Here is a 123893-nt window from a genome sequence, read left to right as displayed (position 1 = left end):
AGCTAAGGATTTATCTGTTCTTTCTGTTGATGAACTGATGGGATCTCTTCAAGGTCATGAGGCAAGAATCAATAGACCAGTAGAAAAAAACGAATCAAAGGCATTCCAAGTGAAAGAGACAGCCACTAAACAAGAAGAAAATGATAGTTCATCAAGTAAAGGTCGAGGAAGAGGAGGATCTCACGGTGGTCGATGTAACACCCAAAAATTTTCCTTTATTATTTTGTTATTTATTTTTATTTTATTTCAATTTTTATTGGAATTTTTGTTTAATTTTATTCTATTTTAATTTTTAATTTATAAAGTTTTAATCTAATTTAATTTAATTTAAAAAAAATAACAATAATAATAATAATAAAATATGGTAAAATTATTTTTTGGATTTAATTGAAATTAATTTTGGAAAAAAAGAGTGAAAATTTGGATTCTGGTGGTGTTTTTGAAAAGAAAATCGAAAACTAGAGGTTAAAACGTAATTTAGAAAAATAGTACCACGTTAGCAGCTACGGCAGCAGCCCGGTCAACAACTCCAGCCAACTAGGACACGCCGTGTGGCAGGGACGCTGACGTGGGAAGCCACGCGGGACGGAGACACGTTGGCGATTCGCGTGAGTGCGATCGGATAGCCCAGATCCGTTCCCGCGCGCACGGACGACCCAGATCAAAGGCGCGCGTGGACGGCCCAGATCTCACATGTGCGGACGGTGCAGATTTGATCACGCACTGACGGCCTAGATCGCATCGCGATGGACGACCCAGATTTATTTTTAATTTAATCGCGATCGGATGGCCCAGATTAAATCATGGTTGAAGGCTCAGATTAAAAGGGGAGGGTTATAAATAATCGCATCCACACCCAACACCAAACCCTAGCCGCCAGAACCCTCGCCGGAGAAGACAACCCAGCCATCGGAGGAACCGGCCACCGCCACCCGCCGTCGCACCGGAGGACTTTTCGGCCGTCAAACGAGGTAAAATTTCTCTTCTTGACTCATTTTTCGATGCTGAACCTCCCTGTGGCCAAATCGGAGCCAAACCACCATTCGATTGGCCGGAAAACACCGCTGAAGTCCAGCGGCGATGCAGCGGATTTTCTCAGTTTTTGCCTCCAATGAGACCCTTCTCGTTTTTCGTTCGATGTAATTTTTATACCACTGTGACCACCGTCATTTTCTCTACAAGTTGACTGGAGCAAAACACCGAATCGCAACTCGCGCCGAAGTAGCTGCCGTACCCGAGAGTTTCGCTACCGGTAAGTCTCGGTTTTCTAGAATGTTTTGGCCCACTGAGGGCCCTATGGGTGTTTTATCACAGGAACCAATGCAAGTTTAACCGAATTCGGCTGAAAACGGCCAATCCGAGGTGGATCGCCGCCGTGGGCGGTGGTGCCGTCGCTGGAGCACAGCGGAGCCGCCGTGCTGGAATTTCGATATTGGCCGAAAGGGCCCTGGGTCTAATTTGAGATTTTTTGGGCACATGTGCAGATACCGGAAGTGTGTTTCAGTTTCCGGGTAAAAATTCAGGGAATCTAGGGACTGCCCGTAGGCACAGTGAGAACCCAATTTCAGACTTCGAAACAAGTAAGGATCTCTCACTCTATTTCCTATCATGGCATTAAAACCTAATAAATGATAAAACGATATTTTATGAATTAATAGATATGTATAATTTATTAAAATTGTTAATGGAGCCCGAATATGATATATTTTCGGTCAGGTGTTGTTTGATTTATTTTATAGTTTTTGAATGTAATATGGTGCCTGATGTGTTTATTATATGGTTTCATATGCATGAATCACGGTTTCATTTATTATACTTTAAATTATTGTGAATCCGATGTTGTGTTGCCTTGTTTGGTGTCCATTATTGATTTATGTGTTTGTATTTGATTGGATAATTGAGATTAAGAAAAATGGTAAAAAAATATGTGAATTAATAATGGATAAATTCGACAGCCTCACTAGATATCTTGGGAGATGGTGGACGGACCGGGTCCATAGAGAACCCTACTGGGAACGTGGTCTCTCATATTGAACGGGGTATGGAGACTTTATGTGGTTTGGCGCCCATACCGGACGGGGTATTAAGGTTTATGGTTTTGGCGTCTATACCGGACGGGGTATGGGGACGGTCCTGGAATTAAGTTATTAATGTGAGTGGTTCACGTGTAGCGGGGACCCCCTATGGATTCCCATGGATACTAGTAGGCTGAATAAATGGGGATAATTGTTGCCTGATAATTGAAATACAAAAGTATGATATGTGTTATGTTGAAAAGTGTGCGTGATCTTATGATATTTATGATTTAATTGTTTTCATAAATTGTTTTCATGAATCTCACCGAGGTAGGTGGACAGTAAAGGGTTTTATTATTGATAATTGAGTTTGTATAAATTATACTCCATTGGTCGTTTTCGTTTTCTACCAACCTTTACTTCTGTGACAGTGAGATAGTGTGATGTCTTTACTGGGTTAGTGTAGTTCATTCCTTACTTAACCATTTCAGATCAGGAGAACTTGGTTCCCGAGCCCGTTCTGCAGGAAGACGGCGAGTAGAAGCCAAAGAATTTATTAATTTTCCTTACAGCATTTATTTATAGTATTTCCTTTAAGTTAGTTTATTCTTTCATACTTTAATTCGTTTTGGTTATTATGTAAGGGATGTTAATCATAATCTATTTTATTTCGCTTCCGCACTTAAAATAAATATATATACATTTTCTTTTAATTTCTAGAGCCGTTATAGTCGAGGTCGAGGTCGAGGTGACAGCCATGGCAGAGGCAGAGGAAGGAATGATGGGCAAAGGCAGTCCAATGAGCAAGGTAACACGAAAAATGGCATTCAGTGTTATCATTGCAAAAGATATGGACATATCAAAGCAGATTATTGGTACAGATATCAGAATATAAACTTCGCAGTAGAAACTGAAGAAGAGAACAAGCTTTTTATGGCCTGTATTGATACTGACCATAGATAAAGTAATTTCTGGTTTATGGATAGTGGCTGTTCGAACTATATGATAGGCACTAAATCTCTATTTCAGGAGCTAGACAAGACACAAAAGATAAAAGTGCAGCTTGGCAACAAAAGGGATATGCAAGTTGAAGGAAAAGGCACGGTGGGAGTTAACACTAGCTATCGACAGGTAAAAATGCTGGGAAATCTTCAATTTGTTCCTGATTTAGGATCTGATATGTTGAATGTTGGACAACTAATGGCCAGTGGATATTCAGTTTTGTTTGATGACGATACATGTGTCATTACAAATAAGAAATCAGGCAAAAAGACTCACGTGGGCATGACTCCGAACAAGATGTTTCCATTGGATGTTTCTGACATAAAGAATTTTGCTCTCACTGCAAGCGCAAAGGATGACTCAAAGTTGTGGCATTTGAGGTATGGGCATCTAAATATCAAAGGCCTGAAATTACTAAATGACAAAAGTATGGTTTTTGGACTACCAAAAATTGGCTTTATTTTATGTGAAAGGTGTATCTATGGCAAGCAAATCAAGAAGTCATTTCCTGTAGGAAAATCCTTGAGAGCTACCAAATGTCTAGAATTGGTACATGCTGCTTTGTGTAGGCTAATGCAAACTAAGTCCTTAGGTGGAAGTCGTTACTTCTTGCGATTTACTGATGACTATAGCTGCATGAGTTGGGTATATTTTTGGGAAAACAAGTCAGAAACTTTTGATAAGTTCCAAAAATTTAAAGCTATAATAAAAAACCAAAGTGGTTGTCATATCAAAGCTCTTCACATAGATAGGGGAGGAGAATTTGTGTACAAGGAATTTAATCAATTTTGCGAAGAAAATGGCATCGGTAGGGAGTTAACAACTCCTTATACTCCAGAACAAAACGGTCTCCCTGAGCGGAAGAATCGAACTGTTGTTGCAAGGAATGAGACTTTCAAACCAGTTTTGGGTAGAAGCTGTAGCAACATGCGTCTATATATTGAATCTCTCATCAACAAGGGTTGTCTTGAATCATACTCCATATGAAGCTTGATATGGAAGGAGACCAAATGTAAGTCATTTACGAGTGTTCGGATGTGTTGCTTATGCTTTGATAAATTCTCAAATTCGTCAGAAACTTGATGAAAAATTAGAAAAATGCATTTTTATTGGTTATTGTACTCAATCCAAGGCATATAGATTGTATAACCCCCTTAGTGATAAGATTTTGATTAGAAGGGATGTAATATTTGATGAAAATGTGAGCTGAGATTGGAGTGAAGAGCATATACAACAGGAGATTCCTTAGCCCATTGAAGTTCCTTCAGATGAAAGACAAGAGTCAACTCCTACAAGTCCACAAACTAGCAATGCAATAACATCAGTAACTCTTGAAGAGTCTTCTGCAGTACCAATTCCATTAAGAAGATCAATAAGAGTTAGAAAGCCAAATCTTAAATATGCTGATAACTTTTTTACTTCTTGTCAATTTGTTCTTGTTGTTTCAGATCCTACACATTATGGAGAAGCAGCTGAAAAAAAAAGAATGGCAGAAAGCAATGGTGGAAGAAATAACAACAATAGAAAAAACTAGAACATGGGAGATGGTTTACTTACCAGAAGGCAAAAATGCAATTTGCTTAAAGTGGGTGTTCCAGACAAAATTTGCCTCAGATGGAAGCATACAAAAGCATAAAGCTCGTCTTGTGGAAAAAGGTTATGCACAACAATATGGTGTAGATTTTGAAGAAACTTTCTCTCCGGTAGCATGGTTTGAAACGATGAGGCTTGTTTTAGCATTAGCTGCACAATTGCAGTGGTCTGTTTATCAATTCGATGTCAAGTCAGCATTCTTAAATGGAGATTTGCAAGAGGAGGTCTATGTATTACAACCAGAAAGTTTCATAAAGGAGGGCAATGAGATAAAGGTGTAGAAACTGAAAAAGGCATTGTATGGATTAAAGTAGGCCCCTCGAGCATGGTATGGCAAGATTGATGGATATTTTCAGAAGAAGGGATACATGAGAAATGAAAATGAACCCACTTTGTACGTGAAAAAAGAAGGAAAAAATGATTTCATCATTGTCTGTCTTTACTTTGAGGACATCATTTATACTAGTTCTACTACCTTGCTTGTGGATGACTTTAAATCTCAAATGATGAATGAGTTTGAGATGTCAGATATAGGTTTATTACATTATTTCCTTGGTCTTGAAGTCTATCAAGCTGAAAATGGTATTTTTATTTCACAAAGAAAATATGCCAGAGATCTTCTCAACAAATTTGGCATGCTTAATTGCAAGCCTGCAGCTACCCCTATGAATATCAATGAAAAGTTTCAGCAAGAAGATGGGAAAGAGATGACAGATGCTAGGAGATTTAGAAGCTTAATTGGAGGTTTAATTTATCTAACTCACACTAGACCTGATATTGTATTTTCTACTGGTGTTATTTCCAGATTTATGCAACAACCTTCAAAGGTTCATTATGGAGCAGTAAAAAGGGTCTTGCGATATATTGATGGAATCTTAGAATATGGCATTTGGTATTCTAAAGTTTCTAATTTCAGGTTGTGTAGGTATACGGATAGCGATTGGGCAAGTTCGTTGGATGATAGACGGAGTGTTTCAGTTAATGTTTTCACTCTAGGATCAGGGGTGATCACTTGGAGTTCAAAAAAAAAGCAACAATTGCATACTCAACTTCACTTCAGAAGTTGAGTATGTTGCAGCAACTTCAGCAGCTTGTCAAGCTATTTGGCATTGGCAGATCTTCAACAAAAGCAAAAGGGAGCAACAGAGATATGTTGTGACAACAAAACAACTATCTCCATGACAAAGAATCCAACATTCCACAGCAGAACGAAGCATATTGCCATTCGCTACCATTTTATTCGTGATTTAGTAGAAAAGGAGGAGATATCATTGAAGTACTGCAGTATCGAAGAACAATTAGCTGATATGCTGACAAAAGCATTACCCAAAGAAAAATTCTGCTACTTTAGAAGATTGTTTGGCATCTGCAGCTTTGAATCAAGGGGGAGTGTTGAAGAATGATTCAAAATTTGACCTTACCTTTGTTTAGATTTGTTTGACTGAGTTCAGTGATAAGATAGAGTTTGTTTTCACTATTCAAACTAGAAGCAAATAATAAATAGTTCGATATATATGTTGGATAAGTTCTGATGTAAGCCTATATAAAAAGCACTTCTACATTCAGAAAGTTATATAACAACTAAGGATCAGAACTTCATTTTTCTCTTCTTCTTACTTTGTTTTGTCTCTTTCACGTTACTTTTCCTCAACAGTCCGGACACCACAAAGGTTGAATGAGACGATTCCCTTTGGGCCATTCCTCGTCGGAATAAGCCTCAAGTCAGTCGGTGGTTACAGGATGACCTGACTGGTGTAACTCCAAACTCATCGACTCAGTTTACGAAATATAGGGCGCCAAATAAGAATTATTTGAATTTAAAAAAGGCAGTTACTACTCCCCCTGTTTTGGGCCCCAAGTTATTGCAAGGGCAAAATTCGTCTGCTTTAAGTCCCTTCTACATGGAACGGACTACTGATGTGGGCCTTCTACAAAAGGGTTTTGTGGGTCTTAATGCAGGCAGTAATTGGGTCACTCATACTGAAGAGATTGGCTTGGTCCAAGAAGAGGGGAAGAAACGCCAGCGACAGGCCAACGAAATAGAAGTCGTTTACCACGAACAGTCTATGACAGAGTTAGAAGATCATAATCTACCAATCACTTCATCGATAGGATCGGCGAGGCCTGGCTACTAGGCTTGACAGAAGCTATGAAACTCCTTACTTGGAACTGCCGGGGACTCGACAATCCCCGTGCAGTCCAAGTTCTTTTAGAGCTCACACGTAAGTTTAAGCCGGAGGTGGTTTTTCTTTCAGAAACTGTAGTTGATAAGAAAAAATTGGAGAGTATTGGGAAACGTATCAGTTATTCAAATGTTTTTGGGGTTGAAAGAATGAGGAGAGGGGGAGGTTTAAATGTTTTTTGGACAACCTCATGCAATCTTATGGTGCAGTCATTTTTTAGAAACCATGTTGATATGAAGCTGGAATTTGAGACTGGTAGTGTCTGCATACTAACAGGTTTCTATGGTAACTCGAACAAAAGTCGACGGCGAGAATCATGGCAAATCTTGAAACTGTCATCTAGAGGGAGGCAGGACTCGTGGGCTGTCATTAGTGATTTTAATGACATTCTTTATGCTAAAAAAAAAAAAAGAAGGCGGAGCTACTCCCTCAAATACATTGATGTAAGTTTTTCGGGATACATTGGAGGAATGTCAACTGATGGAGCTGTCATTAGTTGGATATAGATTCACATGGTCGCGAGGCACTGCTGATGACTGTATAAGGGAGACAGATGTGTGATAAATGATTAGTGGACTCTCAGGTTTTCTCATTCCAGATTGGATAATCTAGTTGCACTGGTGTCGGACCACTCACCACTCCTGACTCTGGATTGCTCGGTTTCCTCCAACTCCACTCAACGGTTCTGTTTTAGAAATGTCTGGTTATTGCACCCGGAGGTTAGAGATATTGTGTCTCAAAGTTGGAACAGTCATGATATCGGTAATATTGTCCAACAGATATATGCGTGTGGTGCTTCCGTAGGGGACTGGGGTCGTTCCATTACTGATAATCTCATTACAAGAAAATGACACCTTTATGATAAACTTTACAGAGCACGTAGAAGGCGACCAGCTCCTGATATTTCCCTTATGAACAGTTTAAATGCAGAGTACCTTCAGGTGTTGGAACGAGAAGAGAGATTTTGGAGACAACGGATGAAACAATTCTGGCTCCAACATTGTGACAAAAATTAGAAATTTTTTTATAGACAAGTTTCTATGTGAAGAAAGAGAAATCTGATTCATGCACTTAGAGGACCTGATGAAGAATGGGTTCAAGAGGAAGATGCAATGCACAGATTGGTAACACATTACTTCACACATCTCTTTTCTCCTATTGAAGGGGACTGGCAACAGGTCACCTCCCTGGTGTCTGCTAGAGTTACTGAGGACGATAATACTATGTTACTTCGGCCTCTTTGTGGAGAGGAGATCAGACGGGCTACATTCCAGATGCACCCGGATAAAGCTCCTGGTCCGGACGGAATTAACCTGTCCTTTTTTCAAAAATTCTGGAATACAGTGGGACCAAGAGTGATAACAAGTTACCAACACGGGTTTGAGCATATGGTTTTGCTTGAAGACGTTAATGATACTCATATTGTTCTCATCCCTAAGAAGAGCAAACCGGATACTCTCAAAGATATGCACCCGATTTCCCTATGTAATGTCATATACAATACTTTTGTGAAGGCCCTTGCGAACAGACTGAGACGGGTTTTACCGGCTCTAGTCGCAGAGACACAATCTACTCTTGTCCCTGAAAGAAACATTAATGATAATATCCTTTCGGCCTTTGAAATAATACACTACATGAGATACGCGGGGAAGCGTCGGCGGACAGAGATGGCCCTGAAAGTAGACATAAGTAAAGCATATGATAATGTTCGATGGGGGTATCTCGAAGCTATGCTGCTAAGGTTGGGCTTTGCGGACAAATGGGTTAAACGGATGATGTTATATGTCTCTACTATTTCTTATAAAGTGCTACTGAATGGGAAGAAAGTGGGTCCGATTTCTCCATTTAGGGGATTGTAGCAGGATGATCCATTGTCTCCGTATTTGTTTATTCTATGTGCGGAAGGACTATCGGCGTTGTTCAACAGAGCTGAATCAAATAAGCAGCATTTACATGGCATCTGTATCACCCCAAAGAGCCCAAGCTTAAGTCATCTTCTGTTTGTATATGATTCTTTTTTCTTCTTCGGGGCGAGCACTGACAAATGCCATCAAGTGAAGCTACTGCTCGCCCAATATGAAATAGTGTCGGGGTAAGCAATAAACTTTGAGAAGTCTGGCACTTACTTCAGTTCAAACACATCGCATGAACAACAGGTTTATCTAAATAACCTAATGAATATTTACCACAGCATTGACCGTGGAAGGTATTTGGGCTTACCTTATCTGGGGAGGAAAAGTAAGCGAGATATTTTTTCTTTTCTCAAAGATATGTCGTAGAAGCGGTTGTACAGTTGGAGTCATAAATTTCTCTCACAAGCCGGCAAGGAAGTTATGTTAAAATCTGTAGCTCAAGCTTTGCCATCTGCATGGGTATTTTTCTGCTTCTGGTAAGCTTAAGTGAGGAGTTGCAGTGCATGATGAATAGTTATTGGTGGGGGTATGAAGAGAAATGACAGGCATAAGCTCCCCCGGTTGTCTTGGGACTCCAGTGCCGAAGCAAGATAAAAAAGGTATGGGTTTCTGAAATTTACATGCTTTTAATGAGGGGGAATGTAAAGAACACTGATTACTCGAAGAACATCTATCAACAGTCGACTCAAGAAAACAAGTATGCCAACTTGTTCAGGTCAGCGAAAGGTCCGGGTCAGCATGCTAACTCATCTTACAGCTCCCAGACAAACATGCACGGCTGACAACTGGAATGCAATCGTCCTCCTGATAGAATAGAATCGTCCCTCATTGAAAACCGTTAATGCTGTATATGTTTTCTGGGTTCTTCTGCGTTAATCGACAGTGAATGTTTGTTATTTTCTTGTGTCATTTGTGTTTTTCTTGAATCCTTGTAAAGAGCTGTTGAGCTTTATAAATGTATCACTCTCGCTAACAAAATTAAGTTGAATGAAAAACTAAGTAGTTGTGAATTGTCCAGCTTTTCATATCAACCAAAGATAATCTGCTTTCTTAACTTTGTATCAAAGCTAGCAAATGGTAGGAGAAAACAGTAACTTCACAACCTTTAACTCAACACCTCAAAAAACTCAAAATTTATCTAGCAACTCAATGAGCTATATGTGTACTCTGAAACTCAATCACGATAACTACATCCTCTGAAAAAATTTGGTGCTTTCAATCATAAGAGGAAACAAACTCGAAGGTTTCCTCACTGATGCCAAATCAAGCCCATCTGAATACACAGAAAGAATTGTAGAACAAAGCACTAAAGTCAAAACCATAGTGAATCCAGAATTCGAAAACTAGTTTGCACAAGATCATATGCTACTAGATTGGCTTTACAGCTCGATTGAAACAAACATAGCCTCTGAACTGATGGGGCACTCAACATCAAAACTTCTCTGGGATGGCATCCGGGATCTCTTCGCAGTAAGAACACAAACAAATATAATTTATTACAAAAGAAATTCGTCAAAATGCAAAAGGAAAACTTGAAGAGGGAAGAATACCTCAAATCCATCAAAGGAATTGCTAACAACCTTGCTCTAGTAGGACACCCTGTTACACAGGAAGATCTCATTTCTCAAGTTCTTGCTGGCTTAGATTCCTCTTAATATAACCCACTCGTGTGCCAAATCACGGAAAAGGAAAGCATAAGTTGGGTCAAACTTCAATCTCGACTACTCAACTATGAAAGACGGTTGGAACAACTCAACATAACAACGGCCGCCCTAAACCTCGAACGTTCCTCAGCACATTTTTTTAGTTTCAAGAGCAACAGAACCCATCAGAACCCACCTTCTCAATCGATTAACAGAGAAGGAAGAAGCAAAAGCCCCTTCAACAAAGGAGGTCATCACAGCACCGGAAGAGGAGTAAGACACAGCGATAACTCCAAACCAAGTTGCCAAGTGTATGGCAAAATTGGACACACTGCCTCTCACTGCTATTATCGCTATGACAACAGCTACATGGGAACCATTCCAGAGAACTCCCCAAAGGCCTATCAAAGCTCAACCTTTTCGGCCACTCCCGAAGACAACCTTGAAGACCCACTTTGGTATGTAGACAGTGGTGCTAATAACCATGTAACAGGAGATACAAACATACTGCAGTCGAAGCAACAATATGAAGGAAGTGAAAGTCTCATGATTGGAAATGGTGAGAAAATGCCTATCAGACACATTAGTAAGACAAACATTTACACTCCCAAAAATAGAAAATTAACCCTAAACAAAGTGCTACATGTACCAAAAATCAATAAGAATTTACTAAGTGTTTCTCAACTTACCTCCTCTAACAATGTCGAAGTTATCTTTAACTCATCTTCTTGTTTTATGAAGGACAAAGCCACAGGCAAGGTGCTACTGCTAGGAAAGCTTAAAGACGACTTATAGTATTTGGGCTCCTCAAGACCAACTTCTCTTTATCATCCTCCCTGTCAAGCCTTGATCACTAGCAAAAAAAAACCAAATATCTGAATCAAGAACACTGATGTGGCATAGAAAACTCAAACATTCATCTTTAAAAACCTTATCTGCCATCTTAAATACATGTAATGAACCATTTAAGTTCAATGAAAACATCTTTTGTGATACATGTCAACTGGGCAAGTCCCATCTTCTTCCTTACTCTCTGTCTTTATCACATGCAAAAATACCCTTCGAAATTGTTCATACTGATGTTTGGGGATCATATGCTCTCCCTTCACCCTTAGGCCATAGGTATTACATAAGTTTTGTTGACGATTACAGTCAATTTACTTGGCTCTATCCATTGAAACAAAAATCAGAAGTTTATCAGGCCTTTACCCTGTTCAAACACCAAATATAAACCCAGTTTAGAAAAAAAATAAAGTGTCTTCAATCAGACATAGGAGGAGAATTTATTGGTCTGACCCAAAGTCTTCAAAATAATGGAACTAAGATTAGATACTCATGTCCCTACTAATCGGCTCAAAAAAGATGAGCTGAAAGAAAACATCGACATATAATTAAAACCGGTCTCACCCTCCTTGCTGAGTCGGGAGTGCCACTGAAATATTGGCTCGATGCGTTTGAAACAGCCGTATTCTTGATTAATAGAATACCTACACCAATCTTGAATCAGTCCTCGCCACTTGAAAAGCTTTACCACAAAAAACCTAACTAAAAACAGCTAAAGAGCTTTGGGTGTGCCTATTTTCCTTGCCTAAGACTATATTAGAATCACAAGCTCACCTTCCACTCAACAAAATGTATTTTTCTTGGTTACACTTCTCTACACAAATGATACAAATGTCTCAGTTCCACCAGCAAGATGTATGTATCCAGAAATGTTGTCTTCAATGAACTTGAATTCCCCTATCACCATAGTTTCGTGAAAACACATCAACCCAAAATTGTCTCTAGAGTCACATTACCCTTCTGGCTGAATATATCTTCTAACCCTACATCAGCCTCTCTTTTCCCAAGGAGTCCGAGCAGACAAGTCATCGAAGAAACTATAGCACCAGCTTCCTCCCCTATGGTAGAGTCCTCACCGCAATACTCACCAAGAGATCCTTCGATCAGTGACAATTTGTTGCAAGAAGAACTGGTGTATTCTCCCAGTTAGAGCATAACACCATCAGACCAAGAAGAAGAGAGAGTACAAGCCGAAAATACCCTAACAGAAGCTACAAGACACTAGATGATGACTAGAGCTCAAGCTGGGATATTTAAACCAAGAAACCTGCCACAAGACTTCCAACTATTCAAAGCAATCATGGTAAGAAATCTTACAACACCTACTTCAATCATTGAAGCAACCAGAATTCCCCACTAGAAATTGGCCATGGAAGAAGAAATGTATGCCCTCAGGAATAATCAGACATGGAAGTTGGTTCCTCATCATCCTTAAATGAACCTAGTTGGGAACAAATGAGTTTACAAAATCAAGACCAACGCCGATGGAAGCTTCAAACAATGTAAAGCTAGACTAGTAGCAAATGGTTTTCACCAAACACCCCGGATAGACTTTCATCAAACCTTCAGCCCAATAATTAAGGCATCAACGCTTTGAGTGATTCTGATTCTAGCAGTAACAAATAGGTGGAACATCAAACAGCTGGATGTGAACAATGTCTTCCTAATTGGAGAATTAAGAAAGATGGTTTCCATGAAGCAACCTGAAGGCTTCGAAGATCTCAAACACCTTAACTATGTTTGCTAACTCAACAAAGCTCTCTATGGAGTCAAGCAAGCTCCAAGAGCATGGTTTGATAAGCTCAAATCCTCACTACTCGAATGGGGCTTCAAGAACTCACAAGCAGACACATCTCTCTTTTTCTTCCTTACAGAGAACCAAAATCTTCATATTAATCTATGTTGATGATATAATTATTACAGGAAACAGATCAGATATGATGCTAAGCGTCATTAACCAACTTTATAATTTATTTGCACTAAAAGATCTTGGAGACATTCATCTCTTCCTCGGCATCGAAACAACACGGGATGACACTGGTTTCTTCCTTACTCAAACAAAATACACTAAAAAACTCTTTAAAAGAGGCAACATGTACTCTGTTAAACCATGTCCGACACTGGTAGTACTCGGCAACAACTTGTCCACTGAAGAAGGAAAAGAACTAAAAGATCCGACTCCCTATTGAAAAATGATAGGATCTCTTTAATATCTAACTCACACAAGGCAAGATATATCGTTCATTGTCAAAAAACTTACCCAATTCATGTAAAAACCAACTGATCTTCACATGAAAGCCTTGAAAAGAGTTCTCCAATATATGAAAGGAATGACTGATATCGGTCTCCATATTAAACCCAACGACAGACTGAACATTGTTGGGTATTCGGATGCCGACTAGGCCTACTCAAAGGATGATCACCGCTCGACCTTGGGTTACTACGTTTATCTTGAAGAGAATTTGATCTCCTGGAGTTCAAAGAAACAGAATGTTGTAACAAGGTCAAGTGTCGAATCTGAGTACAGGGCCCTAGCTAACCTATCTTGTGAAATCACCTAGCTGGAGTCCTTACTCAAAGAGATAAACATCACTACTCCACAAACTCCAATAGCCTGGTACGACAATATGAGTGCCACGGCCCTTACAAGCAATCCTATCTTTCATTCACAAACCAAACATATTGAAGTTGATGTTCACTTCATTCACGACAAAGTGACAAAAGGAGCTCTCGATATCAGATACGTGCCCTTATATGATCAGACCGCCGATTGTTTTACCAAGGCTCTGTCACAAACACAGGTTAAGTATTTCAGGGAAAAACTTGGACTGGTTCATCGACTGCTTCCCTTGATAAGTTTGAGGGGGAATCTAAAAGAAAACTGATCACTCGAAGAACAACTGTCAACAGTCGACTCAAGAAGACAAGTGTGCAAACTTGTCCAGGTAAGCAAAAGGTCCCAGTTAGTATGCCAACTCATCTTACAGCTCCCAGACAAACACGCACGGTCGACAACTAGAATGCAATCGTCCTCTTGATAGAACAGAGTCGTCTCGCACTAAAAATCGTTAAAGCTGGATATATTTTTTGGGTTCTTCCACGTTAATTGACAGTGAATGCTTGTTGTTTTTTTGTGTCATTTGTGTTTTCCTTGAATCCCTGTAAAGAGCTGTTGAGCTCTATAAATGTATCACTCTCGCTAACAAAATTAAATTGAATGAAAAACCAAGTAACTGTAAATTATCCAGCTTTTCATATCAACCAAAGATAATATGTTTTCTTAACTAGCAATGCTAAAAAAAAAAGTATGACACCTTTTATGTAATCCCCATACACTCACTAGTAGAGTCCTCAAAGTTAAATACTTCTTAGAAGGTGATCTATTAAATGCAAAGTTGAGGCACCATCCTAGCTTTACCTAGAGAAACTTGGTCGCCGCAAGAGATCGGGTGAGCACAGGTTTCCGTTGGGTGATTGAAAAAGGGCAACAAGTTAATGTATGGGCTAATCCATGGCTACAATAGGAACACTCATTATTTTTTCTTTCACCTCATTATTTTTTCGCTTTGAGTGTTGCCCATTAGATTATGAAGCCAAGTATTATCAAGCTTATGTATTTGTTATGCTAGCCCAGTGACTCATGAGAGCAAACCCTGTTTTCTTTGCTAAAATTTTCTTTTCCCTTCTAAAAAGGGTGATAAAATTTTTTTTTTATTGATGCCATTTTTAAGACCTAGTAGAATCATCATAGAATAAGATTATATGTTTATGTGCTTCTACTTTGAGAGGGAGAGAGAAAAAAAAGAAAAATATTAGGGGTGGAAGAGCAGAGAAGCAATAATGAGATGATTCAAAATTAGGGGTGGAAGTGGCAATTGTTGCTGCTGCAATTGTCATTTTCTCTATCAACCACATCTTTAGCCAATTTAGGTGTGGTTATCTCTACAATTTAGGTGTGTTTAGCTCTATAATAAGAAGCCAAATACAGAAATTTAACTAGTATATCTTAGTTTGATTGGTTCATCACTTCCACAATCAGTTCATGACTTCCAGTATCACTTTTAGCCCCACTCTCAAGTGGTTAAAACCAGTTCTCAACCTTTAGCAAATAAACTCTTTCTACTTTCAAGATTCATTTTAAATTCATGTCACATATCAAGGTTAGTTACTTTTAGAAAGAAAAAACCAAAAAAAAAACAATAAGTTTTGTAATAAGTTACGGAACTCATTACACAAGAGTGAGGGCTAGTTGGCACACAAAATCTGTAAATCTTTAGTGTTTGTTTGTGAGTTTATAGTTCATTGCTCAGGAGGAGTTAAAACTAGTTGACACACAAAATTCAGGAATTTTCAGAAATTATTGCTCAGGATAGTGAAGGTTAGTTGTCTAAGGAAAAAAATTTATAGCCCTAAAAGAAACGTAAAATAGAGAAAATGGAAAACTAGATTAAGAAACCCAACTGCAGGAAGCCAAAAGGAATATAAAGAGGGAAAAAAAGACCTGTTAAAGAGACAGAGATTGACAAAATGTCAGTTCTTCTTTTCCTTTACTATTTTCTTCGTAGCAGTTGTTTGTGAATGTAGGAAAGTCCCAAATATGGCAATAGCTAATCCAAGTGCATTATAAGGCCTAATAGGGTTCCTAAAAACTAAAGCAGTTGATAAAATCACCACCACCCTGTTATTTATTCTCTCCATTTCATGTGTGGCAAACAACTTTCATTGATTTTTGCATTGAATGAAAAATTTGAAAAAAATTTATTGAAAAAAATTTAACCATAGGCATAAATTTACTCTCTATTTATTCTCTCCTAATTTAGCCATAGGTATAAATTTACTTGAAAAATTTTGATTCACTACTAATTAAAGAATTTAGAATATGATTTGCCTTAATTGTCAAAAGTAGGTAACCCTCTTACTCTTGTTTCTGTTAAAACTTATTCTTATTTTATGTTCCCCTATAAGGTAAGAAAAATAGATCTTGTAGAATATGTAGTTATTTTAATGGGATAATTTGCAATGTTTGTTGCAATTTATATTCATAAAAGGAGAAAGTTTCAACTTACTAAGGAATTACGACTAGAAAGAGAGAAAATTCGAGATAAGCTAATGAAAAGCTTGGTCTCAAGTGAATTTTCTCAACATATCATCAGGATGAGAGCTCCAACATTTATGAATTTATGTTGTTTGTTAGTTCTAGACAATGGACTTAGGCACACTGTTTGTGCTACTATTGGGGAACAAGTTGCCATGACCAAAGACCTATTATGACATAATGAGAGAAATCGAGTCTTATCTTGACATTCTCGACGATCCGGCAAGACGACAAGTTGTCATTTCCATACTGTGCTACAATGTATAGTACAAATGGCAAATAAATATCTTATTCAGTCAGATGGATCACAAGTGTATTCAGAAATAACCAACAATCCTAGATTCTTTCTATATTTTAAGGTAAATATATGGGTTATTTAATTTATAATTTTTCATAACTTGCAAATTTAATTAAGTTTTTTTAAATAAGTGTAAGTTTAACAAATTATAGAATAACTAATTTCAGGATTATGTTGGTGCAATTGATGGAACACATATACATGTGAAAGTGTTTAGAAGTGATGTGTAAAGGCCCAGAACTTAAAAGAAAATAAATCATAAATTGAATGCGGAAGTGAAATAATAGAGTTAGGGTTTACATTCCTTACACAATAATTTAGAATACCCAATGGGGCTACAGGAATAACTCTTCTAAAAGAACAAGCAAAAAATCAAAGAAATAAATAAAAAGTAAACAACTTGATATCCTAGGATGACCTTCACTAGCCTTTGAAAAGAATCCGGGTGGTGAACTATTCACAACCCCCTTATTGATCAGGATCTGGATCTTGATCCTCTTGATCTAAAATGGTTAACGAAATGGTGAGCTACACCAGCCTAGTAAGAATATCACACTACTCACTGATACAGAAATGACGGTTGATAAAAATTATAAAAACAACCAATTGAGCTCTTAAATTAAGTAAATTCATTTATCATAAATAAAATTATTTATTGTGTACTTACCGTAGCGAGATTTTCAAAACCGCTCTATAGAGGCAACAATACAAACATCATCATAACTTCATATTCAAGTGAGCAAAATAATAAATTTTTCTTTTTATTTGCTTACTAGTATCCCTAGAGGTCCATAGGGATGTTCCACTACGCGTGAACCCATATCAAAACTTGTCAACTAACCGACCGTCCCCATACCCCATCCAGTATGAATGTCAAAAGTATCATCCCTCAGTACCTCATCTGGTATGAGGATGAATCGAGTCGTCCCCATACCCCGTCCGGTATGAGTGCCAAAATACCATTCCTCGATACCCCATCCGATTTGAGGTAATATTTACGGTAGGGTTCTCTATGTACCCGGTCCATCTATCATCTCCTTGGATATCTAGTGAAACAATCATTCACTCGTTCACTTAACCAATTTTCCGTTTGTATTTTAATTTTTAGTTTCACAATTAAATCATGAATCACGCAATACAAACAATACATGTATTAAGAAAGTACAACTAAGTCATTTTACCAATTTTAGTATATTGTCATGCATTTAAAGCTGTAAAATCAAATAATCAGTTAAATAGGACAAACAATAATAATAACCGATTCTGACTCCATTAGTAACATGTGATTAATTCTCGAAAATTTTTTAATTGCACAAAATACTGTATTATTTATAATTAAACTTTAATTCCATAACAGAGAATAAAGTGAGGGATTCTTACCCGAATTGGTATCCAAAATATCAAACTCTCTACAGTGCCTATTGGCGGTCTCCTGGTTTCCTAAATTTTTCTGCGGAGATTAAGACACGCTTTACGTACCTAAAAATATTCAAAAATCTAAATTTCGTGTTAAAAACCCTTCTCAGCTAATTTGAGTGTTCCAGCACGGCGTCAACGCCGTGCTCCAACGATGGCACCGCCGTCCGTGATGGTGGTTTGCTTCTACCTGGCTATTTTCGACCGGTTTTAGCCAATTTTGGCTGATTTTATACTCATCCCTGTGAGAAAATACTTTATGGGGCCTCGGTTAGCCCAAAAAAACTTAAAAAATATAAACTTACCGGTGGTGGAATTTTCTAGTGCGGCAGCTCTGCTGGCTCAAATTTATCTCCCTCACACTTAATCAAACAGTTGGTGGTACTGGGCTCTAAAGTCTGATTATTGCTCCCATGTGGCCTTTTTTGTGTGTGTGATTCTACCATAGGACCTTAACAAAGGGAATTTTCCAATTGCAGAGTACTCTGCTCTTTCTATCTACAATGCCCACTAGTACCTCCTCATATGACAAATCCTCCTTGAGTAAAAGGGGCTCGTGAGCTAAGATGTGAGAGGGGTTTGAGTTGTACTTACGTAGCATGGACACATGAAACACATTATGGACTCTAGATAGTTATGAAGGTAGTGCTAGTTTGTAGGCGGTGGTACCAATTCTGTCTAAGATCTCAAATGGTCCAATAAACTGAGGATTTAATTTTCCTTTTTTGCCAAACTTACTGATTCCTTTGAAATGGGTAACCTTGAGGAATACTCTATCACCTTTCTCAAATTCTAAATCCCTCCTTAGGGTGTCTGTATAATTCTTCTAGCTACTTTGAACTGTCTGAATGTTCTTTCTGATCTTAACTATTTTGACTGTAGTCTTCTACACAAGATCTGAGTCGAACAATTTCCTATCACCCACCTGTTCCCAACATATCAGCAATCTGCATGGACGGCTATATAACACCTCGTACGGAGCCATGTCAATACTTGTTTGATAGCTGTTATTGTAAGCGAACTCTATTAAGGGCAAATGATCATCACAATGGCCTCCGAAGTTAAGGATACAAGCTCAGAGCATATTCTCTAGTGTGCAGATCGTCCTTTCTGATTGTCCATCGGTTTGAGGATGGAATGCGTACTAAGAGATAGTTTCATTCCTATGCCTTGCTGAAAACTAGACCAGAACTGAGAAGTGAACCTCAGGACCCTATTAGATACTACTGTCACCGATCCTCTATTTAACCTGACTATCTCACATATATACATTCTTGTTAACTTGTCCAAGGGGTCGGTCATCTTGATGGCCAAGAAATGAGAAGACTTGGTGAGCCGGCCCATAATTATCTAAATAGTATCATGTCCTGAGCATGCCCTAGGTAATCCTGTCATGAAATCCATTGTGATGTGTTCCCACTTCTACTCCGGAATCGGTAATTATTGACGCAGACCGTCTGGACACTGATGTTCTATCTTAACCTGTTGACATACTAGATACTTAGAAATAAAGCCAACTACCTCTCTTTTAATCACGTACCATCAAAATCAGGGTCGTATATTTTGATATATTTTAGTATTTCCGGGATGCATGACAAACTTTGACCTATGAGCCTCTGTTATGATGTCAATTTTTAACTCACTGTCACATGCAACACACACCCTATCTTCAAATCTGAGCAACCAATCGGTAGAGACTTGAAATTCAGAATTTACCCCCTATTCTGCATCTTTCCTGAGGGTTGCTAGGGTGGAACTGGCGAATTGGGCCTCATTTATTCTTTGGATCAATTCGGGTTGAACAGTCAAGTAGGCCAGACATGTAACTCTCTTCAAGTCCTGAAGTCGTATCTGTTATGCGGTCCCTATTACCCTACATTCTGAAACCATTAGGTAAGTTAACATACCTACACTTTTTCTACTGAGTGCGTCGACTACCATATTGTCCTTACCCCGGAGATATAAAATGTTACAATTGTAGTCCTTGAGGAGTTCTATCCATCATCTCTTATGCATGTTGAGATCATTTTAAGTGAATATGTGTTTCAATATCTTGTGGTCGGTATAGATCTGAAAAGTCTCCACATACAATTAATGGTGCCAAGTCTTCAAGGCATGGATAATCGCAACAAGTTCTAAGTCATGAGTAGGGTAGTCAACTGCCTGCACCCATAGGTTATGACCTTCTCATGCTTCATCATAATACAACTCAACCCCAGGTAAGAGGCATCATTGTAAACTGTCTATCCACCTGCCTCACTCAGCAAAGCCAACATAGATGTAGTAGTCAACCGCTTCTTTAGTTCTGAAAAGCTCCTTTCACAGTTTTCGATCTATTCAAACTTGACGTTCTTCTTTGTGAATCGGGTCAAAGGAGCAGCCAGGTTAGAAAATCTTTCTACAAACCTGCGGTAATACCTATCATTCCCAGAAAGTTACGAATCTCATTGACTGAGGTTAATTTCTCCCAACCAAATACTACCTCAACTTTTTTGGGATTCACTGATATTTTATCCCTTTATATGATGTGCCCTAAGAAGGTAGTCTGTTCGAGCCAAAATCCACACTTACTTAATTTTACATACAATATCTTTTCTCTAAGAACCTAGAGAACCTGAGTTAGATGGTAAGTATGTTCCTTTCTGCTTTTTGAATAGACCAGGATATCGTCGATAAATACGATGACAAACTGATATAGAAATTGTCTAAAAATCCTGTTTATCAAATCCATAAAGATAGCTGGTGCGTTGGTCAGTCCAAATAGTTTGACAAGAAACTCATAGTGTCTGTACTTGATTTGCAAAACTGTTTTATGAATGTCCTCTGTCTTGATCTTTACCTGATGGTAACCTGAGCGCAAGTCTATTTTAGAGAAGACTTGAGCACCCTGCAACTGATCAAAAAGATCATCGATCCTGAGAATGGGGTACTTGTTCTTGATTGTCACCCTATTCAATCCCCTATAATCAATACATAACCTTAATGTTCTATCTCCCTTCCTTACAAATGTGACCCCATAACCTAAATAGGACACACTATATCGGATGAACCCACTATCCTGCAGTTTATTGATCTGTTTCCTCAGCTCTTCCATATCAATACGGCTCATGCGGTAAGGGGAACCTAAGATAAGTTTGGTGTCTAGCTAAAGATCTAAAGTGAATTCAACTTCTCTATCTACAAGTAGTACGGGTAGTTCATCAAGAAACACATCCGGGAAGTCTCATAATCTCTCATATGCAAATTTCTTTCTTAGGTTTGTCTTGTATCACGTCTGAGTTGACTTCTGCATCTTGCTGAGTGAGATTGTAAGCTCTACCTTGGATAAGAGGTTTGGCCTAGTTCTGATTCCTCGGGCACTCTCTCGCATAGTGCTAGATGCTCTCACATATACGACAAGTATTGTTGAGGCGATAACAGAATCGATCCCATGATCCTTGCCACAGTGCTGGCAAGTCCTACTGCGTCCTGTTACTGGAATTTGAGGAGGAGGAGCCTGAGTCATCGGCCTAGGCCTCTTATTCTACTGAAGAGGTGCAGTGGGTGCTGGTCTGCAGTGTGAAACTAGAGGCCTGAGGTTCTCCACTACTTGAAGAAAAATACGAAGGTTCCTCTCCACTAGCTGTGTCTTGGCTAGAACGGCTGAGTAAGTGCTGAGCTCGAATACATACAGCTGTTGCCTAATCTCAGGACGAAGGTCCCGCTCGAACTTTATTGCCATTCTGCCTTCATCCATCATGCTCTTAGGGGAGTACCGATCCAACTCTAAAAATTTTCGGGTAAATACAGTCATATCACCTTGGACTAGATGTGCAAACTCCATTTCCTTCAGATGTTGGAGATGCTCTAGGAGGTACTCTGCATTGAAGCTCATCAAGAACTATTCCCAAGTGACTGAAATAGGCAGAGTGACCTGCTTGAGCTACCACCAACGACTTGCTTCTCCCACCAGCATGTAGGTGGCAAGTATAACTCTCTGTTTGGGAATCACTCCAAGAGTCGTGAAAGCCTTCTCTGTCTCAGCTAACCAGTACTCGGCCTCTTTAAATGAGGATGCTCTTGTAAAAGTAGATGGATTTACTCGTTTGTACCTCTCAATGTAGCATCAGTTCATCATGGATGGAACAGGGTCCCATAGAAGAGGGACTGGATTATGCTGAAAAGGGACCGAATAACCCTGTAGTGGTACTAGATGATACGGTGGAGGCACCGGATTGTACTGTGGTGGTGCTGGGTGATGAGGTGGGGGCACCGAACCATATTGTGGTGGCGTCGGATGATAATATGGAGGAGCAGGGTTGTACCGTGGTGGCTCAAGATCCTCCCGCTGCAAGGGTAGCTCAAATTGTGGCAGCGGGGGAGGATCAAGTAGCTCCCTCCTTTCCTCTCAAGCCTGCTGGGTAGCAATGAGTCTCTCCAGCATTTTAAAAAATCAGTCAACATCCTCTCGAAGTGAACCCTCCTGAGTTGCTCGGTTTAGTGGGGGTCTTCCTCTCCTCATCTATCTATACCTGCATTTCATAAGAAATTGTTGAACAATAATTCATTTTCTGGTGTTTTCTTAAGTTTTTGTGTAAAGAATAGTTACGAGGAACGCGGCTCTGATATCAACTGTAAAGGCTCGAAACTTAAAAGGAAATAAATCATAAATTGAATGCGAAAGCAAAATAATAGAGATAAGGTTTACATTCTTTATACAATAATTTAGAATATCCAATACAGCTATGGGAATAACCCTTCTAAAACAACAAGTGAAAAATCAAAGAAATAAATGAAAAGTAAATAACTGAGCATCATAGGACGACCTTCACTAGCCTTTGAAGGGAGTCTGAGTAGTGAACTATTCACAACCCCCTTGTTGATCGGGATCTTGATCTTGGTCCTCTTGATCTGAAATGGTTAATGAAATGGTGAGTTACACTAACCTAATAAGAATATCACACTATTCACCAATACAGAAATGAAGGTTGGTAAAAATTATAAAAACAACCAATTGAGCTCTTAAATTAAGTAAATTCATTTATAAATAAAACCATTTATTCAATACTTATCGTAGCGAGATTTTCAACATCGCCCTATAGAGGCAACAACACAAACAACATCATAACCTCATATTCAAGTGAGTAAAATAATAACTTTCTTTTTTTATTTGCTTACTGGTATCCCTAGGGGTTCATAGAGATGTCCCACTATGCGTGAACCCTTATCAAAACTTGTCAACTAATCAGTCGTCCCCATACTCCATCCGGTATAAGCGCCAAAAGTATCATCCCTCAATACCCCGTCGGGTATGAGGGTAAATCGAGTCGTCCCCATACCTCGTCCGATATGAATGCTAAAATATCATTTCTCGATACTCCATCCGGTATGAAACAACGTTCACAGTAGGATTCCCTACATACACAGTCTGTCCACCATCTCGCATGATATCTAGTAAGACAATCATTCACTCGTTTACTTAACCAATCAATTTTCTGTTTACATTTTAATTTTCAGTTTAACAATTTAACTGTGAATCACGCAATACAAATAATACATGTATCAAGAAAACACAACTGAATCATTTTACCAATTCTAGTATATTATCATGCATTTAAAACTGTAAAATCAAACAATCGGTTAAATAGGACAAACAATAATAATAATCAATTCTTGCTCTATCAGAAACATGCAATTAATTTTCGAAATTTTTTAAATTGTACAAAATACCGTATTATTTATAATTAAACTTCAATTCCATAGCAGGAAATAAGGTGAGGGATTCTTACCCGAATTGATGTTCGAAATATCGAACTTTCTACAGTGCCTACTAGCAGTCTCCAGGTTTCCTAAATTTTTCTGCGGAGATTAAAACACGTTTTAGATACCAAAAAATATTCAAAAGCCCAAAATCGGTGTTAATTTTGGTTTTCCAGCACGGCAGCACCGCCATGCTAAGGCGACGGCACCGCTGCCCGCAGCATCGATTTGTCTCGGCCTGGTCTTTTTTTGCCAATTTTGGCCAGTTTCGGCCGATTTTATAACCATACCTGCAAGAAAACACGTTAGAGAGACTCGATTGGCCCAAAAAAATCAAAAAATAAAAACCTACCGACGGTAGAATTTCTCGATGTGGTAGCTCCACCGACTCACCTTTGCAGCTGGGTGTTTTCCTTCGGTCAAACTGTAGATAATAGAATGGTGATCACAATGGTAGAAAAATTACACGAAACAGAAATCGAGAAAGAGCTCATCGAAGGTGGTTGCAGGTTTTGCCCACCGCGGCGCCGTCGGGCTTTACCCACGATTTTTTTTTCATCCTTCATTCTCTGATTTAGCCATGGGGGTGATCGGAATCAAGTTCCAAACGGATAGGAGAATTTTTACTTTTTTTGTTCTCAAATGTGACTCCGGTGCAGCAGCGGGCGACGGGCGGCTTGGGTTTGGGTTCGGCGTGATGCGAGATATTTATACCCGTTTCGCGTCAATCTGAGTCGTTCATCGAGATTTGGTCTCAATCGTCCAATCGCATTTAAAACAAAAATGAATTTGGACCGTTCATCGCGATTTGATCTCGACCATATGATCGCGTTTAAAGAGAAAATGAATTTGGGCTATTCATTACGTTTAATCGTGACTGTTCGATCATACTTGAGGAGGGAACAGATACAGACCATCAGCGTGTGTGGGAACGCTTCCGAATCGTCCGATCGCAGGGATTGGGGATTGCCAGCGTGGCTTCCCGCGTGGCATCGAGTCAGCGTGCCTTGCCACGTGGCACGCTCTGATTTATCGAGGCTACTGACTGGATGGTCCTATATGGTGCAATTTTTTAAAATTGCATTCTGACCTCTAGTTTCTGATTTTTCTTTCAAAAATACTCTATGAACCTAAATTTTCACCATTTTTTCCCAAAATTATTTTCAATTTTGTACTCAACCTATTTTTTTTCATAATTTACATTAAATTAAATTTATTAATTTCAAAATTAGATTTTTATACATTTTTTTGAATATAAAAAATTAATCGCTGACCAAATTTTAGGCCCGGGTATTACATGATGCCCCAAGGTTTCGTAGGAGAAAAAATTACCCCACACAAAGTGTATTGGTAACTTGTATACTCGATTTGAAATTTACATATGTGCTAGCCAGGTGGGAGATAACCACATTAGATTCAAGAATAGTAAAGCATACATTAAACAGACTTAAGGATCCTTTAGTTATTCCCAAAGGTAGTTAAAATATATTGAATTTGAATGTATAATGTATAAGTCTGAAGAAAAAGTTGTAACTCAAATTGTTCAATGTTTATAGGTAAGTTCTACCTCGGGGATACTGGTTTTATGTTGCGGGGTGGAATAATTACTCCGTATAGGGGAAAACAGTACCATTTGAGTGAATACTCAAGGAATCCACCACGCAATGCTCGTGAGCTATTTAATCTACGTCATGATTCTTTATATAATGTGATTGAACATGATTTTGGAGTTATTAAAAAATGTTTTCTAATTATTTTAAGCTCTGTTGAACCTCATTATCATATCAAGCCTCTTAATTTCATTATATTTACTTCTTGTATTTTGCACAACCACTTACAGGAAGATGATCCAAATGATGAACTTTTTGCAGAGGTCGATGAAGAACTTCAAAATGTTTATCATGATGAACGAAGTCAATATAACATTAGAGGTAGTATTGAGGAAACAAGGAGGGAGGAAGCTATTAGAGATCATATAGCAGCTGATATGTAGGCTACATATAATGTTTGATTACATTTTGAACTAATGCGTTGTTTATGACATTTGTATGGTTTATGACTTGTGAGATATTTTAAAGTTTTAATTGAACAATATAATTTAGAATTTGTATGGTATATGATTATATCTGTTTGTGTTGAATGGTATATGACTTTATGATTTTATGATTATATCTGTTGGTGTTGTATGGTATATGATTATATTTGTTAGTATTGTGTTGTATGTTTTAGAAAATGGCAAGGAGGAACATATGTGCAGATGGAGGGAGCACTATTGTCCATTGGACAGATGCTATGGATGATGTGTTAATAAATGCCTTTTACGATCAGCATGTGTTGGGCCATAGATTTAGTGGGACATTCACCACACAAGCTATTGATTGCATTGTGGATCAACTGAGGAATACATATCCAAACATGCCCATTGATAAAGAGTGAATTGACAACCATATCAAAAATTTGAAAAGACAATTCTCCAAATGGTATGATGTCTTCAAACATGGATTGAGTGATTTTGCATGGAATCTGGAAATTGAAAGATTTGATGCGAAAGAGGAGGTGTGGCAGCAACTACTAGAGGTAAATTACCTAATTTATCATATGTTTTTTGCATTATTTCATACTGTTTGAATGTTAATATATCATTTCATCCTAGACTCAACCTGAAATAGCTGAACCGAAGAACAAACTTGTGCAAAATTACGACAAAATATAGGAAATGTTTAGAAGGGACAGAGCCAATGAAACTAGTTGTGAGACATCATTTTCTACTCAAGGACAAAGGAAGAGGAGTGACAATGAACATGTAATGGGAACTGAGGAGCTTGACAATTAACTTACCCAAAATTTAGGTTGCAAATTCTATTTTGAGAGCATGGATCCGGTGAATGATGCTCCAATGCCTGAAACTCCTACTTCATAACCCCAACAAGAATCACAATCTTCTTATAAACAGAAAAAAATTGAAATCTTTGCCAACTATCCCAGAGGAAGATTATCTGGCTCAATAACTTGGAGTGGTAGCAAAAGCAATTGAGAAAATTGCTTTTGTTACCACTCCAAGTTGAAATTGCAAGAAATGCACAAATTTGTGTTCCAAGAAACTAACTGTATGAAGAGATTACTCATTTGGGTCTTGATCCACATGTAGAAACAGAAGCTTATCTACTTCTTATGAGGAATCCAACCTCGATTGTTGCTTTCAAGGAATGTCCTCTTGAATGACGTAGTTCCTTGTTAAGTAGGATGTTTCGATAATCAGGTAATGAATTATATTAAATCTCATTTTTTAATATTAAAACTTATTGATTTGTAGTCTTTGATTTTTTAATTTCTTTTCATTTTCAGATAATTGAAAACAGGGGTTGTTGTTGCGAAGTACAAGACTCTAGTATGGGCGTAGGAAATTTGTGAAAAATATGTTGGATGCTTAATTTATAATTAGAAAAATGGATGTTTAGTATGAAACAATGTTATTGTTATTTACTGTTTAATTTATATTGGATTTATAGATGGAGTGATTTAACGAACATTGTATTTTTTCTTATTATTTTTTTAAATTTAATTGCATACGTATTAAAAAGAGAATCATTGAAATAGGTAAGGTGATTGAATGTACGTATGTAAGGCCCAGAACTTAAAGGAATAGAATTATTAAATTGAGTATGTAAAGGACCAGAATTTATTGAATATGGTAATATTAAATTCAGTAACTATAAGCATAAGCAATTTTAGAGTTTAGAGATTTTATTCCTTACATGGTAAAATCCGGATGCCCAATAGGGATAGAGAAATGTCCATTTAAGGAAGTTCAACTAACGGAGTAAATAAAGAAAACATAACTAAAAATCCTATAAGATTAACCTCCATTTGACAACGCTAATGGGATGCAAGAGGTAACTTATATTCCCAATTCTTTTGCTGCTCGGTATCTGAATCTTGGTCTTCTTGATCTGAAATAGTTAAATAATGATGATGAGCTACACTAGCCCAGAAAGAATATCACACTTAACACTGATATAGAAAATTACATACTGGTAAAAATTGTCAAACAATAAATAGAGCCCTTGTTTCTTTTAAAATAAATTCGTTTAACTTAAAAAGTGTTGTTTCATACTTACGCTTATGAGTTTCTAAAACTGACATATGAAGAAGATAACCTGAATAGCATTTTGATTAAATATTCAAATGAGTAATAACAACAAACTAATCTTCTTACTTGTTTACCAGTACCACTGGGGGTCCATAGGGATCCCCCATACGCGTGGACCAAATATTCAATTTATCGATTAACCGGTCGTCCACATAACTTGTAACGGCCCCGGAAATTTAAAATGAAACATGTGTATTAAAAAGGTCAAATGCGAAAGCGTAATAAAAATTTTGATTAAACATCCCTTACACTAAAACTAAAAACGTGCTCAGAGTATAAAAGAACAAACTAACTAAAAGAGAAACTCGAAAATAAAAGCTATAAATATGACTACGGAGTCTTCAGGCGTCCCCTTTGCCGTCTTCCTACGGAACGGGCTTAGGAACAATGTCTTCCTGATCTGAAATGATTAAATAAGGAATGAGCTATACCAGCCCAGTAAAGACATCACACTATCTCACCGTCACGGAGGTAAAGGTGGGTAGAAAACACAAAAAGACCAATGGAGCATAGTTTACAACAAATTCTTTTATCAATAATAAAATCCTTTACTATCCACTTACCTCGGTGAAATTCATAAAACAATATACGAAAGCAATAGCATTATCATCATCATGAAATCATAGGAACTGTATAACATAATACTTATCACGTCTTTTGCATCTCAATCATTACACAATATATTTTTCCTTATTTATCAGTCTACTAGTATCCATGGGGATCCATAGGGGTCCCACTACCCGTGAACCTTTAACACTTGTAATCAGATTTCAGGGCCGTCCCCATACCTCGTCCGGTATGGGCGCCAAAACTATAAACCTCAATACCCCGTCCGGTATGAGGGTGAAACGGGCCGTCCCCATACCCCGTCCGGTATAGGCGCCAAAACACATAAGGTCTCCATACTCCGTCCGGTATGAGAGACCACAATCCCGGTAGGGTTTCCTACGGACCCGGTCCGTCCACCATCTCCCAGGATATCTAGTCAGGCTGACCACATTATACAATTATCAATTTACATAACCTTTCATTCCCCTTTTTCCTCAGTCAGCATCATCAAATCACACACAAACAAGCAACCAGTAATTCATGCCAAACCAGACAACATACAACATCAGGTTCTCAGTCATTCAACCCATGATCAATAAAACAGTGATATATGCACACGAAACGATGAAATGAAAACATCAGACCTCATACTGCATTTAAAACTGTAAAATAAGCCAAACAGCAACTGACCGACAAACACACCAGACTCGGGCTCCATTAGCGACCTTAAACAATTTCATACATCTATTGATTCATAAAATACCGTTTTATCACTTATTGAACTTTAATACCGTGATAGAAAATAGGGTGAGGGGTCCTTACTTGTTTCGGGGTCCGAATACGGCTCTACAGTGCGCCTGCAAGCTGTCCCTAATTTTTCCTGAATTTTTTTCGGGGAACTGAAACGCACTAGTGGTACCTGCTCGTGTACCGAAAAATCCCAAATTAGACCCAGGGCCCCTTTCGGCCAATATCGCAATTCCGGCGACGGCGATTCACCTCGGGTTGGCCGTTTTCGGCCGAATTCGACAACACTTGCATCGGTCCCTGCGATAAAACAACCCTAGGGCCCTCGGGGGGCCAAACAATTACGAAAAAACGAAGCTTACCGGCGGCGGTGCTCTCAAGTGCGGCGGCTCTCCGGCGAGGTTCGTGTTTTGATGATTCGGCTCCGATCAACCTATAGAGAAAGGAATGGTGATCACGGTGATATAAAAATTGTATCAAACGGAGGCCGGGAAGGGCCTCATCGGAGGCAAAAACCGAGGAGGGGCGCGGCGACGCCGCTGGGTTTCGGCATTGTTTTTCGGCCGTTTGTCCGGGATTTTGGCTCCAATTTGGCCACAGGAGAACTCAGCGTGGAAAAACGAGCTGGGGGTATGAAATTTACCCCGATCGACTGTAACGGCCCCAGAAATTTAAAATGAAATATGTCTATTAAAAATGTCAATGCGGAAGCGAAGTCAAAATTCGATTAACATCCCTTACACTGAAACCAGAAAAACGTGCTCAAAATATAAAAGATCAAACTAACTAAAAGAGAAATTCGAAAGTAAAGCTATGAATATGACTTTGGAGTCTTTAGGCGTCCCATTCGTCGTCTTCTTGCGGAACGGGCTCGGGAACAATGTCTTCCTGATCTGAAATGATTAAATAAGGAATGAGCTACACTAGCCCAGTAAGGACATCACGATATCTCACCGTCACGGAGGTAAAAGTGGGTAGAAAACACAAAAAGACCAATGGAGCATAATTTATAATAAACTCATTTATCAGTAATAAATCCTTTTACCATTCACTTACCTCGGTGAAATTCATAAAACAATATACGAAAGCAATAACATTATCATCATCATGAAATCATATAAACTGTGTAACATAATACTTATCACGCCTTTGCAATTCAATCATTTCACAATTACTTTTCCTCATTCACCAGCCTACTAGTATCCATGGGGATCCATAGGGGTCCCGCTACCCGTTACCCTTAATACTTGTAATCAGATTCCAGGGCCGTCCCCATACCCCGTCCGGTATGGGCGCCAAAACTGTAAACCTCAATACCCCGTCCGGTATGAGGATGAAACGGGTCATCCCCATACCCCGTCCGGTATGGGCGCCAAAACACATACGTTCTCCATACCCCGTCCGGTATGAGAGACCGCATTCCCGGTAGGGTCCCCTACGGACCCGATCCGTCCATCATCTCCCAGGATATCTAGTCAGGCTGACCACATTACACAATTATCAATCTATACAATCTTCCATTCTTCTTTTCCTCAATCAGCATCATCAATTCACATTTAAATAAGCAAAATAATAATTCATGCCAAATAGACAACATACAGCATCGGTATTTCAGTCATTCAACCAATAATCAATAAAACAGTAAAATATGCACACGAAACTATAAAATAAAAACATCAAACCTCATACTGCATTTACAACTGTAAAACAGGCCAAATCACAGTTAACCGACAAACACACTAGACTCGGGCTCCATTAGCGACCTTAAGCAAATTCACACATTCGATCATTCAAGAAATACCGTTTTATCATTATTGAACTTTAATACCGTGATAGGAAATAAGGTGAGGGGTCCTTACTCGTTTAGGGGTCCGAACACGGCTTCACAGTGCACCTACAAGCTGTCCCAAATTTTCCCTGAATTTTTTCCGGAGAACTGAAACGCACTACTGGTACCTGCACGTGTTCCAAAAAATCCCAAATTAGGTCCAGGGCCCCTTTCGGCCAATATCGCAACTCCGGCACAGCGGCTCCACCGTGCTCCGGCGACGGCGATTCACCTCGGGTTGGCCGTTTTCGGCCGTTTCCGGCCGAATTCAGCCACACTCGCATTGGTTTCTGTGAATAAACAACCCTACGGCCCTCGGGGGGCCAAAAAATTACGAAAAACGGAAGCTTACCGGCGGCGGTGCTCTCGGGTGCGGCGGCTCTCCGACGAGATTCGTCTTTTGGTGATTCGGCTCTGGTCAACTTGTAGAGAAAAGAATGGTGATCACGGTGATATAAAAATTGCATCAAACGGAGGCCGGGAAGGGCCTCATCGGAGGCAAAAATCGAGGAGGGGCGCGGCGGCGCCGCTGGCTTTCAGCCGTCTTTTTCGGCCGTTTGGCTGGGATTTTGGCTCCGATTTGGCCACAGCGGAAATCAGCGTGGAAAAACGAGTCGGGGATATGAAATTTACCTCGATCGGCGGTCGAAAATCTCCCCGGTGCGGCGGCGGCCGGCTTCTGGTTCGTCTTCTCCGGCGAGGGCAGGCGGCTAGGGTTTTGTGGTCTGGTGTGGGGGTTCTATTTATACCCTTTTGCCTTTTGATCTCAACCGTTCATTTTGTTTTAATCTGGGCCGTCCGTTTTTTTGATTGAATCTGGGCCGTCTGTGTGATTGCATCTGGGCCGTCCGTACGCGCGATTGATCTGGGCTGTCCGATCGCACGCACGCGGATCGCCAACGTGGCCCGTCCCTGGTCGACGTGATTTTTCCACGTGGCAGGTCCTGGTTGGCCAGGACTGCTGACGTGGCTGCTGACGTGGCGCGCGTTTTTTTTTTTTTTTTCTCCGGGCATTACAACTCTCCCCCCTTAAAGAAATTTGGTCCCCAAATTTGCCTCTTATTCTTGATCGAACAGATGGGGATATTGGGCCCTAAATTCTGATTCCAGTTCCCAAGTAGCCTCCCTGGGCATGTGGTTCTGCCACACGACCTTTACAAATGAGATTTCCTGGTTGCGGAGTATTCTGCTCTCTCGGCCCGTGATACCGACCGGTACTTCTTCATAAGACAGGTCCTCTTGGAGTGGAAGCGGTTCATGAGCTAAGACATGAGAAGGGTCCAGGTTGTACTTACGTAGCATAGATACGTGAAACACGTTATGAACCCGGGAAAGCTCAGGTGGCAGTGCAAGTCTGTAGGCAGCAGTACCAATCTTGTCTAAGATTTCAAAGGGTCCAATATATCTGGGGTTTAATTTTCCTCTCCTGCCGAACCTACTAATCTCCTTGAAAGGAGTGACCTTAAGGAACACCCGGTCGCCTTTCTCAAAAGCTAGGTCTCTCCTCCGGGTATCTGCATAACTCTTCTGTCTACTCTGCGCTGTCTGAATGTTCTTCTTGATTTTAACTATCTTGGACGTGGTCTTCTCTACCAACTCCGGGCCGAACAATCTTCTATCGCCTACTTCCTCCCAACAAATCGGTGACCTGTACGGGCGCCCGTATAGCGCCTCATATGGGGTCATGCCGATGCTTGCTTGGTAGCTGTTGTTGTAGGCAAACTCTACCAGGGGTAGATTGTCGTCCCAATGGCCCCCGGAGTCAAGGACATAAGCTCGGAGCATATCCTCAAGCGTACGAATTGTCCTCTCTGACTGTCCATCAGTTTGGGGGTGGAAGGCAGTGCTAAGAGACAGCTTTGTTCCCATAGCTTGCTGGAAACTATTCCAAAACCGAGAAGTAAATCTGGGGTCCCTGTCGGATACCACTGTCACTGGGACTCCATGCAGTCTGACTATCTCCCGGATATACATTCTTGCCAACTTGTCCAAGGAATCAATCATTCTGATGGCTAGGAAGTGGGAAGACTTAGTGAGTCGGTCAACAATTACCCATATAGCATCATGTCCTGATCGTGCCTTGGGTAGTCCCGATACGAAGTCCATGGCGATATGTTCCCAATCGGTAAAGGCTGAAGTAACCCACCTGGGCGTTGATGTTCTGCTTTGACCTGCTGACACACCAAGCACTTAGATACAAAGTCGGCTATATCTCTCTTCATCCCACAACACCAGAAACGAGGCCGCATGGTTTGGTATATTTTTGTACTCCCTGGATGCATGGCAAACCTTGAACTATGGGACTCCGTCATGATGTCTCTTCTTAACTCACTGTCGTCTGGGACACACATTCTGTCCTTGAAACGAATCAATTCGTCGGCAGAGAGCTGGAATTCTGAACTCACTCCTTGTTCTGCATCCTTCTTGCGGGTTACCAGGGCGGGGTCAACTGACTGGGCTTCCTTTATTCTTTGGATTAACTCGGGTTGGACTGCTAGGTGACCCAAACATGTGGCCCTCTTCAGATCTCGCAGTCGAACCTGCTGCGTAGCCCCAATGGACCTGCATTCTGAAACCATCAAATGAGCTAGGGTGCCTGCACTTTTCCTGCTGAGGGCATCGACTACTACGTTGCCCTTACCTGGATGGTATAGGATGTCACAATCATAGTCCTTGAGGAGTTCCATCCACCTTCTCTGACGCATGTTGAGATCCTTCTGAGTGAAGATGTGCTTCAAACTCTTATGATTTGTGTAGATCTGAAAGGTCTCTCCATACAAATAATGGCGCCAGGTTTTCAGGGCGTGTATGATTGCGGCAAGCTCCAAGTCATGAGTAGGATAGTTCTTCTCATGACTTTTCAGCGGACCCATATGCTATAACCTTTCCATGCTGCATCAGGACACAACCCAGGCCTAGGTAGGAGGCATCAATATAAACTGTATACCCTCCTGATCCACTCGGTAGAGCCAGCACGGGTGCAGTAGTCAGCCGCTTCTTCAATTCTGAAAAACTCCTTTCGCAGTCCTCATTCCACTCAAACTTTGCATTCTTCTTTGTGAGTCGGGTTAGAGGAGCTGCTAGACTAGAGAACCCTTCGACAAACCGGCGGTAATAACCTGCCATCCCCAGGAAGCTGCGAATTTCCTTAACTGTTGTCAGCCTTTCCCAACCAAGTATCGCTTCAACCTTTTCGGGATTCACTGATACCCCTTTCTTCGATATAACATGTCCCAGGAAGGCAGTTTGCTCGAGCCAAAATCCACACTTACTCAACTTTGCATACAACTTCTTTTCCCTGAGTATCTGTAGGACTTGGGCAAGATGATGAGCATGTTCTTTTCTACTTTTTGAGTAGACTAAGATATCATCAATGAATACGATGACAAATTGATTCAAGAACTCTCTGAAGATCCTGTTCATTAGATCCATAAAGATGGTCGGGGCGTTGGTTAGCCCGAACGGCATGACCAGGAACTCATAGTGTCCGTACCTGGTTCGGAATGCCGTCTTGGGGATGTCTTCTGCTCTTACCTTTACCTGATGGTAACCTGATCGTAGATCTATTTTAAAAAAGACCCATGCACCCTGCAACTGATCGAAAAGGTCATCAATCCGGGGAAGAGGATATTTGTTCTTAATTGTTACCTTATTTATCCCTCTGTAATCAATGCACAGTCTCAACATTCCATCTCCCTTCCTTGCAAAAGTAACCCCGGCACCCCATGGGGAAACACTGTGTCTAATGAAAGCACTGTCTTGTAGCTCAGTGATCGGTTTCCTTAGTTCTTCCATCTCGATGCGACTCATTCGGTAAGGAGCAACCGAGATGGGCTGGGTACCTGGCTGTAAGTCTATGGTGAACTCAACCTCTCTGTCCGCGGGTAGACCGAGCAGTTCATCCGGAAATACGTCTGGAAAGTCTCGGACTACTAGAATCTCCTGAATACAAACTTCCTTTTTGGGTTAACCTAGTTAGAGAAAATACAAGATTAAGGCACTGGAAATTAAGACAACCTGCCATTAGGGGAAAATCAGTACTGAATAATTTTATTAACTTGTAAATGGCTCCTCGTTAGGAGGGTTAAATACAATCTTTTTGTTAAAGCAGTCTATGGTGGCGTGATACGCCGCTAGCTAATCCATTCCTAGGATTACATCAAAATCCCCTGTGTCTAACCCTATCAGGTCTACCCTCAGTTCCCTATCTGCTATCTCCACGGCACATGCCCTGTAGATAACCTCTCCTAGCAATGTCTCCCCCCCAACGGTAGATACAAGCTATAATGAATCAAGTCTATCAGGTGATACATAAATTTTGGAAGTAAGAACATGTGAAATAAAAGAATGTGATGCACCAGTATCAAACAAAACATGAGCAATGTGGCCAGAGATAGTATACATACCATGTACCACGTCCGGGTCTGCGTCGGCGTCCTTCTGGATAAGGTTGTAAACTCTGCCCTATATTGGAGGCCTTCTCTGATTCTGGTTCCTCGGGCATTCCCTTGCATAGTGTTGGGCACTGTCGCATATGCAACAGGTGTTGCTGAGGCGGTAGCAAGGTCGGTCCCCGTGATCCCTGCCGCAGTGTTGGCAGATCTTCCCGCGTGCTACCCCCGTAGCCTGAGGAGGGGCCTGAATGGCGGGTCTGGGCCTCTTACTGGGTTGGACAGGCATGGTAGGTGCTAGCCTGCGGAGCGGGGCTAAGGGTCGGGAACTTCCCGCTAGCTGAGGGTAGGTGTCGAAACTCCTTTCTATAATCTGCGCCTTTGCCAGGACTGCCGAATATGTTTCGAGCTCCATCACCAGTAAATGCTATCTAATCTCCGGGCGGAGACCCCACTGGAATTTTCTGGCCTTTCGGCCCTCATCCGTCAGTGTCTACGGGGCATGTCGGCCCAGCTCCAGGAACTTACGGGCATACTCCGACACTGTCATGTTTCCCTGGACCAATTGAGCAAACTCCATTTCCTTTAGGTGTTGGATGTGTTTGGGGAGATACTCCACGTGGAAAGCCGCTAAGAACTGCTCCCAAGTAGCTGGTGTGGGCAGGGTGGTCCGCTTGAGCTCCCACCAGCGCACTACTTCCCCTACCAGCATGTAGGAGGCAATGGCAGCCCTCTGCTCAGGAACTACTCCCAAGGTCTCGAAAGCTCTCTCAGTCTCTGCCAGCCAGTATTGGGCATCTTCAAAAGAGGATCCCCCTGCAAAAGTAGAAAGGTTCAGCCTTCTGTACCTCTCTATGAAGCCGGGGTCGATCAAGGAAGAAGCAGGGTCCCGAGGTAGACGGACTGGGACCGGCTGAGGGTGAACTGGGAGACCCTGTGGTGGCACCTGCTGATGTGGTGGGGGTACTGGAATGTGCTGTGGCGGCACCTGCTGGTGTTGTGGCTGTGGTACCGGGTCGTACCACGGCTGTGGTGCCGGGTGGTACTGTGGAGGAGCAGGCTCCTGCCGGGGTGGCTCGGGATCAGCCTGCTGTAGCGGGGGCTCAACCTGCGCTAGCGGAGGAGGTCCGGGTAACTCCCTTCTCTCCTCTTGCCTTCGCTGGGCGGCTACGAGAGCTTCCACCATCTCATATAATCTGTCTAAATCCTCTCGAAGCGAATTATCTTGAGCTGCTCGGTTTAGTGGGGGCCTTCCTCTCCTCATTTCTGTGTACCTGCATTCACAAGGAATGGTCGAGTAACGACCAATCGGTGAGTATTTTTTTAAGGAACTATTGTGTAAGGGATGGGTCCGAGGAAATGCGGCTCTGATACCAACTGTAACGGCCCCGGAAATTTAAAATGAAATATGTCTATTAAAAATGTCAATGCGGAAGCGAAGTCAAAATTCGATTAACATCCCTTACACTGAAACCAGAAAAACGTGCTCTAAAAGATCAAACTAACTAAAAGAGAAATTTGAAAGTAAAGCTATGAATATGACTTTGGAGTCTTTAGGCGTCCCCTTCGTCGTCTTCTTACAGAACGGGCTCGGGAACAATGTCTTCCTGATCTGAAATGATTAAATAAGGAATGAGCTACACTAGCCCAGTAAGGACATCACGATATCTCACCGTCACGGAGGTAAAGGTGGGTAGAAAACACAAAAAGACCAATGGAGCATAATTTATAATAAACTCATTTATCAGTAATAAAACCTTTTACCATTCATTTATCTCGGTGAAATTCATAAAACAATATACGAAAGCAATAACATTATCATCATCATGAAATCATATAAACTATGTAAAATAATACTTATCACGCCTTTGCAATTCAATCATTTCACAATTACTTTTCCTCATTCACCAACCTACTAATATCCATGGGGATCCATAGGGGTCCCGCTACCCGTTACCCTTAATACTTGTAATCAGATTCTAGGGTCGTTCCCATACCCCGTCCGGTATGGGCGCCAAAACTGTAAACCTCAATACCCCGTCCGGTATGAGGGTGAAACGGGCCGTCCCCATACCCCGTCCGGTATGGGCACCAAAACACATACGGTCTCCATACCCCGTCCGGTACGAGAGACCGCATTCCCGGTAGGGTCCCCTACGGACCCGGTCCGTCCACCATCTCCCAGGATATCTAGTCAGGCTGACCACATTACACAATTATCAATCTATACAATCTTCCATTCTTCTTTTCCTCAATCAGCATCATCAATTCGCATTTAAATCAGCAAAACAGTAATTCATGCCAAACAGACAACATACAGCATCGGTATTTCAGTCATTCAACCAATAATCAATAAAACAGTAAAATATGCACACGAAACTATAAAATGAAAACATCAAACCTCATACTGCATTTAAAACTGTAAAACAGGTCAAATCACAGTTAACTGACAAACACACTAGACTCGGGCTCCATTAGCGACCTTAAGCAATTTCACACATTCGATCATTCAAGAAATACCGTTTTATCATTATTGAACTTTAATACCGTGATAGGAAATAAGGTGAGGGGTCCTTACTCGTTTAGGGGTCCGAACACGGCTTAACAGTGCGCCTACAAGCTGTCCCTAATTTTTCCTGAATTTTTTCTGGGGAACTGAAACGCACTACTGGTACCTGCACGTGTTCCAAAAAATCTCAAATTAGGTCCAGGGCCCCTTTCGGCCAATATCGCAACTCCGGCACGGCGGCTCCGCCGTGCTCCGGCGATGGCGATTCGCCTCGGGTTGGCCGTTTTCGGCCGTTCCCGGCCGAATTCGACCACACTCGCATTGGTTTCTGTGAATAAACAAACCTACGGCCCTCGGGGAGCCAAAAAAATTACGGAAAACCAAAGCTTACCGGCGGCGGTGCTCTCGGGTGCGGCGGCTCTCCGGCGAGGTTTGTCTTTTGGTGATTCGGCTCCGGTCAACCTGTAGAGAAAAGAATGGTGATCACGGTGATATAAAAATTGCATCAAACGGAGGCCGGGAAGGGCCTCATCGGAGGCAAAAACTGAGGAGGGGCGCGGCGGCGCTGCTGGCTTTCGGCCGTGTTTTTCGGCCGTTTGGCTGGGATTTTGGCTCCGATTTGGCCACAGGGGAAATCAGCGTGGAAAAACGAGTTGGGGGTATGAAATTTACCTCGATCGGTGGTTGGAAATCTCCCCGGTGCGGCGGCGGCCGGTTTCTGGTTCGTCTTCTCCGGCGAGGGCAGGCAGCTAGGGTTTTGTGGTCTGGTGTGGGGGTTCTATTTATACCCTTTTGCCTTTTAATCTCAACCGTTCATTTTGTTTTAATCTGGGCCGTCCGTTTTTTGATTGAATCTGGGCCGTCCGTGCGATTGCATCTGGGCCGTCCGTGTGCGCGATTGATCTGGGCTGTCTGATCGCGCGCACGCAGATCGCCAACGTGACCCGTCCCCGGTCGACGTAGTTTTGCCACGTGGCAGGTCCTGGTTGGCCAGGACTGCTGACTGGGTCTGCTGACGTGGCGCGCGTTTTTTTTTTTTCTCCGGACATTACATCGGCAGTCGAAAAACTCCCTGGTGCGGCGGCGGGTGGCGGCGGCCGGCTCCTCCGGCGTCTGGTTCGTCTTCTCCGACGAAGGCAGGCGGCTAGGGTTTTTGTGGTCAGTTGTGGGGGTTCTATTTATACCCTTTTGCTTTTTGATCACAGCCGTCCATTTTGATTAAATCTGGGCCGTCCGTGCGCGATTGAATCTGGGCCGTTCGTGCGCGTGCATCTGGGCCGTCCGTGCGCACGCTTAATCTGGGTCGTCAGTGCGCGCGGGGACGCATCTGGGTCGTCCGATCGCGCGCACGCGGATCGCCCACGTGGCCCGTTCCCGGGTCGACGTGTTCTTGCCACGCGGCAGGTCCTGGTTGGCCAGGGCTTCTGACTGGGCCGCTGACGTGGCTGCTAACGTGGCGCTGACGGGGCATAATTTTTCTAAATTGCGTTTTGGCCCCCGATTTCCAATTTTCTTTTTAAAAATACCTCCAGAATCCTAATTTTCACCCCTTTTTTCCAAAATTAATTTCAATTAAATTCAAATAATATTTTTACCCAATTTTATATTTATTTTATTTTATTAGGTTTATTTTAATTTAATTTAATAAAAATAAAATAAAATAAATAACAATAAAATTAATAATAATAATAATAATAATAATAATTAAAAATTATCGGGCGTTACATAACTCGTCCAGTAATGGGCACCAAACATATCACTGCGTCAATACTCCGTTCGGTATAAGGGTGAATTATACCTCCTAACCTCTTTCGGTATGAGACTTCTCAATCCTATTCGATTGAGATAATATCCATGGTAGGGTTTTTCCTATGCACTGGGTCCATACACCCTTCCCTAGGGTACCTAATAAACTTTTCATATATTTCACACCATCAACCAATCACCAATCACATACCAACATATCATTTTTACCAATCAACAATAAGTCATGCAAATAAACAATACGTAAATCAAGAAAACATGATAAGGACATTTATTTCAATCAATCAATAAATGAGAGAAATAGTTCAGCAATTAATACTGAGATAGCAAATAAATCTATAAATAAAAGTGCACGCGTCAATCCAACAAATATATCATAGCAATAGATAAATACTATAGACAAAATAAGTAATTGTGTACTCACCAGTTACCGGCGACACTAATGATTAATTTTAGGATTTTTTAATTTTTATAAACATACCATTATTAATTATTAAACTTTAATTTACCATAACAGAAAAAAAGGTGAGGGATTCTTACCCTGGATCAGTGTTCGAAACACTGTTCTTTTCACTGCGCCTCCTACCGGTTCCCAAGTTCCTTGAAGTTTTCCTGCGTAAATCAAAAATACAAGTCATGTATCAAAAAATATCCACAAAAGCCAAAATAAAAACTTTTCCAGCCAGTTTAGGATTCCAGCAAGGCGGCGCTGCCCTGCTTCGACGCTGTCTCTACCACCCATGGCGGTGGTTCCTCTCGACCTGGCTATTTTTAGCTGATTTTGGTCGATTTTGACTGGTTTTGCATGGAAACCTGTGAAAAACAAGGATAGGGAGCCTCTGTCAGCGAAAAAAAAAAACTGAGACCCTACTAGCAGGGGGTCCTCCAATGATGCGGCTCCGGTGTTTCTCTCTTGCGGTCAGGGTTCTTCTTCGGCTAACTTGTATCAGAAAAAGATGAGGAATATGGTGGTCAAAAAATAAAGAAAAATGGAAAACATGAAGGGACTCATCGGAGGTCGGGTTGTGGTTGCAACAGCTCAACCGAGCTCTGTTCGTATTTTTCAACGCACCCGTTGGCCTTCTGGCTCTGATATGGATGTGGGAAGGTTCGGAATTCAATTTCGAGGGAAAAAAGGGAAAATTTACCTTTTCAGCATCGGCAGTGGCTCCGATGCGGCTGGTGAGGTCCCTTAAACAGCTGAGCTTTCCTCCAGCCACCCTTCTTCTTCTTCTCTAGTCAAGGGTGACGGCTAAGGTTTTGGGAGTCGACTTAAGAGAGATTTAAATACCTCTCTTGCCCTGATCCTGGCCATTCACTCACATTGACATGGAGCAAGGAGAGTCGTCCGATTCGAAGCTCATTTTGGTCGATCCATGTGTAAATATGGGTCGTCCATTGCGATCAAATTCAGCCATCCGATTGCGTCTGAAGAGAAAATAGATCTGGGCTGTCCATGCACGCAGGATGCGATCTGGGTCGTCGAATCCGCTGGCACGTAAATCGTCCGCTGGCATGCAGATCGCCCGCATGGTCTCCCGCGTGGACATATATCCACATGTCTTCCACGCGGCACATGGAGACTGGTTGCACTACTAACGAGGCAGTCCACGTGACCAAATTTTGAAAATTCTATATTTACCCCAGTTTTTCAAATTTCTTTTCAAATAGATCTTAATTTATTTCTACTTTAACCCTGATTTTTGAAAATATTTTCAAATGCATCTAAAATCAAATTTTTATCAAAAATTCATAAAAATTAAAATCTTAATTATTTTAATTTATTTTTCTTATTAATATTAAATTATTCCGGATTAAATTTTTGAGCCTGGGTGTTAAAACTTTTCCTCCTTAAGAAAAAGTTTAGTCCTTTAAATTTACCGCTCTCTCACTAGTCAAACAGTTGGGGATACTAGGCTCTAAAGTCTGATTCTAGCTTCTAAGTGGCCTCGTCCTTCGAGTGATTCTGTCATAAGACCTTGACAAAATGGATCTTTTTGTTGTGAAACACTCTACTCTTCCGATCTAGAATATCCACTGATACCTCCTCATAGGATAGGTCCCCCTGGAGTGGAAGTGGCTCATGAGACAAGATATGCGAGGGATCTGTATTGTACTTGTGTAGCATAGACACAAGTAATACATTATGGACTCTGTATAGCTATAGAGGTAGTACTAGTCTATAGGCAAATGTACCAATGTTGTCCAAGATCTCAAACGGTCCGATGAACTAAGGGTTTAACTTTTCCCTCTTTCCAAACCTGCAGATACCCTTAAAGGGGGTAAACTTAAAAAACACTCGATCACCCTTTCTAAATTCCAAATCCCTCTTTCAAGTGTTCGTATAACTCTTCTGCCTACTCTGGACTGTTTAGATATTCTTCCTAATTTTAGCTATCTTAGCTGTGATCTCATCTACAATATCTGGGTCAATTAGTTTCCTATCATTCACCTCTTCAAAATATACCGGCGTTCTATAAGGTCGGTAGTACAATGCTTCATACGGAGCCATGTCGATACTTGCTTGATAACTGTTATTGTAGGCGAACTCTATCAAGAGTAGATGATTGTACCAATGTCTTCTGAAGTCTAGATTACAAGCCCTGAGCATATCTTCCAGTGTACGAATAGTTCTTTTGATTGTCTATCTGTTTGAGGGTGGAATATTGTGCTGAGGGACAGTTTTGTTCCCATAACTTATTGAAAACTTGACTAAAACTGAGAGGTGAACTTGGGGTCTCTATTAGATACCACTGTCACCAGAACTCCATGTAATCTGATTATCTCCCGGATATAAATTCTTGCTACCTTGTCTAAAGGCTCGATCATTTTGATGACCAAAAAATGAGAGGACTTGGTGAGTTGGTCAATAATTACCTATATGATATCATGCCCCCGAGCGTGCCTTAGACAACCCTGTTATAAAATCCATAGTGATATATTCTCATTTTCACTTCGAGATTGGTAATGGCTGAAGTAGTTCGCCTGGGTGTTTGATGTTCTGCCTTAACCTGCTGACATACAAGGCACTTGGAGACGAAATCCCCAATTTTCCTTTTCATCCTACTCCACCAGAATCGGGATCGCATGCTTTGATACATCTTAGTACTTCTGGGATGCATAGTAAACTTTAAACTGTGATCTTCTGTCATAATATCTTTTTTTAGTTCACTGTCATTTGGAAGACACCTTGTCCTGGAACTTGAGCAATCCATCGGTAGAGACTCAAAATTTTGGATTTACACCCTGTTCTGTATACTTTCTGAGAGCTACTAGGGTGGAATCAGTTAGTTGGGCTTTTTTTATTCTCTGAATCAGTTTAGATTGAACAACTAGATGGATTAGGCATGCAGCCCTTTTCAAATCCTAAAGTCATATATGTTGTGTAGCCCCTATTATCCTGCATTTAGAAACTATTAAATGAGCCAACATATATGTACCTTTCCTACTAAGTGTGTCAGCTACCACATTACCCTTGTCTGAGTGATACAAGATATTATAATTGTAGTCTTTGATGAGCTCTATCCAACACCTTTAACCCATGTTGAGATCCTTTTGGGTGAATATATGCTTCAAGCTCTTATGGTCTATATAAATCTCAAAAGTCTCCTCATACAAGTAGTGACACCAAGTCTTTAAGGTGTGGATAATAGCAGCAAGTTCCAAGTCGTGGGTGGAGTAATTCTTTTCATGACTTTTCAACTGTCTGCACTCATAAACTATGACCATTCTTTGCTACATCAGAACACAGCCCAACCCTAGCTAGGAAACATCACTATACATTGTATATCTACATGTCCCACTTGGCAGAGCTAAAACTGATGCGGTAGCCAACCACTTATTGAGTTCTGTAAAGCTTCTTTCACAGTTCTCATTCTACTCAAACTCAAAGCTCTTCTTCGTAAATCAGGTCAAGAGAGCAGTTAGGCTTAAATCCTTCAACAAACCTGCGGTAATAACATGTCATTCCTAAAAAACTACAAATTTTCTTAACCGAAATTAATTTCTCCCAACCCAGTACTACTTTAACCTTCTCGGACTCATAGTGTCTGTACCAGGTTCTAAATTTTGTATTGGAAATTTCCTCTACCCTAATTTTTATCTGATGGTAACCCGAACGCAAGTCAATCTTGGAGAAAACTTGGGCACCCTGTAACTGATTGAAAAGATCATCGATCCTAGAGAGTGGGTGTTTGTTGTTGATAGTAACTCTGTTCAATCCTTTATAGTCAATACACAACCTCAAGGTCCCACTCCTTTTTTTTACTAACGTAACTCCAATACCTCAATGAGATATACTGTGTAGGATAAATCCACTATCCTACAATTCTTTGATATTTTTCCTTAATTCTTCCATCTCTACACGACTCATATGGTAAGGGACAACTAAAATGAGCTAGGTGTCAAGCTGAAGATCTATGGTAAATTCAACTTCCTATCCACCAACAATCTGGCTAGTTCATCAAGAAATATATTTAGGAATTCTCAAACCACAAGGATCTCTTGAATGCAAATTTCTTCATTAGGTTTGCCTAATGCAGAAGTGAACAATTGAGTTAAACAATCATATAAATAATACAATTATTATGAAGGAATAATATCTGAAATTTTTATTAATTTGTGAATAACGCTTCGTTAAAGAGATCAAATACAAGCTTCTTATGAAAATAATCTACAGTGGCATGATACGCCGCTAACCAATTCATCCCCAAAATTACATCAAAATTCCTCGTGTCTAGTGTTATCAAGTTTACGCTCAATTTTTTACCTGTTATTTTTAGATACAAACTTTGTGTATGACATCTCCTAGTAGTGTCTCATTCTTAGGAATAGAAACAAACAACACAAAATTAAGATCTTCATGTAACACATTCAATTTTTTTGCAAAAGCATGCGAAACAAAAGAATGTGAAGTACCAATATCAATTAAAACATATGTAAGGTAATTATAGATAGTATACATATCTTGTATCATGTCTGAGTTGGCTTCAGCATCTTGCTAGGTGAGGGTATAGGCTCTGCCCTGGATTGGAGGTCTAACCTGATTCTAATTTTGCAAGCACTCTCTCGTATAGTGCTGGGCACTTTCACATATACAGTATGTATTGTTGAGGTAATAGTAGGTTCAGTCCCCATGATCTTTGCCATAGTGTTGACAAGTCCTACCGTGTCCTGTTACCGAATCCTGAAAAGGAGTTTGAGTCGCAGGCCTAGGTCTATTATTCTCCTGAATTGGTGCAGTAAGTGCTGGCCTGCGGTGTGGAATTAAGAGTCTGGAATTGCCCACTTGTGGAGGGAAGATACGAAGATTTCTCTCTATTAGCTGTATCTTGGCCAGAACTGCTGAGTAGGTACTGAGCTCGAATACATATAGTTGTTGTATGATCTCTGGATGGAGGCCCCACTCAAACTTTCTTATTATTCTGCCTTCATCTACCATGCTCTCAGAGGAATACCAGCTCAACTCCAAGAATTTTTGAACATACTCAAACACTGTCATCTCACCATGGACTAGGTGTGCAAACTTGATTTCTTTCAAATGCCGAAGATACTTTGAGAGGTACTCTATATTGAAGGCTATCAGGAACTGTTTCTAAGTAACTAGAATGGGCAGGGTTGCCTGCTTCAGCTGCCACCAGCAACCTGCCTCACCCATGAGCAGATGGCAAGTACGACCTTTTGTTCGAGAACCACTTCAAGAGTTACGAAGGCTAATACTCAGCCTCTTCGAACGAGGATGTCCCTACAAAAATAAATAGGTTAAGTCTCTCATATCTCTCAATATAATCTGGGTCCATCATGGGGAGAACTGGGTCCTGTTGAAGTGGGACTGGATTATGTTAGGGACGGACTTGGTGGTCCTATGGTATGCCTGGTTGTATAGTGGGGGCACCGAATTATACTGTGGCGGTACTAGATGATACAGTGGAGGAGCAAGGCTGTATCGATGTGGCACTGGATCTTTTCATTACAGGGGTGGCTCATTCTATGACAATGGTGGAGGGTCAGACAGCTCTCTTCTCTCTTTTCGTGCTTGTTGGGCAAATATAAGTCTCTTTAGTATCTCAAAGAGTCGATCGACATCTTTTTGAAATGACCCATCCCGAACTGTTCGGTTTAGTGGGGATCTTCGTCTCTTTATATCCTTGTACCTGTATTTCACAAGAAATAGTTGAGTGTCGGATTGTATTAGAATGATTCAAATCTTTGTGTAAGGAATTATTTCGAAGAACGCAGCTCTACTACCAACTGTAAAAACCCAAAACTTTAAGGAAATTGAAATATTGAATTAAGTATGTAAAGGCCCATAATTTATTGAATATGGTAAAATTAAATTCAGTAACTATAAGCGGAAGCAATTTTAGAGTTTAAGGTTTTCATTCCTTATACAGTAAAATTAGGATGTCTAATAGAGTTACGGGAATATCACTTTAAGGAAGTTCAACTAACGGAATAAATAAAGAAAACATAACTAAAAATCCTATAGGATTAACCTCCGGTACTCTGATGGGATGTGAGAGACAACTTCTATTCATAATATTTTTTCTACTCGGGATCTAAATCTTGGTTTTTCTGATCTGAAATGATTGAATAAGGAGGATGAGCTATACTAACCCAATAAGAATATCACACTTAACACTTATAGGGAAAACTAAATATTGGTAAAAATCGTCAAACAACCAATAGAGCCTTTGTTTCTTTTTAAATAAATTTGTTTAACTTAAAAAGTGTTATTTATACTTACCCTTATTAGTTTCCAAAATCGACCTATGAAAACAATAATCTGAATAGCATTTTGATTACATATTCAAATGAGCAATAACAACAAACCTACCTTCTTACCAGTACCTCTGGGGGTCCATAGGGATCCTCCCTACGCGTGAATCTAACTTTTCAATTTATCGATTAACCGGTCATCTTCATACCCCGTCCACTAATGGGCACCAAACATATCACCGCCTCAATATCCCGTCTAGTATGAGGGTGAACTATACCTCTCAACCCCTTCCGGTATGAGACTTTTCAGTCATATTCGACTGAGGTAATGTCTACGGTAGGGTTTTTCCTATGCACCGGGTCCATACACCCTTCCCCAAGAAACCCAATAAACCTTTCATATATTCCACACCATCAACCAATCACCAATCACATAACAACATCTTATTTTTACCAATCAGCAGTAAGTCATACAAATAGATAATATGTAAATCTAAAAAACATGATTAGGACATTTATTTCAATTAATCAATAAATCAGATAAATAGTTAAGCAATCAATAATGAGTGGGAAAATAAATCTATAAATAAAAGTGCACGTGGTAAGCCAACAAATATATCCTAGCAATAGATAAACAGTATAGACAAAATATGTAGTTTCGTACTGACTAGTTACCCACTCCACTGGTGACCTATAATTAATTTTAGGATTTTTTAATTTTTACAAATACATTATTATTAATTATTAAACTTTAATTTACCATAGCGGAAAAAAAGGGTGAAGAATTCTTACAACAGATCGGTGTTTGAAACATCATCCCTTTCACTACGCCTCCTGGGAGTTCCCGGATTTCCTAAGTTTTTTATACGAAAATCAAAAATACGCGTCATGTATCCAAAGTACCCCAAAAAGGCCAAAATAAGTGCTTTTAAATTTTTCCTACCAGTTTAAGGTTCCAGCACGGTGACTCCGCCACCCACGGCGGAGGTTCCTATTAGTTTTGCCATTTTCGGTCAGTTTTGACCAATTTTGCATGAAAACCTGCAAAAAATAAGGTTAGGGAGCCTCTATCGACCGAAAAAGGGGAAAACCGAGAACATACTGACAAGGGGGTCCTCCGATGCGGCAGCTCCGCCGTTCCTCTCTTGTGGTCGGGGTTCCTCTTCGGCTAACTTGCATCAGAAAGAGAATAGGAACACGATGGTCAAAACATTAAGGGAAACAAAAAATGGGAAGGGGCTCATTAGAGGGGTTTTTGGGTTATGGCCACGGCGGCTCGACCGAGTTCGGCTCGCATTTTTTATCGTACCCATTGGCCTTTTAGCTCCGATATGGGTGTGGAATAGTTCAAAATTCAATTTCAAACAAGAGGAGAGAAAATTTTACCTCTTCGGCATCGGCGGTGGCTTCGGTGCAACGGCGGCGATGTCCCTTCGACGGTTGAGCATTCCTCTAGTGGCTGAGCTTTCCTCCGGCCGCCCTTCTTTTTCTTCTCTGATCAGGGTGTCGGCTAGGATTTTAAACCTCTCTTCCCCTTATCCTAGCCATCCATTTGTGTCAACGTGGAGTAAGGAGAGCTATCCGATTTGAAGCTCGTTTAGGCCGATCTGTGTGCAAATCTGGACCGTCTATCGCAATCAAATCTAGTCGTCTGATCACATCTGAAGAGGAAATGAATATGGGTCGTCCGTGCATGCGGGAGGCGATCTGAACTGTTGGATTTGCTAGCACGCGGATCACCTGCGTGGACTTGTGTCCACGTGTCTGCCATGCAATGCACGAAAACTGGCCACACTGCTGACATGGCGGTCTACATTGCCAAACTTTTAAAAATTCTATTTTTACCCCAATTTTTCATATTTTTTTTCAAATAAGTTCTCTCTTATTTCTACTTTGATCCTGATTTTTGAAAATATTTTTAAATGCATTCAAAATTCAATTTTTATAAAAAATTCATCAAATTTGAATTTAAATTATTTTAATTTATTTTTTTATTAATATTAAATTATTCCGGACCAAATTTACAGGTTTTGGTGTTGAAAATTATAAAAATCAGTAAAGTTGAAAATTATTCTCAATAAAATTTATTTATTTAGTTTATTTATGTCATCGAAATGATAATAATAACTATTATGCAATAGCTAATTTGTTATATATTTTTTTCAATTTATAATCATAAATAAAAATTTCTAGTTTTAAATTATTTTTTTATATTAAGTATAAAAAATTTAAATAATTTTACAAATTAAATGACTTAATTACAAGTTGTAACGCCCACTAATTTTAAAATTTTATTATTATTATTATTAATTTTTTTATTTATTTTATTTAGTTATTTTATAATTTTTGAATTTTAATTGATTTATTTAATTTAATTTAATTTAATTTAATAAAAATAAAATAATAATAATAATAAAATTGGGTAAAAATATTATTTGGATTTAATTGAAATTGATTTTGGGAAAAAGAGATGAAAATTTGGATTATTGGGGTATTTTTGAAAAGAAAATCGGAAACCGGGGGTCAAAACGCAATTTAAAAAAATTGCGCCCCGTCAGCGCCACGTCAGCGGCCCAGTCAGCAGCCCTGGCCAACCATGACCTGCCGCGTGGCAAGACCACGTTGACCCGGGAACAGGCCACGCGGGCGATCAGCGTGCACACGATCGGACGGCCCAAATGCACGCGCACGGACGTCCCATATTCAATCAAGTACAAACGGCCCATATTTAATCAAAATGGACGGCTATGATTAAAAGGCAAGAGGGTATAAATAAAACTCTCACACCTGACCACAAAAACCCTAACCGTCTGCCCTCGCCGGAGAAGACGAACCAGACGCTGGAGGAGCCGGCCGCCGCCACCCGCCGCCGCACCGGGGAGTTTTTCGATCGCCGATCGAGGTAAATTTCATACCCCTTGCTCGTTTTTCAATGCTGAGTTCTCCTGTGGCCAAATCGGAGCCAAAATCCCGGCCAAACGGCCGGAAAACAAGGCCGAAACCCAGCGGCGGCGCCGCACCCCTCGATTTTTACCTCCGATGAGGCCCTTCCCGGCCTCTGTTTGATACAATTTTTATATCACCGTGATCACCATTCTTTTCTCTACAGGTTGATCGGAGCCAAATCACAAAAACACGAACCTCGTCGAAGAGCCACAGCACCCGAGAGCACCGTCGCCGGTAAGCTTCGGTTTTTCGTAATTTTTTGGCTCCCCGAGGGCCCTAGGGTTGTTTTATCGCAGGGACCGATGCAAGTGTGGCCGAATTCGACCGGAAACAGCTGAAAACGGCCAACCCAAGGCGAATCGCCGCCCCAAGCGGTGGCGCCGTCGCCGAAGCACGGCGGAGCCGCCGTACCGAAATTGCGATATTGGCCGAAAGGGGCCCTGGGTCTAATTTAGGATTTTTTGGGACACGTGCAGGTACCAGTAGTGCGTTTCAGTTCCCCGGAAAAAATTTAAGAAAAATTAAGGACAGCTTGTAGGTGCACTGTAGAGCCGTATTCGGACCCCGAAACAAGTAAGGACCCCTCACCCTATTTCCTATCACGGTATTAAAGTTCAATAAATAATAAAATGGTATTTCATGAATCAACATATGTGTAAAATTGTTTAAGGTCGCTAATGGAGCCCGAGTCTGGTGTGTTTGTCGGTTAGCTGTTGTTTGGCCTATTTTACGGTTTTAAAAGCAGTATGAGGTCTGATGTTTTCATTTCATAGTTTCGTGTGCATATATTACTGTTTTATTGATTATGGGTTGAATGACTGAGAACCCGATGTTGTATGTTGTCTTGTTTGGCATAAATTACTAGTTTGCTTGTTTGTGTGTGATTTGATAATGCTGACTGAGGAAAAAGGGAATGAAAGGTTATGTAAATTGATAATTGTATAATGTGGTCAGCCTGACTAGATGTCCTGGGAGATGGTGGACGGACCGAGTCCGTAGGGAACCCTACCAGGATTGTGGTCTCTCATACCGGACGGGGTATGGAGACCTTATGTGTTTTGGCGCCCATACCGGACGGGGTATGGGGACGGCCCGTTTCACCCTCATACCGGACGGGATATTGAGGTTTATAGTTTTGGTACCCATACCGGACGGGGTATGGGGACGGCCTTGGAATCTGATTACAAGTGTTAAGGGTTCACGGGTAGCGGGACCCCTATGGATCCCCATGGATACTAGTAGGCTGGTAAATGAGGAAAAATATGTTGTGTAATGATCGAATTGCAAAAGACGTGATAAGTATTATGTTATACAGTTCATATGATTTCATGATGATGATAATGTTATTGTCTTCGTATGTTGTTTTATGAATTTCACCGAGGTAAGTGGATAGTAAAGGATTTTATTATTGATAAAAGAATTTGTTGTAAATTATGCTCCATTAGTCTTTTCGTGTTTTCTACCCACCTTTACCTCCGTGACGGTGAGATAGTGTGATGTCTTTACTGGACTGGTGTAGCTAATTCCTTATTTAATCATTTCATATCAGGAAGACATTGTTCCCGAGCCCGTTCCGCAGGAAAACGGCGAAGAGGACGCCTGAAGACTTCGTAGTTATATTTATAGCTTTTATTTTCGAGTTTCTCTTTTAGTTAGTTTGTTCTTTTATATTTTGAGAATGTTTTTGGGTTTTAGTTAAGGGATGTTAATCAAAATTTTTATTACACTTCCGCATTTGACCTTTTTAATACACATATTTTATTTTAAAATTCCGGGGCCGTTACACAAGTTAAATGAGTTTTAATTAAATTTTTTTCAAGTTAAATAACTTAAATACAAATTAAATGAATTTTTGTTAAAAATTAAATTTGTATTCTTTACAACAAATTTATTTTATGATATTTTAAAAATTAAGTTAAATGAATTTTTGTTAAAAATCAAATTTTTATTCTTCATAATAAATTTATTTTTTGATATTTTAAGAAAAAAATTCATTAAAAATTACAGTTTAAATAATTTTACAAATTAAATGACTTAATTACGAGTTAAATAAATTAATTGAATGTACGTAATTATTTAAAAATTAACAAAACTAAAAATTATTTTCAATAAAATTTATTTATTTAGTTTATTTATGTTATAAAAATAATAATATTAAATATTATAAAATAAATAATTTTTTTTTGCAATTTATAATCATAAATAAAAAATTATAATTTTAAAAAAATTATTAAAAATTATAATTTAAATAATTTTATAAATTAAATAATTTAATTATAAGTTAAATAAATTTTTTTATATATTTTTATTTAATATTATATATAATAAAATGTAAATAAATTTTTAATATAACTGAATATATAATTATATTATTTTATCAATTCAAATAAAATAGTTATCATTATCACACCTTAATACATAATTTTTTAAGTATTGTATAACTTAATAATTATCATCCTATAAAATTACTAAAATTTACTGAACATTAATTATCTATAAAAAAAAATCAACCAAATACACCATTAATCATTCTTAATTTTGTAACGGCCCCGGAAAATATTAAAAAAAGAAATGAGTATTTAAATATATCGAATGCGGAAGCGAGATCAAAATTTCAGTTAACATCCCTTACACGAAAAAAACCAAAAAAAAAAACGTACTTAAAATATAAAAGGTTAAACTAACTAAGAAAGAAAACTCGAAAATAAACTATGCGTATGACTACAGAGTCTCTAGGCATCCCCTTCGTCGTCCTCCTGCGGAACGGGCTCGGGAACCATGTCTTCCTGATCTGAAATGGTTAATTAAGGAGTGAGCTACACTAGCCCAGTAAGAACATCACGATATCTCACCGTCACGGAGATAAAGGTGGGTAGAAAACCACAAAAAGACCAATGGAGCATAATTTACAATAAACTCGTTTATTAACATGAAAACCTTTACCATCCACTTACCTCGGTGGAATTTATGAAAACAATATAAGAAAAATAATAACATCATCACAATCATGGAATAATATAAGCTGTAAAACATAGCACTTATCACGCCTTTTGTAATTCAATCATTATACAACATATCATTTTCTCATTTACCAGCCTACTAGTATCCGTGGGGGTCCATAGGGGTTCCGCTACCCGTTAATCTTTAACATTCATAATCAGTTTCCAGGGCCCGTCCCCATACCCCGTCCGGTATGGGCGCCAAAACCATAAACCTCAATACCCCGTCCGGTATGAGGGTGAAACGGGCCGTCCCCATACCCCGTCCGGTATGGGCGCCAAAACCATAAACCTCAATACCCTGTCCGGTATGAGGGTGAAACGGGCCGTCCCCATACCCCGTCCGGTATGGGCGCCAAAACCATAAGATCTCCATACCCCGTCCGGCATGTGAGACCACAATCCCGGTAGGGTTCCCTACGGACCCGGTCCGTCCACCATCTCCCAGGATATCTAGTCAAGCTGACCCCATCATACAATTATCAGTCTACACAATCTTTCATTTTCCTTTTCCTCAATAAGCATCATCAATTCACATACAAACAAGCAAACAGTAGTTCATGCCAAACAGACAACATACAGTATCGGTTTTTTCAGTCATTCAACCCATGATTAATAAAAACGTAGTAAATGCACACAAATCTGTAAAATAAACACATCAAACCTCATTTTGCATTTAAAGCTGTAAACAGGCCAAATAACAGTAAACCACCAATCACACTAGACTCGGGCTCCATTAGCTACCTTAAGCAATTTCACACATGCGTTAATTCAAGAAATACCGTTTTATCATTTTGAACTTTAATACCGTGATAGGAAATAGGGTGAGGGGTCCTTACTTGTTTTCGGGATCCGAATACGATTCACAGTGCGCCTGCAGGCTGTCCCTAATTTTCCCTGAATTTTTTCCGGGGAACTGAAACACACTAACAGTACCTGCACGTGTTCCAAAAAAAATCCAAATTAGGCCCAGGGCCTCTTTCGGCCCAAATCGCAACTCCGGCACGGCGGCTCCGCCGTGCTCCGGCGACGGCGCCGCCGCTGGCGGCGGCGAGTCGCCTCGGGTTGACTGTTTTCGGCCGTTTTTGGCCGAATTCGGCCACACTCGCATTGGTCCTTGTCAGAAAACAACCCTAGGGCCCTCGGGGGGCCAAAAAATCACGGAAAAGCGGAGCTTACCGGCGGCGGCGCTCTCGGGTACGGCGACTCTCCGGCGAGGTTCGTGTTTTGGTGATTTGGCTTCGGTCAACCTGTAGAGAAAAGAATGGTGATCACGGTGATATAAAAATTGCATCGAACGGAGGCCGGGAAGGGCCTCGTCGGAGGCAAAAACCGAGAGGGGGCGCGGCGGCGCCGCTGGGCTTCGGCCGCGTATTCCGGCAGTTTGGCCGGGATTTCGGCTTCGATTTGGCCATAGGAGGAATCAGTGGGGAAAAACGAGTCGGGGGTATGAAATTTACCTCGATCGGCGGTCGGAAATTTCCCCGGTGCGGTTCCCCGGGGCGGCGGCGAGTGGCGGCGGGTGGCGGCGGTCGGCCTCTGGTTCGTCTTCTCCGGCGAGCGGCTGGCGGCTAGGGTTTGTGGTCTGGTGTGGGGGTTCTATTTATAACCCCTTGCCTTTTGATCACAGCCGTTCATTTCATTTTAATCTGGGCCGTTCGTTTTTGATTGAATCTGGGCCGTCCGTGCGTTTGAATCTGGGCCGTCCGATCGCGCGATTGATCTGGGCCGTCGGATCGCACCCACGCGGATCGCCAACGTGGCTCCTTTTGGAGTGACGCGATCTTGCCACGTGGCAGGCCCCGGTTGGCCGGGACTGCTGACCGGGCCTGCTGACGTGGCCCCCCCTTTTTTTTTTTTTTTTTTTTTTTTTTTTTTTTTTCCTCCTTTCCGGGTGCTACAAATTTGAATCGTTTATGTACAAATTTGAATCACATTCCACTTAATCATGGGAGAGAAAATTACTTTACATGATTTCTAGCAAACGCATGCATAGTGTTAATTAGCGAAATGACCTCTTCTGCTCTTGCTTAATGCACTCTACTAACTTCTGGATGCTATTCTCTTGGGTAATGAATCAAACGCTTCTCGTATGATCATGGAGATTTATCAGGAATGAATCTTGCCCTGCTTCAAACATGTATCAACAAGAAAGTTTCTCGCGTTATACAGTGTCTCCTGATTCTATCACAATGTAGGCCTTTTTCTGTTCAAAATTTGAAGCAGAAAACACAAAACAAGAAACTAGACGGGGCCCTGAGAGTCCTAGACATTATATCAGCTAAACCGAATGTTCATACCAATAGGAAAAATCATCTACGGCTCATTCAGGACTTTTTGCAAACAGAGTCAAAACAGTCGAGTTCGCTGCATTCTGGAGATGATTTTGGACTTTTCAGTTCAAAGGAAGGTGTTTCGAGCGTTTTTGAGGAAATTTTGGAATTCTTTACTGTGAATAAAGACAGTCAGGATTCCGCAAAGGATAATCTTCGTAGATATGGATGTGGATCGGGTGTTAGTGTTTTGTCAAATGCTGTAAGTTCATGTGGGTCTTCTCGGAATCTTCGTGGAGGTGTTGGGTATCATTGCTTGATAATAAGAACTGGGTTTGTAGCTAATGTTTATGTGGGAACGTCTTTGATTAATATGTACGGTAAATGCAGCGAGTTGGAGAGTGCGTATAAAGTGTTTGAGGAAATGCCTCTTAGAAATGTATTTTCATGGACTGCTTTGATTTCTGGGTTTGCACAGGAATGGCAGGTTGATATGTGCTTGGGGCTTTATTCTATGATGAGAAAGTCGACAGCAAATCCTAACGATTTCACGCTTACAAGCATTTTGAGTGCTTGCACAGGCAGCGGGGCTCTCGGGCAAGGGAGAAGTGCTCACTGTCAAACAATTCAAATGGGTTTTGATTCGTATCTCCATATTGCTAATGCCCTCATTTCAATGTATTCTAAATGTGGGAGCCTTGAGGAAGCGTTTTACATATTCAATAACATGTTGAACAGAGATGTCGTGTCGTGGAATTCCATGATCGCAGGATATGCTCAGCATGGGCTTGCAGCACAAGCAATCAATCTTTTCAAACAGATGAAAAGGAACATGGTAAAGCCTGATGCCATCACTTTCCTGGCTGTCCTATCTTCATGTCGACATGCAGGTCTTGTTGAAGAAGGTAAAGTCTACTTCAATTCAATGGTAGAACATGGCGTGAAGCCAGAATTAGACCATTATTCATGTGTTGTTGATCTATTTGGACGAGCTGGGTTAGTAGAAGAAGCTCGCAATTTTATCCAGGAGATGCCTATTTACCCCAATGCAATTTTATGGGGCTCGCTACTTTCATCTTGCAGGCTTCATGGTGCTGTTTGGACTGGTATACATGCTGCAGAGTGTCGGCTACTGCTGGAACCTGAGTGTGCGGCTACTCACGTGCAGTTGGTCAATTTGTATGCAAGTGTAGGATACTGGGATCAGGCTGCAAGATTGAGGAAATTGATGAAGGATAGAGGATTGAGAACTAATCCTGGGTGTAGTTGGATTGAGATTAAGAATGAGGTTTACAGGTTTAAAGCCGAGGATGTATCAAACTGTAGACCGATTGAAATTCTTACTCTTCTGGATGATTTGATGGAAAACATGAGAACTTTAGGCTATCAGCCAGAAGCATGCGAGGAAGAGGTTGATGATGGGTTATAACCACATCTTTTTAGTAATCTAGATGTTTGTACAGTTATTGAGGAGACATGATAGAATGCTGGATTGTTTTGGTGATACAGAAGACTTGATCATGTGATTAGCAGCATTGAATTATTATCAATGGCCTTCTGAGTAATGAACTGTTAATCATCATGGATCCATGACTTGTTTCTGCAACAAGGGCAGGGTGAATTCTAGTAACACTTGTTTTTCATGTAAGCTATTGGAAAAGACGAGAAGCTAGAGAATGCAAGGAACAGAAAGAAGAACACCAAGTTGTCACTGCCAATAAAATCTCTGCGGCTGGTTTGTTTCTACGTGAAATACTCGGCTTAACTCAGTAAAGCACGATCATACTCAATGTCTAATTCCAGATGTTCATTACTTGTTTAATTGAGTGATTTTCTTCACAGATCAGCCTAAGAAATCAACGAATTGTTACAGCAACAGAAACTTTATTTTTCAGTCGAAGAGTTTTTGAAGAAGTTAAATGCTAGCTACAGAGATGTGTATATAAGCATTTTTGGATCATAGCCAGTGAAGTTGCTTGTCTCAATGAGACTGCACTGCTTCCAAGAGCTAGATTTGTTCTTATACCCTTTCTATATTATATTGCATCCGATGCCTGTTATTAATAATGTAGTGCCCTTAATTCCTGTTCATGAATTTGTTTGTAGCTTTAGGTTCTTTAATTATGTATAGCAACTAGAAATGTGGGAAATCTGTGTCTGAACTGATAATGTTTGAGAACTCGAAATCAAAATCTCATTGTTATCTTTTAGATTAATTGTGAAAATTTTCCTGATCAAAAGCTTGCATATTTGATCTTTGGTGAGTTGCGTCTCTGCTCCCATAATGATTTTTCTCTGCCACCAACCACTGGATAATTTGTTGAAAATTTGTCCACATGGTTTTCTTTTTCTTCAGAAACTGCACCTTTTGTCCTGTGAATACCCAACATTGTTTTCACATTCCACTATGCAGTTGTTCAATAACAAGAAACAATTTTCACTAGAATCATGACCTAAATTTTCTCAACTTTGATCAATTAGATTGTTATTTTACTTTTCCTTAACTAGATGAAAATTTCTGAAGTTCGAGGGATTTCCGAAGAGGGATCCAACTCTTATATTCAGAAAAATAGCGAATAACTTTGATACCATCAATATGAATTTCGGAAAGTTATACTCATATAAATCTCGCCCAAAAAAAATTGCATTTAGCCACTTCAATGTAGAAATCCAAATTGGGTACGTAGCTTATAATTATCACAAAACAATTACACCTCGATAGAGAAGAACTTTTTCATTGATTGATTACAAATACTGTAAGGGGGCCATGGATGGGCGAAAGGGTTGTGATTGTTTTTAGCCTTGGAGGAGATAATGAAAAGAAACTCTATCAAATGGACATATGGGTGTGGACAAACGACCAACCATTCCATTGTATTCTACTCCTCTACATATATTCCAATCTAATATTCCTTTATTTTCATTTGCTAATCATACAACCCACATGTAAACCATTCAACGTGCACATGCTATGTGTGACTTCTTTTTTTTTGTTATATATAGATACATATATATATATATATATACACACACACACACACACATGCACATATGGAACAGATCTCATCCTATGTATGGTATGAAGAAAAAAATGTCACCAATGTTATCCTTCTCTTATTAAATAAAACGACTAAGATTGAGAACTACCAAAAGCATTGTTGTATGCCTCTAAATTATTCATTTATAAGTATACGTTAACATCCTTTTTTTGTTGACATTGATTGACATCATATACATATTACTCTATAAGTTTATAAGCCTGTTATGCTAATATCTCATATGTATAATATAATAAATATATTAGTTTATTATAGATATTGTGTGCATGAAATATATGAAGCCACACCCCTCAAAACTCCCTCGAAGGGAATAGAAGCACAAGATCCCATAACAATGGTGGAAGAAGAAACAAAAAAGATAATGGCAGCTCTCTCAACCCTCAACCCAACACAGCTCCGAGTTCTAACTCACTCCATCCTCAACCTCTCTTGTCACCATCTTCACCGTCTCTCCTCCATCCTCTCCTCTCCGTCTCTCTTCTCTCTAACCATCCACCATCTCATCTCCCTCTCTCCCTCCTCCAAATCTCTTCTCATCGCTCGCCACCTCCTCTCCCTCCTCCGCCTCCTTCTTCTCCACTTCCACCCCCAAGATCGGCCGCATCTCTCCTCCGGACCTCCCGCCATCAAACTCCGAGACCTTGATGCCGTCTTGCTCTTGCTCTTCATCTGTGAAACCCACCATCACCACCCACAAACCCTTCTGGCCGGTGACCCATCTGAGTGGCGCGAAAGCTTGAGTAAAACCTTCTCCCACGCCATGTTAAGTAATTTGTCTGAAATTGGGGGATACAATGGTGGAGTGTTGATTACTTATGCTGAGACGGTGAGTAGGTGTTTGAGATTTGTTAGGATGGTTGATAGTTGTAGTGGTGGCCGGATGGAGCGGAAAGAGGCTGCAGCGTCGCCGGCGACGGTGGTGGGATTACCGACAGTGGAGGTGAGTGGTGGTGGTGTAGGTTTGGAGTACTGTACTGTATGTAAAGAAGAAATGAGAGAAGGAAGAGAGGTGTGTGAGTTGCCATGTAAACATTTATTCCATTGGAAGTGCATATTGCCATGGTTGAAGAAGAAGAATACATGTCCATGTTGCAGGTTTCAGCTTCCTACTGATGATGTGTTTGAAGAGATCCAACGGCTGTGGGAGGTTCTGATCAGGGCGGGTGGTGGTGGGAGTTTTGACTTTTGATGGAGAATATTGTTGGAGGTGATGATCATGGTTAGGGGTTTAGAGGAGCGCACGTGGCAGAATTGGATTGGAGATTATCAAAGGAGCAGTGAGGGTTGGAAGATTGAATGGTATGAGTTGGTTGTAGGTGATTTTCTTTTTAATATTTTGACAAAGACTCGTGTGGCTAAAGACTATGAGCAATCTTGTACATTTATAAGAGTATATATATGTGTTTATATATATATATATATATATATATATATAGGTGATTTAATATTGAAAATAAATAATAAAATTAAATTCTTAATTTGAATAGCTTTTATGTGGTAGTTTTGCTCTTCTTTTCGTCATAAATTATATTATTATTTTAGTTTCTGAATTATTGTTAATGTTATAATTAGATCTAATAATTTTTTATTATAATTTAATCTTTAAACTTATAAAATTATATAATTTCAAAAAATTTGATTAAAAACGATAAAAACTTTTTTTCATATTTTATTTTTAATACAGTTTAAAAATTATGATAATTAGAAGTTAATCTTAATAAAACAATTAACATTAATAAAATTAATCTTCTCTTCGAGCATGCCTCTTCTTCTTCTTCCCTTTCCTGCACCACCCCATTCGTGGTCCCTTCCTTCATTTTGCCTTAACAGACACGACGTCGTTTGGATTAGTAAATGAAACGACATCGCTTTAGACGCCGGGCTGGACCACGAGTGGACTTCCCTTTTCTTTTCTTTTCCTTGGATTGGGGCTTGAGCTGGTGGGTTTCATCTTCTTCTTTCCTTTCATTTTTTTTTTTCTTTCTCTATTTTTTTTCCTGTTCTTTTTCATATGCTTGCTACCAAAGCTTAGAACTACACACACATATATATATATATGTATATAAATGTACAATGATGATAATTAGTAGTGTTAACTTCATAATGAAAAACCAACTAAAAGTGTTTCTTTGAGTGAAGTGCAAGATAGCGTTAAGTATATTTTAAAATCAGTAATATAAATAACTTTGGTGGGTCAGATTTAGTAATAACATCAAGAACTTTATTATTTTATTATTTTAAAAAATTATGGTAATTAATAATAAAACATTAATTTCGCATATTAACGACTTAACTTCAACTCGTATTATTTGTTTTATCTTAAAAAATATAAATATTTAAATTGAATTTATCAACATAAATAATAATTTTGTATAGAAAATTATATATATATATATATTTTTAGGAAGAAAAAAAATGTTGAGGGTGGGGGGAAGGTGAGACAATTTGTCTTCCAAGTTCACGTGACAATATAGTCTTTAAGATAATAAAAACAAAAATAATAGAAATAGTATATATATATGTATATGTATATATATATATACATATTCGGACCCCGTGATTTGTTTAAAATTTTGAAACTCTGCCGCCCTATGTCACCATTTGTAAAAACCAAAAAATCCAGGCTTGTTTTATTTCGCCACGTGTGTCTTGTTCAACTATATATACATCCGTATATTATATATATATATATATAGAGAGAGAGAGAGAGTCTCTGTAAGTTTTTGAGGATCACGCAATAAAAATTATACTAAAAGAAATAAGGTTTTTGACAATTATGGCATCCACGTTATGAATGTGAAAGGCTCTTGCCACAAACTTCTCTTACCCTTCCAAATTGTTACTCTCCTCATTTCTCAATCCAGAGTTACTTTTTTTTACCATGCACTGTAAACTGACAAGTGTTACTGCATGGTAAAAAAGAAATAGAGTTGGAAGTAAGAATGAGAGTGAAGGACAGAAGTAAAGAAAAAGGCTGCAGAGCTAACATGGTAAAAGAAGTAGTCCAATCTTCAAAAGTTGCAGACATTAATTCCAGCAACTTTGTTTTAGCAACACTGAAGATATTTCTCCTTGCCAAAACCCAAAAAAAATTTCACATTTTCCCATTTCTGTTTTTCCCCCAACATCATTTCAATCTCTTTCATTTCAACTCTTGTACGCACAATTTACCCAATATACAGTATTGCTTCTTCTACATTTCCGTGTCACTGAATTTTAATATTGCTTCAAATTTTTCCCAAATTCAAAAATGCGTCCTGCAGGTACCCAGGAATGCAGAAAATGGAGGTTGGTTTCTTCTCTCTTTGTCTGTGTTTTAGTTTCTTCAAGTTTTGAGATTGTAACTGGGTTTTCTTTTTAGTGATAAGAAGATGGAAGGGCATGATGGGTTGAGAACTGTAGATTGCTTGAGAGGAAGATTACTTGCAGAAAGACAAGCTTCTAGGGTTGCAAAACAAGATGCAGAACAAATGGGTAACAAGGTCTCTTGATTGCCCCCATTGGGTTTTCTTGTTAAATCTTCACATCGAAATTTGGGGTTTTGATCTGGTTTTCATTTTCTGCAATTACAGCTTGTAGAGCTAGAGAACAGACTCAGAGAAGAGATTGAATTGAGGAAGAAATCTGAGAAGAAGCTGAAATTCTTGATGAAGAAGCTCCGATCTTTAAAAATATTGGAGGAATCATCTTCATCTGCATTTTCCTCTGCATCATCATCTTCTACTATCTCTTCAATCTCCATAGAACCAGAACCCAACTCTCATATCATAAACTCAAATTTTCAACATGATCTACCAGATCAAACCCACCAAAGTTCTTCCATTGAGCACAGTTTAAGTTCTGCTGATTCTCATCTCAAAGACCCTCCCCCTATTGACAAATCCACTGAAGATGCAAAGAGCATCACTACTGATAATTCCAGGTATCTAATAGTATATGTTTTCTTTCTTACAATAATCCATTTTGAAATTCATCATATGGGTTTTGCTTTAATCTAATCAGCAATCAAATGCACCTATTTATTTCAGCTCTTGCAGCTTAAGAGATCCAATAATGGAGAAGGAGACAAATAACGGAACAAGTATTGGTGATGATACCCATTACATTGATGACTCATTGGCACTTGTGCCAGTAAATTTAGCGGACACCAAGAGAGCCACTTGTGATGTAAACATTGGTAAGATAAACATCAATGAAGTTCTTGATGCCTTAAAGCATGCCAGGGAGAAGATTCAGACCTCAATGATGGAAGGAAAAGGAAGAAGAAGAAGAAGAAGAAGATAAATTATTAGGGTTGGACCATCTTGAGTTTATTCATTTCTTTAGTAATTTGAATTGGTTGATGTTAATATTCGCAATGATGTGATTATTTTTAGTAACATTTTCAGATGAAACAAATGAAGGTGACATGTGAGCAAATCCTTTCACTATATCTGAATTATGTTCCTTTTGTATTAAGGGTAACTTGCTAGAAAAATGTGGGACCTATGGTACTTGTACTGTCTTTTGGATATTTGCATTTATTGGACGGTTTATTAGTCGGTAAGTTTCTTCTTTTATAGTCTCCAAGTGATTTTGCCCTCAAAGACATTTTGCTTTCAAGGTATCTTTTGGAAGTCATCTTGTTCTCGAGTCATCATTTTGCTTCCGAGCTACCTTTTGGAGTCTATCTTGTTCTTGAGATATCTTGCTTTCCAAACACCTTTTTAATTTTCAAAAAATTTGGTTTTCGGATACGACGAATAGGATTCGCTATATTTGATAGTTGAATGCTAATTTTATTACCTGTATACATGATACGGTTATTATTTAATTTTTTTATATACAATCTTGTAGTCAAATTTTAAAAGAAGATAAACGATAATCGAAAGTAACTAATTTTTTGGGAAATAATTATATATAGTCTACAAGTTTTCTTGCAAGGTTCTATTATTCAATCAGACTAAAACTTTGAAGAGTTAAATAATCACGGTATTTAAAGAATTAGAGCAAGTTATGACATACCCAAAAAAGTTAAGAATCTTAGTTACTAAAACTGTATTTATAAATTTTTTGTGATATATTTTGTATCAAAATTAATTATTGAATTTTGATTTTTAAAAATCTATCAGCTATGTCAGATTAATGATGTCCAATTTTTTAAAAATTTAGAATATGAAATTTTATAAAATATAGGGTAACGTGTAGTCAACGAGCTCATATTCACATATATAGAAATTGTTTTATGAAGTTAAAATATAGGAATTAAATTTATTATATTTGATAAAATTAAAAAAAAAAATTTAAACGTAAATATTAGTTTATAATAAATAAAGTTTGATTGTGTATTGGTACAACTAAAAATGTAAGATATAATTCGATATAAATAAAAAATATAAGAGTAACTTTGATATTATTCTTATTTTGTACAAAAAAAAAATTATAATGTGATAAAAAAATATAACTCATTTCTCCAATAATATGAAAATATAAAAGTTAAATATATCTATAGTTCTATCTTTAAATAAAGAATGCCTAACTTTGCCTAAAAAGTAAATGAAATTAAAAAATTAAATAAAAGATAGAGATATACATATTATTAATATATGTTAATTCTCAAAATGACTTTTTGATACTATTCATTGTTTTATATGAAAAATTATATTGTGATTAAACTATAACCGTTTTAATTATATTTCTCCATAATATGAAAATATAAAAGTTACATATATCAATAATTTTATTTTAAAATGAAAAATTTTATACTTTTACTTATAAAACGTAATATAGAATTAAAATATCAAATAAAAAAGTAGAGATATCCATATTATTTAAAAAAATATTTTAAATTTGTTTAGGTACTTAATAACTAAAAAGGTTTATAAAATATATGATATTTATATGCATTATAAAAGTTTTTTAAATTATAAGCTTTTATAATATATTTCTTAATAATTAACCAAATATTAAAAAATTTATAAACACAACAAATGTTAAGAAAAATATTTAAAAAATATTAAATAATCTAACAAATTTTTGCTTTCTAACGACATCATTTGTTGTTGTACTTCTTCATTTTGCTTGTGTCTCGAGCTTCCTTCGTACATAAGTTTTGTGATATTTAGATCCGAAATTAGAAAGATATACAATTATTGAACTAAATGTAATTATTTAAATGATACATTACTAATAATTTGAGTTTGAAATTTTCATAATCGATATTGAACGTGAAATTTTTATTAAATTAGTGGTATTTGAACTCAAACTTAAAAATAGTATTAAAACATATATCTTATCAACTTGTTAATTTTAAATTGATGAAATTTGAGTGCTTATATACTACTAATTATTCAAATTTAGCTTTTGAGTATTGATAGTTTGAGTTTAAAAAAATTATTATACGAGTGATGCTTAGGCTCGGGGATAGGAGGAAAGAAAGGGGGGTATAAAAATGGTTATCTCTACTTTTTCCTGCCAGCGATTGAGATATTAGAAATGGTATTATAACATATGTCAAATTAGTAAGTTCAAACAAATGCAATATGAGTGCTTATACGTTTTAATAATTTAACTCTTAATTTTTAAACACCAGTGATTCGAATCCACAAAAATTATTGTATGAGTGATACTTGGAATGATTATCTTTATTATCTTTTATAATTGAGATATTATAAATAATATTAAAACACGTCTCAGTTTGATAACTTCAAATTTATGCAATCTGAACACTTATATATTACTAAGTTTAAATTTTAGTTCTCGAGCATCGATGATTATCCAAAAAAATTATTGCATGAGTGATACTTAGGCTAATGAGTACAAAAATAATTATCTTTGCTATCTTATATGAATGAAACATTACAGTACTTATATAACATGATACAACTAGATTGAATCAACATTTTAAGTAAATTAGAAAAAGAATACTTTTTTTACTCGTATTTGCATAAAAATGGTGAAGAACCCAACCTCTGAGCTTCCTTTAAGTTATAATTTTATTGAACAAGATCGATCATTGTCGTACTTTTTTTAACCAGAACTCACAACTTGTTATAATTGAGTTAACACGATAAAATTAAAGAATCAATAATTAATAAGGTGAGAATAATCTAATTTATCGTAAAGCTTAGTTGAGTCAAACAGTTATAGGTAGATTAAATTGTTTGAAAATTTATAAAATATTTGTGATTATTAAATTATTATATTTTAAATAATTTAACACATTTATAACAAATTAATTAGTGTTTTTTAGTGAGATGATTAATTTTATCAAAATAAAAAGTGAAATTCCTAATTTTTAGATTTAAAAAATTTCATTATTTTCTCTCTCTCTCTTTTTATTAGAGATTGTGGTTGGGGTGCATTTGTAAATAATTATTAAAATATATAAATCTTTAGTAAAAAATTGAAAATTCTGGGACCATTTTACAGAAATTTAAAGAAACGGAGGACAATTTTTGAAATTAAGCCGAAAAGTAAATGAGTGGGAAATCGACTGAAAGAACAGGAAAGGAGACAAGGAGACGAAGCAAGAGAGAGAAGAAGTAGACCGCTCAGCTGGCGGGGAGGATTCCGGTGAGCAGGTAGCACAACCTCCTCTTCAGGTGGTGGCCCTGCCTCGGAAGCAGTAGGCTGCGTGAGGCGGAGTTTTCCTTGCGTTTTACCGCGAGCTCGACGGCAGGGCACAAGATCGGAATTCCTGAAATTTCCCCGTCGTTTCAGGCGTCGTTTCCGGTTAGACGTGGCCCCTGACACACCGGCTGTTGGCTGAAGCTGCTGGTAAGGATCCTGGCCTTATTTCCTTCACCTCCAGGTACTTTTGTTCTCGCATTTCTTTTATACTCTTGGAAGTAGGTATATTTGATTTCCCTAATTTTATTGTTTCGCGAAACTTACTTGAATTTTTTTCCGCTTTTCTCAATCTGGTTGAAACCTAGTTAATGTACATGGACTAGTCTTTGTTTTTTTTTTTTTTTTTCAGCTGTAGAGAAATTCGGTGTCATTCACTTGTTAAAAGGTGTTTATTTCATATATATGAAGTAGGTTTTGTGGTGTTCCTTAAAACTAATGGAGGCAGTGGTGGTCGATGCTGGCTCGAAGCTTCTCAAAGCAGGAGCTGCAATTCCAGATCAAGCACCTTCTATGGTATCTCTAAAAACCATTGTTACTTTCACTCTATTTCTCTTTTAAATTCTGTTAGGTTGCTTAGAAAAGAAGACAAGGAAACGAGTAGATATTGTTGGGTTTCATTTTATGTCTAGTGATACGGGTATGTTAGGGGCTTGTCTCTTATTATGTTGAGGACTCTGCATGTTCTGGTTTGCAGTGGTATATTATTTCTATGTTCATCTCCTGGGTAGACACAAGAAAAGAAATAATTTTTGAACAGGTTTTAGTGCTAGAGGTTTCTATTTTCTTTTAACAATGTAAAGAAAAATTGATGGTACGTAAGAATCCTACTGCAAAATTTCCTGTTCGGGAAGGAGGGAAGGGGATGGGAAAATGTAGAGGATGAAATATATTCTGGCAGATGAATGTATAATAGCAAGAGAGAATGGCATTATTTCGTTTCGTTCTCCTCTGAAGTGTCAAGATTTATTTTACTTAAAAAAAAAGTCTCAAACTTTATCTTTCACCAGTTCGAGAAAATGGACAGAATGGAAATGGTTGTGAACAATATTTACTGTGGTAATCGTGTTTGGAAGATCATTTCTAGAGATCTTTTGAGGATTGTTTCTGGAGACATATCTTTGAAAATTGTCTGATTTAAAAATTTCTTTACAAAACTGCAACTCTTACAAGTTCCATTGAAAGTGACAAAGAATGTCGTCAATTCATTTTGTAGAAAGTTTAAGGAAATGGTATTAATTGTCTATTTTGTTTCTCTGAACATGGTTACAGTAGCAAATTTTAAGACTCTTTCTTGTCCTCAAATTTGTTTCTTTGAGCAAAATTCTAAAGATGTTTTGCATATTTAGATTATTCATCACAAGTGTAGGTCAAATGAATGTATTCGGAAACTTCCTTTTGTAATCTAATCAGATAATTCCAACACAAATGAAACGCACTCTTGAAGATGGATCTTCTGCTGAAAATCCAGTATTTGATGATATCATTGTTGATCCTGTTGCACGAGGTTTCATTAGAGACTGGGATGCCATTGAAGACTTGTTGCACCATGTTTTGTACAATGGCCTTGGTTGGGAAGTAGGCAATGAAGGTCAGATATTATTCACAGATCCACTGTGTACCCCCAAGGTTGGCCAAACCGATCTTCTTTCTTATTTATATTGATTTTTCATTTTGTAAAAACAATGCTAGTCTATTTCTTCTTTGTCTGAGTTGGCATGGTTTGGGTTTTCATTGCATATATTATATTGAATGGTTAACATTTTCTCAATTGAAATCTTATTGTTTAAACTGCATTTGGGAGTCCTCAATTATAAATGTCCACTGACAGGAAGAGACTTAGAAATGTTCACTAATGTTTACTGGGTAGGATCAGCCACTAACAGGAGATCAACCTCAGGATATTGCTCATATATATGGGGTAACTTAGTGACATGGCAGAGTAAGAAATAACCTGTGGTGGCTCGAAGTAGTATTGAGGCAGAATTCAGGGCAATGACATTAGGAATTTGTGGAGTATGACTCTCACATGTGCTGAAGGAATTACAAGTTGAGAATATCACTCCCATAAAGTTTATGTGTGACAATCTCTATAATAAGCATAGCAAAAAGTTCAGTTCACCATAATCGGACAAAACATCGAGATAGACTGACATTTTTATAAGAGAAAAGAAGAGCAAGGAACAATTTGGATGGTACATGTTTCTTCGAAACAACAAGAAGCTAACATACTCACTAACGCTCTGCCGGGAAAGAACTTTGAAGACTTGAGTTCCAAGCATGACTTGAGTAACATCTATGCCTAGCTTGAGAGGGAGTGTAGAAATATTAAAGGAAAATTTAGGAGGAAAATAAGAAGGAAAATTATGATTTGATGTGAGAAGACATAGGAGAAAAAATAGGTAATAAGCATTGCAAAAAGTCTAGTTCACTATAATTGAACTCAACATATCGAGATAAACTGACATTTTATAAAAGAAAAGAAGAGCAAGGAACAAGTCGGGTGGTACATTTTTCTTCCAAACAACAAGAAGCTAACATACTCATTAATGCTCTGCCGAGAAAGAACTTTGAAGACTTGAGTTCCAAGCTTGGCTTGAGTAACATCTATGCCTAAATTGAGAGGGAGTGTAAAAATATTAAGGGAAAATTTAGGAGAAAAATAAGAAGGAAAATTATGATCTGATGTGAGAAGACATAAGAGAAAAAATAAGTAATAAGCATTCCAAAAAGTCTAGTTCACTATGATCAGACTCAACATATCGAGAGAAACTGACATTTTATAAGAGAAAAGAAGAGCAAGGAACAAGTCGAGTGGTACATTTTTCTTCCAATCAACAAGAAGTTAACATACTCACTAACGCTTTGCCGAGAAAGAACTTTGAAGACTTGAGTTGGAAGCTTGGGATGATTAACATCTATGCGTAGTTTGAGAGGGAGTGTAGAAATATTAAGGAAAAATTTAGGAGGAAAATAAGAAGGAAAATTATGATATGATGTGAGAAGACATAGGAGAAAAAATGGGAAGAAAAATATATGCTAAGGGAAACTTTTATTTATCATTTAGAGTATATTTTTCAGATTTTGGGGATATTAGGTTGGTATTCTGCTTTATAAACAGCAGAATAATTGTAGAAAATGTTGGAATAAGGGTAGTTTAGTATTTACTCTTTTTGGACAGGTGGAATGTCCACCACCACCACAAAAAATTGGTTATGTTTGTAAGCTTATTTTTCTTTTTTTTCGTTTTTCTCTCACACCCTCACCTCTGGTGTGACATCAAGGCAATGAGTGCCTATAAATGGCACCTCACCCTCTCGGTTTTGAGCAAGCAAGAAAGAAGAGAAGAATCTCTCATTTTACCTCTCTCAAACTTTGCTTCCATTAAAATCTTCAAGGTATCAGAGCGCCTCTGATTCAGAAATCTCCTTCTGCTTACTCTAGATTCTTCAATGACCACGGATGACTGAAACTCTTTATCACCCGAAGTTATTTTGGGTATGTATCTCCCCAAATCCACCAACACTGGAATAGTGGAACAACATTCATCGTTCATCACCAGCCATCGACTCAATGGCGATAATTACCTTCAATGGTCAACGTCTGTGCGGCTATTCATCCGAGGGAAAGGACGCGATGAATATCTCATGGGAGAAGCTTCAGAACCTCTATCGAATGACCCATATGCTCGGACTTGGAAAATCGACAACAACATGGTAATGTCCTGGTTGCTAAGCTCCATGACTCTCGAAATCAGTGAAAATTTCCTCTTGTACGAGAGAGCTCACGAAGTCTGAGAAGTTGCTTGTGAGTTTTACTCCAGCCGCGAAAACACTTCAGTAATTTTTAAAGTCGAATTCACCATCCCTGAGTTGCAGTAAGGTAAGCTGAACATTATTCAATATTATAACTCTCTCACCCGCAACTGGCAGCAGCTCGACATCTTCGAAGATCATCAATGGAGCTGCCTAGAAGATGCTAAGAACTACAGAGAAATTGTGGAGCAGAAAAGAATCTTTCGGTTTCTCATGGGGCTCAACAAAAGCCTGGATGAACTGTGGGGTCGAGTTCTATGCACGAAACCACTGACGGGTATTCGTGAGGTCTTCTCTGAAGTTTAGCAAGAAGAAAGCAAGAAGAAATGGATGTTGGGAGAGCCTCAGTTGACTTAGTTGAGTGAGAATGCTTCTGCTCTTACTTCTCACGTCTTTGATTCCCGTGGAAAGAAAGGACGTCCGTTTTGTGAGTTCTGCAAAAAGTCAGGGCACGTTCGTGAGAAGTGTTGGAAGTTTCATGGGAAACCAGGAGAGAAGAGGATCACCGAGACACCTCACGGAAATTTGGCGATTTCGGAAGAGCCCTCTGTTCAGCCCGAGAGTGCTCCCTTTAGTCCAGAACAAATGGAGGCACTGGTGAAATTTTTTTCGTCGAAAATGGGAAGTCTGGGTAATTCTTTTGTCTCTGTTGCCCAAAATGGTAATAATACCCATTTGGTTTATTAGCATGGTTCCATAAAAAATAGATTTAGAATGTGAATTCTGGGCCATCTGACTATACGACAGAAAATCAGTCATTGCTCGGTGATTATCTTGAATGTAAGGAAGATTTATTAATTAAGATTGTTGATGGTTCAAGTTCTAGAGTGGCAGGAATTGGCTCCACAAAAATATCATTCTGCTTGACACTCAAGTCGGTTTTTAATGTGCCTAATTTGTATTGCAATCTACTGTTCATAGGTAAATTGTGTAAAGACATGAATTGTATGGTGAAATTTGACAATCATTCTTGTGTATTTTAGAATTTGGTTTCGGAAAAAATGATTGGCAATGTTAGGATGGATTCAGGTCTCTACTATCTTGCAGTTGACCCACCTACCTCAAGTAGACAAGCTTCTAATGCTGTGTGTGTTAATTCGGTTTTTATAGATTGTTCAAATGATGATCACGCAATTATATTATGGCATTATCGATTAGGCCACTCAAACTTTTTGTACTTAAATATTTCTTACTTTATTCAAGAATAAAAATTCACTTTCATTTCAATGTGAAATATGCCAATTTTCAAAACACGCTCGCAATTCTTTTTCTAATATACCATATAAACCCACACAACTATTTGTTCTAATCCATAGTGATGTTTGGGGACCTTCATGAGTCAAAACTATTATTGAAAAAAAATAGTTTGTATTTTTTATTGATGATCATACTAGAATTACCTGTGTCTTTCTTATGAGAGAAAAGTCTGAAGTGAGCTAAATATTTCAGAAATTTAATACTATGATTCAAACCAGTTTCACACTACAATACAAATATTGAAAACCAATAATGCATGTGAATACTTTGAATCCACCCTAAGAGAATATTTTAATAATTAAGGTATTCTCCATCAAAGCTCTTGTGTATACACCCCACAATAAAATGGCATAGCCGAAAGAAAAAATAGACACATTCTTGAAGTTGCTAGATCATTGATGTTTACAACCCATGTTCCTAAATTTTTGTGGGGTGAAACCATTATTACTACTACCTACTTGATCAATCGAATCCCCACTCAGATGCTAAATTTCAAAACTCCTTATAAAGCTCTTCTTTAGGCATTTCCAAAATCTCATGTTTTAAACACTATCCCTTGAAAATATTTGGCTGCACCACTTATGTTCACATTTGCACTCACCTCAGAGGGAAACTTGATCCAAGAGTTCTTAAATGTGTATTTGTTGGTTATTTCTCAAATAAAAAAGAATATAAATATTTTTTCTTAGGAGTAACGTTTTTACAATACTATGGATGTAATTTTTTTTGAGAATCAACCATTTTATCCCACAACTAATATTCAGGGGAAGAATTTCACTCAAAAATATCAGTTGTGGGATAGAAGCCCTCTTACACCTCAAATCTCGTTGACATCTTCCTAAAATATACATATTTAGGAAACCACATAAAAATCGGAACCCACCATAGATACTAATGACATATATACTGATTGCACATTACCTGCAACAAGTAAGTTATGAGTCTACACAAGAAGAAATAAGACTTAAGATAGTAGAATTCCTGAATCAACCACGCAAAGTCATGAGTCAACTCCTGGACCGAGCACTCATAATACTACAGGTAATGAAATTTCTAACTCAGTGGTTAATATTGACGCTAATACTGAACTTTCTATTGCTTTGAGAAAAGGTGTCCGATTTTGCATCATACATCCCATACAGGATTATGTGTCATATGACAAGTTGTCTCCAACATACAATGCACTTGTTAGTAAACTCGATTACAATATTGTCCCGAGAATTGTTCATGAGGCACTTGAGTTCTCAGAATGGAAAGCCGCAATCCAAGAAGAGGTCACAGCGCTTGAGAAGAATGAGATATGGGAATTATCTGATCTACCTTAAGCGAAAAAGCCTGTAGGGTGCAAATGGATCTTCACCACAAAGTATAATCTTGATGGAACTGTGAGCTGTCATAAAGCTCGCTTTGTTGCTAAAGGCTTCAGTCAGTTATATGGAATTAACCATCAGGAAACTTTTGTCCTAGTTGCTAAACATAACACAATACGAGTTCTATTCTCCTTCATCAACTGGATGTAAAGAATGCTTTTCTCAATGGAGATCTAGAAGAAGTTTACATGGAAGTCCTTCCTGAACTTAGCATCGGGTCTAAGAAGATATGTAGATTAAAAAAAGCTTTCTATGGTCTTAAGCAGTCTGCGAGAGCATAGTATGAGAGATTCTCAAGGGCAGTGAAACAGATGAGATATGTTCAGTGTCAGTACGATAATACACTTTTTGCCAAAAGTAGTGCCACGGGGAAGAAATCTATCCTAATTGTATATGTTGATGACATTATCTTAACATGTGATAGTGATGAAGAAATTATAGAATTTAAAAAGTTTCTAGTTAAAGAATTCGAGATCAAAGAACTTGGGTTACTTCAATACTTTTTTTGGGATGGAAGTAGCTCGATCTAAGAAAGGTATCTCTGTTTCACAGTGCAAATATGTCTTAGATCTTTTAAAGGAAACATATCTGTTTGGTTGTAAACCTGTAGGAACACTGATGGAGTCCAATGTCAAATTGGTCTTAAAAATATAGCAAACCTGTTGATAAAAAGAGATATCAAAGACTTGTTGGCAAACTTATCTATCTTACTTTTACCAAACCTGATATCAATTTTGTTGCAAGCGCTGTAAGTCAGTTTATGGCTGAACCAACTGAAGAACATATGAGTGCCGTTTACCAGATTTTGAGGTACTTAAAGATGACCCCTGGTCAGGGGTTGTTCTTTCAGAAAACAATAAATATGAGTGCTGACTCGGCAGAATCAGTGATTGATTCTGACTGGGCAGGATCAATGACTGATTGAAGATCAACATAGGCTACTGTACATATGTGGGGCAATCTACTTACTTGGCGAAGTAAGAAACAGTTAGTTGTATATAGAAGAAGTGCTGAAGCTAAATTGAGGTCTTTTGCTCGTGGAATATGTGAAGGTGTATGGTTGAAGAAGATTTTATCTGAACTAAGTTTTTGTATTCCTAATCCTAGGAAACTCTGGTGTGACAATCAATCAACCATCAATATGGCCAAAGATTCAGTGCATCATGATAGAACCAAGCATGTGGAGATTGATCGTCATTTCATTAAAGAGAAGATAGAAAACAAGACTATTACCCTACATTATGTTTCTACTGATCTTCAGATTGCTGATATCCTTGCAAAGGCACTACCAATAGGAAAATTTAATAACATTGTATCCAATATAGGATTACTCAATATATATGTAACCTAAATTGAGGGGGAGTGTAGGAAATGTTAGAATAAGGGTAGTTTAATATTCACTTTTTCTGGACAGGTGGAATGTCCACCATCACCACTAGAAATTGGTTACGTTTGTTGCTTATTTTTCCTTTATTTGTTTTTCTTTCACATCCTCACCTTTGGTGTGACATCAGGGCAATGAGTGCCTATAAATGGCATCTCACCCTCTCTATTTTGAGCAAGCAAGAAAGAAGAGAAGCACCTCTCATGTTATCTCTCTCAAACTCTGCTTCCATTAAAATCTTTAATAATGTAGAAAAAAAGTATGAATAAAAATTCAGTCTGCCTTTAGTTACAAATATTGGTGATTGGTTATTGTCGTCGTAGCGAGGAAGGTGATCTAGAAACATAATGGTGGTGTAGGGATTCTGGTAGCAGGTGGTACAGTTTCTAACAATGTTTTGCTGCTGAGTCTTTGGTAATGGGATGATAAATATGCACAAGATTCTGGAGGGTGTCTTATTCTCCTCTTTGCACTTTTCTTCTCTCGTAATAAAGCTTTTCTGTCAAAAAATGATGCTTCTTCTTGTGCATATTTAGTTATCCTCTAATATTTAATTAGATAAGTTTCCATATGACATTGATGTGAGATTAAATGCTTTTGTTTTTTCTTATCTTACTAATAATCTTCTTTTTGCCAGTCTGTGAGAGAACAATTGGTGCAATTGATGTTTGAAACATTTAATGTCTCCGGATTTTATGCTTCAGAGCAAGCAGTATTATCCCTTTATGCAGTAGGTCGTATATCGGGCTGCACTGTCGATATTGGTCATGGGAAGATTGGTATATACCCCTGTTCCTTTAGATTGACGAGATTTTTCTATTAAATTGAAACTATCAAAGATTCCTTACTGATATTGTTTATGGAAGTTGTTTTATCAGTTTTGAGTTTGCTGCTATGTTGGACATATTCCTATGTGTTAGCATGTAATAACGAAACCTTAAATGAAGGGTTAGCATACTACTTTGTCATAGACCTTTTTTCTGTTGAGCAGGTCAACTATTTTTTTTCCCTTTTTTTTTTTAAATGAACAAGTCGAGTTAGACATCTTACTTTTCCAAAGTATTTTCTTTGGTCAAGGAAAATTTATTTTTTTCCCAATATGTGGGTGACATTTTAATCATCTAGCAAAAAAGACTGGCTATATGATGAGTGTTAGGTTACTCTACCATGCCTCAACTACATAAATATAAAATGCTTCTTCTCTCAATGTATATATATATATACACACATAAATATATTGATACTTAATGATGATGGTCTATTATAGCTTCATTGGATGTTAAAGGTTCAATGACATTAACTTTTCTCATTAAGCCTTTCTACTTGGATGTTGAATGCATTATTATCTACTCTTTATCTTTAATTTTATCGTTTAGATGCACAAATGCGAACATTTTATGCTTTGGCCTCTCTAAATGGATGTTTAATGCTTTTATCTATTCTTTATCTTTCATTTTATCACTTATACATGCGAACATTTTATGATTGAGTTTATTAACTTATTTTTTTTATTAAAAAAAATTCTTTGCTGGTGGCACCATTTACTGTTCAGAAGAGGAGGAAGAATGTAGTGATCTATAAGCAAGGCATTGATATTGTTAACCTCAATTAATATTTTTTAAAAAATTGGTAACCTCAGTTAAATATTTCCACAATGATTCTAGCTTGGACAATGTGGTCCTGAGTGACTTCAACTTTTTATTCACCAGTCTAAACTTGACTTACAATCTTAACATGGTAATAAACTGTCACAATGATATAGTTTAGCTGTACTCAAAACCTTGTAACACTAGGATGCAGTCACAGCTGCTAATGGTGCTGCTGCTAATGGTGCTTAATCAGCATTTATATGTGATTCATGGATCCAAAAATGCTGATTGGAATATGCTAGCTTAAGTTGCTTTATGTCTCTTGAAACAACATTACTGTTATGCTAAGATATTAAAAGCATATGAAACTTTTTCATTGCAATTCTTTGAATCTGATTGAAGTTTTTAAACTTTACAGCCTCTAGTATTCTAGTTGGTGAATTTGAGGTGGTGTAATTCTCTGAATATTTCGTTTGCAGACTGATCTGTTTTTCATTTGCAGCCTGATCTATTGGCCTTGTAACTTTATTTTTTGTTATCATAGATATTGCTCCAGTTCTTGAAGGAGCAGTCCAACACATTGCCTCAAAAAGATTGGAGATTGGAGGTATTGACTTGACGAAGTTATTTGCTCAAGAACTGGGTAAATCTAATCCTCATGTGAACCTGAACATCTCTGATGTTGAAAATCTGAAGGAGCAATACTCATGCTGTGCTGAAGATGAATTTGCTTATGCAAAAACCCAAAAGTCATGTGAGACTGAGCAGCATACCCTTCCTGATGGGCAGGTTTGTGTTTTCCATTTTCCCTCCATTTATTATTGTTTGAGACACTAAGTCTGAATAATTTATTATGTGGTAGCCTGTGATATTTCAAAAATTTCTAATTTAAGCTGATACTTGAGACTCTTAGGATTTGGTTGCATTTTCATCTCAATCCTGTAGCCCCAACGTTAAAAAAGGAAAGAGACCTAAATCTCAATCCCCTAGTTTAGTCCCCTTTCATTCTGGTTTTCATTATGAAAATTTACAGTTTTGGTCTTTGGTTTGGTTCTGAAACAGAATGCCCCTTATTGTGATCAGCTAGGCACTTGTCTTTCAAAAAAAAAAAAAAGAAAAAAGAAATTTATCAGCTAGGCAGTCTGATTCATCTCCATGGGATAAAAGTTCCTTCTCATTAGTCTTTAGCTAACCACCGCTGCTGTTGAACAGAATGAGCAGTTGGAACCGTAGTGGATCTTGGCAGAATTTGGCTCTCTCTTTGCTGAATAGATACACCTACCCTTGCATCTGGAACCAGGACAATCATTGAAGAATATTGAGGTAGTTACGGGGTCGATTGTAGTTCTTCCTTTGTAGATCGCCGTACTTTCTAGAAGATGATATTGAAGGACAGGTCTTTCATATGCTCCAATAGGGAATAATTTGACCGAGTCAATCCCATTTTATTCACCTGTGTTATTAGTGAGGAAGGTGGATGGAACTTGAAGTTCTTATATGTGGATTACCAATGTCTAAACAGTAAAACCGTCAGTGATATATTTCCTATTCCAATCATCAGTAAGTTACTGGAGGAGTTTCATTGGGCCTGGTTATTCACCAAGTTAGATTTAAGATTTGGCTACCATTAAATTCAGATGCACCTAGCAGATATAGAGAGACAATATTCTGTACCCATCAGGGTCAGTATGAGTTTGTGGTCACGTCTTTTGGATTTACAAACTCTCTTTCAATCCTTAAGGAATTTTGCATTTCAATTGTATTTGTGCGAATTTGTGCTTGTCTTTGATAATGTTTTGGTCAAACATGGATTGCTCTTTGCTGCTATCTTAGGTGTGTTTTTAGATTGTTCAATGGTCACTGTTTGTGTCTAAAAAAATAAAAGTGCTATTTCACTTAATCTCAATTTTATCTTGGCTATACCATCTTGATTCAAGGTCTGGCAGTTCAACACTATCAAGGTGGCTGTGATACTTTGATGGCTGAAACCAGCCACCATTGGAAGCCTAAGTGGGTTCCATGGATTGGCAAGCTGTTACCAGAACTTTGTTAGGGAATGTTATTGTAGGATCCCTTACAGCTATGCCTCAGAATTCATTTGTAGGACGCCAACAGCTTTGGGAGCTTTTGAGAGACAAAATTTGAAATGACAACCACCCTGATCCTGCCTCTTTACAGTTTCTCTTAGCCTTTAAGTGTTTGATGTCAATCCTCTGATCTTGGAATTGGGATGGTCTTACAACAATGAGGCAAATCTGTAGCCTTCTTTACTCTGGTCTTAGCAGCTTGCCACTATCGCCTTCTGGCTTATGAGAAAGAATCAATTGGGTTGGCAAAGGCAGTGTAACATTGGAGGCCCCGTGGGGGTTGTTTGTCTATGCACTGACTGCTACAACTTCCACTTTTTACTTGAACAATGAATTAATTCTCTTTAAACGACGTAGTTTTAGTAAATTTATGGGATTTGACTTCTAGGTAGCATGAGGATACAGTACTTCTAACTGCAATCTGTGCTTCAGCCAAATCTTTTTCACTCCAGTAGTGAAGAAATAAAAAACTCTGGAATTACAGAAATTGGTGGATTGAATCCATGTCAACGCTGTATTGCTTTCTTCATCTCCCTTAATAACCAAAATTTTATTTGTTCTCCTTGGTCAAGACTGTGGAGGGAATCAAAAGACCTTTGGGTGCATTGCTGGTATTTTTGTTAGAAGAGACTTCAACAATTCAGGATTGCATCTGCCTGCCTTACATGCTAATGACATGAGGGGGTACAGTCTATATCATGTATAATAATGAAATTAGAAAAATTAGAACCTGCAAACTTCTCCACCTCCTTCCAGTCACAACATCTTCTATGGATTTCGTCGAAGGCCTTATGTCTTCCCATGGCAAAGATGTCCTCCTTGTGGTAGTTGGTAAATTCTCTAAGCATGTACTTCTTTCACCAGCATCTCATGTTTGGCTATGAGTTTGGCCTGGTTATTTTTTGCCACCACTTTAAAGCTACGCTAGTTACCTGAATACATTGTTAATGACTGAGATATCACCTTTACAGGTGCATCTTGCTGTAAGTTGTTTAGACTTAGCAACACCAAACTTCGATTTATCTTTTGTATGATCCTTTGTCAAATGGGCAAATTGAAATAGTCAATTGGACCATAGAAATGTATCTATAACCCTAAGAGCTCATATTGACAAGATGGTTTGACACCTCAATGTCGGCTCTTTGTCATCATAGGCTGCAATATATTTCAAGGGTTGGGATGTTTGCCAATTAAAGCGGTACGTGACTTGAGTCCATAACATCGTAAGACAGTTCAATCTAGACTTGGTGTGGGTGTTAAAGTATTGAGAGCACCTTTTCCTAACACGAGAGGGCCGGGAAGGATGCACCTCTAGTGTACCAATTATCATACCCAGAATAAACGCTAGATAGCCAAGTGTATAACAGATATTGCTGAAAGCATCTAAGTAGTAAACTCAACCCAAAATGAGTGCTATCCTATTCTAAAGCCTCTAGTAGCACAACTGAGACAACAACGAGTTCTCTACTTCTTGGGAGATGGTATTTTTAAAAATTCAAGAGAAGGTCATGGCGAGACAAACCATTTATCATTATGATAGGTATAAAGTGGAGCACCTATTTCTACTTCCTTTAAGGCTACCACATGTCAGGTTGTCTATGGTTGACGCCCCTTCAAACTAGGGTCATTGCTTTAGCTTAGGAAAGATGGAAGTAGAGGAATTGGAGTTGCTCTCCCATGAGTGTTAACTGTTTACTGAATGCTCAGAGTGCCATGAAGGCGTATTATGATACCATCAATTAAGCGGGTGATCAGGTTCTATTATATTGCAGCTTCACTGGAGCTTGGAACATTGATCTTCCTGTAAATTGGCTCCTGCATATATAGTGCTTGCAAGATAGTTGAAATGTTGGCTCGGCCATGAATTGCTTGGATATGCCTATTACCTCCCAAAATTAGCTTGTTTCTATGTTTCTTGCATTAAGAAAGTTCATGGAATGGAAGATGTCCTGCTCACCTTACGATCCATCCATAAGGGCAACCCTAAGCGCTTTGGATCAGCCTATCAATGGTGGCAGAACAGAGCTGTTAGTCGATTGAGACAGTCTATCATCATCTAACGCTTCAGGTGAAGATGCTGCTGACGTGAAGTCATGTTATCCTGCTTTGGTGCTTGTGCACAACCACTATTTGAACTAGAGGAGTAATATTACAGCTGCAGTAGCAGAACCACAAACAAAGGCAGAAAGAGGGATTTCAGACACACAGGTCCTACCGGAGGCAAAAGGGATTGACTTCTTCTTGAGCTTTTCTTTTCTGTTTCACTTAGGTCTGTGTTGTATGTTATAAGGAAACTTGGCTAGAAGTGGAACACAATGAAATAGAAGTTTGGCTAGGTGTCAATAAGATTGGCCAGATCTAACAAAAAAGGGGATCAGTTGCTGTGGTTTTCCCTATCTATATATATAAGCTATTTTATCAATAAAAGACAGCTGATACTTTCTCTCAGAAAGGGGTCTTTCGAGTAGCGAACTTCAAGAAATTATACAGTTCTCTCCAACGAGTCTTAATTTGACATATATTGGAAAGGAAGGAAGTCTGTGAACCAAGCAGTTCGCTTGGTTGAAGATTTCAGCCTTATTCAACCTGTAACCTGATCAAGAACTCGGGGATGTTTCATGAAATCCAGTACTGGCTTTGTGCAAGACCCATGCCCGCTTGAGAGTGGTTGTGATATGCAGCTTTACATGAGTATTTTGTGTCAGTTATTTTCTTTTGGCTTTGCCCTTAAAGGGCTTCTTAAAGGCTCAAAGTTGAGCTGTTGGATAACCTACGCAGGGATATACCAACAGGGTAAAACCCAGCTGGTAAGTATTTTGTGCCAGTTGCTTCTTGTTGATTTGCTTTCAGCATGTACATGTGGTTCAGATATTTGCTTTTAGCATGTGTTTTCTGTGACATCTTGAGTTGTCTTACTGTGATGCTTTTCAAGATTGGCTTTAGGTGATAAAAATTGGAAAAGCTAGATACACTGTTGGTGAAGCTTTATTCCAACCTTCTATTTTGGGTTTAGAGGCATATGGAATTGTTGAGCAGCTTGTACGTATTATATCAACAGTTTCATCTGAGAACCATCGACAGCTGTTGGAGAATACTGTACTTTGTGGTGGCACTTCTTCTATGACTGGTGAGTTGTTCGCTAATGAGATACTAGTGAAAGTTATTTTTATTTTTTTGTTATATATCTTTGTTGATGGGATCTTGATTTATGGTTCATTAACTTTCTCTTGTTAAAGTGGCGAGATTTATGGCAAATGAAGGATCCATATAGATACTGAATATGATCTGTTTGTGTAATCTTAACAACCGATTATTATTCCTTGACAGGCAACAAAGCCTGTAAAACATCGTATATTATATTATATACTTGTTAAGAGTTTGATTGGATTGACTTATCTTGAAAGTCAAACCCACTTTAAGCTGATTTTGGAGGGCAGCGAAAAGCTATATGGAGTTTTATTCATCATGAAAACAACTTAAAGCCACATGGCCTCAAGTGAGAAAAATTGCTGGGGCTAGTTTTTTAGCCTCTAAAGTTGATGGAAAAAGTCACTTTAACTAATACTTGGACAAAAGTGCCCTCCATCAAACTTAAAATTTACTTCTCTACCTCTTATTATTTGTTATCTGGGATTTCACATTTTATAAACTTATTGTAGACTGCTATTCTAAGTGATGTGGGGTTCTTTCTTGGTGGATTGATTTTCTTGATTTGCAGCACTCTGATTGTTCCACAGTTACTGAAAATATACTAAAATCATGGCATTGTTCAGGTTTTGAAGATAGGTTCCAAAAAGAAGCCGGCCTGTGCTCATCTGCTATTCGCCCTTCACTAGTGAAGGTAATCTAGTTAAACCATATAATGCAATTGTTAATTGTCTTCTGAAGTACTGCAATCAAGATTGTTATCCAGCACTTTTGGAAATCATACTTCTATTATTTAATTACGGGATTTATTTGATTCTACGTAACCATTTTGTTTGTATAAGATAAATTCAATAATATTCATCTGAAGCTGGAAAAATTCTTGAGAGATTGATATGCAGCGCATCTACGCATGTAATATACATTTTGTCATTTCTTTAGTGAAGAAACATACTTGGTTATGATGCAACATCAATCGCTTTTGTTTTTGTTTTTGTTTTTTTTTTGAGACAGCCACCGGAATACATGCCAGAGAACTTAACAATGTTTTCAGCATGGGTGGGAGGTGCTATACTTGCTAAAGTAGTTTTCCCACAGAACCAACATATAACAAAAGCAGATTATGATGAAACTGGACCTTCTGTTGTTCACCGGAAATGCTTCTGAGAGTGGACGATCAAGTTAATTACATGGTATCACTAATTTTAGCTTGTAGTCTAGTAGATAATTGTGGTGCTGGTAGGATCTTAGAAAGAGAATCTGTTTAATCTGTAAGGCCTCAGTTCAGCATAGCTGACTTGATTGCTTGATTCTTCTTAATTTGTAAGGGTTCAGATCGCTTCAGTTTTGTCAAGATTAACTTCCTGTCAGTGTGGAAGCAAGTAAATTTAGATATTACGTTTTTGTACCCAGGGAAAAAAAATTGACATAAATTTTTAACTGGATAGATTTGTTTTTTTGAATTATTACTTTGAGAAAATGTTTATTTGACTAATAGGTCTAATATATACAATATACAAGGATTTCAGTCTTGTTTTTCTCTATTAGCCCCAGTGGAATCAAAATTGAGAAGTAGCCAAGACAGGCTGCTCAAAACCAAGCAGGTGAAATTCCAGGTCAGAAAGTATACTATTGTAATTTTTTTTAGTACAACGTAATATATGTGTTAAGTAAGAATTGACTTTTAATCTTTACTTTGTAGATACGGAGAATTATTACTAACCCAAGGGTTTCTAGTTTACTTTATGTCGAAGTTCTTCTCTCTTCTCTCTCTTTTCTCTAAAATCCTAGTCCACCCTCGGACTTTGGTTGGCCACCAAGGCTGGTCTTTTCATCCCACTTCTCAATGACCTCGTATGGTAGACGATATCTTTACATGGAAAATAAATCCTTCGACTTGTGTTGTGATGGCAAGAAAGCAGACGGTCTTCGAATCACGGAGAACGAACGTGGTTTCAAAAGGTTGATATTCCTAGATAAGGAGGAATTTGTTTGGTTCCTCGACGCGCTCGGTGATTTCTGGTGGAAAAGCAAACTGGGTACATGGGCCAAAAACTTTGTGAGAAGGAACTACAAAATATGGTTGACGTATGGTTCAAATTGGCGAGGGAAATATCTTAATCTTTCTGTCCAAGGTGGTAGAAGTGTAAAGAGGATTTTCTTTCCGGGCGGATTGTAGGGTGGAGGTTGGTGGAAACTAATGGTTGCAGCTTCTGAGTTAGCGGATAAAAGAAACATTGAACTTGATAGGCTTAAGGCGAACCGAAACCAAATGAAATTTTCTTAGAAAGCCTTCTTCCATTGCCCACATTGTAATACCCCGATCAACGTCAATGTAGCAATGGAAATCGAAGGTACAAAAACGTATGTGGTGGGGCTACAGGCAGGTGAAGACAAGGTGAGGCGGGTAGGGCAGAGCCATTCCGTGTGGGCTAATTGGGTTGACCCGATTGGAAAGATCCGGAATGAAAAGGGGCCTTTGTGTGATGTGCAAAACGACTGAGGCTTGCATTGTTTTGGCAAAAAAGGGGATAAGGGAGTTGTAGTGACAGGCCAAGATCAGAGGGGCAAATCAAATGGTTCGGGTGACAAAAAAAAAGATACTCATGGAGAGAAAAAGGGAAATGGAAGATGGAGACTGATATCGTCGAGTGCCCATTAGCTAGCTTGGACCTAGGTCTCAGTGTTAACTCGATCCGGGGCGAGTCTTCAGGCTTTAATAAAGTGGAAGTGAGTGAGGAATTGGTCCAGACTGAAAGCAGAGAAAATGTTCTTTCTGAGTTAGGGTTTGTCAAAGAGAAATTGGCTGATGATGCCGAGAAGAGAGGTTGCGAAGATGAGTGCTCGGAGTTGAGAGAAAGAGAAGAAGAAGATGCATGTTCTGTTTTCTCCACAAGGGAGAAGTTCGAAGGGGATGGGCAAAAGGATATGAACCTGTTGTGCGACGAGCTTGATTTCCCGATGGAAACCAGGGAACTTATGGTGGTTGAAACAGATGTAACTTTTTTAGACTCAAGACAAGACATTGATTTTGAAGAGATCATTCAACAGAATTTGGCGGGGGCCAACGTCTATGCTTGGGAGGCGAAGTATTGTTCGTAGTGGGTTCTCAACAATGTGAACAAATTTAGTAAAAAAATGGGCTTCTCATTTGAAGGTATGAAAAACTTAACTTATTTCTTCTTTGAAGTAGAAAAAAGGAAAGTTCCTCCCAAGTAATGCAGAGATTGCTTTAAAGGAGAAAAAGAGAGTAAGAAGTGGTACCCCTAGGGAGCTAAAAAGGCCGGAGTCCTCCATAAATTATGAAGGAAGAAAAAAAAGAGGGTATGGCAGCAGGAGGGATTAAGATTATTTGTGAATGATTGGGAAGATTGTGTTTTAGAACGTCCGCGGGGCAAATAATAAAAACAAGAGGCTTGTCATCAATGGATGTTTGAAAAAATGGATGCCTTCTTTAGTGTGTATGCAAGAAATGAAAATGGAAGACCATGCTGTAGGGAAGTGTAACAGTATATGGTGCGATAAAAAATGGAATTGACATGCTATTCCGGCCAAAGGATCTGCTGGGGGGGTAATTATATGTTGGAAGAATGATTGGTTCAGTTGTCTAGATATATTTAGAGGTGAATGTACTTTGTCTTGCATCTTCAATAACTGCAAAGAGGACACTGAATGGATGTTCACCGGGGTTTATTGCAAAGGCAATAAAAAGAAGAAATTAATTCTGTGGGATGAATTGAAAAAATGCAAAATTAGATGGGTGGTAGATGGATTATTGGAGGAGACTTTAAACATGACTCTGAGAAGAGAGGAGAGGAATGCTAACTGTTTTTCGGTTTCAGAGGTGGCTGAATTCAAGGAGGTTATGGACATGATTGGTGTAGTTGATTTGTCGTTGACTAAAGGGCAATGGACATGGTCTAACCACAAGAGCATGTCCAGAATTGACAGATTCTTTGTTTCCTTTAATTTTCTGCTGGAATTGTTCAATGTAAGCCAAAAAACTCTACCCCGTACCACATCTGATCACTTTCTCATATGCCTGGAGGCCGAGGGAATCCAATGGGGCCCAGTGTCGTTTCGGTTAGACAATAAATGACTGAAAAAGAATAATTTCCGAGAGCTAGTGGAAAGCTCTTGGAAAAAGTGTGAGGTTCAGGGGTGTGTTAGCTTCAAACTAGCCTATAAACTTAGGAATTTGAAGGCTGTTATCAAAACATGGACTAAAGAGGAGCGGGAGAATGAGAAGAGCAGGTTTGAGACTACAATGGCCAAAATCAATTTAGTGGACTCAAATGAGGTAGAAAATGGATTGAATAATGAGAAAATTATGAGGGGTAATTTAAAGATACAACTTGTTGCTTATTTGAAGGAAGAGAAAATGATGTCGAGGCAGAAGTTCAAAAGAAAGTTGGCTGACGTATGGTGACCGAAATACGAAATATTTCCATGTTTTGGCATCCTATCGATGCAGAATTAATTACATTGAGGAAATTGTCACTGAAAACAAGAAAATTGTGGGAAATCCAGATTTAATAGAAACTGCCAATGAGCATTTTAAAAATCTGTATAAGGGAAATCATGTTTGCAGACCAAAGTTGGATGGGTTACCACTTAACAGAATTTCTGAAGAAAGCAGACAGCTTCTGGAAGGTAAGTTTAGTGCAGAAGAGATCTTAGAGGGATTAAAGGCGTGTGATGGTAATAAAGCCCCTGGGCCTGATGGTTTTGGTCTGAATTTCTTTCAAACTTTCTGGTCTTTGCTGAAAGAGGATGTTGTGGCTGTTTTCAAAGATTTACATTCCAAAAGCAAGTCTGTGAAATCCTTAAACACTACTTTTATCACCCTTATTCCCAAGAAAAGGGGCGCTAATGAATTTAAAGATTTTAGACTTATAAGCTTGGTTGGGTGCATTTATAAGCTCATTGCCAAAGTGTTGGCTAAGAGACTAGTTAAAGTGTTGGGACAAGTGATTGGGGACAACCAACATGCTTTCGTTGGGGGAAGACAGATTCTTGATGCTGTAATGGCTGCAAATGAAACGGTTGATAACTTAATGACTAACAAAAAGATGGCTTGGTGTATAAACTTGATATGGAAAAAGCCTATGATCATGCGAATTGGAATTTTGTAGATTACATGCTGTATAGGATGAGTTTTGGTCTAAAATGGAGGAAATGGATGAAGACTTGTATGACCTCTACTTCTTTTGCTGTATTAATAAATGACGGCCCCTCCAATTTTTTTTAATGCTTCTAGAGGATTGAAGCAAGATGATCCACTCTCTCCGCTTTTGTTTATAATCGTGATGGAGGTATTAAATGGGTCACTCATCAGAGCACATGAGTTGCAATTGATTAGAGGTGTTTCGGTGGGTCAAAGAGGAGGGAATTGATGTTTCTCATTTATTCTTTACTAAGGACACCCTAATTTTCTGCCAACTGGATTTGAGAAGTATACTACATTTGAGATGTGTACTTATGTGTTTTCAAGCTGTATCGGGTCTCAAAATTAATTACACAAGTCTGAATTTGCCAGAATTGGTGGTAATAGGACTGCTCGGTCTTATGCCATGATATTGAGCTATAAAGAGGTAAAATTTTCCTTCAAGTACCTTGGTCTCCTGTTTGGTGCCAAGTATAAAGACCAATTATCTTGAGAACTGAGTTGGAAGAGAAACTTTCTTTCTAAAGGGGGAAGACACACCCTAATAAGAATCACTTTGACTAATCTTCCTATATATTATCTTTCGGCAATTACCATACCTATCAAAGTGGCGAAGAAACTTGAAACAATTCAATGTAGATTCCTTTGGGGAGATAATAACGAGGAGAGAAAATACCATCTTGTTAAATCAGAGGATATCAAGGAACCAATCATTTATGGTGGGCTTGGTATTAAGTCGATGGTCAATATGAATTTAGCTCTTCAAAGCTAATGGATTTGGAGATATTTGAAAGAAGAAAATAGTTTGTGGAGAAAAATAATTCATGTTCGGTGGGGTATGTAAATGGATAAGAGGGTTAACAACAAAATTCCTTCTCCCATGGTAGAGGCTTATGGCGAAAAATTCTAATGCAATGGTGCAACTTTCAGCAACATGTCACTTGGAAATTGGGGTGAGGAAACAAGATTATTTTTTGGGAGGATGATTGGATCAGAGAGGGTTGTTTAAAGAGACGCTTTCCCAGAATTTTCAATATTGCACAATCTAAGGAGATGACTGTAGAGGAAGCTTACTGGGCTATTAATGACAGAATTGTATGGTCTATCGATGTCATTCGGAACTTGAATGATTGGGAGGTTGCTGAATATGAAGGTTTGATGAAGATGCTGGCTGGGCAGGTGGTAGACCGCAATGTGGATCGAATTGTTTGAAAATTTGAAAAAAGTGGTAATTTCTTAGTCAAGTCTTACTACAATCATCTTAGCAGTAATGTGACTGTGAAGAGACAAAATTTGCCAGCCAAGCAAATTTGGAAAACCGAGCCTCCAATCCGTATTGTTTTTTTTTTTTTGCTTGGGAGGTATGCTGGGAGAGGATTTTGACTATTGACAAGTTGAGAATTAGAGGTAGAGTGATGGTTAACGGCTGTTACTGCTGCTTGCAAGCGGAGGAAACGTGTAACAATCTCTTATTAAGGTGTCCGTTAGTGTACAACTTATTGTGTTTGATCTACGGTCTTTTGGGGATTGATTGGGTTATTTCAGGGTCTGTTGAGGGAGAATTATGGGCATAGGACGAGCTATATGTTAAAAAAGAGATTGACAATTTGATTCTTTTGATTGTTTTTTTTTGCATCATTTGGAAGAAAATAAATGATAGGATTTTTGATAATGTTGAGAATAGCTTCAATAGATTGAAAGATAGGTAGATTTACTATTTTGGTTTTATTTTATTAGAACATAATATTATTAGTGATGTCAATTTTAAAAATGTCATTGATAGGCTAACATGATATAAAATTTTTGTACATGAGTGCTACTCACTTCTTTTGGTGCTTTGTTAATATATATTATGCTTTTTATTTAAAAAAAAAAAAGACCAACCCAAAAAGAAAATGTGTCCTGCAATATTTTGTCAATTGTTGGTAGATGTGATTTGCGTAAGAGATGAGCTTTATTCTTAATTGGAGTCAAATTTTGATAAATGGCATCAAGAAGAGATTTGGTGAAAGAAAGCCTTTCAAATTCGTAGGGTTTGTTATAGGCGTTATTGCTTCTGGATGTTGCAACCTTTATTCACTAAAAATTCACAGGGTTGTTAATTAGAAGAAAGAGTATTTTATTCCAGATAGAATTAATTCCCAAGTTTAATGTTTTAAACTATTGAATTGAACAGCCGCATATAAATTGTTTACTCTTCTATATACGTAGCAGTAATATATATATATATATATATATATATCAGCAATATCAGTATATGCTGAACTATTTATATATGAACAGATATATATATATATATATATTTGAGGAAAAACAATTATATATATACATGCATAACTGAATATAACAGATATGATCTTTATGTACATAGAACAGTATACATAATACATAGTAACTCTAATAAAAATTATATAAATATATATATAAACGAATACAAAAATTGGCTTAATAAATGAGTTTGCTGATGAATTGTGTAAATAAAATAAAGATATTTTTGCAAAATAAATTGCATTTCAATAAGAGTCTTATGCTACCTCAGAATCAATACACTTTTCAACAAAATATAAGTTTTATGATAATACTCCTAAAAACTAAAAAAACTAAGTTATGTGCGCTAGAAAAATATTTTTGCAGACTCCTTCAGTCCACATTAATGATTATAAATTGTCTACGAATAAACACCTATAAACACATACAAATTTAGAGAAATATTTGATGAACCAGTAAGCCTTCATGCTGTTTTTGCTACACAGAAAAACGTTTTAAAATGTTATACAAATATCTTATGCATAAAACATGCATGATACATTTTCTCTAGACTAAACAGTGTCTACTGGTTGAAAATGAACAATATCCAAATTTTACAATAAAATGCAAGATGGCTTTAAAAAATATAAGCATTATATTTAACGTCTTCTGAAAAATCATTTATATACAACATCCAACTACCACAATATCATGCTTAATTATTTTTTAAAAGTTTCAACTTTCAAGTAATCGAAGGATTATCATGACGGACTCAAAATTAAATTCACCTAAATGTTGCCCCTTGTCAAAATGAATAAAAAAATCAACTGTAGCAATGTGCGTATTATGTTGTGGAGATAAACATTATGTGAGGAGAGGAGAGCAATAGCCCTAAAAATAACAAGAAAAACATACCCAATTTAAGCGCTGCTTATTCCCCCGTACGAATAGCCTCCCCAAGCAAGAGTAACAAACATCCAAATACAGAATCAAACAGTACATGTATATTTCGAATATTCTCTTCTAGAAAAGAGATATATATGTTTCAAAATCACAGATGAAAATGAAAAAAAAAAAAAAAGAATTTACTGATTCCCTCCAGTCCAAAAGTAAACAAGCCCTTCCATCCAAAATCTTACTAAAAAACTAGTTCTGCAGAACCTAGCATTCTAATATTTTGTTGTAAACATTTCACATAAAAGAAAATTACAAAATATTACAACACTAAACTCAAATCTAGTAACTAATGAAAGTTTCCTGTATTCCCAGTACCCTACCTCGTAGATTGGGGCTTGGCAATTCAACAAGAGAGATCCAGGTCAATCAACAGATACCTTTGAAGTGCTGACTTATCATAAATATCTACTAAGAAAATCAGAAATTCATAAGTGACAGACTAAATCACTTCTATAACGTTTTCTTTCACCATACAGCTTCAATGAATTAAAACCCACTTCTCATGAACCTCTTGTGATCAAGTATTGAACAGCAGCAGCAGCAAGACTTAGCATTGTACATCATTCTTCTTCTGGTGCAATTAACCATCAGTTATAGTCTTACAGCAGAATGATGCCTAAAAATTATAAAGAGTCTCTCCTTTCACCATTTGAAAGATTAACATTTAGTCCAGATCCAGGTTATGCATGTTTGCGCACAAGCATACATAGATTAGATGCACACGAATGCACATATATGAGATAAGTACACACATTGATTTTTTTTTTTTTTTTTTTTTAACGAAAGAGAAAACTATGGAGATTCACACAACCACACTCTCCAACTGTATACTACATTATATTGAAAGAATCCAACATTTTCCATTTACAAACCCCAACTGCCTGAAATCCAAATTGCACACTTCAAACAATCATGAACTAGGTCAAACCTAATCATATAAATCCTATTTTTGGAGTTCACGTTTCAAATAATTTTAAAATATGAGCTAACACCTCTTCCTAACAAGCGGACGATTTTTGAAACAGATATTCTTGGAAAACTAATAATGTGCCTGCAATATCAACTTACTACTACTGCTGTCATACCCAATCACAGATATTCCACGATGTTGATGGGAATTAGATGCTGTCAGTTATCCAACCACGTTGTAATAAATTAAAATGTTAACTAGGAGAAAACTCACCAATTTTAGTTCCTGCAATTTATAGGAAATTTCATAGTAGCATACTAGGCTGTCAACTAAAGAATTTCTTAAAAATTCTTCGTAGATTCTAAAACAGGTTAGCACTACCAGGTATCTGTTGATTACTCAAGGTCTCACCATTTGCCCAACTTGTAACTCAAGTCAGAGATGAGAGACTTTGTATCAGAAAATCTTGTTCAACTGCTGCAGATATTTATGTAAGGATGGAGTACAGCATCTAGGAAAATTTAGGCTGTGAAGCAGATATAGATAAAGACGCCAGAGAGGGAATCGCAAAATGTTAGAGCCCTAAACCTGCTAGGAAAAAATGGCAGTATTAAACAAAACCAGATTATTGAACAAATAACAGTATGATGACTTAAAAAAGCTAGTTCGGAACTTACCTATCTACTAGAAAGTAGATCCCCATTCAGGACCCTCCAACAGCCTTTTCTGCAATAGCTGCCTTCTGACATGGATAAAAGGTTAAAATCAGCGGTCCAAACAGCCAAATTACAAACAGTTATTTTAGTTCAGAAAATGTGCAAAATAACAGATTCCATTCTGACTTACATGCTGAATATTCACTTTGCCACTCAATTCTGGTGGAGAATTTGATACTGGTTTTGAAAACCTGTGGAGATTGGTAAATGACAGCTTTCATTGTCAAACAGATACATCGAGACTAAGTATAACTGTGCCAATGACAGAAATACACAGTCAAATGTCTAAAGTAATGCATACCTCATAGCTCTTGCTTTTCTCTTGTCTTCTTCCAGTAGACTTTCCTTGGGTTCTCCTCCAAATCTGGCAAGCCGAGCCTTCTTCTTTGCCTCTTCATCAGCAGGCACTAATGCCACAGGGAGGCCAAATCTGAGAGAGAACCGTAATTAGCAGCAATACACTAATTAAAGCCAACAAATTTATACAAGAAATATATAATGAGCTTCAAGCTGTAAAAAGGATTGAAAAAGGAAAAAATGGCAAAGGGAACCTTTCTGCTCTAGCTTTCCTCTTTTGGTCCTCTGATTTCTTGAATCCTTCTGATCCACTCGATAAAGGCCCGGTTCCAAACCTACATCAGATAAGCGCACAATAGAAAATTTTAAGCAGCAGAAAATATAAACACTGGAAGTTGAGACCATCAACATGCAATTTTTTAAACAGAAAAATATGTAATAGTTGCTCTCATTGTGTAGACACCAAATGATGTAGGAAGATTTTAGGATAAAACCTGGATATCACATCTATGCACTTCAGAAATCTTAAGCATCATGCTTAAGAGTTTTCTTCCATAACACAAAGTCAGAACGATTGAGAAAATCTTCAAAAGTGAAATAACAAAACTACTTATGATGCTTCCTAAACAATGTTTTCTTTGAAATATTAAGTATAGCTTCCCAAACAATGTTTCTCATATTGGATTGAGCTAATAAATAACAATACTAATATAATTAGGAAATGCTACTACTAAGGAAAACAGAGGTAAAAATCCTAAATAACTAATTTCCTAAATAGAACAAGATCCGGATACTAATAAAATCCTAATCTAAGCTATACTATTACCATGATTTATAGATCAGTTACAAAAAAGATTCTTAATCTACTTAGAAGATCTATTTCACATCCATTCCTGCATCATTAAACCCAGTTGGAGAAAACTAACCTCAAGTTTTGAATAATAAAAGTATTCAAATGCACAATCTTGGAGCTTTCCAAAAATTTCTGGTAAAATTTGCACTTTGTGATCCTTGTAAAAAGCAGAAGTAATGGGAACAAACAATTTTTAGGAGTATGAAATTCTGGTGATAGGATAAATAAACATACATTAAACTTGGCATATCAAGTTTCTCCTCGTACGGAAACTTTCATAGAGTTCTCTTTCAAGAAAAGATAGATTGATCTTGAAAGCTTTATATCATTAGTGTCATTGGTTCTTTTTCTTCTTGCTCCTCCAATATGGCAGATTAAATTGTACTTGTGTCCCTCTTTAGGTCCTAATCATTGAGTAATTTTTTGTTGCTTCAACACTCCTAAAGCATCTGGTTGATGGTTCCAATTTTCAAGTAGTCTTTCCTATCTCCCTTTAATTTTCATCAATTGCTCGGCTCTTGTCATTGTGTTATAGTAAGATTCTAAAACCAGATTCCTCATGCCAAGCATGAGAACAATGTCAATAAGAACAAGGTCAATGTAGAAAAATATGTTTTGAGAATTTTAAAAACTACACTGCACAGGGTTCAATCGATATAGGTACCATGATGAAAAGAAGCAAGACTTTTTTTCAAAAAATAAAAGTATAGTATATACTGTTGATTCACAAGCACCAAGGGGGTGCTTTCTAAGTATACTCTCCAAAATAAGATTAGACAAAGAAGTACTAAAATGTAAGATTATAAAGAAATACTATTACTAAGAAAAAGAAAAATTAAGACCTAAATAATTAAGCTCTTAATCAAATAGAATCATGATTCCAATAAAGTCCTAATCTACCCATACTTACAATAATTTGTAAATTAGCTACTGATAGGATCCATAATCTATTTAGAAGACCTAGTTCATGTACATTCTGCATCACAAAGTAATAAAGTTTATAAGTTCGTATTAAGTATTAACATAAACTTCATTTTTATTTTAAAAAAAGAAGGATTAATATAAACTTCAGTAGCTTATTTTTAGAACAATTGTATTAACTTATATGCTTTTGATGGTCAGCCAAAGACTGGAGCTTAAAGCTCTTGTTGACAAAAAAGAAAAACATAAGTCAAACACCCAACAATTCAGTCCTAAAATCAAGAGGCTAATACACTACAGATATCAACAGTCATCCAATGAGCTTCAATGCCTGCTAACTGTTTGGAACTTTATCTGAGATTACTACTTATTCTCAGTACATATAATTGAGAACGAAGAAAGAAACTCTGCACAATGAATCTCAGAAAGCACTCTAAATATCAATCAAGAAGCTAAAAGATAAGGATAGGCAAGAAAGAATTCCAGTCATGAAATGTAGAAAATGAATCAAAATCCTTATGCTACGTGACGAATTCAGGAAAATGTGCAAAAATCTCGAACATTATAAGAAAAACTGACATAATACGTGAAAAAAAATAAATAAAAAAAACTCTACGTACCATTATTTCCAATTTCCCAATAAATCAAACAAAAGAAAAAGCTTAATACAGAAGGAGAAGTCAGCCAAAAACCCTAACCCGCAAAATACTTCCAGAAAACACAGAACGATTTAACGGAGAAAAACAAAAATTTACCTTTCAGCTCGAGAATTGCGCTTCTCTTCCTCGGAGAGCTGCACAGGCATCCCAAACCGCTCGGCTCTTCGTATCTTCTTCTGGATATCGGATTCTTGGGCGTTATCCCCAGCGGAGCCGGCCGCAGCTACGATGATCTTCGAATCCTCGCCGTCCTTTCGCTTCCCGTCTGCCGCGGCATTAACGGTCGATAACTCAGTTTTTGACGGATCCTCTGTACGATCTGGCTTTGCCAGGGTTGGTTCCAGGGCTTTCTTAGGGTTTTGTCCTCCGCTAGGGGTTTCCTTCCTGGAGGCGGTGGTGAGTTTACCGGTATCGGTTGCCATTGGATGCAGATTACGTGAAGAGTACGAGCAAGAGCGTTTAGGTTTTCTTTTTCGCGTCCCGTAGATATTTTGATTGTGTCAGAAAATGGAACAACCAAAGAGGCACAAAAAGGGGGGGGGAAGGAGTTAGTTCTTACACGTGGCGTTGCGTGATTTGCAGTTCCCGCCAGAACGAAACGACGCCGTTTATGTAGTGAGTCATTAAACCGCACCGTTCTGTAACGTTCCAAGCAAAATCCTTACGCTGCAACGACAGCGTTTTGGGACTGGTTGAGACTCGATCACCATGACCTCATTTTTTTGCTTTCAAATGGCGACACACGCTCTTCGTGCATAGTGCTCGAACACAAAGCCATGGAATTAACTTCAGTTATCCACAGCGGCATTAAAGCTCCTATAAAATTGGATCAAGTCTTGCTCAGTATTTCGCCAATTTCGCTTTCAAAGCGGACGAAGCTTCATTTCTCTCACCTCCATAATCCTACTCTTTCTGCAGGTTTTCATACATATATATATGTACATATGTATATATATACACACGCTCATACAAATGAAAGTATATATCACTATAACTGGTGTTTGTGCATCAAATTTTCAGTTTTCCAAAATTAAGGGGTCCTTGCATTTTGAATTTGCAGTCAGGAGTGGTCGTTGCCGGCAAGTTTCTCCTCTTGGGTGCTCCAAAGGAACTGAGCAAGAAGATGTCTCTGCATCAGGTGAATTTGTTTACCGTGCAATTTTTCCTCTGTTATTTTTTTCTCTTTGTGGATTAAGGGAAATCTGTAGTTTTGATATGAACTGGCAACAATGAAATATCGAAGCCAATAGCTACTTGAACTCTGTTATTGGTTTGTAAAGCTGTGTTGTTGGTATGTGATGATATTGTATGTCACTGAACAAGGGCTCTTTGTAACTCATAGAACGCGTTTTAGGTATTGTAGCGAATTCCAGCTTAGAGGGATGTGCGTCGTCTTACTTGTTGGTTTATGGATTTGTATTATAACTGTGTGGGCTTCCTTTTCAGAACCAGAATACCATAAACACACATTTCAAAATTTTTGTAAGAAATGTGTTTCGTCCTTTCAAAAAACACTTGAATGGGTTTATTCATGCATGAATTTTACTTAGTATGAGTTGAATTTATAAAAGTCTATAATCATTGTAGTCTTTTTAGGAGACCGAGAGAAGGGGTTAATTATGGAATTGTTTTGTTTTGTGAGTTATCTAATGGAGTAAAGTTTTTTTATTGCTTGTTGACTCCTTCACCTTGGATCTGGAAAGGTTTAGAAAAATAATGCACAGTATTTTTGTTTTTCTGTATGCTTTTGATTACAATGATGTAATCGCGGGATGAAGGCACAGATTGTGAGAGGACCGGTTCTCAGTCATTGATTGACATTGACAATGTGAGCACCTCTGATACTCAGTATTCTGTAGATAGTCATGGGACAAAAGCTGAGGAACAAGAGATTTATTCATCATCGATGAGAACTGTTGCTTTATGGGTGAGTACTTCTCAGCTTTATTGGCTATTTTTGTTTTTGTGATTATCTTAAATCAAATCAATCTAGCTACTTAATCCTATAGGTGAGCACTGCTGTGGCATTTGGTGTTGGAATAGGTTTGAAAGATGGAATTGGCAAAGCGTCAGAGTTTTTTGCTGGGTATGTAGATTAACAATTTGCTGGTTTTCCCATTAACTAACTGAAGAAATATTTCTTAATTTTTATAAAGAACCAAAACTTTTTATGCTTGGAGTATTATCATCAGCTTGAACATTATTGGATCACTTCAGATATATATTGGAGCAAAGTTTGTCTGTAGACAATCTGTTCGTCTTTGTTTTGGTTTTCAAGTACTTCAAAGTGCCGCTAATGTATCAGGTGATGCATTTTTTTGCTTAATTGGAATTATGATTATATAATTTTCTGCTTCTTTGTGATATTAACTAATATTCTTTAAATGTTAAGCAAACCTTTCTATGTGAATCAATTGTAATTGAAGGTTTATATTGTTGGAAATATAGAGTCAGGTACTTTCATATGGTTTTGCTGGTGCAATCATCTTTAGGTTGTCAATAATACTTCTTGGAACAGCAACGCTTCAGGTAAATTCCTTGAAAATGCCTTTCTTAAAAAAAAAATATGGACGAGTTCTCAACTCTTTAAGCTGTTAACTTTCTGATGTTGCTGTTAGAGGTTTGAAGCGGTTAATCTGGTACTGGCTGTAATACTCCTATTTTCATCCTTCAAGGTGCATATCTCTTCTAAACTGATGTTCTCATATTACTTCAAAATTTTCTATTTTCATTTGCATATATCAGTTGGTTAGAAGTTATCTCTTGGCACTTACCTGCTGAGGCTTGGGCTATGAAGAAGCTCTTGAAGCATTCACCAATTTCACCTACTTGCATGCCATGCACTTCCTCCATAGTCACCTCTCCTGGGTCCCTGTCCCAAAAAAACAATGATGATAACAGAATAAAAAAACCCTATCCAATTACTTTCAATTATATTAATGGATCTGTCATTATTATATAATATCTTGTTTTCTTATACCTTTTTTCCTGTTTTTTATTGCTTTTGCACATTTCATTCTATGTTGATTCTTATTATTAAAATTTGTAGTTACATACTATTTTCTTTATTTTATATAGTTATTTTCCAGTGAAGAAGATGATTCTGACCTCTCAGACAACTTTATAGTGAAGATGTGTCAGAAATTTATCCCTGTGACTGGTAATGTCTGTTGTGTTCCTGTACATATGGCAATTACCATTAATTTGGTAGAACTTGTAGCAGTTCATTTTTTTTTATATTTTTTCAAGGTGGCCTTCTTGTCTAGTGTTTTCACTATTTTTAGCTGAGTCAGGGCATCCTCGCTTAATTTGAACTTATTTCAAAGAACATTAAGCCTTACTCTAATTTAACAATTCATATGTCAAAAAGATTTTGTAGAACTCAGCTCAAGTAAAGCATTAAACCTGACTGTAGGCTGAATATTCAGATTTTCAGTCAAAAGAGTTGGTAGCTTAAGAAGGTTGGCTAATCTGTTATTTAAAAAAAAAAAAAAGGTAGGCTAATCTGCAGTCTTGTTTAAAAGTTATTGTTGACTATAAAACTATCTTTGTGCTTGTTTTGCCATGTTTTCTGCTGTTTCTAGAACAAGATTTAATCATCCAGGTTAATAATTTCTCCCATGCTACTCCCTTTAGTTGAGTGTAACCTTCACTGACCTCCTCTTTACCTCTTTATATTTTTGGGTTGGTCGTTGTTTTGGTTCCTTTTAGCTTTTATGCAATCGAAACAGCTATCTGGTTCCTATTTAATTTGCTGCTTCATTTTGAGTGCCTCTGTAAAACAAGGCCAAAGCAACCTATTCTGTAATTTAAAAAGAAGCAAATGAATGAAGTAGTACGCACAAGAGCTAAAATTGTTTTTGACTGCAAGACATGAAAATGAGGGAGAATTTACAGCACAGTCAAAAGATCTATGAAATCTCTAAAATCTCCATCACTAATCAGATGATGACAGTTAAATGAATTGGAGGAACTAGAAGATCCTATAATTTATATATTTTAATATTATGACATATTTATGTAATTGGAATCTTTATGTATTATTGAGGGTATTTAGCTTATTTACAAGCTATTAAGATTTTCTTGTTTAATGATTCTAGTCATATGAGGCTATTTAGCCACCTTACCAATACATAGGTAGTTCATTATTATTGAACAGATTGCTTATGGATAAAAACAGTTGATTTTTTTCCTTAATTTTTCTACTCTTTTCAATCCTATTCTGCTGATACATCAAGTATCAGAGCTAAAATTTGTGCCTTCTGATCAAAATTTTCAAATTGCAAGAAATAAAATCCTAAATCCCATGATCAGAAACACATCCGAAAGGTAGTTGCTCAAACCACACAAAGCTGACAACATCCATCGATATTCACCAAAGATGTGGGAGCTGCCAGAGGTGGTTTCCACCACCCTGGCATCAGTCTTGGAGAAGTTTGGCATGTGCCTCTAGCAAATGTTAGCTTCAAACTCTATCAGAATAAGCCTCAGTCGTTAGCAACACCCCCGAACTGCTGCTACCTTCCTTGAATCAGCCATCCCTTTTTGCTTTAACGATCACCAAAAACCAATCCAGAATCAGCACCGCCAGACAATGCTCTAGCATGAATCTCGAAGTCAGATGATCACTGGAAGGTGGAGTGAGACTCCCATGCGCTGACCATCCTGTATAGGTATTTCTGCCTTTGAGACTTTTTTGTTGACCAGTTCATTCTGAGTTGACTAGTCTGTTTCAGATCTTTCCATACCTGTTCAAACCGTTTCTTAAGGTTTTCCAACTTGCCCTTTCACTTACTGACGGACCTTTGAGCAAATCAAAACATACAACCACATCTTGAGCTGAGTAATTATTTCAACAAGAAAGTTAGTGTTTATTCATGTCTTCAGTCAAAGTCATTTTAATGTATATTGAACCTTAGTGGCTTGGTGGATGACAATAATTTCACTTATTGAGGTACCTCTAAACAAATCACAACATATAACCACATCTTGAGCAGATTAACTATTTTGACAAGGAAGTTAATTTTTATTCATATCTTCAATCAAAGTCATTTTAGTGTATATTGAGCCTTAGTGGCTTGGTAACTGAGAGAATGAGTATGCTTTTAGCAATACCATTCAACTTTTGAATTTCTTTGTCTTCTTGACTAAGTTGAAATGTTGTTCTCAAAGATATCTCGAGAGTCATCCAAGTTAATGTGAGATGTATTTTGTCCCTTACAAAAACGCATTGCTCGCCAAGCAACTTCTTAATTACTCAAATTGATGAAAACTTGAACTTGCATCCTACATTTGTTTGCTAATTAGAGTCATTGTGTCTGATCTCCCATATGGTGATGCACATATGAAGAAAAGTTTTTGAGCTAATTTTCTCTAAATTTGAAATATTAGGTGACAAGACGAGGCAATCACATGTCAAAAAGATCTTAGTCTTGAAAGAGTTGCAGGACTTAGAGTATATCTACTAATGATAGATCTTGATTGTAAAGGATTAATTGTAGAAACATTTCCGGAAAATAGCTCTGGACGTATTGGAGTGAGGAGAGAAGATTATGGCAAAAATTTGTGGATTCCCGGTGGGGCAGATTAAGGCTGGAAAACGGGAGTATTAGACATTCTTCTTCCCATGGATGTGGTCTTTGGAAGAAGATAATGGCTCAATGGCCACAGTTCAGAGGGTGCATTAGGTGGAAACTGTGAATAGGAGATAAAATCAGCTTTTGGCACGATGAATGGACTGGTGAAGGATGTCTCATGAGAAGATATCCGAGAATTTACGGCATAGCAAAAGCTAGAAATATGTTGGTTGAGGAGACCTTTCAGTTGATCAATGATAACATTGTATGGTCAATTAATGTGTCAGGGAATCTAAATGACTATGAGGTGAGAGATTATGAAAACATGCTAAAGTTTTTGGCATCCCAACAAGTCAACAATTTATCTGATCAGATCTGCTGTGGCAACTGGAGAAGAACGAATGCTTCACTGTCTGTTCTTACTATAAGTTTCTGGTTGAGGGAGCTGCAGTTGGTTTCCAGAACTTTCCATGGGAACAAATCTGAAAGACAAAGGTTCCCCCACGTGTAGCTTTTTTCGCTTGGGAGGCATGGTGGGGGAGAATTCTCACTACGGACAAACTTAGAGCAAGGGGACTAATTATTGTGAATGGTTGTCATCCGTGTCTGAATGCAGAGGAATATTGTAATCATCTTCTGTTGTGGTGTCCCATTGCATACAGCCTTTGGTGCATGATCTATGGTTTGATGGGGATTGATTGGTTGTTGCGGGCTCGATTTGTGATGAGATATGTGTGTGGGATGGTTTGAGTTTTAGAAGAAGTATGGCTAATCTAATTCCACTGACTGTTTTTTGGGTTATTTGGAAAGAGAGAAATGCTAGAACTTTTGAGGAGAAAGAATGTAATTTAAATAGGTTAAAGGATAGATGGATTCACTATTTCGGTTTTATTTTGTTATGTCATGATATTGTTAGAGATGTTGACTTTGTAAATGTCATTAACACTATAACTCATTTGTAAATCTTTTATAAATGGGTGGTATTCCTGTTTTGGTACCTTGTTAATATACACATTATACTTTTTATTTCAAAAAAAAAATTGTAAAAGAATATCCTAATTTTTATACTTTTAATTTTTTTGGGTACCTTGTTAGGTCATGACAGAGATGTTGGTACCAAAACGGGGTACCCCTGTTTGGTATCTTGTTAATATACATGTTATATTTTTAATTTATTTTGTAGAAGAAAGAAACCCCACCTAAAATGACTACCCTAATTTCTTTTGGCTTCTAAGAGTGACAAGGAAAATTTTGTTTTTCTTTTATGGATTCTCAGTCCTAATCTGTTAGCTACTTCAGGATCCTTGTTGGAAGCATTCTCGTTTCCTCACAATAACTCAAGGTTCTGCAGATTTCAATTTTTTGGAAGACATGTCCAAGCTTTGACCTCGATGCTTTGAGATTCTGAAATTTAAGGCTGAGTTTTTACTAAAGTAGCGAGATTGGTGTGCAGGAAGAAAACCCTAGAATTTTATATATTTTAATATTATTGGATATTTATGTAATTATAATATTTAAATATATTTGTATTTTTGAAATAAATAATCTTTACATATTGTTTAGGGTATTCAGCTTATTATTCTTTAATATTTTATATCTTATTTACTCAGAAGTCTTTTCTTTTTTGTTGTTATTTCCTATTTAAGAATTTGCCCTCTTTTCTCGATAATACTTCTTTTCTATCAAAAAAAGAAAATTCCTTTTTTGAAATAAAAGTAAGATAGTATTATCAACAAAGTACCAAGTAGATATACCCATATACAAGTTATTACAAGTCAATCAAAATATCAAAAACAGTTCCAAAATTCTCGAGCTCTTTAATATTATGACCCAAAAGCATAGAACCAAAAAAGTGGATTCAAGAATCTCTAATAGTAGTAAACTCTTTCTCAATGCCCTCAAAAGTTCTCAAGTTTCTTTCCTTTCAAGCCATCCAAAAAATAGAAAGTGGAATTAACCGTAACAATTTGTTCTTTTTATACACCCCATCCCAAGCTCACAACTCCTCCTTCACACTCCCAACCACCACCCAGTTTAACCCCAAAAAAAGAAAATTCCTATTTAAAGATTCTAGTCATATAGACCATGTAGGTATCTTTACAAATATATTGGTGGTTCATTATTTTTGGATAGACTGCATATGGATAACAATTGCTATTTTTTTTTATTACTTTTAGTGCTAAAGAATTATGTAGGTACCCTTAAAAATATATTAGTTATTTATCATTATTAAATAAACTGTTTATGACTAAAAATTATCTTTTTATTGCTTTTATTGCCTAATATCTTGGGATTATCATTGTGGAAACTTTGTGATCATATTTCTTACAACCCTTTTATTCTTGGTTTGATTCATTTTTTTTTATTTTTCTAATTTTTTTAAACCTTATTACATTGGGCTAAATTAAAGCATAAAAGTTTCAAGTATGTGATAGAATAATATTTCCTGCTCCAAAGGGTCAATAGAACAAGTTTTACACGAATTGCATGCGACTATACTAGGTGCATGTCCCTTTAAGATAACGTTAAAAAAAAAAACCACACTCATTTCTTCATCTTTTTATTTTTATTTTTATTTTTTTTTTAAGAAAAAAAGAATAGTCTCTGATCTTGTGGTCTCATATATAAAGTTTTCATTATGATGGCAGCTAACTATGATGGCAATCGCTTTATAACAAAACAGGATGGTATTTGGAAAGTAAGTTGATTGACTCTTCTGTAACAAGCTTGGAACTCTATTCTATAATTTCCTATCATTATTTGTTAAGAATTTTTATGTTTTTTATTGAATATTATAATTTTACATATACAGGTTTTGTAGGATGAAAAATGAAATGAACAATTGATTGCAAAAGGTGTAATTTATCGTTATATTCTTTAACTTGTGTAATTTACTCCTTTAATACCTCAAGTTGGAGAATAAATATTGTTAATGTCCAGTTTGCCAATAAAAATTTGGACTGCTGGATTGTTTAAGGTTTTAGTTAATAAGTTTAGTAGTTAAGATTAAGAATTGGTAGGTATATATAAAGTACATATTAGACTGCTATTAAGTTTTTTTTTTTAATAAAATATTATCGATCTCGATGTGTTTGGTCTGCTTGTATTGTACTAGATTATAAATGATGCTTATGGCGCATAGAGTTTTCCTATTTGTTGTTTTGTACTACACTTGTTGTCACAGTATAGGCGTATAGAGTTTTCCTACTTGATTATGAGATCTTGTAAGATTTTTTTTATTCATATTAGTTCATTTACCCTTTGTGCTATTGTCCAAAACTCTGTTTTTATACTTGATCTCACAACTATTTTTGGTTTCTTACTTTTCTAGATGATTAGATCGCCCAAGAAAAATACAGTATCTTGTAGTAGATCTTCTGTTTACAACTAGTACTGTATAATTTGCATCAATATACGTTTTTAAAAGCAATTTGCATTCTTTTTGAACATTATTCTTTTTTCTGATGACTTTTTTAGGTATTGCAGTACTCGATACGCTGCTTGTAGGTGTACTTCTTTTGTATTGTGCATGAATTAACTTATAACATTTACTGCATACCATACTTCAGTTGAGCGACGACATTGCTCGTATTTATGGTCTTGATGAAGTAATGACAGGTGAATTAGTAGAATCTAAAGAGGTTACAATAGGCATTACCCTGAATTTAGAATCAAATAATATTGGTGTTGTATTAATGGGTGATGGTTTGATGATACAAAAGGGAAGTTATGTCAAAGCAACAGAAAAAATTGCTCAGATACTCATAAGTGAGGCTTATTTGAATCATGTTATAAATGCTCTGGCTAAAGCTATTGATGGTCGGGGTGAAGTTTCAGCTTTTGAATTTTGGTGTCTGGCCTCCTTTGAGATAATTATATCAATATGCCAAGTAATTTCTAATAAATTTCTTTATTTACTGGTCTCTCTTCCTCTACCATTCTTAATTTGTTATTAGAATCATTAGTTGTACTAGTTGGTCTGTATACTAGCTTGTCAATGTCTCTTAATAGGTTATGAGTGTATTTCTATCGAGATATATAACTTTCAGATTTTGAGTGAGCGACTTAGTTCTTTGAAAATACTTTAGTTTGTCTAGTTCCTTGAGTTTGAATTCGCTTGTCAAACACTAGTTTAATGTCAGTTTTTCCTTTCATTGTTTTCTATTATGATAATGTCATTAACGTATATTAAGAGAGCTGTAACTCCCGTTATCTCTAAATATTTGATCAATAATGTGTGATATCCTTGAGTCTGCTTAAATCTCAGATCTATCATCACCCTTGTGAAGCTGTCAAACCATGTTCTTGGCAATTATTTTAGTACATATATTACATACCTTATTTCTATCCTGTTTCTTTGTCAAAATCTAGTGGAATATCTATGTAGATTTCTTCTTCTTCTAAATCTCCATGTAGAAAGATATTTTTATATCAAATTGTTATACTTAATAATTGTGGACAACTAATGATAACAAGATTTGCATAGTATTCATTTTGGTTGGTGCGAATTTTTCCTGATAGTCTATCACATCTGTCTGTGTATAGCTTTTTGCTGCCAGTCTCTTTTTATATATTTCAATTATTCTATCTGCTTTATATTTGATTATTAAAACTCATTTGCATTCCACCAGTTTCTTGTCTTTGGGTAGATATACTATTCTTTAAGTTTGGTTCTTTTCAAGTACTTGCATTTCTATACTCATAGTATTTTTTCATTTTTCACATAATAATATCTCGAGTACTGTGTTAAAAATAGATTCATTATTTAAACTTTTAAAAAAATTTTTATGGGTTGATGAGCACTTATTAAATGATACAAACTGTGAAATAGGATACAAATGATGTTTAATGCATTCTTTTGTACTTTTACAGAGTGAAATAGGTATATCATTATTAGACTGTATAAGTTTTCAAGACTTATCTCAATTTCAGGATCAAATTCGAATTATTAGATCAACATTGACTCAACACACGACATCATCCTCCTTGTATATATACCTGAGAAAACCTAGAGTCTATTATGATCTCTTAAGCGGGTAGATTTGGAAGGTTTTCTTGTTATGATGAATTTTCTTGTGGGTTCTAAACGTTCTCTTATGGTAATGGTTTTGAGGTGCGAGGAAAATGTGGTAGGTTAAAGTCCATTAAGAATTGTATATTCTTATATTCTAATATAGACTCCCCCTAAAAATAATGTTGAATGAAGTAGAATTTTGTTCAACAAATATGGCGTCTACGGGCACAAAATTTTTGAGTGGGGGCATGGTAAGATTTGTACTGCTTTTGAGAGGAGTATCTCACAAATACACATTTCAGGGCGCAAGGATAAAGTTTTCCTCTTTGGTAGGAATGAATATGAACAAAGACAATATACCCAAATATTTGTGGGAGCAGACGGTTTGTGACATTTATTGTTGGGTAAAGGTAATAAAGTGTTTCAACAGAATTTTTAAAATCAAGAACAGTTATGAGCAGACGATTAATAAATATGTAGCAGTAAAGACGGCTTCTTTCCAATATCTTTTTGGGGCATTGTTTTAGAAAAGAAAAGATTTGGTGATGGTTAAAAGATGAGTATTCTTGCATTTCGCTTCTCTGTTATGTTGTGAAGGGTGGATGCAGGATGAGTTCATGAAAAAATCATTCCTGATTGAAGAATAATGAGAGTATCCGATTGAAAAAATCTTTAAAATTGTTCGTAAGGAATTTTTTATAGTTATGCCGAATTGGTTTTTTATCGTGTTGCATACCTGAGATATGATATAGTCAACATCAGATATGGTTTTGAATAAAAACAATCGGGTGAGTCTAAAACAATCGTCAATAAACGACACATACTATTGAACCCCCTTAGGAATATTAGGTATGGATTTATCCCCAAAATATCATTGTGAATTAATGAAAATGAAACTAAGCTTTTTTAATTAATGATAGAAAACATTATACATTGATGTTGTGTAAACTCACAGATATCAATAATGTAAATTTTTGTAGTTTGAATTTTTAAATAATAAGGGAAATATAACTTTCAAAATGGAGAAGGATGGCTGCCCAAATCTCTTATGGTGGAGCGAAATTTTGTGTATGGGCTCAGATGCATTCAAGTAGGAAAATTCATGCTTCATTCAACACGTTCAATCATCTTCCCCGAATTCTAGTCCTGTAAATTAAAATGAGAAGAGTTAAAAGTTATTTTGCAGTTCAAGTCTTGTAATAATTTACTAATTGATCTAAAATTAGTACATAATTTGGGAACATGCAACATATTTTTCAGAACAAAAATATGATTAAACTTAATGTTCCTCTTGCCTATAATACTATTTAGGAAATCGTTTACAGTAATAATTTTCTTGTTACTTGAATAGAAAACATGTTTAGAAATACTTAAAAATATTGGTCATATGATATGTTATTTCTGAATTTATAATACAGGAATTTTCTAAGATTTTATCTGAGACATTCAAACCGATTGAAAAAAAATTATACTTGAGTGTTCTATTACATTTGTACCTGTAGGCTTTTCAAGGTTCTCCAATTAACTTTGCAGTCATCCAATCTCGACCTTGAAAGCAATGAGATTGTCAAATGTTTTTTCTTCCTGTTGGTTAACCATATGAACCTATTTAGAAATCTTCTGTGAGATATTTTTTGTATCCTCATTCTTCGCTAGCAATACTGGGCTTTTTATACAATTTTCAACAATTTTTTTTAGTGTTTGGGCTTTTTCTGGAGTCATGAAGTTCCATTGCCATGCTATGATCATAAAATTTATTTTGTCTCAAGCAGCAAATGTGGAGTCTCCAGATTTTGGTTCTGTACTCATAAGATGGTTGAGCTTATCTTTACTTTTGAAAGGTGTCCGAATTAATTGGGATTGGCTCAAATAATCTTTGTCTATAAAGCCGTAGGACGTCTGAATTGACTGAAATTCGTTGATGGGTTCCCATGTGGGAATATGTTCCAGTATTTTGGGTTGTAACCTCCAACATCCTTCAAGAGTTGTATGGTAATTAAAGTCGGAGAAAAAAAAATTCTGAAGGGGAAGAAACACAATTGTTTGCGACTGGACCAAAGAGTGGCTGGACCGAAGAGTGGATGCAAATGGGTCTGTGTGCGGCTGGCCCGTGCTCAGCTGGCTGTGTGGCAACTTTGTGCACTGCTGGCGATGAAGGCTGGCTTGTGCTGTGTGGTTTTGCACAGTTGACGGAGCACAAAGGAGACTATGCATAGAGATCCAACAGGTCGGACCAGTGTTCGTGTGGCTAAGGGTGATCAGGTTGCTAAAGCAAAGATGGTATGGGGGGTGAGCGCTGTTTGACACATGACGTCGCATTTTGGTCGTGCCTGGTCACGACTACATATGGTGGTTCGTTTGTGACAGAGGGAAGCTTGCTTTCACGGTCGGGTCACATTCTTGGTTGAGTCTTGTCGAATCTATTCGTGACTCGCGTCTGCTGGTGCTTTTCGGTAGAGAAGCTTGTGTTATGCAGTGCGGTCTGGTCATGGTCAAGTCTGGTCGTGACAGAGAGGTTCGCCACATATGTCTGGTGGTGCAGCCAAGAAGCTCGCATTTTGGTGGTGCGATCTAGTCACTGTCACATCTGTCCGCACCAGAGAAGTTCTGGCAATGGGATGATTTGGTTACGTCCACATCTAGTGATGCAGTCGAAGGGTTCTGGCACTTGCGATGAAGGCCGGATTGGCTGGCAGCTAGTCTCCTGTGGCTGGCTATGAAGGCTGGCTTAACTCTTTAGACTTTTCTATTTTGACAGTAAAGGCCGAATAGAATTTGTATTTGAAAATAGAATTTCTTTAACTTAGTATTCTGATATCATATTAAGAATAGTTTAATATTTTTTAAATTAATATTCTAATTCTATATATATAGATTTTCTATAACATAAAAAAAATAAATAATTAATTACAATTAATTACAAAATGTATAATTTACCCTTATACTATTTAACTTAATCTACTTTTTCTTTAAAATTATTGTATCATACATTTAGTGTACTAGTGTTCTCTTGAAATATTATGTTGTTTTTAACTGTTTTCAATTAATTTTTATTTGATTTCTAACAGGTCTGAACATTTTGGGCAGGCCACACCTTTACTTCTCACAGTAGCTGTTATTGAGCTCAGTGATATAGCATTTGCTGTAGGTTCTGTTTTTCTCTTATCCATTTTCTGGCATATGGATAGATATTGGATTGGACTTTCTGGTTAACTTTTTCTATGAAATACTTTATTCCTCAGGTTGATTCAATACCGGCTGTTTTTGGTGTTACGCGGGATCCCTTCATTGTTTTCACTTCCAATTTATTTGCCATATTAGGTATTTCTTGTTGTTTATTCTTATATGAACTTCTTGGCAGTTATATTGTGCTTTTTCGAAAGGTATATATGTATGTTCTGATTGTGTATCTGGAAGTCATACTCAGTTTGAAGTCTTCTTCGGAACTAGATGTGATTCTCTCTCCCTGGTGTTTTCTTATGCATGATTAAAGAAAATTGTCTTACATTTTATGTCTGCTAGAGGTGAATTACCTCTTGATTTATATAACAAGTATAGATTTCAATTCTGAGAGTAGATACATGGTAAAATCTGTGTTCTTATTGTGAAAATTACATGGCCGTCTTTCTGTTACATGCAGGCTTAAGGTCACTGTACACTCTTATTTCTGAGGGAATGGCAGACTTGGAATATTTGCAGGTACAAGATTTACTTGTCTTAACCAAATTTCTGACTCTTTTTTACATAAAAGGTGCCAGATATTATTGTGTATGTAAAATCCTTCCATGGTCCTCCTTACTTATCCAGTATGGGCTGATACAAAGGTGAGGTTATATCAGTATGGTCATAAGGAGTTAATAACAGACCACGTAACAGCTAGTATTATATGCACATGAATTCTTCTCCCCAACCTCGTTCCAGTTCCCACTACCACATTTTCTTTAAGTTAGATGTGGAAATGAACTAGTAATATATCTTGGAAAACAAAGAAGTAGTCCTCTATTTCCCAGTTGTCTGCTGAAGCCAAGTATTTTTCTTGGCTTCCACCACCAGTGAACTGTTATGGATACAGCAACTATTTCATGATTTTCATATATTTAGTCCGTCTCCTGTTTTAATTTTTTGTGATAGTCAAGTTGCTATTCATATTGTTTCGAATATGGTATTTCATGAGTGAACTAAATATATTGAAATCTATTGCCATTTTATATAGGAGCAGATTAACAAAGAGACTATTAAATTGTTACTTATCTGTACTCAACATAAGGTTAAGGATATTTTTACCAAGGTCCTACCTTCTACTGTCCTATGTCCTTTATAATTTAAGACGGTCATTAGAAACATACTCGGTCCACCTTGAGGGGGAGGATTGGTGTATATGGTGGTGTTAGTGTTATTTTATTATTCTTTTTTTGTCCCAGGTTTATGTATAACTAGCCCATATAGAACCTGTTTTTTTTTTCAGTTAATGAAAAATATTTTTCTCACTGTCGAGTTTCGCTCTCAACACAGCAATAGATTGTGTCAATTGCTTAGTGCACCCCAGTCCATGTGTTTTAAATTGCAAATCCACCCATTATTAAATGGTACCATATCACTGCTATCCAGTCTTATCCAATGGATGTAAAAGAAAATAATCATTTGTGCGCTAAGAATATTATGGTGAAGTTATTTTGTTTCGAGGGCACTGTCTCCTCCATAGAGAAGATTTTGGGGAATGTGGGTTGATATATTGTATGATTCTAGTTATGAATTCCTCTTCTTTTATACATGGGTGAGAGATCATATGTGCTTTTTTTAAGTAAATAAAAAGTTAGGTAAGATTTTAACTTGTAGCGCCTATTATAACTAAGGAAATATTATGGATGAAGTTATTTTGTTTCAAGCGCAGTCTCCTCCATAGAGAAGATTTTGGGGAATGTAGGTTAGTATTTTGTATGATTCTAATAATAAATTCTTCCTATTTTGTACATGGGTGACAGACCATATGCTGTTTTTTTAAGTAAATAAAAAGTTAAGTAAGATTTTAACACGTAGCGCTTACTCTAGTTAAGGGAATAGTTCGATCTGAATATTTCGCTTATTCTAATTAAGAGATTTTAACGCGTAACGCGTAAACACATCTGAATATTTCGATTTCTGAGAAACATAACAGATTTATTGAGAGTAAGTCCTACTTAGTTATTACAGTTTTACTACAATAGTGAATTAAGTTCTTAATTTCAGAGAATCAAGCATTATAGGTTAATCACCGCTAATCTATAATACATGAATAAAGTGATAAATTTTATAGTTTTAATGAAGTTTGAATTCATAATTTTTAAATAAAATAGAAGAGTTTTAATTATAAAATCACCATATTATTGGTGCTAATAGTTACCTTTTAATTAATCTTTTATCTTTTTCAAAATTTGCTTATATTAATGATGTTTTCCGAAGTTAATAATCAAATTTCACGTACAGGATCTTATCTTTCTTGATATCCAGCAAAATTTTCACCCTCAACATATTGTGCCATATGCTGAAAATTTGGGATTATTTACTGATAATTTTACTTTTCCTGGCCTTTCTCTATCAGCCTTCAATTGGAATTGTTTTGGGCTTCATTGGTTGCAAGATGATCTTGGATTTCTTTGGTGCGTGTTCTACCATGCCATTCTTTTTATTCATATAATTATTTATTCCATGATGAAGCGGCAAATTCAATTTTTCAAGTTTCCTCCCAGGGTTTCATGTATCAACTGAGGCGTCTCTCGGTTTTGTAGCAACAAGTCTGACTGCTGGGGTGCTCTTAAGTCTAATGAATAAGTCTGATAGCTAACGAAGCAATTCAGGGCAGGTGATTATTATTTCTTTTATGGATGAGCCAAGCAATTGGATGCTCTTTCACTATTCCTGTCTGATATCCAACTAGCAATGCTCTTACCACATCCCTACAGTATATGTTGTGTTCTGGTATGGAGTAATCTTTTTATTGTTCTGTCACTGCCTTCTACTGAAATGAAAGCTTAAAGGAAAATCTTAAGAAATACTTTCCATCACAACTTGCATAAATATATATTTTAGAAGAATATATATAAGGTATGCCTATTGGCACTTCAAAAAATTCTAAAGGAGCTCCAATTTTTGCTAAATTTTTTAAATGTCGAACATAAGTTTTATTGAAAATCTCACTATAAAACCTTCCCTTGTATTTTGACTTCCCAGACATTATTATTTTTAGCTTTAATTACTTTTTAACATTATTCTCTCTCTTTTTTGTCTCTTTCTGTATATATTCTTTTATTTTTTGAAGTCAATTTCATTTTTTTATCGCTCCCTTTTAATTTTAGTTATTAATGATATTTTTATTATATAAACCATACGTATTTTATGTTTTATTTACAAAATATTGTTATATTATTAAATCCAATAGCTTTTATTATCAGAACCCTTTTAAATTTTTAATTCATTAACTACTAAATTAGTTACTCTAATATTATCTTCATATAAGTATTGGTAATTTAATTATTAACCAACTAAAAGTAATTATAAATATTCACATTATAAAGTAGAAAACTAGTATAAGTATATTGAATGTAAGATACAACAAAAAATAATAGATAGGCAAATATAGCATCATAATAAATTTTATGTTTTCCATCATCATATCCAAAAATAAAAATTATATTCTACTCAAAAGTCGTATAGGTAATTTAAAAAATTTAATTATTAAAATACACAAACACATATTATTAGTAAAAGACATTACTGAGTTTAATAACAAAAAAAAATAAATATTTAAAGAAAGTTATATTTTTACAATGAAAATATAAGAAAAAGTTATAGAAGTAGATATAGAAAGATGCAAGTAAACTGAAAAGATAGGAATTAAATATATAAAGGAAGATCTAAGATTAAATGATATTAATTAAATTTCAACTATTAATTAGTGTAGATGAAGTTTAATATTATTACTAATTTATAATTATGTAAATAGATCAATGAGGAGTATTTTTGTCATGTAATTTAGTTTACAAGAAAAAGGGGTGTAAAAGGAAGAAGTGTTTTAGAAATCTTCAATCATGTAGTATTTGAAAAATCTGTTTTTGCACAGATGCTAGAATTGCACATGATATGCAACAAAAACCAATGATAGAAATGATTAAATGATACATTCTGAACTATGATCCTCCTCATTAAGCTGTGTTTGGAACAAATAAATTAAGAGTTCATTTCAATTCATTTGTTAATGAATCTTTAGATTTGGAATAAATCATGAACTTATAAAATACTTTATGGAATTCAATGCATTATTGTGTATTTTTTCTAGAACTATTTTGATATTTTTGTTTGTATATTAAAGTATATGCTTATCTTTCACTGTCACTTCCTTTTAAACCACCTAAAATCATTTCTAAATTCTATTAGTTTTATCAGAGTTTAAAATATATTATTTCAGTTCTGCTTATAATTCATTTTTAAGCATAAAAATTAACATTTGAAAATAAATTTCACAATATTTGTTGGATTAATTTATTCCAAACACATGCTCAGAAGACTGGCAAGTTGTTAAGCTTTAGGTTCTCCAGAAATAGAAAATTGTTAAGCTGAGCTCAGATTGGATTTCCCCTTTGCCTGAAAACTACGAAACAACTTAAGTTAGAACTGAAATCTTGGAGTGTGATTTTATCCATTTATGAAGCATTGTGCTGGTTGTAATGCTTGTTGACAAAGAAATTTGTAGTGGTGGGACAAGGAAAGAAAGTAGCTGCAAGTAGTGAAACTTGTAATCATTGGTTACTAACATCATCAAATGAAATATTTCATAACTTTTGACTGAGAACCGCATGATGCAATCTGGTAATTGTTTAAGTATTATTCTCTTCATTTGTTTTGAAATAATACATATGGTCATTATATGGATGTCAGAGGTAAATATAATAAAAAGAGAAATGTTAGAGATTATGAATAATTCTAATATATTGAATATAATCAATAATTTATTTGTTCCTTGACTATAGGATCTTCGCATAACTGTCTTTAGTAAAAACCTTGAGAATGTCGATACTTTACAATAATCTTCTCTCTATTATCTTGATTTGGTTGGTTTATTGTGGTGTAAATGATTTCTTCTTCTGTAAAATTCATTTGTAAATCAGTTTTTATTTTTAAGTTGTTCCCAACATTAAATGATTCAATTCCAAACTAACTATGAGTGAAATGAAAATAGTATATTTCAAATTTTATTAGAATTGACAAAATTTTGAATTGAAATAATATTTTTTTTAAAAGTAAGTGAATCATAAAAGTATACCTTAAAGAAATTTTACAAGTTCTTGACATCATATACTGTGCTGCCATTCTTGGTTAAGAGTTTCTCTTCTTTTTCTTACCTCAGTTTGGAATTGTTTCCTATTTATGATGGCAGAAAAAAGAAGGCAGGAAACTTTTGGCCATTGCAGTTGACAAAGGCTAGCAGAAGAATCCTAGTTCTTCCTTGATGATCTGCCAAAAAATGTCATATTTGGAGATTAGCAGTCCCCTAAATTGGACCATTCTGAATCGTCCCTGAAGAACTCAATAACTAATTGATATTTTCAGCTCAGTATTCAAATTTTTTTTGATATATTTGGATCAATAATAGCAAACTCTATTTTGCTATACCTTGTTTCAGTTTGTTTTCTTTGAGACACCCAACAGTATATATGATCCAATTAGGTTAAATTATTTGAAAAGCATTGAAAACCAATACGAGGGCTCTTGGAACTTTGTTTATATTTCCTTTTTATCTTTTCCTCTCAAGTAAAATTGGAGTATTTGTAATACCCAAAGATTTTTTATTTTTATTTTTATTTTTATTTAATTTAGAATTTTGTTAATTTTATTTTATTTTAATAATTAATTTATAAAATTTTAATTTAATTTAATTTAATTTAATTTAATTGAAATAAAAATAATAATAATAAAATAATGGGGTAAAATTATTTTTGAAATTTAATTGAAATTGAATTTGAGAAAAAAAGGTGAAAATTTGGATTCTTGAGTATTTTTGAAAAGAAAATAAAAAATTAGGGGTCAAAACGTAATTTAAAAAAATAGTGCAACGTTAGCAGTCCGGTCAGCAGCCCCAGCCAACGAGGATACGCCGCGTGGCAGGGACACTAACGCAGGAAGCCACGCGGGACGGACACACGTGGGCGATCTGTGTGCGCGCGATTGGACGGCCCAGATCCGTTCCCGCGCGCACAGATGGTCCAGATCAAAAGTGCGCATGGACGGTCCAGATCTTACGCGTGCGGACGGTCCAGATTTGATCACGCATGGACGGCCCAGATCGTATCGCGATGGACGACCCAGATTTATTTCTAATTTAATCGCGATCGAACGGCCCAGATTAAATCATGATGGACAGCTCAGATTAAAAGGGGAGGGTTATAAATAATCGCATCCACACCCAATCCCAAACCCTAGCCGCCAGAACCCTCGCCGGAGAAGACAACCCAACCATCGGAGGAACCGGCCGCCGTATCGGAGGATTTTTCGGCCGCCAAAAGAGGTAAAATTTCTCTCATTGGCTCGTTTTTCGATGTTGAACCTCTATGTGGCCAAATCGGAGCCAAACCACTGACCAATTGGCCGCAAAATACCGCCGAAGCCCAACGGCGCCGCTGCGAGTTTCCTCAGTTTTTGCCTCCGATGAGGCCCTTCCCGGTTCCCGTTCGATGTAATTTTTATACCACTGTGATCATCGTCCTTTTTTCTACAGGTTGACCGGAACAAAACACCAAATCGCAACTCGCACCAAAGGAGCCGCCGCATCCGAGAGCCTCGCCGCCGGTAAGACTCGGTTTTCTGTAATTGTTTGGCCCACCGAGGGCCCTAGGGGTGTTTTATCACAGGAACCAATGCAAGTTTGGCCGAATTCAGCCGAAAACGGCCAACCTGAGGCGGATTGTCGCCGCGAGCGGTGGCGCCGTCGCCGAAGCACGGCGGAACCGCCGTGCCGGAATTCCGAAATTGGCCGAAAGGGCCCTGGGTCTGATTTGGGGATTTTTTGGGGACATGTGCAGGTACCGGAAGTGTGTTTCAGTTTCCGAAAAAAAATTCAAGAAATTTAGGGACTGCTCGTAGGCGCAATGAGAACCTGATTTCAGACTCCGAAACAAGTAAGGATCTCTCACCCTATTTTCTATCACGACATTAAAGTTTAATAAATGATAAAACGGTATTTTATGAATTAATAGATATGTATAATTAATTAAGATTACTAATGGAGCCCGAATCTGATGTATTTTTCGGTCAGGTATTGTTTGATTTATTTTACAATTTTGAATGTAGTATGGTGTCTGATGTGTTTATTATATGGTTTCGTATGCATGAATCACGATTTCATTTATTATGGTTTGAATTATTGTGAACCCGATATTGTGTTACCTTATTTGGTGTCCATTGCTGGTTTACATATTTATGTTAATTGGGTAATTGAGACTAAAAAAAATAAGGATAGTATGTGAATTTATAAGTGGATAAGTCGACAGCCTCACTAGATATCCTAGGAGATGGTGGACGGACCGAGTCCATAAAGAATCCTACCGGGAACGTGGTCTCTCATATCGGACGGGGTATGAAGACTTTATGTGTTTTAGCACCCATATTGGACGGGGTATGGGGACGGCCCGTTTTACCCTCATACCGGATAGGGTATTGAGGTTTATGGTTTTGGCGCTCATACCGGACGGGGTATGGAGACGACCCTGGAATTAAGTTATTAATGTGAATAGTTCACGTGTAGCGAAGACCCCCTAAGGATCCCCATGGATATTAGTAGGCTGATAAAAGAGAAAATTTGTTACTTGATGATTGAAATACAAAAGTATGACATGTACTATGATACAGATTATGTATGAATTCATTATATTTATGATGTTATTATTTCCATAGGTCGTTTTCATGAATCTCACTGAGGTAAGTGGATAGTAAAGATTTTTATTATTAATAAATGAGTTTGTTATAAATTATGCTCCATTGGTCGTTTTTGTTTTCTACCAACATTTACTTCTGTGAGAGTGAGATAGTGTGATGTCTTTACTGGGTTAGTGTAGCTCATTCATTACTTAACCATTTCAGATTAGGAGGACTTGGTTCCCGAGCCAGTTCTGCAGGAAGACAACGAGTAGAAGCCAAAGAATTTATTAGTTTTCCTTATAGCATTCATTCAAAGTATTTCCTTTAAGTTAGTTTATTCTTTCATACGTTAATTCGTTTTGTTTATTGTGTAAGAGATGTTAATCATAATTTATTTTATTTCGCTTCCGTACTTAGAATAAATATATACATCTCCCTTATTGTCTTGAAGAAAAGAATACTATTTTCTACCTGGTAGGTCACTAGTATGGAACTCGAAGCTAGTAAAAAGATATTATTAGCTGTAATCTTGTAATACAAAATTTGCATTTTCAGCAGATCTGGTTCCCCAAAAAATGAAATCATGTGATGAGAAAAAAGAGGGAAAAGAGAGATAGTAGAAGACAGAGTAAGAAGATTGTTATTCAACAAAGGTTGTATCTTATTGCATCTTAAGCTTTACTTATAGCTCGTAATCTTGTATCTATTACTTGTGGATAATTAACAGCTAAAATGGATTGAATTCTAACTATTCTCAAGTTGTTACAACTGCTTCAGCAATTATAACTAAGTCTACTTTTTTCTTTCAACTGCTTGTTTCTCAACTGAGATCGATCTTTTAGCTTTTACTTTTTTGCACACCTTACAATTACAATACTTAATTGAAATTGAATCACCGTGCTCGTTAGGTAATTATCAAGAAATTTTTGTCTATAAGATTGTAACCTAACAGAAGTATGATTAACAAGGTCACCTACTTGACAGTTCGTATTTTTTTTCCATAATTGTATACATATTTATTTGTTCTTTTTAGCCTATAACAAGATGGTGTTTAAGAAATATATTTACATCTTTATTTTATTATCTCTAGAAAATAGGATAAATGTAATAAAACAAGGTAACCATACATGACTTTGAATAGAGTAAAGTTGGTGGTAGTGTAGTATGAAGTGTTATACAACATTCGGTTAATGAGAACTAATTTGTTCACCTGTTTTAGGATCTTGAATAGTTATTCACTTGAAATAAGATTTTAAGCCAAGATTACTGAACTCAGTTTGTTTATTTGTTTTAAGATTATATGTTATTGAATAGAAGAGTTGTACACCTTACAATTACAATACTTAATTGAAATTGAATCACTGTGCTAGTTAATAGACCATGTAGTTTAAATATATAATCAAAATATATTTGAGCTATTAAATTGGTGCATATGAGTGCTTTAGGATTGTTAAGTTAATTCAGTACCATTAGAATTTAGTTTTCTTAATGTAATTGTTTAAGTCCTTCAATTTTAGTCCATGTTAATATGTAAACATTATTTTCTACACACACAACTAGTAAGACTTAAATAGTAAAATAATAGTTGTACTATTACTATTTTTCTTTTTAATTCATTATCTTTATTCTGTTATATATAATTCTCTATACATTTAAATTTTTTCTAAATATACATTTAAAATTAATAAAGTTAATCGACAATTAGTCAATATCACGTATTCAGACTCACCTATTGATCAACATGAAATTTTTTTTTTCCACATCATAGCATCTTTTATCAACAATCACAAGAGAATGGATCGAGTGCCTTGGTGAGAAACATTGTATATAAGGCTCTTTGTAGATTCCTCCAAGAACTTCTCATTTGTGTCCACCAAAACCACAATTAGAAACAAGTTTTAGATCAATTTCACTACAAATTTTACATGCTATTTCAACACTGTATAAACCCCATTTATTATTTGTGTACATTCAAGAATTTAAGAAATTAGTAAAAGTAATGGCACAAAGAACTATTGTTGAAGTAGGGCTTTTGCCACGAGATCTATCCTTAGTCCAACTCAACCTCTTCATAAAATCCTCTGGAGCCTTATCTTTGGCAAACTTCTCTCTCCTTAAAGAAACTAGAATATATATCTGTCTCCTCAAGCTTTCTCAATTAGAATCAACCCCCAACTACTTCTCCATCTCTTAAGGTGTCATCCAGCTTGTTTTTATAGTGGAATGCTTCTCTCTTTTTTTGTTCGCGATTCTCTCTCTACTCTCTCTCTCTCTCTCTCCAAACTTCTATCCTCAGCACCAAATATATTTTTATATAAGATAGGAAAGAGTATTGTAATGAATATAGATCTTTTTTTAAATTATCAACAACTATCCAGTCAACGTCGCGTGATCTAAACCCATAGTGTTGATTAATAATGAATTAACTCTTATTAGTTCTAAGTATTTATTTAGAAAAATTTTAAATGTATGTTAACTTATACATAATTTGAAAAAAAAAAAGTTAAAAATTTTAATAAAAAAGTATCAATAATCTAGTAGCTTTTTTGTTCTTTATACTAAACATTGAAAAAAAAAACCCTAATGATGAAAAGTGAACATGTTATTAGAATAATAAAAATTGGTAATAAACATTATTTAGTAATCAACTTAAGATTTTGAAAATTATACAAAGAAAATTATTCTTTAATAATTGTATGAGAATTGGGTCTAAAAATGTAAAGTGCATTTTAAATATTTTCAAACTTGAATCTTCACTTACGCATTTCTTTTAGGTATTTTATTTTACGATTTAATTTTAACTAAAAAAAATATTGAATGAAGTAAATACTAAATATTAATGAAATATAAATTCGGTACTTTAAATTTATAAAGGAAATAAACCCAACTTAATTATTGAAGTTATGCAACTTTTTAAGCTATTCTAAGCAAGAGTTTCCAAAATTGGTAAAAATATTAAACTTAAGTTAAAGAATAGATTGTAACAAATTTACATAATTAAACAAACATAAAAGAAAATATAATTTATAATTTTAAATGTAAAATAAAGTAATTTGTTGTAATATTGAAAATTTAAAAAATATATAAAAATTATGGTAAAGCTCACATTTTTTGTAGTGCCCGGGGAAATTGAAGAAAAAAATAAAAATAAAAATAAAAAACGCGCGTGCCACGTCAGCAGTCCTGGCCAACCAGGACCTGCCACGTGGCAAAACCACGTCGATCGGGGACGGGCCACGTTGGCGATCCGCGTGCACGCGATCGGACGGTCCAGATCAATCGCGCGCACGGACGGCCCAGATTTAATCGCACGGACGGCCCAGATTTAATAAAAAACGGACGGCCCAGATTAAAACAAAATGGACGGCTGAGATCAAAAGGCAAAAGGGTATAAATAAGACCCCCACACCAGACCCCAAACCCTAGCCGCCTGCCCTCGCCGGAGAAGACGAACCAGAAGCCGGCCTCCGCCACCCGCCGCAGCACCGGAGGGATTTCCGACGGCCGATCGAGGTAAATTTCATACCCCCGACTCGTTTTTCCACGCTGATTTTCCCAGTGGCCAAATCGGAGCCAAAATCCCGGCCAAACGGCCGGAAAACACGGCCGAAAGCCAGCGGCGCCGCCGCGCCCCTTCTCGGTTTTTGCCTCCGATGAGGCCCTTCCCGGCCTCTGTTTAATGCAATTTTTATATCACCGTGATCACCACTCTTTTCTCTACAGCTTGATCGGAGCCGAATCACCAAAACACGAACTTCACCGGAGAGCCGCCGCACCCGAGAGCACCGCCGCTGGTAAGCTTCGGTTTTCCGTAAATTTTCGGCCCCCTGAGGGCCGTAGGGTTGTTTTATCGCAGGAACCAATGCGAGCGTGGCCAAATTCGGCCGGAAACGGCTGAAAACGGCCAACCCGAGGCGAACCGCCATCGCCGGAGCACGGCGGAGCCACCGTGCCAGAGTTGCAATATTGGCCGAAAGGGGCCCTGGGCCTAATATGGGTTTTTTTTGGAACACGTGCAGGTACCAGTAGTGCGTTTCAGTTCTCCAAGAAAAATTCAGAGAAAATTAGGGACAGCCTGTAAGCGCACCGTGAAGCCGTGTTCGGACCCCGAAACGAGTAAGGACCCCTCACCTTATTTCCTATCACGGTTTTAAAGTTCAATAAATGATAAAATGGTATTTCATGAATCAACGAATGTGTGAAATTGGTTAAGGTCGCTAATGGAGCCCGAGTCTAGTGTGTTTGTCGGTTAACTGTTATTTGGCCTGTTTTACAGTTTTAAATGCAGCATGAGGTTCGATATTTTCATTTTATAGTTTCGTGTGCATATTTTACTGTTTTATTGATTATGGATTGAATGACTGGGATATTGATGCTGTATGTTGTCTGTTTGGCATAAATTATCGTTTTGCTTGTTTGTATGTGATTGATAATGCTGACTGAGGGAAAAGGAGAATGAAAGATTATGTAAATGGAAATTGTATAATGTGTTCAGTCTGACTAGATATCCTGGGAGATGGTGGACGGATCGGGTCCGTAGGGAACCCTACCGGGATTGTGGTCTCCCATACCGGACGGGGTATGGAGATCTTATGTGTTTTGGCGCCCATACTGGACGGGGTATGGGGACAGCCCGTTTCACCCTCATACCGGACGGGGTAATGAGGTCTATGGTTTGGCGCCCATACCGGACGGGGTATGGGGACGACCCTGGAATATGATTTCAAGTGTTAAGGGTTAACGGGTAGCGGGACCCCTATGGATCTCCATGGATACTAGTGAGCTGGTAAATGAGGAAAATATGTTGTGTAACGATTGAATTACGAAAAGTTTGATAGGTATTATGTTATACAGTTTATATATATGGTTTCATGATGATGATGATGTTATTGCTTTCGTATATTGTTTTATGAATTTCACCGAGGTAAGTGGACAGTAAAAGTTTTTATGTTAATAAACGAGTTCGTTGTAAATTATGCTCCATTGGTCTTTTTGTGTTTTCTACCCACCTTTACCTCCGTGACGGTGAGATATCGTGATGTCTTTACTGGGCTAGTGTAGCTCATTCCTTATTTAATCATTTCAGATCAAGAGGACATCGTTCCCGAGCCGGTTCCGCAGGAGGACGACGAAGGGGACGCCTAAAGACTCCATAGTCATATTCGTAGCTTTTACTTTCAAGTTTCTCCTTTAGGTAGTTTGATCTTTTATATTTTGTGAGCACGTTTTTGGTTTTAGTGCAAGGGATGTTATTCAAATTTTGACTTCGCTTCCGCATTTGATATTTTTAATATACATTTCATTCTGAATTTCCGGGGCCGTTACAAGGGCTACTAGGGCGGGGTCAGCTGACTGAGTTTTCCTTATTCTCTATATTAACTCAGGTTGGATGGTCAGATGACTAAAACATGTGACTCTCCTTAAGTCTTGAAGTCGAATATGTTGTCTGACCCCAATTTTCCTGCATTCTGAAACCATCAAATGGGCTAAGATACCTGCACTTTTTCTGTTGAGTGCATTAGCTACCACGTTGCCCTTACCCGAATGGTATAAGATGTCATAATCATAGTCCTTAAGAAATTCAATCCACCTCCTCTGACGCATGTTGAAATCCTTTTGAGTGAATATGTGTTTCAAACTCTTACGATCGGTATAGATCTGAAAGGTCTCTCCATATAAATAATGGCGCCAAGTCTTCAAGACGTGTATGATTGTGGCAAGCTCTAAGTCATGGGTGGGATAATTTTTCTCATGACTCTTTAACTGTCTAGACGCATAGGCTATGACATTCCCATGCTGCATTAGAACACAACCCAGGCCTAGATAGGAGGCATCACTGTAAACTGTATATCCCCCGATCCACTCAGTAAAGCCAGCACAGGTGCAATAGTCAGCCACTTTTTTAGTTCTGAAAAACTTCTTTCACAGTCTTCATTTCACTCAAACTTGACATTCTTCTTTGTGAGCCAGGTCAGGCGAGCAACTAGGCTAAAAAATCCTTAAACGAACCTACGATAATAGCCCGCTATTCTCAGAAAGCTACGAATTTCTTTAACTGATGTCAATTTCTCTCAGCCGAGCACTGCTTCAACCTTTTCAGGATTCATTGATACTCCATCCTTTGATATGATGTGTCCCAGGAAGGTAGTCTGCTCAAGCCAAAATCCATACTTACTCAACTTTGCATACAGCTTCTTTCTTCTGTGAACCTGTAAAACCTGAGCTAGATGGTGAACATGTTCCTCTATGTTTTTTGAATAGACCAGGATGTCATCGATGGACACGATAATAAATTGATCTAAGAATTGTCTAAAGACCCTGTTCATCAGATCCATGAAGATGGCTGGGGCGTTGGTTAGCCCAAATGACATGACCAGGAACTCATAGTATCCGTACCTGGTTCAAAAAGCCGTCTTGGGAATGTCTTCTGTCTTTTTTTTCACATGATGGTAACCTAATCGCAGATTTATTTTAGAGAAGACCTGCACACCCTCCAACTGATCGAAGAGGTCATCAATCCTGGAAAGGGGATACTTGTTCTTAATTGTGATCCTATTCAATCCTTTGTAATCAATACATAGTCTCAACGTTCCATCTCTCTTTCTGGAAAAAGTGACTTCGGCACCCCAAGGGAACGCACTATGTCTGATAAAATCACTGTCTTGTAATTCAGTGATCTGTTTCCTCAGCTCCTCCATCTCAACGCAGCTTATGCGGTAAGGAGCAATCGAAATAAGCTGGGTGCCTGGCTGTAAGTCTATGGTGAACTCGACTTTCCTGTCCACTGGTAGTCCGGGTTGTTCATTCGGAAATACATCTGAAAAGTCTCAGACTACCAGAATCTCTGAATATAATTCTCTTTCTTGGGTTTGCCTAGTTAAAGAAAACAGTAAGGTTAAGGTACTCGACGAATAAGAAAACTTGCCATCAAGGAATAAATACTAAATGATTTTATTAATTTGTAAATGACTCCTCATTAGGAGGATTAAATACAACCTTCTTACTAAAACAATCTACGGTGGCGTGATACACCGCTAGCCAATTCATTCCTAAAATTACATCAAAATTCCCCGTGTCTAATTCTATTCGGTCTACACTCAATTTTTTATTTACTATCTCTACAGCACAAGCCCTGTAGACAACTTCTCCCAATAGTGTTACACTTCCAGCAATAGACACAAATAACAGTAAATCAAGTTTATCAAATAATACATTCAATTTTGATGCAAAAACAGGTGAAACAAATGAATGCGATGCACCAGTGTCAATCAAAACATGAGCAAGATGGTTACAGATAGTGTACATACTTTGTACCACGTCCGGGTCGGCTTCAGCATCCTGCTAGGTGAGGTTGTAAGCTCTACCCTGATTTTGGTTCCTTGGGCACTCTCTCGCATAATGTTGGACACTACCACATATGTGATAGGTGTTGTTGAGGCGGTAACAGGGTCAGTCTCCGTGATCCCTGCCACAATGCTGACAGATCTTACCACGTCCTACCACTGGAGCTTGAGGGAGAGCCTGGATCACCGACCTGGGCCTCTTGTTCTGTTGGACAGACACAGTAGGTGCTAGTCTGCGGGGTGGAGCTGAAGGTTTGAGGTTCCCTGCTGCCTGAGGGAGGGTGTGGAAGCTCTTCTCCACCAACTATGCCTTGGCCAGAATGGCCGAATAGGTCTTGAGCTCCAGTACGAACAAATACTGCCTGATCTCTGGGTGGAGGCCCCACTAGAATCTCTTAACCTTCCTGCACTCATCCAACAGCGTCTCAGGGGAGTATCGGCCCAACTCCAGGAACTTACAAGCATATTCTAACACAGTCATGTTCTCCTGGACCAAGTGGACGAACTCCATCTCCTTCAGATGTCAGAGATGCTCTAGGAGGTACTCTGCATGAAAGGCTGCTAAGAACTGTTCCCAAGTAACTGGAACGGACAAGGTGGTCTGCTTGAGTTCCCACCAACTGTCTACTTCTCCCACTAGCATGTAGCTAGCAAGGGTGACCTTCTGCTCAGAAATCACCCATAAGGTCTTGAAGGCCTTCTTTGTCTCTGCCAACCAGTACTCAGCATCTTCAAAGGAGGATCCCCTTGCAAAAGTGGATGGGTTTAGTCTCTTGTACCTCTCTATGTAGCCTGGGTCAATCATGGAAGGAACTGGATCCCATGGAAAAGGGATTGGGCCAGGCTGATGGTAGACTGGGGGCCCTATGGTGGTACTTGTTGATACGACCAGGACAGCGGATTATACTGTGGCTGTGGTACTGGGTGGTAGAGTGGAGGAACAGGGTCGTACCGGAGTGGCTCAAAATCCTCTCGCTGCAGTGGTGGTTCAACCTGTGGCAGCAGGGGAGGGTCAAGTAGCTCCTTCCTCTCCTCTCGGCCCTGCTGGGCCATAATGAGTCTTTCTAACATCTCAAATATCCTGTCCACGTCTTCCCTGAGCAAACCCTCCCGAGCTGCCCGGTTTAGTGGGGGTCTTCCTCTTCTCATTTCTCTGTACATGCATTTCACAAGGAAGAGTTGAGTGATAATTCATTGTTTGGTGTTTCTCTAAATATTATTGTGTAAGGGACAGGTCCGAGGAACGCAGCTCTGATACCAGCTATAACGATTCCGGCGACTGGGTTGTCTTCTCCAGCGAGGGGCTCTGGTAGCTAGGGTTTGGGTTTGGGTGCGTATGGGGTTATTTATACCCATCCGCTTTTGATTTGGATCGTCCATCACTTTTAATCTGAACCGTCCGATCGCGGTTAAATAGAGAGTGAAATCGCGATTCAATCTGGGCCGTCTGTGTGCGATGCAATCTAGGCCGTCCGTGCTAGTGAAGGTTGTCCTAAAATACTTATTTATTCGCATTATTTTTAATTACCATTTGACTTTTAGATGGACATTTCTGTAACTCTATTAGATATTTTAAATTATTATGTAAGGAATGTAAATCACAACTTTATTTTTTGCTTCCACATTTAAATTATAAATTCATTTTTTTTAAGGTTCTGGGCCTTTACAGGACTTGTATAAGCAAAAAGTCCAAATAGGAATTAATAACTACCTATGTCATCTATATATATATATGTGATATATACATATATATATGAGTGGGGGTCGAAAAAAAGAGATGAGAAGAAAAACCCAGCCGCACACCAAAAGAAAAGAGAAAAAAAATAAAGTGAATTTTTTTATGTTAAAATTTTGTGAGAAAATTTTAACACAAATATTATTCAATTTGTTCGTGCATTTCATTTATTAAAGAGTTGATTCGTAAAAGTTGATTTTGCTGTGAATACATTGAGTATTTGTATTTTTGAATAATTTTAATTTGAGAACCTACTGTCAAATATATTTTAGATTTGATCTTTAACTTGCAATTTTAAGCACAAATATATCATATTGGATTGTTTTATATTTTTTGCTGCGTATTATGAATATATCACAATCCAACATAAATGGTTTATGTTTTATATTAAGAGGTTTATTTGTAACATCTCGAGTCTGAAAATTAGTTTCAGAATGATGAAATTTAATTTTTCTAAATAATAATAATATATAAGTTTTAATTTTGATTATTTCTTTTTTGAAATAAACTAGGTCAAACTGAAAATGAGAGAAAACCTATTTGAAAATAAATTCAGAAATGAGGGGTTAATTCGCGAAAAGAGAATAAATGAGCCACATGGATGCTCAATTAGAAGCGCGATAAACCGCCGCATGTCAAGGGGCGGCCACACCGACACAGGCTCCACGCAGGAAGCCCACGTTGG

The 123893-nt window shown here is 37.5% G+C and overlaps 6 protein-coding genes across 16 annotated transcripts; 5 read left to right on the top strand and 1 right to left on the bottom strand.

Moving 5' to 3' along the window:
* Nucleotides 1-54268: 54268 nt before the first annotated feature.
* Nucleotides 54269-56823, top strand: LOC110809878 (Tetratricopeptide repeat (TPR)-like superfamily protein). The gene has a single exon (XM_088209865.1). It carries the CDS (start codon nucleotides 54456-54458, stop codon nucleotides 56040-56042), a length of 1587 nt encoding a protein of 528 aa, XP_088065991.1. The 5' UTR covers nucleotides 54269-54455; the 3' UTR covers nucleotides 56043-56823.
* A 1123-nt stretch (nucleotides 56824-57946) lies between these two features.
* On the top strand, nucleotides 57947-59150 carry SGR9 (RING/U-box superfamily protein). Its single transcript, XM_022035875.2, has one exon. It carries the CDS (start codon nucleotides 58007-58009, stop codon nucleotides 58859-58861), a length of 855 nt encoding a protein of 284 aa, XP_021891567.1. The 5' UTR covers nucleotides 57947-58006; the 3' UTR covers nucleotides 58862-59150.
* Nucleotides 59151-60645: 1495 nt separating this feature from the next.
* Nucleotides 60646-62218, top strand: LOC110809899 (uncharacterized). The gene is made up of 4 exons (XM_022035873.2): nucleotides 60646-60960; nucleotides 61034-61154; nucleotides 61245-61594; nucleotides 61701-62218. The coding sequence occupies exons 1-4, from the start codon at nucleotides 60923-60925 to the stop codon at nucleotides 61954-61956; spliced, it is 765 nt and encodes a 254-aa protein (XP_021891565.1). The 5' UTR covers nucleotides 60646-60922; the 3' UTR covers nucleotides 61957-62218.
* A 2885-nt stretch (nucleotides 62219-65103) lies between these two features.
* ARP7 (actin-related protein 7) lies at nucleotides 65104-81421 on the top strand. Of its 4 annotated transcripts, none has more exons than XM_088208863.1 (8): nucleotides 65104-65430; nucleotides 65695-65796; nucleotides 66694-66909; nucleotides 73744-73885; nucleotides 75240-75484; nucleotides 79726-79909; nucleotides 80556-80623; nucleotides 80941-81421. In XM_088208863.1, the coding sequence occupies exons 2-8, from the start codon at nucleotides 65719-65721 to the stop codon at nucleotides 81091-81093; spliced, it is 1086 nt and encodes a 361-aa protein (XP_088064989.1). In that variant the 5' UTR covers nucleotides 65104-65430; nucleotides 65695-65718; the 3' UTR covers nucleotides 81094-81421. The 4 variants fall into 4 exon arrangements, with proteins under 4 accessions (XP_088064989.1, XP_088064990.1, XP_088064991.1 ...); XM_088208864.1 differs by having other exon boundaries at nucleotides 65692-65796; XM_088208865.1 differs by having other exon boundaries at nucleotides 65633-65796.
* A 6901-nt stretch (nucleotides 81422-88322) lies between these two features.
* Nucleotides 88323-93170, bottom strand: MOS11 (Protein MODIFIER OF SNC1 11). 2 transcript variants are annotated; one of them, XM_022035835.2, is made up of 6 exons: nucleotides 92750-93170; nucleotides 90475-90555; nucleotides 90225-90353; nucleotides 90054-90114; nucleotides 89885-89946; nucleotides 88323-89795 (listed from the first exon to the last, which is right to left on the bottom strand). In XM_022035835.2, exons 1-5 carry the CDS (start codon nucleotides 93073-93075, stop codon nucleotides 89911-89913), a joined length of 633 nt encoding a protein of 210 aa, XP_021891527.1. In that variant the 5' UTR covers nucleotides 93076-93170; the 3' UTR covers nucleotides 88323-89795; nucleotides 89885-89910. The 2 variants fall into 2 exon arrangements, with proteins under 2 accessions (XP_021891527.1, XP_021891526.1); XM_022035834.2 differs by having other exon boundaries at nucleotides 89885-89949; nucleotides 92750-93169.
* Nucleotides 93171-93320: 150 nt separating this feature from the next.
* Nucleotides 93321-109082, top strand: PDE149 (integral membrane TerC family protein). 7 transcript variants are annotated; one of them, XM_088210043.1, is made up of 14 exons: nucleotides 93323-93631; nucleotides 93714-93791; nucleotides 94513-94580; nucleotides 94663-94739; nucleotides 94871-94958; nucleotides 95102-95182; nucleotides 95272-95328; nucleotides 95732-95813; nucleotides 100878-100927; nucleotides 106331-106387; nucleotides 106486-106564; nucleotides 106884-106942; nucleotides 108822-108879; nucleotides 108970-109082. In XM_088210043.1, exons 1-14 carry the CDS (start codon nucleotides 93430-93432, stop codon nucleotides 109062-109064), a joined length of 1131 nt encoding a protein of 376 aa, XP_088066169.1. In that variant the 5' UTR covers nucleotides 93323-93429; the 3' UTR covers nucleotides 109065-109082. The 7 variants fall into 7 exon arrangements, with proteins under 7 accessions (XP_088066170.1, XP_088066169.1, XP_088066166.1 ...); XM_088210040.1 differs by having other exon boundaries at nucleotides 93324-93631; nucleotides 94438-94580; XM_088210039.1 differs by having other exon boundaries at nucleotides 93324-93631; nucleotides 94432-94580.
* Nucleotides 109083-123893: the final 14811 nt, after the last annotated feature.

This window comes from Carica papaya, chromosome 8 (genome assembly GCF_054855325.1).
Source record: "Carica papaya isolate Zhongbai chromosome 8, ASM5485532v1, whole genome shotgun sequence".
NCBI lineage: Eukaryota > Viridiplantae > Streptophyta > Magnoliopsida > Brassicales > Caricaceae > Carica > Carica papaya.
The sequence above is the reverse complement of the archived record's forward strand: the minus strand, read 5'-3'. Positions and strand labels throughout refer to the sequence as shown.

Coding starts and splice junctions, on each gene's coding strand:
- SGR9 (XM_022035875.2), top strand. CDS start 58,007: ATGGTGGAAGAAGAAACAAAAAAGATAATGGCAGCTCTCTCAACCCTC.
- LOC110809899 (XM_022035873.2), top strand. CDS start 60,923: ATGCGTCCTGCAGGTACCCAGGAATGCAGAAAATGGAG. Junction 60,961..61,033: donor CAGGAATGCAGAAAATGGAG/GTTGGTTTCTTC, acceptor TTTTCTTTTTAG/TGATAAGAAGATGGAAGGGC. Junction 61,155..61,244: donor CAGAACAAATGGGTAACAAG/GTCTCTTGATTG, acceptor CTGCAATTACAG/CTTGTAGAGCTAGAGAACAG.
- PDE149 (XM_088210039.1), top strand. CDS start 93,430: ATGGAATTAACTTCAGTTATCCACAGCGGCATTAAAGCTCCTATAAAA. Junction 94,740..94,870: donor GCGTCAGAGTTTTTTGCTGG/GTATGTAGATTA, acceptor GGATCACTTCAG/ATATATATTGGAGCAAAGTT. Junction 95,814..100,877: donor GAAATTTATCCCTGTGACTG/GTAATGTCTGTT, acceptor TTATGATGGCAG/CTAACTATGATGGCAATCGC.
- MOS11 (XM_022035834.2), bottom strand. CDS start 93,075: ATGGCAACCGATACCGGTAAACTCACCACCGCCTCCAGGAAGGAAACC. Junction 90,556..92,749: donor CGCAATTCTCGAGCTGAAAG/GTAAATTTTTGT, acceptor TATCTGATGTAG/GTTTGGAACCGGGCCTTTAT. Junction 90,115..90,224: donor AGAAAAGCAAGAGCTATGAG/GTATGCATTACT, acceptor CAATCTCCACAG/GTTTTCAAAACCAGTATCAA.
- ARP7 (XM_088208863.1), top strand. CDS start 65,719: ATGGAGGCAGTGGTGGTCGATGCTGGCTCGAAGCTTCTCAAAGCAGGA. Junction 65,797..66,693: donor CAGATCAAGCACCTTCTATG/GTATCTCTAAAA, acceptor TAATCTAATCAG/ATAATTCCAACACAAATGAA. Junction 75,485..79,725: donor ATACCCTTCCTGATGGGCAG/GTTTGTGTTTTC, acceptor GATTGGCTTTAG/GTGATAAAAATTGGAAAAGC.
- LOC110809878 (XM_088209865.1), top strand. CDS start 54,456: ATGAATCTTGCCCTGCTTCAAACATGTATCAACAAGAAAGTTTCTCGC.